The 141,673-nt window shown below is 48.6% G+C and overlaps 3 protein-coding genes and 2 long non-coding RNA genes across 9 annotated transcripts; 3 read left to right on the top strand and 2 right to left on the bottom strand.

The window, feature by feature from the left end:
* Positions 1-12,413: 12,413 nt before the first annotated feature.
* Positions 12,414-34,625, top strand: LOC105277955. The gene is made up of 3 exons (XR_893701.3): positions 12,414-13,224; positions 26,012-26,251; positions 28,013-34,625. It is a non-coding gene; the product is annotated as an uncharacterized LOC105277955 (long non-coding RNA).
* Positions 34,626-45,796: 11,171 nt separating this feature from the next.
* LOC105277954 (ankyrin repeat and SAM domain-containing protein 1A) lies at positions 45,797-92,440 on the bottom strand. 3 transcript variants are annotated; one of them, XM_011336710.3, is made up of 18 exons: positions 92,337-92,440; positions 84,627-84,707; positions 84,362-84,518; positions 83,978-84,123; positions 83,681-83,803; positions 80,640-80,866; positions 79,876-80,092; positions 77,780-77,995; positions 77,124-77,400; positions 76,333-77,013; positions 72,976-73,150; positions 58,014-58,340; positions 57,505-57,632; positions 57,042-57,419; positions 54,863-55,180; positions 54,344-54,502; positions 54,129-54,266; positions 45,797-53,987 (listed from the first exon to the last, which is right to left on the bottom strand). In XM_011336710.3, exons 1-18 carry the CDS (start codon positions 92,438-92,440, stop codon positions 53,391-53,393), a joined length of 4,449 nt encoding a protein of 1,482 aa, XP_011335012.1. In that variant the 3' UTR covers positions 45,797-53,390. The 3 variants fall into 3 exon arrangements, with proteins under 3 accessions (XP_011335012.1, XP_011335014.1, XP_011335013.1); XM_011336712.3 differs by lacking the exon at positions 58,014-58,340; XM_011336711.3 differs by lacking the exon at positions 77,780-77,995 and having other exon boundaries at positions 53,391-53,987.
* Positions 92,441-92,469: 29 nt separating this feature from the next.
* Positions 92,470-97,970, top strand: LOC105277953 (transmembrane 7 superfamily member 3). Of its 2 annotated transcripts, XM_011336707.3 has the most exons (8): positions 92,472-92,918; positions 93,833-94,177; positions 94,627-94,895; positions 95,209-95,377; positions 95,718-95,885; positions 95,996-96,145; positions 97,235-97,498; positions 97,581-97,970. In XM_011336707.3, exons 1-8 carry the CDS (start codon positions 92,828-92,830, stop codon positions 97,775-97,777), a joined length of 1,653 nt encoding a protein of 550 aa, XP_011335009.2. In that variant the 5' UTR covers positions 92,472-92,827; the 3' UTR covers positions 97,778-97,970. The 2 variants fall into 2 exon arrangements, with proteins under 2 accessions (XP_026828880.1, XP_011335009.2); XM_026973079.1 differs by having other exon boundaries at positions 92,470-92,918; positions 97,235-97,718.
* Positions 97,971-98,286: 316 nt separating this feature from the next.
* On the bottom strand, positions 98,287-131,308 carry LOC105277965 (paired box protein Pax-6). Of its 2 annotated transcripts, none has more exons than XM_026973086.1 (10): positions 130,520-131,308; positions 124,898-125,228; positions 117,875-118,127; positions 117,106-117,286; positions 113,701-113,977; positions 111,888-112,052; positions 111,414-111,484; positions 106,664-106,890; positions 106,039-106,301; positions 98,287-103,443 (listed from the first exon to the last, which is right to left on the bottom strand). In XM_026973086.1, exons 2-10 carry the CDS (start codon positions 124,908-124,910, stop codon positions 103,355-103,357), a joined length of 1,539 nt encoding a protein of 512 aa, XP_026828887.1. In that variant the 5' UTR covers positions 124,911-125,228; positions 130,520-131,308; the 3' UTR covers positions 98,287-103,354. The 2 variants fall into 2 exon arrangements, with proteins under 2 accessions (XP_026828887.1, XP_011335025.1); XM_011336723.3 differs by having other exon boundaries at positions 111,402-111,484; positions 130,520-131,306.
* A 526-nt stretch (positions 131,309-131,834) lies between these two features.
* On the top strand, positions 131,835-140,825 carry LOC105277966. The gene is made up of 2 exons (XR_893702.3): positions 131,835-131,984; positions 136,529-140,825. It is a non-coding gene; the product is annotated as an uncharacterized LOC105277966 (long non-coding RNA).
* The last annotated feature ends 848 nt before the right edge of the window (positions 140,826-141,673 follow it).

Genomic DNA, 141,673 nt, shown 5'->3' with positions numbered 1-141,673 from the left:
AAACTATGCGACCCGGTGTCGACGACGTTAAGCGCCTTAGATAGCTGCTGCGCCAGCCATTTTCCCCGGCATAATCCGGTAATTTGAAAATCTCGGACGGAATGTAACACCTCGTAGCACCCACCGCCGTCTTGGATGTACGTAAGATCCCGGTTTCGCCAGCCCCTGTTGCGTCACCACCTCCAACCCCATCTCCATCTTCTCCTCCTCCACCCCGTAACCGGGTCGGATCCAATGCGCGCCTCAGCCGCAACCCTGGCAGCGAAGCAAAGCCCCGGTGGCTCTCCGGCGAGAGTATCTCTGGGATAGAGGGGGTGCATCGCGCGTCAAGGACTGCATCCTGATTAGGGTGGTAGGGGGGAAAGGGGTTGTCTGAGTAGTCTCATTGGTATGCAAGATTCACCGGTCCTCTCTCACCCCCGCGATCCACACTCGGTACCATCTTTATACAAATATGCCGCGTTACGTACGACTGAACGTGGCAGCGGATTCGTAAATCGACATTCTTGATGCTGCGCTTTCTTCGTTAAGCATTTAGTATCACTCTCCACGATCTTTGAGTTACCATCTTCTCCGCGTACGTTACGCGAACTCTAGGAGCTAAAGAGCACGTACGTGAGGTGGAAGGAAACAGATAATGGATGGATAAGGAAAAAAGAACTGAATACTGTGAATTAAACATCTATTATGTTTAATTAATTAATTAATAGCTCTCAGGAAAATGTGATTGTTACAATATTTTATGTCCTATAATACCTGGGAGCATTAATGTCAGCTCTTTTCGTCAGCTCCTGCTGTACGATCAGAAAGGCAAGCTTTAATTGCAGCAACCAGCTGCAGGGAATTCAGGGTAACATGGGGTAGATATTCTCAAACGGTAACGCAGTGTTTGAGCGATGGTTAGTCGTCGAGCGCTGGTACAAACGTCCACCGTACTCATCGTATCTCATGACTATCCTTCGTACCCATTGAGTTTAAGGGGATGCTGATGTGACTACCGACTTCATCGCGAAATGTCGTGGTCAACATTACCGGCAACATTAATATATTATTGATATATTAGCGACGTTAGACAAACGCGATAAATTATAAAAACTCTGTGCGTGTATCTAAATCACAACAAAATTACCTTTTTAAAAAAAGGTACAAAAAAGCGCCAAGTATACGCGAACGAAAAAAAATTCTACAAAATTACTGATATCAATAAATTGCGCCAACTATGAAAATGAGTATTTATGCAAATCAGAAAATCTATTACTTCATTATTATTTCTATACTACATACAGACATGCATATATACATATGTACATGATATCGACTACAAATGCGGAAGAATTATTGCAATACAAATAAGTATTTCTGCAAAATGCTTGGCGCTCCTCGGAAAAAGAAAAAATTTCTAGAGACTAGAACTTTTTCATTTCTGAGTTTACGGTATTTTCAATAGCAGAGAACTCTAGGCAATATAAAAAATAATGATATCACCAACTCAGAACTCGTCTGAGAAAACAAAAATTTTAAACTCGAGAACTTTTTCATTTCTGAATTTACGGTATTGTCAATAGCAGAGAACTCTAGGCAATATGCCAATTAATAATATTATCATGCCAGAACTGCTCGGAAAAAAAAACATTTTCAACGGCTAGAACTTTTTCATTTGTGTATTTAAAGGATTTTCAATGGTCGAGAACTCTAGGCAATATGCCAATTAATAATATTATCATGCCAGAACAGCTCGGAAAAAGAAAACATTTTCAATGGCTAGAACTTTTTCATTAATGGGTCTGAAGGATTTTCAATAGTCGAGAACTCTAGGCAATATGCCAATTAACAATATAAACAGCTCAGAACTGCTTGGAAAAAGAAAAAAGTTCTAAGGGCTAGAACTTTTTCATTTCTGAGTTTACGGTATTTTCAATAGCAGAGAACTCCAGGCAATATAAAAAATAATGATATCATCAACTCAGAACTCCTCGGAAAAAGAAAAAATTTCTAGTGGTGGAACTTTTTCATTTCTGAGTTTACGGTATTTCCAATAGCAGAGAACTCTAGGCAATATGCCAATTAACAATATAAACAGCTCAGAACTGCTCGGAAAAAGAAAAACTTTCTAAGGGCTAGAACTTTTTCATTTCTGAATTTACGGTATTTTCAATAGCAGAGAACTCTAGGCAATATAAAAAATAATGATATCAACAACTCAGGACTTCTCGGAAAAGAAAAATTTCTAACGGATAGGAACTTTTTCATTTCGGAGTTTACGGTATTTTCAATAGCAGAGAATTCTAGGCAATATGCCAATTAACAATATAAACAGCTCACAATGAGATGTTATTTGAGAACTGTTTTTTTCTTGTGATATAAATGAGAGTACTAGGCTGCATTTAAATATAAATTTCAATTCTGAAAAAAATTTATAATTTTACGCAGCTGATAAAATGATTAGTATGGATAAAAAGCAATGGTAAAGCAGACGACTCTGGATTCCTCTCATAGTATATCGCCTGTGATCAACAGTGAATCAGAAGCTTTTCATTTTATGCAGCATGATTTTATTAGTAAGATGAAAAGAGCGTTTCCGATGAAAACTCATGATTTCTCGAAATTCCTTAATAAATTTTATAAAATGCACGACAGTATTGATCATCGGTGTCATCGCATCAATCATAAGTAAACTAAATATTACTGACCGTCAGTAAATTAATGAAATTAATCATTTTTAATCAAATACTTTCTTTCTCTCTACCTAGTTTTAAACAATAAATAATATCTTTTAAAATGTAAAATGATTTATAATATATGGTATGATAATACGTAAATGGCATTATGATATACATTGATAAGTGGTAAAAGAAGATACATAAAAATGTAACACTTTATATATTTATATATTTATGCATTAATATAATATCAAATGAATAACTTATTTATTGATTAAATATTTAAGAAGTTACAAGAAATCTTTTTCGTGTAGATCAATAAAACACCATCTACTTTTTCGTAATACCGAGAGATGTCGATATTGTACACGCTCCGTCCACATAAATCCGTATATCGTTCGATTTTACATATTTAAACAAAAGGAAAATTTTGCATTGTATGTACTATCAAAATCAATTGTTTAATTATGAGTGCAGATACGATTATCGATTTCGTAATTATAGTATTGCTGTTTTTGTAATAACGTCTATCAATACATATATACTTTACTTAACAAATTACATTTCAACATTCATTTTAACATACGTTTAAAATACGTTTTAACATTTATAGTGCTTTGCAGTTGCAAGAGATTTTAATCGAATACCCTATAAAATCCGCATTGCGCGGAAATATTATTCATTTTTACCATCACTATTCATCAGGTTATTTTCAAAACATGTTTCTGTTACTAAACGCATCTCCATTACTTTAACGGATATCTTGATCAAATACAAGTTCTTTAGCATGCAATCTGCACTTCCCCAAAACATCATTTCACATTAATGCCGAATTAGTCCAGCAAGGATGTTAGCTTTAGTGGGTGCAGGGTGGCGGAGCGGTAACGCGGGCGAGATATGGGTTCGGTCGGAACGGGGAAGGGAAGAGCGATGCAATTAGGAGAGAACATAAATCCCACAGTTTAGCACACTTCCTCGCCGTGCCAGCAGATCGCAGAATACAAATCAATCAGCATAACGGTCGACCGCGCATTTAATTTCCATTCGGCTTCTGATCGAAGTGGTGTTCGCCGATTCTGCAGCCGCTGTGTGTCGGTCGCTTCACCACACGTTGTTCCGTTTGTGTGACGGTAGGGAGATCACCCTGTAGGACACACACGATATCTCGATCCCGCATACGCCGTGTTCGTCACTCGTCCTATTGTGGAATCTCTCGAAGCGGGTCAAACGCGCGAACGGACGACGGGGCGCAAAAAGGATTTTGCGCGTTCCCGTAACGAGCTCGACGGTGGTGGCGCGATTCCGATACGCACGCGATGCGTGGTAATTCGGGTTTGCACGAGCGGCCGGTTTTTACGTGATTTCCCTTTAATATGACACACGAAACACTGAAAGATATATTTGCTCCTAAAGATATCCCAGATTAGCACAGCGAAATAGACACTTTTTGTTTGAGCTTTAATTTGAGCGTGGAAGTAATGTAAAAGTCTAATGTAAAAGTTTTATCTCCGTGCAACTATGTAGTAATATTAATAGAATATTTTATCGATAAATATTCTACGTTTCTTACACCTTTATTTCTCCTTTGCTAACGTGTTTGCTAATGGTTCCAATTTCTCTCTCTCTCTCTCTCTCTCTCTCTCTCTCTCTCTCTCTCTCTCTCTCTCTCGCGAGCACAAACTATAATATTGATGTTCTCCAACGAATCAGAAATGGCCAATATGTCGACGGCACTTTCGCCTCCACCTAAATGCGGATACAAATATCGTAGGATTCCCGATCCCCGCACTGCTCGCCCCGAGATTTTGCCCCTCTGAAACTACCACCGCGTCACGAGCCACCGTCCGGGCTTACCTAACTTAGTCGTCGGCGGTGGCGCGGGTCGCCGTCATTGCCAACCAAGTTTATGGCCCAGACCGACGCCCATAAACTGTACAAATGGTAAATCTACCGTAAGATCATCCCAGCCGAAAATGATGTATCGTAGGTTCCGCGGGACGTACACCCCGAGAGCCGACCGGCGCGCCGGAGGTCCTGCTTGACCTCCCTCCCTTAAAGAGCACATATGTGTGGACGTGTATGCGTGAACACGCGAGAGGAATTGTCGGTGTAATGGAGAACGGTGCGCGAACGGCACAGGACACGCCAGTCCGCAGCTCTTGGAGACGCGTTATTCTCTTCATCGACGTCAGCTCTCGAATGCCAACGGAACATCCAGTGAGTGCCTCAGCTGGCAATCGTGCCACTGTCAGGCACGAGGGTCAATGACAGTTCACGACGAACATTTAGGAGACAATCTGTGGATCTGACACCTCGTGCGCTTGTCACTCTGGGGATCATTCGCGGACTGGAATGCGATTTGAATTCGGTGCTGAGAGCAACCTATTGACTATGATAGTGGTCGCATTGTTGAGGACATATTTTTTCCAATTTTTAAAAACTGGCACATACGTTTCGTATTCTCCGCGGTTGTATTTTTTCAGCGATTTCAACATCGATTAATCGCGTGCTGTCCTCGAGCTCCATCTGTACACGTTACTCTTTAAGACGTGTAACAGCCTTCCGGACCGATTCCTTTCAAATCACGCTACTATCGAAACTCGATTGAGTCCTCGCCGTAGGATATCCGTCGATTTTGCGGCCCGGTACGCCGCGGGACGTGAGCGCGGAATGGATGTGCATCGGGAATTGCTCGCGGCAATCCGTCTCTCCCGAGACTTTGGGCATGGAAGTGTCACGGACGACAATGCCTCTGTGCAACATACGGAAGGCTGTACGGAACACGGAGCACCACCAGGAGATTCTGTCTCTCGGAATCGCCTGGACGCGCCGGTACAAACCGCCGGCTTTTTAGGTGATACCATGAAATCCGTTGGAAAACGCAGCTGACTTTCGCGTAATTCTGAATTTATTTTTAATCAACTTGAGCTAATAAATTCCCTCACATTTCTCGAATTCGCGATTGACATCTGATATCGCACGCGTACTCAAGTTATAAATATCGCGATGTCGATGCGACGTTCCAGGCAAGATTGATACTTTAACGTTTTTTTTGCTTTCTTTCCCTTTTGGTCTAAAAATTTATTATCTCGATTTAGATGCTCGTCGCGAGCGAGTGAGATTGACGAATCAAGCGAATCAAGCGAGCTCAGTGTGATGCAATGCTTTAAATAAAGACGGTGCACGCGTGCCGCTTTTTTCCAAGCGCTAACGCGTGCTTCCGGTCGCGATAACCGGCACCCATTCACAACTATTAGTGGCGGTTAACGGTGATTATGACGCCTCACGTTGAAATACACCGTTAATAATAGCGCCGGCAATTTTAAATGTGCCTCCGCGCGCGCGGTGCAAAATACCATCGATGCCAACGACGATAATAAAAGACGTGCCGCGCGCTGATAATATTGATCCACCTACTTACTATTTACGTGCCGGTAACACAAAGGTGTCTCTCTCGATTGTTACAGAATGAACCGTACCCTTCTTACCTCACCGTCGGATTTAACTTCCCGATGCCTCCACACCTGTGTACTTACCTGCTTACCCCGAGCAAGATGAGATGAACTGTACGTAATGGGACAACCCTTACTAAATCCGCCATTGTAAGAAATCGCTCGGAGTTAATAATAGCATTCGGCTTTTGCTTTTGTGGTCTGGTTTCTTGGGGCCCATATATTGCAGCGCGCGTGAGATCGGCTAAGGGTTCGGCTGAGCGGTGCCCTTTCGTGTTTGTAACGCGGGATACCTCTCTTCCGCTTATATTATATCTATAATATACCTTCTTGATAAAAAACATGCAGAACGGTAAACGCATGCTTTCAACGGACCCGCAGTATCGGTACAGTGTTTCTTCCTCTCTTTCTCTCTTGCTCACGCTCACGATTCAAAATTCAGTCACAAATGCAAGTCACGCTTCCCCCGTTCGCTTGTCCTCGCAGTTAGCACTTCCAGGTGTAATTACGTGCCAATTAATGCGCCACACGACAACTCCGTAACGAACGCCTTTAATTCTTGGAGTTACCGTGAAGCTCTTTCTCTCTCTCTCTCTCTCTCTCTCTCTCTCTCTCTCTCTCTCTCTCTCTCTCTCTCCCTCACACTTTCCCTCTGGTCTATTACTCATCGAGATCAACTTTTACATATTATCGCAAGCCCTGTCACCTGCGGCAACCCCCTTGCGTTGACGCAAGGGCGGAAAAAGCCGAGGTGCATCGGCATAAAACAGAAGTAAAGACACGCGAGCGCGGCGAGAGCGGCAACATCTGGTGCGGTCTCTCTCGCTTTAGAGCCATCCCTCTCCGATCGTCCAGTCTCTCTCTCTCTCTCTTTTTCTCGTTCTCCCCCGTTATCACCCCGTTATCCCGTTCTCTTTTTGTCGCTCGGCTCTCCTCGTCTCTGTCGTCACTCCCGTTCAGGCCGCTGCCGTTGTCCCGACGTTACTTCCGTGACGATGAGCTTCAATACGCGCCGATAGTCGCGGCGGGAAACCAACGAGCCTACCCAAAGTCGTCCATGGTTTCCACGCATCCAACCCAACCCAAGCCCGGCCTAGCTCAACCTGGGACGAGGCGTACACGTACACGTAGGTATCATCGTACGTGCACACGTATATATGCACACATATACACACAGGCACACAGGCGCCTCACACACGTGGTGAACGCACACTCCCGCGCGCTCGCGCGTACCCATCCGCTCCTCGCTCCTCCCTGAAATAATAATAGAAGAATGAAAATGAAAGAAAAGGAAAAAGTAATAATCTCGGGGAGATCTTTTAAAATCCATCGAAGCAGACGAAGCCGCCGGATTGTGTTGTGTGTCAGGAGGGGGTGGAGAGGAGAAGGCGGTGGCGGCGGAGGCTTCTCTCTTTCTCCGGCTTCCATCATCTTCCAACAGCACTTCACCCCGGCCTCCTCCCGTTACCCCGAGGTCTTCTCTCGTCGCAGTATTTCTTGTCTTACTTTTCCTCGTAGACCGAACTTTTCTCCCTCCTTCCGCCCACCCCTTGCCCGTCCATACGCGCCTCTGCGAGAAGAATCCAGCGACGACGAAGTATATCGTCGTCACATGAACGTAGGTACGATGCAACACGTCGAGGAATCGTGTACATGCGCTGTATGTTTTTCCCGCGGTATACATGTACGGTGGCTGGCATTTGTCTCTATCCCGGTGGATCCTCCGTCTGCCGATTCGCGATCCGATCTCCCTCGGTCAGCCAGTTTATATAGGGCACCGTTGCGCGACGAATAAATTCCAACGCGCGCCCTGATAAATTCCCGACGCTGTTTCTCTGCCATCGCGCACACTCTTGTCACCGTATTTTTATAAAGCGACGCACGAGGGACGGAAATTTACATGGGATTTTTTACTTCGAACGCAGTTATGTGTAACGGCCAAATGTCTAAGCGGGTAATGGTCAGTTGGGATCAAAGATCTTACATCTTTCATACAATCCACGTAAGCTGAACTTCACCAGTGTTGCAAGTTCAGCTCGTTGCAAATTCAGTGACAGCCTGCGGCCTAATTCGAGAGAGCGGAGTTCATCTCCAATACATCTCCGAGCCTCTGAATCCGAGGGAGAGCGGCAGGGAGAGATCGGTGAAACTCGAAGTCGCGAGAGGGCTACGCATTTGACGCATTAACACAGTGGAAACGGCTGGTAAGAGAGGTAGGAGGACGGGGCGAAGAGAGGGCGAAAGGGAGCTCGATGTTCGACGGGAAACGCGGATGGCGGGCGGGAGGTTGGAGGCGGTTGACGGGGATCAGAGCGAGAGGAAGACATGGGGTTGGCGGGAATTGGAAGAGCAGAGAGCGAGAAAGCCTGCAGAGAGAGACAGAGAGAGACAACGAGCAAGAGAGATAGACTTATACTGAGAGGGAGCGAGAACGCGAGACTGGGTTTCGTTTCGGGGTGAGCCGTGGAAAGGGGGCGGGCGGGGGGATGAGAGGAGGCACGGGATTTCACGGGAGGCTGATCACGAATGGACGCGTCTCCCGCAGCTCTGCCGCTGACAGCCAGGAATTGGAATTGCATCGGCGTCGCTCGATAGCCAGCCATCCCGCCAGTCAGGCAGCAAGGCAGCCAAACGGCCTAACAGGCAGAGAGAGAAAGAGAGAGAGAGAGTGAGAGTGAGAGATGGGAAACCCGGCCGTCCACGAACCCGCTACTGTGCCCGTGTCTGCCTACATACCGACCGAATCCACTGACCGACGTCGCGTTTCCTCGCGCACAATCCTCCCGATCCCTTCCGATAGATCCTCTTCGCGCGCGAGACAGAGAGAGCGAGAGAGAGGTCCGGAGATCCGCGCGAGACGGACGGATGGACCAGGTGCCGATATCTCGTCCCTGCGGATCTCGCAGCTACATGGATACATACGAGTTTACGGCTAACGCGTATGTATTCGGGGACGTGAAGGGTGGCGCGAGATTGGAAGATCCGGTCGCGGATAGGTATTACAGCGAGAAAGATCCTCGTAGACTTTACCAAGCAAGAAGATGAAGATCGATTCTATTTCTTGTATCTTCTTCATCCTCGGGAAAAATCGCGTATGAATTGTTAAGGATTACTTCTGCATTTGTGTTTAGGATCTCGTCGTCGCCATTTACTCGGGATTACGCTGCACGCGATTGTATAGTTGAGATGAATTCTGCATACGGGTCTCTTCACATTGCCGTCGCGTGTTCTGTACACCGCGGGATAAGGCAATTCTCCGTTTGCTCTCTGTTTCCTGCAAACTCGTTATTTGGGTTATCGAGTGTTCGTAGCGTGCGTGTGCGCGCCGTCGGATGATACGTAGACGCGTTACGAGCACGTATAACCCGGATTGATGTCGGTCCATGGCAGCTCCGCGAAATACCGGATACCCGGCCCGCTCGCCAGTATTGTCGGACCTGTGTTTTCGAGGGGATTGAATTTTTTTGATTTAGGGAGCATGTAGAGACGCCTATACCTCGTTCCCCACCCGCGTTTCTATCAATCGCTATTCCACGCGCGGACTCGAATTTAACGCTGTAAAACAGACGTTATCCCGCGATTACGAGCGCGCGTACACAGAAGAAGCTGAAAAGATTTGCGGAGGCGCAAAGTTAGCCAGCGGTCAGTTTCGTCGCTGACAAACTCGATTTGGAGTAATCGAGAGCAGTATAATTGCAAGTTAAAGAAATAACACAAGAAACCAACACGCGTTCCGTCGCGTTCTTTTCACAGGACATCGGGTTTTGTTAAAGCACGTAACGACCACGGAGAGGTGATCTCCTTAGATCCCGTAGAATATAACGAGAATATAACGTCTTTAGATGCGTATAGATAATCGCTAGGAACGGGGCTGTGGCCATTTCCGGCGCGGTCGGCGCGAGCGTTACGAAACATCGAATCCGAGGATGGTTGTAACGCGGTAACGACCGTGAGGCCATAACCATTGTCGGAGGACGAGAAAGAGACCCTGGGGAGCGCGGGTGCGTGCGTGCCATCATCGTTCCTCGCCCTAACAAGGCCCCCCGTTGCGTGCAGAAGCGGCCACGCATCAGCCACGCCAAACTAAAAACCCCCTTTCGCCTCGCTTCACGACCACCCTCGGTTACGCCAACCCCTTGACCGGTCCACCCCTTGGCGTCTCGTATCGATGGTCCTAGAAAACGGTCTCACCTCAATGCTAATAACGTGCTGATAGCACGAGCAACACGCGGCCGCTCCCACAGGATCGAGGCGGGCCCCCGCTTCTCCCTTTTCTTCATCACGTCATCGCGATCCCACATTCCCGCCCGCGTGTTCATTGCACCCCTTCGGTCACCCCTTTGCATAACACTTTTCCTCCTCCCCTATAGTATATGACTTATGTCCACGGACGACGTCGTTCCGCGACATAATCGCGTCGTGCCGAACTTCTCGCGTTCATCCCCCTCTCGTCGCGTAAATGATCGTCGACGAGCCGCGACGACCTACGGCGATTGTTGGCCGCGAGGGGTGGGGTTTCCTGACGAGGGGGACCACTTAATTTTCATGGGTTCGGGACGCGGAAGCCAGCCCTTGCCATGAACGTCGCTTCGACTGGAAGGATGTTGATCGTCGCAAAATAATAAAGTCTTATAATGATGTTCTTTCGAACGAGTGACATCGGGCCAACTGCGAGCATCCTCAAGGATGACCAGTTACCGAGGAGATCGGTAATTACGTGCTTGAAGATAGACCATTTTCTGGAAGTGTATGATGTATCCAACGTCAATTATTTCGTAATACTCTTTGCTTTGATTGTGGATAGTTTTGATGAGCAGCGAGAAATATAAGCGACGTTTGCGGTTTTCGCGGCCGTAGAAATGGCGCGTAACCGTCGCCATTTTCAGACTTTCCGTGTTCGCAGCTTCCGAAGGGAAGCGTCGATCTTCAACGGCTCACGTACCTACATATCTCACACACATGCGCACGGTTAAATAGACGAGCGCGGCGAGAAGAGAGAGAGAGAGAAGGAGCGGCAGAGAAATAAAGATGGGTACCAGAACATGCCGAAGGGCGGAGATTAAGGGTCGCCGAGGAGATGAGTTTGTTAAAAAGGCAGAAGCGGGCCAGCGGCACGCATCAGGGACATCAAAGCGACAAGACGAAATGAAATCCAACCGTCGCCACCCCGCAACGGAGAATCTTCTCTCCTCGTGTCCTCGTTCCTGTTCCTTTATTCGCTCCCCCTTTTCCTCAGAGTCTTCGTCCCGCGCGGCGCGGTCGCCTGCTTTTTTTATCCCTTTACCCTTGGTTCCTTCTTCTGGCGTGTCTCTCTCTTTTTCTTTTCCTCTCTCTCTCTGCCTCTTTCTTTCTCTCCGTTCGCGTACCGTGTCGAGGTACTTCATATCCGTTCTGACTCTCTAACGCGGTGCGAGCTCGCAAAGGAGGCGGAGAAAGCAAAGGCAAGACCGGCGGTAGCGCAGGGGGAAGGAAAAAGGGGTTGAAACCCTTTAAGGGAAGAGAGGAGGACGATAAGCGCCGAGCGTCATCCCTCTCGCAATTTCAGCGCCGCCGTCTCCAAGGCTCTCATATCTTTTTGCGATGGCATGTAGAGCAGAGTAATTAATTGCATGTTCATGCCTCGGACCGTCGTGAAGCGCCGCGAATCCTCCTTGATTATGATGTCGACAAACAGCAGGACGCGAACTGAGGTGCGGGACGTTTCGAGGAAGATTTCTTAAACATTGCGATCCAATTTCTTTTATTCCCGTACACACTTGTTTCGCCGCGACGCCATCGTTGATAGTACTGAAGCACCGTCTCGAAAACGCGCCGTTGAACAATCGCATCGATATCGCTTTTATATCTAGTTTGAAACGCCGGTCCTCTGGCCGCGAACTTTCGAAAACGGCAGTCGCGCGGAAACCTCGCGCAACCCGTTACGAATCCATTCCGTGGCGCAATATTCCCTTCAAAGCCTCGATTTATCGGGTAATTCGATTATCCTGAAAAAAAATTCTCACGGAGATTCGCCAAGTTCTGTCGTCGTTGTCGTCATTGTCGTCGCGTGCGCTAATAAAAGTCGGCAGTTACTTCGTGGGGGATAAAACTGAAAAACTCGCCGCTCGATTCAAATTTCCTGCACGGGAACACGATCGGATCATAAATATGTATCTCCTGCCGTATTCGCTAAATTCATGGAAATTCTTTAATTGAGTTATTTTGGTTTTCTGCGAGACGGGGTGCGACGCCGTCGGAGGGAGAAGAGCAGCCAGCGAGTAGTCCGTAGTGAGAAAAGCCCTGTGGGAAGCACGCAGCTTCAAAATCTTCTTAGACGGTAGCAACTTTGAATTGACGCAGTACTAAGATAGCATTATTTAACGACGCGCGACGTCTATTTTACGGCGTATATGGCAATGATAGATATCTCGGTTTATTAGTAATTGTACGGTCTTATTCGTGAGTTGTATAATCTTTAAATCTTTCTCTTTCGTTCTCGCAATTGAATAGATAGAAACTAAGCACGACAATAACAATCTAATGAATGTAAACTAATGAAAGTAATTAATAAAAAGAATGAACATAATAATCGCGAAATCTTCTGTTATGTAAGAATCTTGTAGATGCTATTTTACATGACCTTTTATTTACTGTAGACTATAACCGTTCGCAAGTCACTTCGGAATTTATTTTTATCGTGATATTATCTGCTTCGATGGCGCGCTTTTAACTTCTTGGAGGAAGAGAGACACGCGACGATAGATATCGTAAGCCGATATCCCAGCAGTGAGTTCGCTGATGGTGTTCCGCGAGTACTCGTGACATTTTAATATTTCCAGTATGAAAGGGATTATCACGCGTAAGAAGTAACGATGTAAACGCGCGGAAGGGCGAGTTTACATCGTTTAACGACTAGGTGACGAGGAAGCGGAGAAAGTAACAAGAGAGAGAAAGAGGGAAGCCCATGTGAAAGAGCAAGCAAGTCCGGGCTGCACCGAGTTTGTCTAATGACTTGTTGCCAACGAAGCTGCCGTAACGAGGTCATCGATAAGTGGCAGCGGGTGTCGTATCCCTGCGTGAGCTAGCCGTTTCGAAGGGATGGTCGAGATTACTTACAGCACGGCGGCAGCAAGGTAGATATATAGGGTCGCTCGGGTTACGTGCCGGCGCTCTTTTGTCCCTGCTATTGCCTAGATCGCTCGTCGTCCAAAGGCCAGCACTAATAATATCGATACCGGCAACATTTTCCAAGTGTATCCATGTTGTATCCGTACGTCTGAAATGATGCAGAAAAATGCAGAGCAACAACAATTTCTATTTTGTTACGGTTTGCTTCTGCAATCTTCCGCTGTTGTTTCCATCTGCATTTTTATAGTTTACGTGTTAGGTGTTTCTCTTTGGTATTTTATTGCATTTTTCTCGGCGTTTTTATGGACGCAGCGGGGCGCGGCTAATGCGTTGCCAATTGTGAGCTCGTCGCATTAATGTTAGGTAACTTACGCAAAATGCCGCGTGCTTGTAACACCCGTACATGGCATGGTGTAGGTCGAGCAGCACCGAGGGGAAAAGCCCCCTGATGAATTGTCCGCACGTGTCTACCCGCGTACCGCCGCCTAATTACATGCTGATCATAGTGACTACCTATACCGTCCCCTGAAATGTGAAATTGCCTATTGTCCACGGTTTCGCGGTCAAAACGACCAGCGGCCCACAACCAGGCCTCTAACTGCTGATACGTTTCCAAATGGCATTATTCGTACCCCCACAATATCGACTCGAAGAGAAAAAGAAAGAGCTTCTATCCACATCTCGAATATCATTGCAAGTTCCTTGTCAAGTGACGAAAAAGTGAAACAATACTTTCTCTAAAAATCGCCCATTTGATATTAAACATTCATTTTGAAGATAAATGAACTACGTCGCTGATGTAATTTATATCGTCGGGTCAGTAAATAAAATGACTATTTAAATAATGAAATTCTTTATTCGGGGATTTGTTGTTTTGTTATTTTACATTGATTCTCTTCCTTCGATTGTAACAATGCGCGCAGTAATGGAACAATCTACACCGTCATTTCCGTGGATCTTTCTTTCTTTCTCGCTGGGATCGCTTGAGAAATGGCCGGAATTTCGTAAAGACGATCGGTTCGACCGTTCGACATTTATTTTTATCTCGCCCTTAAAATTGTCCATCGTGGCGTGAGTCGTGGATTGATGTGTTTGCTGGAGTCGCTGATAGATGGAGGCGCCCGTGTTGTCGGCGCCCTTTCTACCCCCTTAACATAGACAAATGCTTCCTACCCACCCTAACAAATATCTCCTAGATTTATTATGCGAAACCACCCCGGCCTCTCGCCACGCGACGACTACGTTCCTGAAAGTTTCGAGGGCAAAAAATTGGCGTTCTTTTATGCGCACTCGTGCGTGAGAGTGGCAGACACGCCGCGAGAAAGGCGGCCCGTGATCTATTTTTTTTCTCAAATTCACGGACGAATCTCATAATGAATTTCGCTCAGGAATCGCGTGATCTTTTTATCACTTCGCGCAATTTGTATTCGTTATTCGGGATAAATTGTCAGGTGCTTTTTTTTCAAAATTGATCGCATCAGCGCAACATTGCGGCTCTTTTTCTCGCCTCGGTCAAAAATATGGATAAAAAAAGGAAACTGCCTGAGGTACAAAAAAAAAGGAAAAGCGCGTATAAATCAGCCGTCAGTCGGTGTGGTCCGAGGGTTCATTATCATTACTCGCGGTGTGACGCGACGCGATAAAATGGTACCGCGAGGGATGACGTTGCTGCCACCACCCCCGCAAATTATAGTGGATATAAAAGCGCCGCGAAATGATGCTACTGAACGAACGAACGAACGAACAGACGGACGGACAGACGGGCATAGGTGCAAACGTACATACGTGCATCGGGTGAACAAAACGCGTCAGCCGATCTCGTCGCATATTTGTGGCTCCGCTATCCGGTCGTAAATAAAGTCCCGGTAAAAACAAAAACACAACGAAATAACGAACAAATGTACCCATCACTTCTGGTACATAAACCCGTATAGCCTGGTGTATGCTCACCCCGGGGTGCGACGCCGGCGGTGGCCGCGCGCGAAACCACGAGAGCACCCATCGGGAGAAAATGAAAGAGAGAGAAGAGATAAATTCGCGAATAGAGCACGTGATACTCGTTGGAGATGAACGGTCGATCGGGTATCGCGCTACAATTCGATATGGTTCCTTTATTACCGCGCCGTTAGCGAGACATCTCAATCGCGAGAGACAGCCCAAACGTCGAGCGCGCCTTTCCCAGTCGTGCTGCATCAGGTTTTAATATTTTGTATTAGGATTTTCTAAACTATATTTTATTTTATACAGCATAAGATAGCTCTGTGACAATCATAAAACGTTAATTTCGAAAATGCCAACTTGCAATCTTCTGCAGTGCTTAGTGCCAGACAAGTGTCGATAGTTGAATCCTCTTACGGCACGATGAGTGCCATAATCAGATTCCGCAGAATAGTACGGGGATAAATCCGCCGCTGCATTTCTCCATTGCACTTCCATTACCCATTGCTACTTTAGCATCCGCCATAAATGTGTGCGCTTCCCCCGTTTCGCGCGACCTGCATTAGACTCCACATCGTTCGATCTTGTTTGACGTAGTACGGATATACACGAAAAATCCTGAAAAATTACATATAAATATGATAGTAAAAAAAATAACATATTACTGTGTATGAATACTCTTCTGCACATTATAAAGCAGACACAAAAATCACGAGAAGAAAATACAAGGCTGTGAGCCGGTCAATCGCTACCGTGACTTAATAAAATAATAATCCGCAGTCTCGTCAAGTTGCTTCCTGATGCACTCCTCCTCTAACCGTCTAAAAGAGGAAGCCAAGTACGCTGTTCCATCAGCCGGAATTCCATCGGACGATCCGTGCGCGCAGCGCGGGGACACTCGCGTCGTCGTCGTCGGCCAATAAAACGAGATTCCCGCGGATCGGCGCAGGAAAAGATAAATTGCGGTATTCTTGGATGGTACGGACGCAATATCGGTGTATATTTACGAGCCGTGGGTGCCGGCAGCGGGTCGCGGCGGAGCAGAAAGCGACGCGGGGGTTGAGAAAGGCGGCGGCAACGGCGGCAGTGGGGTTCGGGGTGGCGGTGGTCGGACGGGCGCTTCTTGCGAGACGGAGGCCCCCGGGCCGTGCCGCTCAAAAAACATTCAAATTAATTCCACCCGGCTTGCTCCAACGATGGCGGCCAATGTTGTGCAACATAAGACGAGACCCCGCCGGTCCCGTCCGTGCGCGCGGGTGGTAGAAACCCCTCATGTATGCGGACGTGCGCGGGCGAGCGAGCGAGCGAGCGCGTGCCCGTGTGCGCCTGCACACGCGTGATCCCCCGCACGTCTACGACGTGCACGTTTAATACATATGTACATACGTACATCGATGTACCTGTCGTGTCGGTGTACATATCCGCGGCGTACATATGCCGAAGACCAGCCCCCTGACCCCTTTCGCCATCGTATATCGGTGCTCCCTTTTCTCTCGCTGCTCGCTTCCTCTTTTCCTTTCCTTTTTTTTCTCTCCCCTCGTCTTCTTCTTTTTCCTCTCCGCCCCGTCGCCGCGTGCGCGACCATCCACCTATCCTCCCGGTCTCTCCTACACGACGGGAAGACTCGGGACCGTGTTGGTAACAACGTTCCCGGGAAGAAGCCTCGACGAGAGAGGAGAATTTTCTCGAGCTGTCTTCCTCCCCGTTCGTCTCGCTCGCTCGCTCGCTCGCGCGCGTCGAATTCCGCCGTTCTACTTTGCATGTCTTTGCAGGGAAAAAGGACTCGGCCGGGGTGAGCTTTCTTGCAGGATACAGAGGGACGACCGGCGGGACGACTGAGGACGGAAAGGGGAACGCGCAGGAAAAGGAGGGACAGAAACGGAGAGCAAAAGAGAGAGATGAAGAGAAATGATAATCCATTCGGCGGTCATAACGCGGAGCCCGGCACCGTAAAGCTCACCAGACAAGAAATACGGCCAACCAACCGACCTCTCTCCCTCCGTTTTCCTCCCTTTCTCTCCGTCTCTTTCCGTGGTCCGCCCTCCGTCCCTCGTTTCCTCCTCGCTCCTTTACCCCGCGGTGAACTTACCCCCCTCCGGTTATATGCAAACCGCCATCGTTCCCTCCGGGCCAGTCATAAACTTACTGAATTATATTATGCGGACCCGCTGCCCCTCTGTCCACCCCGTCTTTCTTCTCCTCTTTGTTCCCGCGATGCTCTTCACTCGTCCGTCTTTTTTCCATCCCTTCTTTTTTCCTTCTTATAAATCGCGCAGCAAGTCGCAACAAGGCGAACAGCGTCCTTTAGAAACCGATGGAATGCTAATAGGACGAACGGCTTCGCCGTGAATACCATTCATTCATTGTCTCAGAGCACCGGTGTACGTGGAAAAATTGAAACGGCCCACGCTCTGCGAGCGCGAAATAAAATTACGGCTTCTTAATAAGCGACGGCGCACCGGGAACGTTCAATCAAACTCGCACTCGTGTTCCGCTTTGCATTCCGGAATTATTCTGAATTTCTTACGACAAAATACCCAATTAGCTCCGCTGGTTTCTGCGGAGTACTTCAATTTTAATCGCGCGACGAGATATCGCATGCATCGCATGCATCGACGCCGCGAACGCAAGATCCGGAGGTGGTGATTTATGAATTCGCCGGACATTCTTGCCTCGTTTAGCCCCGATTTTCCGCGCGAGTTAATCCGCACCGGGTTGCAAGTCGGCGTCGCGCGTGACGACATCGATCCGGTTCACTCTCGATGTCGTCACCGGCGATGGACGAGGAACAGAGCGGCGACAAGTCGAGTCATTACTGAATGCAAATCGTAGCGTGGCGCGATCGATGAGTTTGCACGGTGTCCCACGAGCGTACGAGCGAGCGAGCAAGCGGCGTGCGTAACGCCGTTTAACCGTTTAGGGGTTCGTGGCGCTCGAACGGGGTGAGAATCGGCCGCCACCCGGCTCGACACGCGCCTCGTTGCCCGTCCTGTCGATCAGGCTCTTTTTTTCCTCCTCGTCGCATTTTAATAACCACGCCACGTAACTACTCTCCCTTCACGTGGGCGTCGGGGCGCGCGCGCTCGTTCTCTCTTATCAGCGTTTATAATATCCAGAAGAAATAATACACGGGGGAGGGAGAGAATAAGTTCGCAGTAACTTTGTAGCGACTCGGCCGAGCTTAATGTCCCATTAAATCCACCAGCGGGGGACGTCTTTGATAGAATCTATTAAAAGACACCGGTTGAAGGATCGTTCGATTTCCTTCGGCCAGACTTAAACTCGAGAACAGTGAATTGCACCGCAAATATCTCTCACGCTTTTAATCCTCAGCTAACGAAATCGAGCTCTTTAGCGGAACGATGATTGCGGACCGGCATAATCCGATGTGAAAACAATGAATTTCTGCTTACAACGTTACATGTCGCACATGATATTTTTATCACGACGGGAGGGTGCAAGCGATACCAGACGTTAAATCCTACGAAAAGAGACACACGCGACTATCGTCTAAGCGCACTCATCGTCGCCCCAAAGTTATCTCCATCATGAGCGACATGACATAAAAGAATCTCAGCGGATTGAGTCGTCATCGGCGCCGTCATCAGTCTCGGGACAGAGTGTATCAAATCGCGCATTATAATTGGAACGCTGGCGTGCGGCACGTGCCAGGGCAACGAGCCCGCGCGATCGCACAGTAAGACCTGCTCGTATATTACTCCTACGGAATCATAACTCCCGGTATATCGAATCGAATTACACGGCGATCATTGGACCAGGCTGGTCCGAGCGAGTGGACCGCGCGCGATCAGCCTGGTCGGGCAAGGGTGGACCGTCTTCGCACGCGCGCGTCCACGCGCGAGTGCACGCGCGTGCAGGATCGAAGGATAATGCGTTTTCGCGCCGTTTCGACCGATCGCTCCTCGACACTGTGCGTGTGCACGCGTGTGCGTTCCCGCGCGCACGCATCAACGCGGGTTCTTTTTACGCGATCGCCCTTCTGCAGCACGGCACGAGCGGTCACGTGCCTCCAGCAACCACCCCCGCCCATGCCGATTCACCCCTGTCACCAAGCCGCCCACTTTAGAACCCCCTGAGAGAGTAAGAGAGCGAACCCTGGCCCGACCTACCCTCGTAACCTCCGCGACCAGCTTTCTCGCCCGCTTTCATCTCCTTTTTGCGTTTCCCCGTCCCCCCTCGCCGATGCAGCTCGTTTCGTCCATCCGCCGCTTTAATAAAAACCTACTTACTTTCTCGACGCCGCGAATTAGGACGCCGACGTCTCCCGCGACGCGTGTCGCTTTTGCCGGCGTGAAATTACCTCTGGAGAACACCGCGCGATCTGCCAACGATCCTCTCGAGATGTGTAATGTGTTGAATTTTTCGCGATGCGTCATGTCAAAATCTGGTCTCTCTTTCTTCCGACACGTAACGAATGATCGACACGAGAAACTCGCGTGGCAAAGATCAACATTGGTCCACGGATAGTTTGTTTTCGCGCTCGCCCAGCGAGAGATGTATTCTTCCGAAAGATATCTTTCTGATCGCATCTCGTCGCTTACAGTCCCGTCGTCGTTTACACAACGAGCCAGCGAACGAACGAACGAACGAATGGAGACGACAATGCGAAAAATGCACACAGCGGCGCAGCCGGACGCGTCGACCAGTCACCGTTGAACTTTAATATTACAAAAAGCTGTAATCCGGCGAGCGAGCTACCTGGAGCGTTAACCTGGGGCGCCCAATTTATAAAAATAACGATGAAATTACTGTTGCGTGAAGTGTACCGTCATACAGAATACGCCGATGCACCGGCGCTGCATCGCGCGAAAGGATGACGGTTATTCGGAGTGGCGCGCGCGACGGGGTTTGGCCGGTCGGCCGGTGACGCGCGAGGATGAGAGAGAGAGAAGAAGAGAGAACTACGGGGTTGGAGCAGCGTTGCGCAAGGGGCGCCCGTGACGTGCGTTTTGTCCGTCATCGGCTACCGGACCATCGGCGCGTCAATGTTTTAGCCCGCTCGCGCTCGCGTTTCACGTTCGAAAAAATATGCGCACTGGCACGTGTGCTAATCGGTGGTAATAACGAAATCTCGGATCCCCCGATTAATTAAAACGGACGCGCGATGCCGCTCGAGAAAACGAGCCCTTCAACTCCTTCCGGACGTGTGTACGTGCCGATAGCGCGTATCCTGTCGCATCGTATGGTATGGTATCGTATCGTATTGCATCGTCCACCGCTGCACCCCGTTAGGACGATCCTCCCGATCATCCCTCTTTCCCCTCAGTCTCACTCTCCCGGACGCGCGCTCTCTCGGAATAAATAATACCCGCGAAAATATTCGTCGGAGATGAAATTAATTCTTCCTCTTTTTTTCCCCCGTACGCGGTTTCGTTTCGAGAGTGATGCAATTTGCGTTATTGCAAATACTACATAATGGCATTGGCGGCCCTGCGAGAAATCCCAATTTGATTACGAAACATCGGGACCACCGCGGGAAGCATCCGCGTACCCAGCTGGCGCGATGTTTCCGCCAGGTTTCGGCAAGCTTTTAGCAAACTGGCTGTGCAGCTAACTTTGCAGATAAACCGGGTAGATAAGCGACAGAAGTATGATCTTCCAGTAGCGATCTGGCATCTGTTCGCACCCGATTGAGCTCATTACGCATCGTCAACCATCGTCAGATCGCCGATGGTTTACGAAATGAAGCGGATTTGATACAATGGTACCGGCGCCGCTTCTCGTTGGCGTTTCACGAGCATCAGAATAGAAACGTGAAGAATGATAGCATAGCGATGATTGCTGGGGAACGTTTGCCTGGACGTCCAAGGCGGGCGAGCACGTGGCTCGGCCGTCGCAGTTATTAGATCACGATGAATCACAGAAGCAGGCGATTCCTCCCGCGCGATCATCGTCCGCGAAAAGACGGAAGGGTCGGCCCGACAACCACTCGACTTTTGCACCGTCCTCTCCCCCTCGCCCACCATCGCCACCACACCACCCTCACTGCGGCCTCCTCCCTTACCTCCGCAATCCTCATCGAGCCGATGCTAACAATGTTTGCAGATATATTGCGTCTCACGCATCACTTGCTCCGCAAATTGTTTTATAAACAGATTATAGCGACAGCCGGGTCGCTACCGCCGTAACGCCGGTAATATACCCCGAGACCACCCTCCGCGATCCTCCCTCGTCCGCCACCCCCACACACATACACACGCATACGCGGGAACCATTTCGTTCTCGAGGACGGCAGAGTGGCAGGATCATCGGTGAGAAATATCGCGAGTAAAAAAAGAGAGAAGTATCTGCGTCATCTTAAGTGTCGAAGAGACCGATTGTGTGTGTAGTTCAAAAGATGCAAAATTTCATGTCGCTTTCGCGTTTATGTGCGAGATACATGCTTATACTTATGTATAAAAATTAAGTGGATTATACAAAAGCGTTAAGGTTACGGATTGTAAGGTTTATCGTAACGAAACGAAACGTTTTGAATAATATTTCTCGATAATGTGAACATTCACGAACATCATCGGGATAAATACTCTTTGCACGTGATTCAGAGCTGCGAACGCGACTATAAATATATCGGTGATAATAATACAATTTACGTTAAAACGAATTTAAATTGGATTAATACGTATTGTAACTTGCTCGACGCGGGTTACATCGCGTAGTTCAGCGTACACGAGGCGGAACCTCTAATACGGAGTATCGGATATCGATAACGCGATACCAGCTTCGCGAAAACAAGCGCAACATACAACGTGCAAAAGTTTCCATCCACTCTACACGATGTATACCAATGCGCGTGGTGGTTGCATCGTCCTCGTTGATAAATTCCTTTGAAACGACACGAAATACCATGGGGGAACAGAAGTTAATTTATTTTATTCTAAAAATTTTATATAAAGGGTGAAAGCATCGCACCGAGTGTTGCAATCAAAATAACTGAAATATAATAACATTGAGAGCACAAACTCGGATATCTCTCTCTCTCTTTCTATATTCAGAAATTATATTTTTTACTGTAATCCTTTAATATAACTTTAGTTTCTTGTAAAATTAATTTACAAACGAACTAACGGACCACCCTGAGCTTCGAGTTTAAACTCAATCATTTTATAAAACGACGCTCAAACGAATGAAAAATCGTATGAAGAATACGATATAAAGAGAAGATACCTTTTACGCGATTACAAGGGATAAGAATCGCATAAATGTTCTCCGGCTGGGACGATCGCTGCTACTTAGGTGGCAGTGAATGCGCGCCGAATTCCTACATCCGGGAATGGGAAAAATCTGGCGGAATCGGTGAACGCGGCTCATTGGCTTGGTAATAGCGGTTACCCGTGCCACGGAGAGCGGAACGCGCTCCTTATTGCGGTGAACCTGAGGCTTAATGGCCTGTGACCCGGCCACGCCGCCGCGGCGTTGCCTCGATGCACAGGGTGGTCGCCGGCGGAGAGATAGAGAGGGTGGAGAACGCACCGAGAGAACTTAGTTATTCCTGGGAAGCCGGAAGAGCTAACGTCTCCGGCACCGCGAACGCGCCTGCCGGGCGTCTCCGGTCGCGTGGCTTTATGATCCCGCGTAGCCACCCCTGACGATCGAAATGGCTGCAGTCCATCCCTCCCGCCCCTGCATCCGTTTGATGACTCCTTTGGCAAGACCCTCTCGAAATATTGCGACGTGAGTTTCGCGTATTGATGGCAGTGTGTGCGGAATTGTTTATCTGGATATTGAAGAAAGTACAATCTATGCATACGATGCTATGAACAAATGTATTATTTTTGTATGTCGTTAAACAACATTTGTCTTTATGTACCAAATTAGAAAAACTTCATATAGTCTTGTACGTGGACGCGGTTTGGAATATTGTTATAAAAGTCATGAAGTTGCAAATGTTAACAAATTAGATCATAAGATCTTTCTTTCCGTATCGACATTTCTTGAAGCGACCAATATTTGTGGCACATTAGCCAGATTTTCCTGCACATCTTCCCTTTCTTACCGTTTCCCTGCTGGAGGCAAAATTATCCCTTCGAGCCGATCATTAAAGCGACCACAAAAAAGAGGGGCGAGAGAGGGGGGGAGGAGTACCCACTAGCGCGATCCATGAGATGCACCTCGCACGATTACCTACCCAATCTCGAATATAATTTTCTTGTTAGCTATAAAATCCAATCAACGTCGACGTTGCCTAGCCGCGCGTCGAGTTAGCCGACCCTTCGTCGATTTTCTTCTCTCTCGGGATGCTGCGCGCGAAACAGGCGCAACGAGGACGACGAGAAAATGTAGGAAAACGCGAGTAGAGGAGGAGAGATAGAGAGATTGTGCGAAGGGGACGCGATACAGAAGAACGAGGTCTACCTACGAGGGAAGGCAGAAGGTCGACGTGGTAGCAAGGGAGGAATCAAGTTAACCGGGTCTACCGCTCTTTCTCACTTATTTCGCGGGCCGCGCATAATGCGATTCCCGCGGTCGTCTCTGATGTTGTGCCATGGCTGCGGCCAACCAACCCCTCGGCTCCGGTGGAGGCAAGACCGCCATGAACTGGCCCTGCCCTTTGTTTCCCGCGGTCCTTCCAATTATATCCAAATAAAAGAGCGCACGGAGCAAACCGACCCTCCTTCTCCCATTCGCCATCGTTCCTGTTTCTTCTACCTTTTCCTCGTCGTGGCCTTCCTCAAGCCCCCTTCTTCTTCGTCGTCAAGAGCTTCACGGTACGCTTCACGAGCGGGAAATCTCATAGGCGAAATCTGATGAGATAGCGTGGAGGATACAAGTTGCAGGGATAGAAGTTAAGGAGGGACCATTCACAATGTCGGTAGATCGTCACAAATAATTTTGTGATGAGATAACACAGAACACATTGGTATCAAGTCCACGGTGCAAGGAAGAAAAGGGCAGTAAAATTGCTCAAGTGAGATTACATAATGAGCAGATACAAAAGGCAGGTTATTTATTATATATCTTCAAGTTCCTTGTCCCTCGTAAAGAAACAGAAATACGCAACTAAAATACGATTGTCTGAAAATAATGAGACCAACGTGCAATCAGTTCAAACCTACGAACGGAGATGTGTTTCAACGTTGCGTTGCTCGCTGACAACGCGTGCAGCTGGACCGAAAAATAAGGATGTTGCAGGAAGATCGCCGGCGGATTCAAATTCGCGGCATACGAATTACGACGCGCGATGAGTCCGGAATTAAAACGTTGAGCGGCCGCTAAGCGCTGCCGAGCCGACTAACGAACGGCGGGACAAATAAAGCGCTCGTTCTTTCAGACCGAATTCACGTCGGCGAAAAATAACTAGCCAGCCTCCCCTTTATGCGCCGAAGACGAACGACAATTGCTGTCACGGTTACTTTACCCCTCTCCGCGCCCTTCCTTCGGGATTATTATATTCTTCTCGTCCACGTTGATACGTTCCAACGTATCGGCCTACCGCGGAAGGGAATAATGGGCGCATCCTGCTGTAGGACGTTGAATGGAAGAAGAGGAGGACCGGCGTACCTTACGCCAGGATCCCCGCCCCCTCTTCTGCGCGCCTCGCTGGCTACAGACCACGGACTTGAATCAATTAAAGTTTAATCCGGAACCGAGATCGCGGGGAGGCGCGCGCCCCCTTGGTTCATGTCCTATCCTTCTTTTCCGTTCCCTATTTCTTCGTTTTTTTCTTTCTTCTCATCGTCGACGTTGCTCGTGTAATGCCGGTACTACAATTGCTCTCGCGCGTTTTACATCCCATTCGTATGAAATAGGATGTAAAATCTTGCCGAAAAGCGGCAAGATGATATCGGCGAACGTCGTTTCGTCATCGTCAAATTTAATGTTTGAATATCGGGAGCATGGTGCATTTTTTCCGGAAATTCGTAAATCAATTTTCTGCCAGCAGTACCATAGAGAATACCGAAGTTTTCGAGAAGTATTTAAGGGATGCGCGTAAAGTGATAGGAACTAATGAGAGACGTGTAAGAGAACGAAGACATAGAAAAACATCAAAGAGATACCGGGCAGGGGCACGCGGGGGGTGTCTTCTATGTGACACAGGGGGGGTCCACACACGGGGGGCTCCCAAACTGTATCGCTTACGCGAAGAGCTCCCCTCACAATGGGGATTCGCAACGAGCGGAAAGAGTAGTTATCCGTAATATGGGGTGACGCGTGCTGATGAGTCGAGCCGGAAGTTTCGATCGTGCCGTCGAGAATCTCCCCCGATCGTCACCGCTCCCTCATCGGCGCTCGACTGTCCGGCCGCGCGGTGCACCCTCCGTTTAATTATATCGGGCCCGGAATATTGCACGTCGTAAATTTATAATTAAAACACACCGGAAGAGAGATTGAAAACACGGAGCATAAACTTTACGAAAAGCGCTCTTTCGCGGCTGTTTTTCGTTATTGTAAAACGCACGTTTCTCGTGTCGTCCGTGAACATTTGTCCCTGGCTTCCTGCTCGCACGGCGCGGAACAATGGAGCTTGCTCGCGAGGAGGATGCACCACGCTCGGCCCGTTTGCCCGCAAATGCACCGAGTACCGCCGCTGACCCGTGCGACAATTCTTCATTTTTCCCGTTTCCCGGGACAAAAGCGCGCTAAATCTTATTGTTCCCACGTCGTTAATTAAGGTTGAAGAATTAGCTGGCGATTGTTCCTCGCGGGACCGTCGGATCCGCCGGGGAGGGGATAATAAATAAGGCTTTCCGGAGAGAATTCTCGCGACGTTCTCGACCGCTGCCCGTGCTCGACCGCGTTCCATAAATTAATAAGATAAGAATTGCATGAAGGAACTCGAGTATTGCGCATCTTTTTCAAAATATCTAATGAATATTTTTTGTTTCTCTTACACAGGACTTAATCCAATGCCGACGTTGGTGATAGCAGTCAGAAGGCAACTGACAGAAGGAGATGATCTAAATGAAAAGAAAGGAGAACAGGAGCAGAGATGGCAATCAACATAGAAAGAGATAAAAGTACAGGAAAGATTTCAATAAATTTCAGAAAAGCGACAAGAAAAGTCATGCTGAAAAGATACTGACATTCCATCACAAAAATAGGGATAAAAAATAGGCAGAGTCTATTTAAAAAAAGGTTGGTGTAAGGCCTTCTACAAGCAAACATTAAAAAACTGAAAATGGAAAAAAATCGAGAATAATGGGAGCATTTTAAACGTAGAACCATTATTGCAGTTTCACGGCTAGCGCCGATAATTGCATTTCTGCGGAATGTTATTCTACTCGTGTGCGTTACAGCACAATTCTGACCAATCAGTCATTCGAGAGGGATTGACGCGAAAAAATATTAATGGAGAACGTTTTGTTTTTTTAAATACCCGCGGGCCACGCGCGATGTGAATTAATAAATTATGTGCAAACCCCCGATACACCGGCCACTTTTTCCGTCGCATTTCGTTTCAATCTCCATATTCAGATAAATATTTTCGCCTAATTGTGAGTTAATAAGCCGTAAAGCATGGAAAAATTAATAATTTTCGTATAAATGGAACGTAACGATATCGTCCGCTAAACCGCATTGTGTGTTGCATAGGGGGGAAAAAAATCGCCAAATGACCGGGGGTACGCGAGCGAGTTGCGTAATGGCCGGATTGTAATGCGCGCAAATCGGGGGGAGGGATCGCTGGTCACGATAAAACAATTCTACAGAATGCTCTTTGGATTAAAATGCGTGCACAAAATGAGGAGCGTAAATTGTCGTATGAATCGTGGGCGTATTATCGGATGCGGCGCTCGTGAAAGTAATATTCGCATTTGAAACGCGAGGAATCGGAACGCCGTGCAGCGTAAAGAGAGCGCATTTCGCGTACTCGTTACACGGGCCGGGCATGAATGCGAAATTCTCCGGTTACGCGTATGGTAATCGAGAACGTTCGCGGAATAATTCCCTTCTCCGGCTACGGCGTCGATCCTTGCCGCCGTACGCCAACGTATCCGCCGCGCGGATGAAAAAGTCGATCTGCATACTCCGCACCGTCTGTCGGAAGGAAATCGCTCTGACGGTCGTCGATCGAGCATGACGAAGCGCTTGTGCGATTTCCTGGCTCGGCGAAAAATCGTTATCCGGCCGGCCTTCGGTGCCCCGGCTTATAATCGCGGCGGCCAAAGCAACCGTGAAACATACGTGATGTTTCTCTCTTTCTCTCTCTCTCTCTCTCTCTCTCTCTCTCTCTCTCATCTCCCTCAGTCCGCATGTATCGCAAACGATACTCACATTTTTAATCTCTTCTTCTTTTTCTTTTCTTTTTTTTTCTTTTAACGTAACATCTGTGATGTGACTGTATCGGGATTTTACGCTTTGCGTCGTCGAACAGTCATCCGCCGGTGCTCCGTTGTTTGACGAGTCGCGAATAGCGCAAGGCTCGTGCGTTTATTTCGAACGGCGCCTTTCTCGCGTCGTTGCATCGTATCGCGAAACGTGAGAATGCCCGAGTTTCCGAAAACGAAGTATCTTAGTTTCCGAGGCACGCGCGTTTCCGACAACCAGGAGTTTACCCAAGTCCCGGGCTCTCGGCTGTCAGCACGCGCTGATTCGCGAAATCAACGAGCGGGCGCGACTCCACGTGCCTCGCCCAAAAACTTCGTGCGAAGTGTTCGGATGTACCTCCCCTCGATCGTCTCCCCGTGCTGTCGTATCGGCCGTTTATCAAATAGCTGCAGTTAATCCGGTTACGGGCGGTCGCGTGAGGCGACGGAAGACGACGGCCGGGGATCGCAGGGGGGAAAACGGGGTGCTCCGCGGGCAGATAGGGAACGGGGGCTCGCTGATTGCAGCGAGTAATGACGGGGGTCGAGGGGTGTGCAGTAGCCTGGAAGTAAGTAAAAATTTTAAATTTAGTTACAGCTCGCGTGTGTCCCCGATTTGGCATCGCCTGCTTGTTCGTTTTCGATGGTTTGCGAATGCCGCGAATTGATGGCAGGATGAATCAGCGACTCCATGGCAATCGTGGTAACTGCAGGGTGAGACGGGACAAATACCGGACAGAATACCGTAGAAATGTATTTCGAAGATAAAATACTCTGAAAAATATATTCGAAGTAAAAAACTGTAGAATATTCCATTTCTCTTTTTATTTCTCTCTGCTGTTGAAGGTGTACTTTATCAAGTGCAGATATGTTTGGCAGACTTGATTTTTTAAATTTTATTCAGGATGTTAGGGATACAAAACTTATATTTTGCATTACAAATATCCGTTCGGTTTGACGTACTGCTCGATATTGTGGGGTGGCTCACGAGGCGGTAGGCTGATCCTATAAGTGTTGTTCGCGTTCATCGGGAAACGACGGCGGCGCTGGCATTTCAGGAGGGTGGTTGCGAGCTTTAATAAGGGCTGCCGAATTTCACACTGACTTGGCGGAGCCGGGCCGGAGGGGTAGGTTTTTCGCGGCGGCGAAGCCACCCCTGAGGAGCGATCCGCCGATGGACCGAGGGGTGAGTCGGTGTGCGGTGGGCCGGCAGGAAGGGAAAAAGATTCGGAGGGATGGCGAAATGGAAGGGAGGCGTGCGGCTGATCGGCTCGAATAAAGTTTGGGTCGCGCGCGCTCGCCCGCTCGCGCGCACGCACACGTTCGCGCGTATACGACGGCGGCGAGCTAAGCGATCGACAGCCGGATTATTGGAGTATTAGAACTTGTCTCATAACTCACGGACCTAATGGCCTCCGACCCGGCGATTCGGGCGCTGCGCTGCGTATTGCCTTTGACGCGACGGAGGATATATGTCGGCCCGCCGCTCTGCACTTTGTCCGCCGCGAACGCGCTCCTATTTTTGCGCCTCGCTGTTTTTTGGCCGTCCGAGAATAAACGATCGCGCCAGACTTTTGGCTCTCCTTTTGGCTGACGGTATATGTTTTCCAAGCTTCTCTTCATTTTTCTTTGTAGGAAAGTCGAAATTATATCTGAAATTGACAACGTCAAATCGAAGATTGTCGAATGATTTATGGAGAATGGGATACTCGCATATCAAACGGCTCCGTTGTCAGGAATAAGCTCGCGTCAAGAATTGAAAAACGAGGGAAAAACTCGCGCAAAAATCAGGGACTCGCGAACCGAGATTCGTCTCGCAAGAGAGACGTGGCTCCGGTCAGGAAAGCGAACAGCTGCGGCCGAGCGAGCGAGCGAGCACGCCGGCTCGCGTCCGGGAGAGCGCGTCAGGCGGTGCTCGCAACAGGATTGTTTTAATGCCATTTAAACTAATCGAATTAGAGAACGAACCGATGTGACGATACGGTACGATAAAAAAAGGGGGATGATGCCGCGCGGCAGGGAGGACACGGGGGCGGCACGCGGGGAGAATGGCAGTGACTCGGTTACGGGATGGCGAGGGGGTATGTGCGGGGTGGAGGGGAACGGATGGGCACGCAAAAGGGGCGCGTGGATGTGCAACAACAACCACCCTCCTCTCTCCTTCCCGCCCCCCGGCCCTCCTGCAAACTCCGCAGCTGCCAGGCGCAGCGCCCACTCGACCGGAAGTAACGCGACTACTGCCTACAACACGTCTCCGTCTCGCTCTCCCGCTGTCTATCTCGCTGCTGCCACCCTCCTTCGCTCGCCCATGCACTCTCGCTGTTTCTCGCAGTCGCCGCTCTCTCCCTCGTGCTCATCATCACCCGCCGCCGACTCGCGCACCCCTCCACCACTGTCATTTACATGCGTACACACTCGGGGGTTGCCGCGCGTCTCCCTTTCTTCCACCTCGTCTCTCTTTCGCTCTCTTGCACTCTTTCTCGCTCGGTCTCCGTCTGTCGTCGCGGCTGACTCCGCGCGCGCGGGAACACGAGCGGAGCGCGTTTCGCAGCAGCGAGTGCGGAAGCGATGCGCTCCGCGGCTCTCTTCCGCGTTGTGGAGACCACCCCGGAGAAACGCGACCTCGCGACGCCCGACGTCAACGCCGGCCACGGTGTCCTGACACACGCCATTCGGAGGGATGCGAGCTACACACTAGAATTTTTTTAGCGCGACCGGACATGAACTCTGATAATTTTATATTTCTGTAAAATCGATCTCCTTAGTCCAATCAGAGGTCCATTTTGTCAAACCCTCGAGATTGAAACGAGGAGTGTTTTTGCACGCGATCGTTGCATCCGGTGAATGAATGCGTGATTCGACACGCGCGTAAACGCAATATTTTAGAAGACTCATCGTCCGCACGTCGCTTCCTGCAGCGAACGAAACGCACTCGCATCGAATCGGATTTCTTCTGGATCGACAACCTCGCACGTGCTTATCGAATGCGCGTCGCCTACAAAGACAACACGGACGTGCAATAGTCATAAATCGCGCATTACCATATCTTACACATGCGAATAAATAAATAATTAGTCCCATAGATGCGCGAAAGAAATACAAGAATGATTGTTTAAACGTGTTGCTAAATGTTCTGCAGATTGAAGGGGCAGTTTTCTCCTTTCGCTTGGATATGATTAATTTATTACGTTATTACGGCGAATTTACGAATAAAATCGTGCACCATTGTGCATCGTAATGAAGAGAAATAATGACGTATTTTCCGCTATGAGAAAATCGATTGTTAATGCTCAATACGCCAATAAAAGGTGTCAAAACAGTGCGACCTGCCGCGCTGCAATGAGTGCCGCAATGTAATACCTGCACTTAAACGACAAATTAAACTGCGCCGAGACACCCCAGCGTATATCGGGTATGTGTAGTATGCCTGTTGCCTATTACAGGTCTCCCCTTTGTCCTCCCTCTTTACCTGTTCTCCACGTCAGTAAATTACGCACACCCTCTTCTCTCATTAATGCACTCAAAAGGCACTCCCATGCCACGTACTCGTCCGTTTGAAAGCACGATTATTTGATGATGTTGTAACGAACGTAAATAAAACGTATGGTTATGAAATGCCTCGTCGTGATGTTACGTGATGATTAGCAAGATAGTGTCGCGCACAAAACGCAGCCATCAGAATTGCGGTAATAAAGTTGCAATTCATTACCGTGATTATTTAGCCGCAATATAAAAGCAGTAAACATGCGTAAAATTACGAATGCATCAAAGAATAAGCAAATTGTAAACGAGTTGCGCGTTCTTCCTGCATCTTTTCCTTTTCTCTAAAAATCCGTGCGACATGCTCATCGTTAGATCGAGAAACGAAGATCTAGCAGCTCCTCAAGCGAAGCGATTTCCCAATTAAAAATCCTGCCGATTAGCGGTCCTCGTTGCGGACTACGCGTGCAATCTCGACATCCAGGACTCGCGCGACGCTGATCTCGCGAACGAGAAATGTGCCGCGCGGCAGGAAACGCCGAGCGCGGGAGCGTAAAAATCGCGGGCACGTCGCGTCGCACGCGCGCCGCGTGCACCCCCACGCGCATGGGATCTCGCGCCGATCCAACCCTCCACGAAGAGCATCCTGCGAGAGCGACCGGTAGCAACCCTCCTGTCGACGTCGCTCCGCCCCCTGCCACCACTCTCGCTGCACCCGGATAGTCGCTCGACGCGCATAGTCGCCTATGGGGTTGCAGCGCTCTCACTGATGCAACGCCATCGGGATCCGTTGGCATCCCTTTTCACTCCGTGCAACCCTTCAACGAGATGCGCTCGACCGTCCGTCCGTCCGTCCGTCCGTCCGTCCGTCTGTCTGTCTGTCCATCTATCCGTCCATCCGTCCTGCATCCCTCTCAACGATCCACATTCCGCGCCATCCATCTCATCCGCCGCGGCAGCTGTTGCGGACTCGTCGTCTCGAAATCGACGATACTAACTTTTTGCGAATGCTTCTCTTCTCACCCTCTCGCTTTTTGTTTCTCTCTCTCTTTTCTCTCTCATCACTCCTCGTGAAACTTTTAACTCCCATTTGTAACTTCCATTTTCCCGGCACCGCGATGCTGCTCCTTTGTTTACCAGGTCGCGTAACACGACAAGGCGCCGTTTAGATTTTTATAATACGCAGATACGAGTGGATGAAGAGACACATCGAGCCTCTCTCTTTCATCACCCATCTTGTTCGTCTGGTCTGGTCTGACCTGACGCGCTTACCGTGATTAAAAGTTGCTCTCTATGTCGCATTTAATCGACAGCAGGCTGTTGCGTAAGATGTATAAGAAGCATTAAAAGTCATATTGTAAACAGTAACAATCATCGTAGCGCTATATTGTCATACTTGCACGATGAATGCGTAGACTTTTGTAGATCAGCTTTCAGCTGCTTCCAGGCTTATTCTTCTTTTCGCTAAATATTCTCATAGTTATACGAGACGTTATTTTTCTTCGTTCATTATTAAAAGAAGAAATAAGGGATGGAAAAGCAGAAACAGTTAATAAAACGACGTTAAATTAAATGACATGAAACGTTTTTATTAATCTGTACGTTATCGGATTTTACACAATCTCGTTAATAAGTATAATTTCTCGCGATATTCGTTTTCTGTTTTCCGATATGCGATTTCCCCGCTTTCACATCCTACATTGTTCATCTAATACATTAGCGAATTCTCGACGCATCTCCATGAGTCGGCTCTTCCGTCTGATGCTAATTCGGTCGAGGTATTAATTTGCATATTGCTGAGGTATGTTTTTGAGCTTTAGATTTTCACGTTTCTATATATCCATGGTACATCGGTAGTATATTGATAAGAAATTATCCTCAAGATTATATAAAGATCACTTTAAATCATCATAACATAAATCCTATATAATACAATAGTTTAATCGCGCGATTTACATTTAATAAATAGTTACACTCTTCTTATGCATTAAAATGGACTACGTGAACATATATATAGATAAACGCAACTCTCACGCCTGCGAGTATCACAACGCCGACTAATCAAATCACCAGGATAACTATGGGCAGACTGTAGTCCTTTCTCGCGGATCTTCTTGGCGGAGAAGTACAAACGATATCTAAATGCTCTTCTTTCGCTCTTTTCTGTTTCCTGCTTTCATTATGATTCACGATGAAGAAGACATCGACTTTAAACCTTGAACGAACAGGCAGCCTTCAGACCCTGCCGCCACGAATCTCCTTTCATTAGTTGGAGTGGGAGACCATCCAGCCAGCTAGCCAGTCAGTCAGTCAAACCAACCAACCAACCAACCAGCCAGCCAACCTACCTATCTGCCAACTAACCATACATCCAACCACCACAACGACCTACCCAGCACCACCACTACCGCCATCACCGCCACCACTACTAGCATCATCGCGAATGAGCCGATGAAACCTCCTCCGTGATCCGCTCTCGTTCGCGGTGGCGGCCGTCTCCTGATCTCGCGTGCGGTTGACTCGTTTTCAATGAATACAATGCCGCGGCAGATCATATCGGATATGAAAACGGGAAATCAACGAGTGCTTCAGCCAGGGATGGCTGAAGCTGAACTCGCTCGACGCCGCGCTCGAACCGAGTCGGGATTCCCGCCGGGTCTCGCTTTGTCGAATTAACCGGGAATGATGGTCCGAAAGGTGAGGCGAGGGAGAAGGTATGAAGTATCGATATCGCGCTCAAGCATCAGGGGACTCGCCGGAGATCACGATAATACGACGTGGTACAATGGAACGCGGCTTGCTCGCTCGCTCGATGCACGCATGGCTCTTTGTGTCGCGATCTTTTGTGTCCGCAGATCTCGAAGGTTTTGCATCGGAAGCAAATATATTTGCGCGCCGACGCGGGACCAATCTCGTTGACATCAGCTTATTGACATTAGCTTCGACTTTCCGGTTCAAGTAGTTCTTCTACTTCCGGCTCGAATTCTCGAGAAAGCTAGTGCATCGATTATTAACCATTTACTTAGATTACGCTTCGTACCCCCGGGGGGCTCGCGTTGAGCCCACTTCGTTTGGGCGAACCACTCTCCGTTGTTTCCAAAGCACGAGCAAACTATGCGCTTTATCCCCTAAGCAACTACCAGTGCTTTTAACCCACTTACAGCCCCAATGCGCCATAGATAGATATATTCACGGCCAAAGTCCGTCGAGTCGATTAATCCGAGTCCCGATGGCGGCTCGTCGACTGTTATATTCAGTCACGATCGGAAGATTATGCGAACGCGCGAGTCAGTGCACGCCTTTCCGCGTACGCAAAGTAATTTACTCGCACGAACGAGTGTGCAAAAGATGTATGCATGTTAATAAAAAAATTCTATTAACCGGAGGTGTATCGGATACCGGAGTCCTTCGCGTCATTTCACCACGCATCTTCGTACGTAATATGCACGCCATATAGGTATATAGATACGGAGAGCTATAAGAGGAGCGTATTCTCGTAATACGGCGTCGAGAGCAAAGGATGATAACCTTCTGCATCAGGCTTCCTGATATATTTTTTTTCTTTTACTGCAAGCGGCTAATTATATTGATATCGAGGTGTACCGACATGGTGATCAAATAACTTTTATTCTCGATCGAAGTTGAATCCAAATATTTTCTAGATTTATCCAATGCGATGTAAAAATGTGATAAACAGAGGCCACTTTTACATTTCACGTTTCTCGCATACTTTTGATGGACGAAGAGAATTTACGTCACGAGACAATTAAAATAATACGAGCTAGAGCAAGAAAAACTTGTCACAAACGTCATACACAAAGTGGTACTTTTCGTGATAATTCGCGAGCGCGAAGAGCAGCATCGTTCCCAGCTTGAAAACGAGTTGAAGACGCAGCGGGAAAAGGCGTCGTGGCAAGATTGCAATTAACTTAATTAACTTTCCGCGTTTTTCGATGACGTGCGTCGCACGATGACGGTGCGCGCAATATGCGCGCTGGAGTGTCCAGGATTCGCTGGATTCGCGGAGGACCCTCGATCCTTCGGCTGCTCGTATGTAGGCACGAGCGCGAGCGGAAGCGCGGAAAGAAGGCAAAGACTTCTTCTATTACCGCTCCTCCACGTTGTCGCTGCCGCTGCCAACGTTGCTGATGCTGCCGCCGGTATAGGTCGGCTCTTCAGCTCTCAGCCCGGTGAGAGGGTGGATCTCTCTCCCAGTCGGTCGGTGCACAAAGCTTATTATGCCGACGCTTGGCCCTCCTCGTCCAAGGAGCGTCGGGTAGCGTGCTCGCTCTGCCGTGGCATGAGTTAAGTCGATGGCACTCGACGAGCATCCTTCCTGTCTACATCCCGGAATCGGCGGGAATACGCTCTTACCCTCTCCTTGTCCCTCTCGCGCGCGCGTCTCCACTTCCTGGTCTCTCCTCTCCTCTCCCCCTCATGTCTCCCAGATTATCATGTCGAGATTTCGCGAGATTAGTGTGAGTACGTACGTAAAGGTGAATCGAAGGCGTGCAGTCACCGATACAATCTTCGTGTCTCTAAGTCGCGTACCGTGAAGATTCGGACTCGATGGGATCGCGGGAACACGCACGAGAGAACATTCGATGTCGATGCGGTACCGCGGAGCACCGCGGCCCGACTGATCGCCGTCTACCTCGAAAAGCCTTATATAGCCTTCCCCGAATTTTGTGGTCCACTTAACTAGAAAACCTGGTGCTTATCCGACTCCGGAGCCGCTGCAAAATTACACGCTTCGGCTTATCAAGCCGTGAAACCGGTATTAAGCGTCAGACGAACGAACGCGCGGGAGCCGCTGCACGCGCGCGAGTCGAACCTGCCTTCGCCTGCCTTCGCCAAAGAGCGGACCCAGAATGCACCAGTAAGCTCGTTTCCTGGGGGTCCCTGTGTGCGACTGTGTACCGGCGTTTCGTCCACCTGACCGATCACCCCGACGTTACACCCCGATCAGAATGTACGGAACGACTTGCGGCCGCCGTAGGGAACCGGCGTTCGATTTTACCAACAACCTTCTGGCACTGCGTCGCGCTCTCGCGATTGTTAAGTATATCTGTTAAAGTAAGCGAGAAGCATGTATCGAGCGGACAAATACTTTACGGAACACTCGTAAAAAAGTTTAAGCTTACGGGAGTTCAACTGGTGGGAACAACGTCATGAACATTGTCGCTCGTTGGAGTTTTACAACGCGGCCACGCATAAGTATTCTCTAGTGCATTTATTATCATTAGGGAGACATCGATTCGCGCGCAAGAGAAGAACGGAATGCAACAACGGTGCCGGGAATTAAATATCGATGCTTTAAGCTCGTCTAGTGAGACCGTTGCGTTGCGACGAGACGCAACAATGTAACAAATCGCGTAGCTCTGTTGATAGCAGTCCCGCTTAATCAATCGCGCGATAATACGATATAAAATGACGCCGGTGGATTGGACAATTCTATTAATTATTTAACCCGTATTTCATCAGTCTCTCTCTATCTGCCTCCTTCCCTCTCTCTCGAGTACTCGACGCCCGAGTGCTCTCGAATCAGCTGCTTTATATGTCATATTGTAAAACGCCGTTAAATTGCGCGGCGTAATTGTACTCGGTAGATTAAATTGAACATTCCTCATTGATTCTAGACGAAATTGATATCAAAATCCCATTAGGAATACGCGAGTAATTATGTCGTTATTCTCTGCAATTCTGTTTACTATCCCCGATCGCTCTTTCCACCAATCGTCATTGGATTCGGTGTGATCGTGACTTTGCTATCGCCGATAATCACATCGGGATGCTGAGTCGCTTCGAGCGATACGCGATTTGTCCCTATTTATCAAAATTGATGAATCAAGCATCGTGACGTAAAGTGCCAACCAATTAAAGTAATAATTAATGTAAAATACGAGTCTTTCGAGGAACAACAGATACGCAAGTATCTGTATTTTTCATGTTTTGCGGAAACGGGAGTTATACGCGAGCGAGAAAATCTACGAACTCTTCTACAGCGTTACTTCTAGAAAATTCTACCCGAGTGCAGACCCTCCACATGATTTCGAGTTATGAAAAAATTGTTATCCATGAAAACTGGCGCGCGCGCGCGTGCGCGCACAGCTAGATATTTTCTCCATCTCGTTTTTTCTCGCTGGGTGTTCTTTTAATAATATAACAGCGTGGTTACGGGCGTTGCTTTATTCCACATCGAGACAACAAAGGCGGCAACTTTGCAGCTTCGAGACAAAAGAGCAGCGGGAAACGGAAAAGAAAATGAGCGAGAAACGGAGAATGACGCCGAGGGAAGGAGGATGGTGATGGCAATAAGGCGGATGAGAAACCTGGATACAGAAACAGATGCTTGCATTTCTGTTGCCTGGCTTCACCCCCTTCAAGCCAACCCCATGCAATGACGAACTGCGCAGAAACGAAGCTCTCTTCCCCTCTTCGTAAAAAAGTTTTTTTTTCTCTAATCTTTAACAGTTAGCGAATGAAGTTCACGTCAAAATGCGAGTGGAGAGAACTCTCGAGGAGGGTTGATTTTAATAACGGAGTTCCTCAAAAAATGGTTACTACAGTTGCATAGGTGCTGTAAAATTGCCTCTCCGAGAAAGAAATTTTTGTAGGTGGACAACCGAGCGAACGTTTATTATACCACAAATTGTCCCGTGCACACAAAAAGTTTACATTTGCGATTCCTTTTTGAAACAACGTGTGCGACAGAGAAATGTGCGGAGTGTGAGTGCGGCCCGCCGCAAAATATCCGATGAGAAATTAATGATATTTCTACGTTGTGAAAGCTTTCAGCGATAGCGATAATGACATAATTTCGCTGTCGGCGTGACGTCGCGCTTCTTCCGCTCTTTTTGTCCGTCGTATTGTTCCGTGCCCGGCCTGCGAAATGACACACGATATTCACGCATGCGTCAAAAATGGGTAGCAGGGAGATATGCAGGAACGGTGTAACCAGGAAACGCGTGCGAAATGACGGCTGCGGATTTTCACAGAAGCAATTTGACGCCTAAGGAGAAATCCATGCCTTCGTTTCGCCGGAGAACTCCCATAACGCTCTTAAGCGCAGCTTAACATCGAATGCCTTCGAAATATCGCATCCTGGCTTTATTTATTACGCTAATCTCGAAATTATCTCGACCGAAATACGCTCTTCTATCATTTCTTCACTCAAATCGATACGAAAACGAAATGGTGGAAAGGTGCTATAAAATTAATAGATGACAAGCCATGTTGGGCTGTCATAACTATGTTTAGTTTGATTTATCTGCATCTAAACGCGACCCGAATTACTTAGTTAATGACCTAATACTTTCGCTTTGAGATATTCATTTATAATAAAAATATTTTACGCGTTTCTCAGAGGACCGATTCGGGGCACGATCCTGATAATCCCCTTTTCTGGCGAAACGAATGCGTCTCTCGGTTGATCGGCGTCCATCCAACGGATGAAGCACCGACGTGAGAATCGACTGTACGCCCATGACGGCATCGATTTCAACTCCGGCGAACAATGCACGCCGGCTACGAGTGCCCAGAAACGAGAAAAGCCCCCTCGCCCTCTCTCTCTCTCTCTCTCTCTTTCTCTCGCCGCCGTCCGAAACTTCGTTCCACCCCCGTCCACCCCTGGTCGCCGTCGTCGTTTTCCCTCCGTGCATCCTACGGCGGTTGTGCGCGACGTCGAGTAAGTCAAGCGTTCCGCACACAATGGAAGCGGCTTAAACGGCAGTAATTATATTTGCGGGTGAGTGTCGGCTGGATAGCGTGGCTGCGAGTCGACAATGAAAAGACGGCCGGGAGAAAACGTCGACAATGTCGTTCGCGTGTTCGTCGAACGATGCACGTGCTACGGAAATGATTGCGCGAAAAAAGATTGGCTGTACGTTTCCGATCGACGCGATCTCGATCTTAATGAGCACACGGACAATCTCTCGAAGAAAAATGTAGTTTTGTCATATTGTTGCGATCTAGAATGGATATCGCGCGCGCTAACAGTCCAACAACGCGAACATTGGCGGAGCGAGCGAGTGCAGGGTGGCGCACCCCCGCCTCGTTATTAATGGCAATACAAATCTCGAGAGTCATCGAGCGCTCTTCAATCTGAATGCCTTCTGCTCGTGACGTCACGCGGAACCACGCGATTACAGCTTCGTTCGTGGACGCCTCTTCTCTCTCTTTTACTCTCCCCATTCTCTTCGATCTCTCTCGCGTGTCACGAGAATCGTCAAGCGTTTTCCCCGCTCGCACTCTTTCTCTCTCTCGTTGCCCCCTCGAACACGGTGGAGTTTGTGTTTTTATTCCCGGTGAATGACTCAATCGGTTCGACTTTGAGACCGCGCAGCATAAGTGCCCGCGGAGGCGCGCGTGCCCCCAATGGGAGCGCACTCGAGAGAGAGTGCGCGTATCACCGGGGACCAACGCACTCACTTCGGCCTGGTCTCGTCGTCGTCGGCGCGAGTCTGATACGAAAGAATCGGGCGGACGCGAGGGAGACGGGGCACCATCAATTAACTTCCCTGATCACATCGTGCCCACATGTGGCGTGGCACTCTTCAAGTCCGCGTCGCGTGCGGATGCCCGTGGCACGCTGTTAAATTATTTAATTGCACCACGCGTTACGGCGCCGGCAATGGCTTTCGCGCTTTCTTTGTGCCGCGAGATTGCCGTCTGCCAATCTATGGCTTGGCAATCGAGATGAATTATTAATAAGAGTGAGCGGTATGACGATCGACCCGACACGATTTCTTGCTACACGCCGCGCGCGTAAACGGGCATGATAACAGAGAGCTGAATAATCTCGTGGAAAGCTATTTCCTAAAAATTCCTATTTTAGTCGGGCAACCCCCCCGGGGCCGTTCTCCCCATTCGAGGCCTTGTGACAATATTTACGTAGGATGCAACTGTTCTGTCGTCGGCTCTATTAAATCCCGCATTCGATTTTCAAAAACTGCCCTTTTTTACGCGGTTCCCGGAGTAAATAATTTCGGCAGCGTCGCGCAGTCACGGTACTGGCGGTTTAAGAGCCATTACATCGCGAATACGATCCAGAATCACTTTGAAACTGCACTATTTGTTCACGAGTACTGAAAAAGTTTTACGCAAGCATACATGTTGGAAAGATAGCTTTAAAAATCTCATAACACGTAAGAGAAATGTGTATCCGAGAGAATGGCATAGCGTTAATTAAAATGTCGTTCCATTAGAATCATATTTCTAATTATACTATTAAAGTCAACGTTATCGTCAAGCGTAAGTGCATAAACGCGAACAGTCTTCGTCAATCGGTGAGGCGCGCCGCTCGGTACACCAGAAGCGACGTCGCGAGAGGATGCAAGCGGCGAGGATGCAAGGCCTTTAGTGGCCGAGAACATCGGCCCTCTCTATTATCGTGAATCGAATGATAATGAGATTGTTTGACGGCGTCGGCCAGCCTTCTCTCTCGTCGGTCACTGCCGGAGGCTACTATTCTCGAACTACTCGGCGCGCATAGTATACGTACCTACCTACAACCGCGTATGCTCCTCTCTCTCCTATCTCTTCCTCTCCTTCTCGCTTGCTCTTTACGTGCACCTATACGAGCACACGCACGGACGCACACCCGAAACCGCACTATCCATGGACTATAATGCGAGCCAGCGGTGCATCGGGCGTCAGTAACGAGATGCAGCAAGTGCGGGCGAAGGTGGTCCATCCTGTGGCGCACGCTTCAAAGAGAGAGAGAGAGAGAGAGAGAGATGAAACAGAGAGAATGGATGAAAGTGAAACAAAACGTGGCGGAGGAAGAGAGGCAAATCCGAGAGAGAATGGAGAAAGCGAGTGTGAGAGCTGCGTGAGAGGAAATTGGGAGAATTGCATGGAAGAATGGATGCGAAGAGAGTAAAAGGACAAGATCGAAGATCGGGAGAACGAGGAAAGAGAGAAGCGAAGAGAGAGAGAGAGAGAGAGAGAGAGAGACGAGAGGGACAGCACAGGTTGGCTGGTTGAAGCTCGGGCAACTACCCTCTTCCCCGAGGGCACGGAACCGGGGGTGAGGTCGAGGGCTGAGGGCACTGATATCCGCCCAAATGACTGCCACGTAATCACCGGCTAATTATCCGATAGATACCCGGGAGCTTCCTCGCCATATCTGTCTCTCTCTTCTCTCTCTCTTCTCTCTGTGCCAGTCTCTTCGTCTATGCTTGGTATCCGTCACAGCGAAACAGCGGTGAATTGCCAAAGGGAGGACGAAACGAGGAGGAGTACTGCCAATATGGCGTATGCAGGCGGCACGAAGGGAGAGAGATAGAGAGAGAGAAAGCAGTTTCTGTATTAACTCTAATGGCGAGTATCAATACTGGCAACGATGATCTGTGACTGCTTTAGCGTATTATTTCGATTTGTGCAATTAAAATTACATTCTGCCGGGAAGAATTTATTATTTTCTCGTCACGTGTTTCTATTTATGGGAAATGTATCGGGAATGAGAGTTAATTGGTAGAATTTTCAGAAATTAATCTCAACGACACGGCGGCCAATAATTACATTTGTAAAGCATTATTAGGACGTTTGCAATCGGTTTTCACATCGTTGAATAACCGGCTGTCTCTATATTGCTTCATTAATGGAAACAAGGTCAGTTACTCTCCGGGGATCTCTATGACGTGCATCGGGTAGCTAATATGCACAAACTAAATAGCAGCGATGCTAAATCCACTACTGAGCGTTATACATATCGCGTCGTTCACGTCAAACATCGGCGTTTCAATTAAATCGCTCAGGTAATATACAATTCCGCATAATTGAACTGTATTGAACTGTTTCGCTAGTTCGTTCCGGCCGAAGTCTTTTGTGGACGTTGATCCACAATCTTTCACAAATATTTCCAAGACGCACACTTTTCTCTGGCGACAGAGAGATTCTGCTTACTCGCAATTCTAAGCAAATTGCAGCAGACGAGAGAAGCGTTTGACGTCAGCGACGCGTTATCCGGAGGCAGCCGCCGCGCCCGAGAAACGATTCGAGTGTTCGCAGTATAATTCCATTTTAGTAATGAAATATCGACGCTAAGAATCCAGCTACTTTCCGCCATGAAATCCAATTACTTTTCCAGGGGCGCGCGCCTCGCCCATCGTCCAGGTCGCGGGTCGCCGTTATCCCGGAAGATTTACTTTCATCGTGGGCACCGGCGTGGAAGACAGACCGACCTCGCGATCGACCTCGCCCGGAGTTCACCGATTTTGTCGCTCGCAGCTTCGACTTTCGTATTCTCTCCTCCACCTCGCACTCGGATAATTAGTTAACGGTATGTAACGTACGCGTAGCGTATCGGGGGTGTGCCTGGCGTGATTGCGTGCCCCGTTGCGTGGCCCGCGCATCTCTCAGATAACATCTAGATCTCGCTCGTTCTAAGCCTGACTGACGTTTCTGTACAGGCGCGTCCCCCGTGCAGGGTGTCCTGCTCGAAAACTTTTCCTGATCCAGACGGATGTTCTCTCGTTGAGCACCCTACCCGGCGCGTTTCGACGATCTCGGGTACGAGACGTCAGCGGTTCCCCCGGCTGCCCTTCTTAACGCGTGTGTCGTGCACGACGGAAAACACAATTCAGCCACGTTTCTCGGCCACGTGGCTGCGTGACACAATGCCGATTCATCGTGGCGGCACGTAACAAATCCGGCCATGCACCGTTTGTCTCGCAGTTTGTACAAACGTTCGTCACGCTCGAGCTCGGGGGGCGATACGCGTCGTCGCCGCTTAAAGGAGCAGTTAAGAAGCTGCTGGGATTCATAATTGGGTTCCTCTTCGTTGTTGTGATGTAATGGTCTCTTAATCGCCGGACGACAACTTGCGTGCGATTGAACTTGCCAAAATTATTTATTTTTAAAGATTTCGGAAAATTGGAAATTGAATACACGACTAGATAGAGTTAAAGACAGAAACATGGATATGGTCCTACGTAAATATTGTCACAGAGATCGAGCATCGCCTCCGGAAATTTGCTGTTGGAACCGGAATCTTTGTGAATCAATTTTCGACAAGCTTTTCGACGTTGCAACGTCTATTATTCTTACAGACTTCCGTTTTGGAGGAAGGATCTTTGAACGCACCTGCTCTCTATGCGACTGTGACGAAACCACGTTCATCTAGTAAGCAAAATGTTACCGCTTTCGTTATCAATTACATTAAAAAGACAGATAACACGCTCGATCGTCTCCACGAATCCACGAACGAACCAAGTCGAGCTGGTTAATCTGGATGCTCGCTAGCAATCACGCCACACTTAATTTTCGGCAGTCACGATCCGGAGACGGTCCGCTCCGGCTTATCCGCGTATATCAACGTGCGCGTTTTTTCGTCGCTTATCGATGAGCCGAGCCGCTCGCCGGATGAAATAAACGGCGAAGAAGGAAGCGAGAGGCCGGACGGTCCGATAGGAGAAATACGGTCGCTCGTTCGAGTGAAGTATTTCAATGAATATGAAAGTGACGGCCGCGTAATCCGGGGCAAATTTATCTGACCTCCTGGACGCGTTCCCCATCGCGTCGACCTGGGTCCATCGTGGAGTGGCAGAGGGTGAGCAGGGGGAGGCGACAGAGGGGCCCGAGCCCCTCTCGCAGCAGATAACGTATCGCGGCTCGCGCCATCGTCGAGGACCCCATTCGTTTTATCTGCCGCCAGCGCGTAAGGATTGACGTATAACTCATGCCCGATGACCTCTTTACGCTCCATCGGGGCGAGCGGGACGGGCGGCAGGTCCGTGTTAATTAATTTGCACGAACCGCGCTCCCGTCTCGTCAGTCTCTCCGTGATTACTCTCCGTTCCGCTTTCCGTCTTTCGGCCGGGAGGGCGACTGACTCTCGGGGCGGCGAGTCGTGCAACGCGCCCCGTATAAGCACCGACATTTTTCTGCGTTAATCAACCGAACGACTTCCGAACTTTATCGCACGAGAAGGATAAATGCATTGATATTAATATCGCTGTGCTTGTTATTAATGATCTGCTTTCCTCTAGTGTGAGATTTATGAGCAAGTCGATGGAAGTGTTTTGGTGTTCCAGTGAATAAATACATATAGTTTTCTCAAGATGAGAGAAGATATAATGTATTATACCAATCGTTATTAGGATAATTTACATCGATATAATAATGTCGTATAAGAATTTTCGAAGGCAGAGAGACCGATAAAAATATCGCATCAATTAACAAAAATTTCCAATTGACAGTGGCAGTACGGTCGAGGATGTCCGCATGTTCATCTGTCCGTGTGGTCGAGACGGCGGGATGATCGATGGCGAAACGAGCCGATGACGTTTTCTCTAGTAAATTGGATTGCTCTCGGAAAGCGGGAGCGGCAGGGACACGGGGTAAAAGGGAGAGAAGAGGAGAAAGACACGATTTGTCGAGAGAATAGGCCTGTCGACGGGACTGAGGACGGGACTCATCACCGAAATCGGCAGTTTGCTCTTGCTAGGCACGTCGCCGCGGATACAGGATTTTCGGGATTCTCTCGACCGCCCCGCGAGCGTTTCGACGCCGTCGTCGCCCACGCTTCTTGCCTCCACGCACCTGCGTGTACATATAACAACGTCACGCACACCCCGCGGCTTCGTTTATTTCTTTTGTTCCGCCCCGTAACCAGGGGTGCTCGCCCCGCGCTTGGGCGAGGCAGCGGTAGTGGTTCCGACAGCCACGGGGAGACGTGTCAGATCACGGCGATAAGCGGGACCGAAAGTCAAGGATGCGGAACGCACAGCGTGATAACCGCCAGTCTCGTTACTGAGACGATTTGTCAAACCGAAATCCCGCGAATCGTATCTCCACGCGCTCGTATTTCGGTCATGCGGACTTCTCCATCCCGCGAAAATGACGTGAAAATATTTTCTCTCTCTGGCGGAAGAGAGAATACTTTGAGGATGGTCTGAAGATTCTTCCGGAAGTGATATACCTCTCTCGTTTCTGCGACTCTGTATTGCACGCGACTTGTATTCAAGTCGCGTGTCTTGTTCCTCTCGTTGCCACGTCGCCATTATGCTATACTCCACTCTGACTCCACTCAGTAAGGTTTCACCGAGACGTTTTCCAAAGCGTCGCGCTCAGCCGCTCGTCGATGCAATTGTCGTAGTCCAGCGAGTCCGGAAAATCCCGGGGAGAGTCGGTTGTTTTTGCTCCGCGAAATCACCGTAATTGCATTCGCCACCGCGAAAGTTCCGCGCGCGGTCTCAGGTGTCAAGACTCCGCCGCGCTGGCTAACTTTCTGAAGACGTTAGCCGGCGTTGCCGATTGATTCCCGGCACTTCGTCGACAAATTTTAACGACGAAACTTTCGTCGGGCTTCCCATTATTTTGCTGCGTTTCTCCGGTACGATTTTAGGTTTGTTTGGGGAGATAATAGGCAAGCCTGCTACTGCTGCTTCCGCCGCCGCCACGGCGAAGCAGGCCCGCATCGTATAACAATTTACTGGCTAATCGAAAAACTTTGTTAAGACTGAAACTTGGTTAATTAGCATCTTTACCGAACTGCTGCCTGCTTACCTTGCGGACCCGCTCCGTTGGCCGGAACAGGCAGGAAGAAATTATACAAAGTACAAGCTGCATTATCGATTCGCCGACTAACAATGCCAATTTCGCTCGAAGAAAAGTTAGGGTCGCCCGTTGCGCGACTATGCATATTCTCCGAAGAATAAACGTCCTACGTTCGTTAACGAGAATCGCAAATGAATTTCCGCGAGACAGGACGGAATCGATTTAACGAGATACACGTACACAGCGACACGCGTCGTTCAAATTAATTGAACGCACGCAAGAGCTGCGGATAGATTTTGTCCTGAAAAATACGCTCGATTTATACAAAATAAGTGAAAAGGATCAAGGAAGGAAAAAGTTGCATCTAGGCTAGAATAAATTCACATAGAGTCCCGCAAAGTATCTGTTTTATTTCTTTCAAGGCGTTATAGTTATCCAGGGAATAATCTCTCTTTTCTCTCGTATGTATATATATATATATATATATATATATATATATATCATTCTATAATAAACACATGAACAATAATAAATATAATAATGTATACAAGAACGTAGGAAGTTTGCGTCTAATCAGGCTGCTCGGTATAAAATAGCACATTTCTTATATGGCATCCTCTTTTTCTTTCTCTTAGCAACAACTCTCTCTCTCCCTCTCTCTCTCTCTCTCTCTCTCTCTCTCTCTCTCTCTTCGTACGGATTTGTTCCTTTTGATTTCTAAAGATACCAATCGTCTGCATATCTTTTTCTCTCTCTCTCTCTCTTTTTCATTCTCACTCTCTTACTCTCTCACTCTCACTCTCTCTCTCTTTCTCTATATATTTGAGTACGTACTTACACTCAACCGCACAAATCCTATGTTCCACGATTTCTCGTCGCCGACTCGCCGGACTTCTCTCGAGTGCGCGCGAGAGATCGTAAAGCGTACATAAATATTCATAGCGCGCGAAGTTTTCCCGACGAATATTCTATTCACCCTCTGTCCAAGCCCTCACTCCCTCCAGTAGTGTCTGATGGTCTCGACACCTCGTCGGGTCGAGAAGAAGGACCGACGTCGTCGACGTCGCGAATCGCAACGATCCTACGATACTAAAGAGCGAGTACACTCTCCTCCTTTATTGTTCCATCCCTGCGAATTTTCGTAGTACAACGCGACAACCAAGCCACTGTCCCTTGCCACATTGAACTGCAAATAATATCTCGAGATCCAGTCATCGTGAGCGCCTTTTGACATCTACCATGAGGTAAGAGAGAAGGTAGGAGCAGTTTTCTCGATTATCTAGAAAATCAGTCTTTTTCGTGAAACAATTGTCTCGAACTTCCACCTACGTCTCGGTAATACAGATGCAAGTATAATTCTTGTACTGAAAAATGGAGTATTCTCGTAAAATGGAAATCACATTTTGATATCTCACGAAAGCTCTTATTTTATTTTATTATTTCACGCTTCTGCCTTCCCTCCACCAATTGCTGCGGAGCCACGATTGTTCCTCGCGGCGTAAAGTAACAGGAGAATTTCATCCCGTCGCGGGACGTTTTAAAGGCGAGAGAGATCCATCGCAACGCTACACGCCAAGAATCGACAGCGATGAGTGGCAACATAAGCGCAATTACGCCGGGCCGCTCGTCAGCGATTGCAATTTATCGCAAGCTCACGCTCGCGTTATTGCCGAAATCCCCGATCCGCGAACGACAATTGCACCGATTGCGTTGATCGCAGATGCTGCCGTGTGCTGTTGCGTGAAAACAACAAACGGATGACTCGCGGAAAACTTGCCGCTTCGTTCAGCGGCGCGCAGCGTGACGAGAGCGCGCAATGTAGGAAGATGATTTTTCGCGCGACACTCTAACTAATACAGATACATCCGGTATATCCGCGAATATAGCTATCGACTATATCTTCTATCAGCTCTTCCGCGACAAGCATTACAGTTCTATTGGTGCGGTTCGACGAACACTTCGTATACATCTTGATAGATTGTGTTCTACCACGTGGATCGTTCCCATGAACTTATTCGATGATCGCCACGATCGAGCCAGCTGAGATTTTCAGCTTCTCCGTCGCTCCCCGATGTCGGTCTGGAGAGAAAGGGAAATCGCTCGTGAATCTCAGTTAACTCGAGCTGATGTTTATGGGAATCGCACCGTGTGTGTGAGAGAAATAGAAAGCAGAGTTGTATCCAGTCTCCTCTTTTTTTTTCATTCTCTTTCTCTCGAAATATCCCATCCGCGCAACATTCGACCCAAAAAGCAGCATGAGCATTCAATGCCTAGATTCGCGCACGCTTGCTCTTCCGTTCCAGCGATCGTGGCATTTCGCGCCGTTCGTGACTTTCGACAGATCGCTTCTAGTTCGCTTATTTTACACGTTTACCATCCGCCTCCGCCCTCGCTATGTACACTTCTACACGCGTGAAGACGCATCTTCCGCACTTTTGTTCCAAGCGTGGCCCAATTATATTCCGTTCGCTTTCCCGTGCCGACGCGTTAACGTAATCCCGAACGCGTTTCGAGGACACGAGCCGCCGCAGGACGCCTGGCTTCCCTAACGAGAGAGACTTTAATCATAGAGCAGAAATTTACAGAGTACAGCGCTTAGCACTAATGGAGAAAACGGGACGCTAATGAAACTTGCAACGTGTACGAGGTGCGTGTGCAACGCGCTACGAGTGAGATTACAGATAGGTAGAGCACACGTTCATGTCTAACACGCAAACGACAGCCACGCAAGCCTTCGTAGATACCAATTTGAAAGCGCAGCACGATCACGTTACGGCTGAGCGTAAATCGTCGTCGCGAGAACGGATCGCCGAGAAGCTCGACGATCATATGCCGGTGAAATGGAAATCGTTTATTGTTTCGGCAGTGAAGATGATTCAAACTTGGCACCGGTCGGCCAGCATCGTTGCAAGAACGCATCCTTTTTCCCGAACTTCATAACGATGTAGTCCGGGACGCCGTTTATCTACGTATGAATAATCACGATCCGAGAATTGGAATCGATCGGAGAAAACAGCTGCGAGATACATACCTAACCAGCTAACGAACAGTGTAACACGTTACATTAATGGAAATACCAATACGAATCGCGAGAGCGCTAAGATCCTCCGAGTCATCGCTCGTACGCACGTTTTTCGTGGAGGATCGATATATTGCTGGGATCGAGTGCGGCGAAACGAAGCCGATGGAACGCGTCTCTCTTTCTCTCTCACCCCCTCTTTCCCCGTTAACAACGTCATTCCAGCCGGATCGAATCGAAATTTCAGCTCCGGCCGAAATCGGCGCCGGTTATTTCGATGGCCGATCCAGCGAATTCGCGGAGCGCGTGAACTCGGCTACATACGCGCTCGCAATTACCTATGCTAGTTAGTAATTAACGACGCACCCTGCTCTCTCCTACCGCCCGCGATAACGCGCCGTCGACCGCGCGGAATCGAATCGCGGCCGCCAGTTACACGTTACACAGGTTACACGGTGGAGAACACCGGCCCGAGCAAAGTTAACGTTCGCTCGAACATGAAAAGTTTTATTTGTCACGAAGGGGTAGGAGGAGGAGAAAAAGGGATGAATGCCCGCGCTCTTTTCGCCGAGCTGCATCTTGCGTGTATTAATTCTACACGTTCCATCCCGTCGCTTCGCCGACTCTCTCTCCCTTTCTCTCTCTCTCTTTCTCTCTCTTCGCTGATGCAGGTACGGCGGTTAATACCGGGGAACATGATTTTTCGGAATTAATAACTTTCCCGGGGACTAGATCGACTCGACTGGAGTTTTGTATATTAAAAAGCACGGAAGTTCCCCCGTGCGCCGAAATATTAACTCCCGGCTTTAATATCCCTGCTTACGCGGAGAATCAGGAACAGTCGCATTTCGCGCGTAACGATCCGCGAAATGCACCCAACTACGGCCTTAAAAGCGTATTCGAGTTCGCGCTCGCGGCCGGAACGAAGGTAATATCGACAAGTGTACACAGATTCTATCCCGTTTCTGTTACTTTTTCTCCCTTTCTCTTTTCGCTGGTCGCCGCACAAAGGGTCGTGGGGACGCCACTACCGGAATCAGTTTACAGCGATTCGCATTTATGCATAGAATTAAACCGCTATTGTCGGTACGGTATCATATAATCTGCGCGTTCCTAAAGAACGCTCGGCCTTATTGCGCATAAAAATAACAATGTTGCAACGAAAAAAGAAATCATTATGCTTTATTGTCAGCGTTCGGTGAGTAGTAACAACGACAAGGACAGTACGCAGAGATAATAAATCCAGAAATTACGACATGATGCAATTTTCGAGCGTCGCTCTATCCGCGACGCGCATTTATTTACACCTAAACCTCTATTCGAGGGAATATAAATACATTTCAGCGAATTGCGCTGTTGCAGGACCTTTGTCGAGTTAAACCGACGACGTGTCGGAGCGCATTTGCTATGCAAATTTGATTGGCGGAAAGCAAACGAAACTCTCACGTTTATAGGATCGACGTGCGCGCGATAAATGCATTCGATTATGTAATTACACACGACACCACGTCCATGCAAAATTACCGAGCGTGAGTCTTGAAAAATGGCGCTATTAATAATAATAATCATCGCAGTGTCGATTATGTTATAAGTATGTGCAACGAAACTTCGCTTCTACGTGCAGCGTAAGTCGTAAGATGTTTATCTATGAATCATGTGTATCTCGATGGATGATTGTTTTATAAATATGCGCTATGACAATCATCAGATGTACAGATCACAATGACGAAAAAATCACCCGCATTCTCTTTGGTATTAATGGAAGAAACTGATTCACGATGGCCCGTGTAATTTCTCTCTCTCTCTGCATGCAAATATGTATGTATGTGTGTATGTATATATATACATGTATTCTAAAAATTGTATATAATATCGACAGCACAAATCTCTTACATCGCTATCAGTACCAACGGGCACAAGATTAAACTCCACGTCTACGTGCGCGAAAGGGCGCAGTGACGTAAGCACCGGCCCTAGTATCTCAGAAATCCGAGCAAAATGCTTGTTCTCTTACTTGGTCCGAAGATCAATCGTTTTTGTGCGATTTGCGTTTGACGAATCTCAGAAGACCCATCGCGAAAGCGATCGAGATCGATCTTCGCGTTTTAATGAGCCCGCCTTTCGCGTAGATTACTTTAATAATTACACGATCGAAAGAAAGCACAAGACGAGGGGGTAAATCGCCGTCCGAAAATTGTTTGTACATTAGTTTCGTAATGCCCAGATATCAGATGATAATTTTCACCCCAATAAATGCCGTTTACTCCTATTAACATCCCGATGCCGAGCGTTAATGTATCGCGGAGTTTATCCTTCGGATCGATTATCGAAAACGCGCGTTTGCTGGCGTATTAAATATTACATCAAGAGGAAAAGAAACGAAAAGACGGGAAAGGGTGAATATTGTTGCTGTTATTGTTCTCTTGTTCTTGCAAGGTATTTTCCCGAGAGACAAACAGCGTGATCACATCGAAGCACGATGTGCTCGCGCGCTGGCACTGGTTCGCATCTTCATCACGTGGATTCACGAGCGAATCGATCGAGATTGTCCCACTTTTGTCAGGAAGAGAGATTAATTCGCGCGTTTGTCGATGGCGAGGCTTTTCTATGCGCAATCATCAGCGGTGTGTTCGCCTGACACTTTATCGCTTCCTTACACGGTATATCGTTAAATGGTACCAGTCGATACATCCATAGAGCATGCTCCCTACCGACGACACTACTGACTAAAACATTAGCTGCTACATTGAATACATCGAAATGCGGTGAAATAGTTATGTCCCGCGAAGAGAAGAGGAAACTGCCGCCGTCGGTGTGTGCGGCATGTCGATGTCTCTAGACACCTTTATAATCGTTACTTGTATAATGAGCTACGTTGTAAACATGATTAATACAAAGTATGTGCATATAGCTACCGAGGTGATGATGGTGTATCGTTTTGGCAGTTCGTCGTTTTTCCCTCTTCGCCATGCGATCTCCAGATCGCTCTTACGAGCTTCGTCCTCTCGGTCATATCTCTCTCTCTTTCTGTCTTTTCGCATAACATTCTCGTGTGCACGAGCGCGTGCACGTGTGCGTGTCTAGTTGCATCTCTACTGTATCTTCTTTGGTCTGGACGAGAGAAACGTGTGCGCGCGCGAAGAGGGCACGTCTAATTGTATAAGTGTCTACATAAAGTTTCGTTTTGCTGTAGTTTCGTTTCGTTAAAGTCTTAGCATTATTCCTTTCGTTTCTTGTCGTCGATTGTACGAGATAGACAGATACAGATGCATTGTTAACACCACCGGGCAGCATCGCAAGAATGTCCACCCAGATTCTTAGGCCCGCATGTCGTAAAAACGAACAACGTTATCCGCGTTACGCAATAATTGCCGATGTAACGCTCAAACTTGCGCAAAATGACAGCCTTGGTTAACTAGAATCTCGATGATTTTCTGAGTGTTTGTATTCATCCTAGATTGTATCGCGATTCTCTATTCTTCTTATATCATATTTCTAATTGTATAGATGGAGAAGATAAAATTAGTTAACCACATTTTCCGTCCACTATCGGTAACGCTCTGAGAGAATCGTTCACGATTCTCTCGTTCTTCCTTGTACGACACTCTCAACGAACGACATCCGAGTATCAAATAGAGTTCGATATTTCGTTTGCAAAGTTCCCTGCGTCCGCGAGGTTCTCGCCGGGTAATTATTAAAATCCCTCACTTTCCAAACTACTTTGCCTACGTTATACATTACACTAAAAAAATGCGAAATACATATAAAACGAGATAAAGACCCTCAGTCTTGCAGAGTGGAGAACGTCGAGGAAAACGATGACGATTCGAGATCGGAACTTGGGATCGGGACGGGGGTAGTAAGAAATCACGGCGAGAGAGCACGGGGGTAGGAAATGCAGAACGGATTCGTTGGTCGCTGTTAACGTTCGCGAGGGATCGTTATATTGAGCATCCGTGCGCTCATTTGCGCGTCGCACCTGTCCCGTGGTCCTCCTGGACACGAATGTGCGTTTCGTACCGCGAACAAAACGTCGCTGAGACAAACGAAAACGATCGACTCGTCGTCGTCGTCGTTGTCGAAAAATCAAAGATCGGACACAAGCCTGTCCGCGACGGATTAAAGCTGCACACTGAGAACTGCACGTCCAACGTTAAATTACAACGATTTCGCGTCTCGTTAGATAATGCTTTGCGACGAACGCGTTACCGCTAATGACGTAATAATACTGCTTACTTTAACGACGCGTCGTAAGGAGGAAAGACTTGATGATGCACTTTGCATCGTTTTACGATCGGCTAATTAGCCTCGATAAAACATCTTGGCCGATGTGGACATCTCGCGCGGTTCAAGATCACAGTGTCACCGTTGTAGAATCAGTCGAATGACAATCCGAAGGACTCGGCAAGGAACGATGGTGCTACTTACCTTCGTCATCCCCCGAGATCATACGTGTCATACGTTAAATCCCACGAGAGCTGAACGTCTCTCGCCTTCCGGCGATAAATGTACGCGCGCGTCACCGTAAATACATCACCGGAAAAGTGACCAAATCCAAAGCTGGATGAAAAAGAGATAAAAGAGATGTTCGTTCCTTCTTACGCGCCAAGGAACCGTATTACTCGCTCTAATTGTATAATCCTGATTAATACCATTAATCGATGTAATATCATTCGCATCTCCGCGATCGGTATTAATTTTAGAGTCACGAAAATTCTACGTTACGTGCGTAAGATAGCTTGCTTGCTTGCTTTACGAGAGTAACAACGAAATATCGCCGTATCCCAACGTTCATCGAATCATTTCATTAAATAATCCCTCCTAAAATTGAAGGATCGAGAAATCGTCGGTGACGATCGCGATTCCGCGTTCGCAATCCTACGGATGGAAACACCGGGAATGAAAGATCCTCGACACTTCGTTGCTTCCGTCAGATTAGAAATTACACGATTTCCACTCACGGAATAGCTTACAGCTCCTCGGATAGCGCGATCGGCGCCCTGGAGCCGGGCTTCATGTCCTTCATGTTCCCGATATCGATGTCGTCGACCGGCGCCGGTGGCAGCTTCAATTGATTACCGTTTACCTTGATGTCGTTGACGGAATGAGAGCGACCGTGGGTGACCAGGAGCTTAGCGGTCTGATTAGTGGTGCTGTTCGAGTTCGAGCTGGTGATCGAGTTCGTGCTCGGGCTTGTGGCGGAATTCGTGCTGGGATTGCAGTTCGTCGCGGTGCCGGAACTGCTCGAGTTCGAGTTACTGTCCTGTGGATTCGGATTAACTTGCGCATGGGGACTCTGATTGGGTATGGACCTCGATCGCGATTTCATCTTGGAATTCGACGTGGAATTGAGGGCGGGCTCGTGATCCACGCCGGGATCGGGCGCGGAATCGGGCGACACTGACATTTTCGCGGGCGCCGTCGACTTGGACGTCCCGGCGAGCGTTGTTAGCTGGTTGGCCGACTGGGAACGGATCGCGTGGCCACCGAGCTTGTCCCTCAATGCCATCTGATAAGCCACCTCGAAAGCCTGGCCCAGAGTTAAGATCACCTCGGTCGCTTGATCCTGCAAACGAAACGGCGAGGCTTCGTACCGCTTGGCGAGAAATCAAACCGTGAAGAGTACACGTTACGCGGTTGGAGGTGTGGTAGGATACGATAACTTGAGTGATTTTCTCGTTGTTGACTCTGTAAAATGCATATTTACCATCGTCGGCACGCAGAACACGTGACAGAAATGCGTGCGACTGGCGTGATCCTTTGTGATGTACGCGAAATGAGTAAGATCGTCGGCATCCTGACAGGCGCAGTGGATGTTGCGGATCTCGTGTTCGCAAATCGGTTCCTATCGTATCAAGTATAATTATGAAAATAGGAAAACAGGCACAGATTTTTCTACGTTTTTGCGGAAAAGAACCTTACGTTGGTCAACGTGTTGAGAAAACGAACGCCACGGTAAGAGATCGCCAGCGTAATGTCAGGGGTGATTCTGGGCTCTCGAAAGGTCTTCTTCAGCTTCTGTATCGACTTTTTCGTCGACTCAGTGCCGCGTAATTCCTTGACGACGGTGGAGCCCAGGTACTACATTATTTAAAAACAGAAAGAGCTTATGTTTTCTAAGAACCAGCAAGAGAGACGAGGTTTTCGAGCATTACAAGCTACCGAACAGGCACAAAGATTTCCACAATAATTATGACAAAAGACTTTTCACTTAAATAATATATTGGGTTGACTGGAAAGTGCGCGCGAATTTTTTAGCAAAAAAACGCATAATTGTATTAATTTTTATAAAATCCATACGGACTTTCTGGTCAACCCAATATTTTCACAGTTGCACGAATAGCATGATAGAAAAATTAATTATCGCTACAACTCGCGTTATATATTCGTGAAAGATAAAGAGTGCGTTGTGCGAGCAGTAAAGAAACACGAAACACTTACGTTGGCGACGTACGTGACGCAGCCTGTGACTAAAGTCTTCGGCTGGTGCCTCCACTGCGTCTTGAGGCTGGAGGGCACGCCGAAGAACAGCTCGGACGGTGCCCTGATCTCGAGCTGTTCCGGTGCCGAGATCGCCCCATTATGCGAACTGGGTCGCTGGGGTGGCTGGGGCGCCGGTCTGTTTTTGCGGTGCCTCAATGTGCCCGTGGTCGTTGAATTCGTTCCGGTTATTGACGTGCCCCCGCCTCCGTTACTGTCCACCGTCGCTTCCGGCAATTTCTCCCGTATCTCCTCCTTCAGCTGCTGTATGTTCGTCTTCTGCGGAAATGACGGCGCGAACAGATTTCAGAAAGTTGTCTCCCTTTTCCCTGCCAGCAAGTAGCGAACTCGACAAGGAACGAACGCGCGATCCTCCGCTTCTCTGTAGAGGCGGCTTATCCGCTTCTCAAGCGCGATCAGATGATCGTGCAGTAACGATGAGAGTAACGAGAGATTTTCTACCGTGTTCGTTTTTTTAAGTGCAGATGCGTCATGGTTGAAACACTTTTTTTATTATATGAATTTACTTTCTACTCTCGTACAATTATCGTAAAAAACTGTATAGCAAAGCACAGTTGTTTTTGCACTATCTTTCTCTCTCTCTCTCTCTCTCTCTCTCTCTCTCTCTCTCTCTCTCTCTTCCCTCTCTCTTATAGATAAATTCGAATTTCCATGCAATTCCGAATAGAGAGGCTGCCATGCTGCCCCGAGGTTGCAATTTCTCTGGCAGATATTTTTTTATAGCTTTAGCGTGACAAGAATCTGTCAGGCCAACCGGCTTTAACGAAACGCCGGGATATATGTGTGATGTAAAAAAAAAATATTGCACTATCCGAACTTTTATACGGCATATTACCAAGTCGAATTCGTCCAGGGTTTACTTTGTGCGACATGCAATTACCCTCGTAAACGTATTGCGTTGTAAACCGCATACGTCCACGCTACACCAAAAAGAAACCTTTTACCGGCTACGCCCGAAACACCGCATCATGTTGCGTCGATAGTCACGATATTTCAGGTATTGCAAACAAATTGGTTTCGTGCCGGGCGGGCGCGACACTCGAATTCGGATTACAGCTCGAACAGTTCGCTCCATCTGGCTTCTGCATATGATTCCGTATCGGGCATCGCGACAAATTGCAGAAGACTCGGACGAAAGGGAGAAGCGAAATAAAAGTGCGGGAGTGAGAGAGAGAGAGAGAGAGAGAGACGGATCACACGTAGAATTCGAACGCTGGCGAGCGCGTGGACTATGACGAAAATCCGCGAGCGTCACCAGAGTGAGAGCGCCGGGAATCAAACGCCTCGTCGGGTCCGATATCTGCGAAAAATCAAGGGGCAGCCAAGGGAGAGACGGCCGAGCGAGTAGAAGGACCAATTTGTCGAGATTATCGGGAGCGCGAGGATGAGACGCGGAACCGAATGAATCCGGTCGCCGGAGACATTTACGGGATTTAATGAGCTAATTAAGAGGACACGAGCGGAGAGACGCGGGCGAGCGAGTGAGATGTACTTGTCGACGCCTGACACGGTGAAGGCATCCGAACAAAAAGCATCGAGAGGCGCTCGAACGATCATCGTCGGGAGGAAGAGGGAGAGAGAGAGTTAGGGAACACGTACGCGCGTGCATCACAATGCCGAGCCTCCAATTAGCCACGATATTTAGATTATGATGCGATCGGGCGAAACGCGTCGGGGGCGATCGAGCTTGCCACATCACCGCCCGCCCTCGATTGCTGGTACCCTCACCGTGCCGGCGAAGTGTGCGCTCTTGTCAGACATCCCCCGTTGAACGCATTATCCACGTTCATCGTATCCTTCCCTTCATTCGCGATTCGCGACGTGAATCTCGAGCTACACGATTATTTGTCACGGCTAAAGAATTTATTCTGTTCGCTGCACGCATATGTTCCATTCGGTATTCCTGACGCTTTTTGAATCGATCAAGCGTTCAAGTTTCTTGTAAATATTTAATTTCTTTGGATCTTTATAAGTATTACACAACGTAAGTGATTGACGTATAAAATCTCTATAAAAATTATGGAAATTTTGAGGCTCCTTTACAAAGCAACAAATTAGTCTTATATCGAGATATTCCCTGAAAACAGATAAATTTTACCAGGTTATACCAATCACTTACCAGTGTGTTAAGATCCTTGTTCAAGTCCTCCAGGTTCGGTCCCGTGCCGTTTCGTGCTTGCGCTCTTGCGTTATTCGGCCCGCTCACGGACGCGAGGATGCGCTTGCGATGCGCCGGCTTCTGGATCTCCAGGACCGCCGCTAGCTCGACCTCCCAGACCCGCCTGACCCGATCCATGTCGGTGTACAGATGCTTCCTGAACGTCTCCGCGTAATTTTCCAGGTGAATGCTCTTCAGCCACTCCTCCACCGATTGGCCGTGACCGCCGCGTTTCTCCACTCGTTTGTTTAACAATCCGACCGCGTCCACGATCACCGTCCGCTCCTGGTCGCTGTTGATCCCCATGTCGCACAGATCTGCCTCGTCCAGCACGCCGTTCTGCAACCGTGCGATCAAACGATTCTCCACGTGTCGCTCTGGCTGCGATTGCAATCGCAGCTGCGTGAAACGCATGCCTACTCACTATGAATTCGAGATCGTCGAAGCCATAGTTGATAAAGAGCGACTCGTAATCCACCAGTCCCAGGCTGGACAGCCACTGACCCACGGATGTGGAAACGATGGGGCTGCTGCTAGTGTCGGAACTTAAACCTGAGATATGGGAAATGGAAGGAACATTCGTGTCGTTCTTTCATCTATTTGTGAGAACTGTCGGATGAGTCAGAAAGCCGTGGCGCAGTACCTCAATGGATGGCATTATGTAATAAAGTGCTATCAAACGACATCAACATCGAAACAAATCATTTTAAATCTAATGAATCGATTATCTCTTCTAATAAAAATTGCCACGTCTTTTCGATTCACTCGTCAGAATTAAAGCGAAACGAATATTCATGAAGGCACAATGGAAAAGATGCAGCAGTTCAACCTGCCGCGATTCCCACGATCCGCGAGCGTCGTACGATCGTTACGCGGACCGATCCGATCGGCCGTCGCGCAAACGGAAGTAGGAAACACCGGCGATGAGATTACCTAGCCTCGTTTGGAATTCTTTCTCGAGCTCGCTGACGAACACCGACTCACGCACGAGGCCGGTTCCGAACGATGCCATGATCTCCGAGATCTTCGCCCATTCCTCCTGCTCGTCGAAGGGGCTCATTATGCTGAGGGACTTCTCGTCCCGGTCGCGATCCCGCTCGCCGGACAGCCGAAATGCCACCTCGCTGTCCTCGAGACGATCGCCACTTCCGCCGCCGCCGCCGCCGTCGGTTCCCATTCCGCATGCGGTCGGACCGTAGACGTTCCGCAAGCGGCGCAAAGTACGCGGCCGTTCAGCCGTGACGGAGCCCTTCAACAGACCTATCGACACGCCGACGAATTACTATCTCGCTCGAACGACCCTCCTGCCCTGATCATCGCTCGTTCACACTCGTGCAGGTTCATACAGTGCTCTCAAATCATTCGCTTTTGTCGCGCTTTTGTTTGGTACGATGTAAGATCTCGATTGAACAAAAGAATAATCTGGAGATTGCACACTTTTCATAATTCTAGCAATTTTCATAATAAATAAGATATTTATTCTATTGCTCGCTTATCTTCGTGCGGTGAGAGAGGAATGGTCTTATTTACGAGAAAATACATTATTGAAGTATCTTAAAGCATGTAGGGGTACTACGAGAGGCTCTCTAAATTGTATGAAAGCGGGAACTATTTATTACCACCAGGGCTACGAAAATCTTGAATCGAGTTGGCATACTTAAAAGTTCGCTCCGACTGTGGCCGCCTCTATTCACACCGCGATTTCGACAAGCTTCCAAGTGCAGACGTGTCAACTACTACTATCCCCTACCGGAGTCCTCATAATGCATATGCACCGCAAAACCAGCGGATTTAGATACGTTGAATATTCATTGCAGATTCGTCATTGCCTCGGTGGGAATAAACTTGCGGTGAGTGATCGGCAGTCTTGTCGTGATACCACGAGTCTTAAACAATTACGTGTCGCCGTTCTCCAACGACTAACTTGTAATTTTGGACTCGTGATTCAGCGATAATGAATTATGTACAAATAATTATGTAACGAAAAAAATTGATAAATGAAACGACATCAGTAGTGATGTCGAAAAGACTACTTTAATCATTAAAAACAAGAGAAAGTGGTCATTGAGCTTTGCACTCACTCAGATACAATCCCCGGTAAACTCGCGCTGGAGAGGATCTTTTGAATCGCGCGGAGGAGAAAAATTTGCATCCTTGCGGGGAAGGAAGGGCATACCACACTTTTTCATCGCGCAGTGAAAGGGTATTCAGCGTACGCGATCTCCCGGTGGTTCTCCTCGTAATTTCCCCTCGAGCACTCAGACATCGCCGCATTCCTTCGCGTCACGCAGGTGCGAGTAATCTCCCAATTTGCCCCGTTTCTCGTTCGTTTTCTACGGTCCTTCGTTCATTTATCACGGCCCGGCGCCCTTCGCGTAAAAGAGATGCTTGTTACAGGCTCGCATCGCGACCCCTTTCAAGAAGACGATCTGTTGTCGGTGACAATCGGCATTGCTCTCCTCGCTGGGATACGATATAGGGACTCTTCTGCCATACGAAATCCATAAATGAGGATTCACAGTGGACGATGGTGGAGGGAAGAAAGAGGACCAATTTAAACGACCGTCGTGGATGCTCTTTCAAAGACGCCGTCCTCCGAGAACGCGCCACTGAATGCGCGCGACATGTACGCAAACAGGCTCGTAGGCGCACGACCATAATGAAAAGCTTATAAAAATATTAAATGGAAGCGCGGAGAGAAGGCGAGGAGAGAGAGAGAGAGAGAGAGAGAAAGAGTTATGTGCGCGCACGTTACGGAAGGCAAACGTACGTAATTTTAATTAAAGCTCCATCGCGGAGGGCGTCGTCTGCTTCACCGTCACCGTCGTCGTCGCCATCGCTCTCTCCAACCCGCCACGTTATATTATGTAGGTAGTTATTCAAGTCATATACACAAATTGCTATATAAATTGCCGGCTTTCCCGTTCTCCGCGCTCCTACGTTGCTTGCCACGTTGCATCGCGTCTCTTTTAACCATCATGTTTGATTTATCCACTTTCACCGCAAGTGTGACGATCGGATAGCCCCAAGATGGTCTCTGAGATCTCGACAGGTATTTTTTTATTTTTATGTCGCGTAAAAATGTATGTAAAAACATGGGAATTATTGCTAGTTAATTAGCTATTGCTGGATAATTATATCTTATATCTCGCAACATTTTAATGCACGTACGACTCTTCTGCCTTAATCACGATCATTAATCTCGTCCCTTTCTAATAGAGAAGCGCGTAACTTCCGCTCGCCTTAATTCTCTTTTTCACCGGCGGGATTTTCGCGTGGTCCATTAAAGCGAGAGGAAAAGCTGCGGGCGATTCTCGTGGGCCATAAACATTAAAGTAATCCTTGCGTAAATAAGTGCGTGCGCCGCGCGAAGTTCCGGGACTTGAACGCAGAAACAAGGAAAGAGAGAGGCCGGATTTCAGTGGATATTAAAAATGTATAACCGTTAAGCGGCTCGTAAACGATTCCGCCGTAACATTTTTCAAATCTGTGCTCCATAGCCGCGCATTACTAGATCGGCCGGCAGAGTTATTAAAATCCGCAATAAACTCGTTCGGTCTTACGTCGCAAATCACCGGATGCGGGATTGTAAAAGCCGAAGTTCCGCGCAAATCGCGAAACACTAATCCCTCGATTTTACGATCCCGCGATTTACCGAGGATTGCGAGATCTCGACGCCTTCCGCTGACAGCGTTCGCTTTTTGTTTATTATATTGTTACCCCCACGGCGTATTTCCTCATCTAATATTTTTTACGTAACATTTCGCGTGCTGCACAAAGCGGAAACTAGTTTTACGTCGTCGGTGTAATCTCGAGATCTGGAGATTTCTCGAGATCGCTCGATCGCGCGAACGAGAGCCCTGCGGATCGTAGACGCCGTGCGATCGTCCATAAATTACTTCGGCCCTCATCTAACTCTCGGCAGCATTATCTGCCAGCAGCCCATTTGTCTTATTAAGTAACAAAGACTCCCTAATATTACCATTATCCTCCCGACCGCAGAATTGGTTACAAAGATGCCGAGGAGCGATTAATGCCTCGACACGCATCGTTGCTTTACGCTGCGCGGACTCCCAGAATTAAATGCACGTACGATCAATTAAACTCAATTGGCCGTAGGTGCGATGAAATTCTTGGATGAATTATAGCTGCCGTGTAATCGTTACTCGCGATAGAACCGGCGATTCATGCAGCGATGCGAGCGGCTGCGGTAGATAATTACTGACCTTGCATACGACTTGTCGGAGTGCAATATAAGAGAGAGAATGAGTGTGTTCCGGCTATGAAATTGCAATAAAGGATATTATTTTGTAATCCTGTGTATTTTCATGTGCGATTTTCCTCGTACTTTGATTTAAAAAATAGAAAAGTCCTGCATCAAGCGACGTCTTTTAGAAGGAAATATCGGATCATCAATGTTTGTCGTTGCGCGTATCATGTATTTGTTGGGTATCGGAAACTATCGTTGATTTTACTGAAATATTGAAAACTGGAAAATTCTTTCGATGCATGTCACGTCTCGTCACTATTATTATTGTTAAGTAAACATCCGCATCGGTGTATTCGGAGATTCTTTGTTGGCGTGCTGCACGGATTATCTTTGAGAGATAATCGTTATCTACATCAAACAAGAGGCGTGCTGCATCGTGTGCTATTGCCGTATCGGTTTTCTGCGTGCTCTCAACCGCCGATTACACACAGTAATCCCTAATTAACTGTTCGTAATTTTGAATCATCGTGCCGTTACTTTTGCCATTCGCTCGCATCGACATTGAGACAGGCGCAATGCGCAAAATCACTTCGTGGAAGGCCTTCGTATATAGGAAGTGCTAATCCCAAAGCGCACGAGGGCCGAATGGGAATGACGACGATTGATGTGGGCACGACTGAAAACCTTCGGTGGTTTCCGTCCTCATATCGCGTTGCTCAATTATTCATGATGTCAGTCTCGCGAGAATGGGCGTATCGAACGAATTATCGTTTAATTCGTTTACATGCGAGACGAGCTGTTCTTGCATCGAAATGTTGCGTTGAAAATTAAAAGAGAGCCGGATCACGGCGTATTTTTTTGTCACCTGCGTGTCTCGTACTGGTTGAAATATTTAAGTCATTATCATGGACTTCTCGATCGAACATTAGTTGGTTTCATTGTGCTGCGGTTTTGGGCGGATGATGGAAACGAGAGAGGCTCATTTTATTCACGCCGACGTGCATGCAACTTTGTTTTTGTGTGTGAAATACACGGCAGCATTATTTTACGTAGCATTCATTAAGCAATGAAAGCAGAATTTTGAGACAATAACTCTTGTCTCACGCGCACACACGCGCGATTTTACGATTGCAAAATATTTTTGTCCGACAATGTGAAAACACGTAAAATTACATTGTTGGAAATATCATGCACGTGGAATTTTTGCTGGCGATTGTATAATGGTTTGGTTAATCAATGAAAAATAGAACAGAGCTCGTATCTCTCCGCTGTGACATAATGGGCTCGCTCTTGATCTCACGTGTATCCAATACTCGTAAGTTGGGTTTATAACGTAACACTTGCGGCAAGACGTGTGCCGCGACTAAAGATAGAGTGCCACCTAAGAATAACAGAATCGCGAGTCTTAAAATAAACGGGGCGAATAACACTCGGCGCAAATCCCTCGCTATATAACGCTGACTGTTGGAGCAATTAATTAAATACCGCCTAGGATTTCTTTTTCCAGTCTATTATTTTATGTAGTAAATATAGATTACATGCCAGTCATCGCAATGCTTGGCTTGCAGACAAATAAGCATATTTTATCTCACCAATGAAGTTTAAATAAGCTGATGCACGTTTCTACTAGGTTCTTTTCCAGATTAATAAGCTAAATAAGCATAATTTATGTGAAACTCGTTTGACTGCGTAAGGAGTTCTTTGTCCGCCTTTCTCTTTTTTTTTATCTACATATGCGTTTTCTATATAAGGAACGGAGATGAGCGCGCGCGGATTTCTAGATAGGATTGGAACAATTTATCCGAGTGAAATCAAGTGAAATTGGATCACACTTGTTGCGCTTACGTGTCATCCGAGAGATTGTTATATTAAGATTCGTGCGAAGATATGCGATAAGATAATACGGCTGTGCGAATACGAAACGTCATTTGTGCAGCCGTATACAGTTTAATGACAAAAGCATTATGCAATATCGGCGAATTAAAGTTTTTTAAGCGAATGTACATGTTCGTATTTTCAATTCACTCGGTACGTGTGTTTCGCGTTCACACACAAAAGCCCGACATCTTGGACAGGTGGAAGGCTAAAAAAAAACTTCGTTGCCCCCATAATCCCTCTTCTTCCTTTCCCCTCTCCTGCCTTGCCTTCCGTGACGCAATTTTGCCGAGGACAAACTATTATAACATCGAGCAAACGCAACGAGCAACAAGTATCGCACTTTTTGCGAGACACGCCAGGAACTTTGGACACGCAAGATTTCCGCGCGCGGAGTGCACGTGGCATGACAGCAGGCACACGTATACACACACAGGCACACACGCATACACGCTCGCACATGTGTACACAGTTCGGACACACAGACGGGACACATACCCACGAATGCAGAAGTCCACTGTCCCCTTATTGCAAATGTTCGATGTCCCTTCCTTGTCCCCCGTTCTCCAGCACCTTGTTCTCTCTCTGTCTCTCCTTAGCCAAGGCAAGCAGACCTCGATGCGTGTCCTCTTCTCGCTCCTCGGGGCACGTACGCCCCTCGGAACCCTCTCGCTTCCACAAAGAACGAACGGCCGTCCGGCAACAACCGATAGTTCCCTGACCGACAACGACACGCCCCGCACAATCCACCTCGATCCACCTGCCCGATCGATCGGCACGACACTGAAGAGACGACGACGGAACAGTCGTCTTGACTTGATCGCTCGCGATCACTCTCCCACCGCCTCGTGCGAGCACGTGAGCACCGTGCCGCCTCTGAATTCCAGGCGCGCTTCCAGCGGGATTCCAGCCGGAACTCCGTCGAACTCGCGGCGGCGGCGATATATCGCTCGTGTCCTCAGAACGCGCGGACTCTGTTCCGGTTCACTGTCCTCTTTAAACTCGGTAATTTGGTGAACGCATCGACGAACGCGAGAGTGCTCGGACTGCGAGTGCTCGGACCGAGGCCAAGTATGCTGCCTCGAAAGTCAGGAATGTCGTCAGCAGGTATACGGCTTAATTCACCGGATCGGCCGAGCGCGGTCAGCTCGGCCGACCTACTCAAGGTCGCCTCATGGTCTCACGGTCATCTACCGACCTGTCGGAGCGCGACGATGCATTGCTGCATGCACGACGTTAAGGAGAACGAAGCTTCTACTGGACCAATCGATACCTTATCGCAAGACCGAAAATTCCTTCGATCCTTCGTTTCCGCGGCTTTTCTACACTGCGACAAAGACGCTGAACCGTTTGGCACCGCCGACTTCTCGCACTCGCACGCTCGCCGCACAGTAAATCGGTCAAGCGATGTGTACGCGCCGGACTCCTCGGTACGCGCCACGGATCTGGTTAACGAGACGACTAATTCGAACGTGTTAGGTCCACGAAGAGGAGGAGGAGGAGGAGGTGGCGGCCGTGCTGGCGGTGGTGGTGGCGGTGTAAAAGACGGTGGGGAAGGAGGCGAGAACGGACCTCTCGGTCCTCGCCACCACCCGCACTCTCGTCCGACAATAATACGCCTGACGGAGATGGCAGCAGCAGGAAACTCAACGACGATGAGAAAGAGAGAGAGAAAGGAGGAGAGCGAAACTGAGAGAGTGTGTCGGTGCAGCTTGGTGCGTTAGTAGCCGTGGAAAGATGACCTCAGAGATGGGACTATCGCTCGCTGGGACCCCGGCCCGAAATGCGTTTCGTTGCACTCTCTTGGCGGTGGGGCAGTGGACCCCTTCGACCTCGGCCCCCCTACCCGTTCGGTCGTACCACCACTCGGTCACATCCACCTTTTGCCTTTATTACCGATGCCAACACGCAACGTGAAATTGCATGGGTTATTTATTCTCGTGCGGTTAACAACGAACGAGAGAGCGCAGAATTATGCGAGAGACCTTCCTTCGATGTTGTCCACTAACAACGTTGTCTTTAGAAGAAACTGTTTTTCACAGTGTTGTATTAGAAATAGTTGCAAGACTCACGATTCTTGATACTAATATCGTAATCATTTTTTTCGATCAATTTTATCGCAGTACATTTGAGAGGAGAGAGGGAGGAGACGATGGACAATCCTGCTACAAGTTTGCGGATAGAAATAGACTTTTCCGGGCAGCCTACGTGAAACTGATTGTCGCGCTTTGAAACTCCGGAGAATCCTCTCTTTCTGTCACTGAAACTTCTGTCGACATTCGACGGACATGACCTGCCTCCCTGAAGTACATCCACGATGCGGACGTGACGTGTCGAAACAAAGTACCCCTGATTGTACTGGATTCAATTAATCGTGCCTGTACCTTTCTCGAATTTCCGGAAAAATCGCCGATCGCCTAAGCGATCGAGTTCCTACCGAGAGAAAGAGCCGGGAAACTCACGTAGCTAGTATTATAAAGTATCTTTGTTTACGCGCATAATTGGCACGTCGATGACAGTAATCGTGATTTCACATTCCTCCGCGCTTTCACGAACGAACGAGCCGTCTGTCGACTCTAAGTATCTCAGGCGGAAACCAGCGGAAGTTTCGCGGATGCTCGGTTCGCATTCCGTCCAAGTTTCCGTTTGCCAACCGCGACGTTTCAGCGAGCGCGGAAATATCGTGCGCGCTGCCGCGAGTTTCGGGGAGCCCGAGGCCCGTGACACGAACCTGACAACTAGAAGAATCAAGATGAGACAGAGACAGAGACAAAGACAGAGAGAGAGAGAAAAAGAGAGTGCGATGAATGCCGGCGCGTAACGTTCACGGATGCTCGTCGGGTCCCTTGACCGGGCCCCGATGATTGTCATGCTAATGAACGGAAAGTAGACCGGGCTTGAGCGAAATGACACCGCACACGCGTAACGACGCGTGTTCACGCACGTCTAATCACTTTGTATGCGCCGTCACACGTTGGTGTGCGGTTCCACGTGGTTCTCCACGCATTATTCAGTATCGCATTGTATTATAATACGCGATCGATGCGGCTCGTTCATCTTTTGTTCGCTTGGTGTTTGCGCCATATCGGTTTTCGGGAGCGCAATGGCAAAGGTGTATCAATTCCATTGTGAAGAGGGTCTCTCGAATTGCGCGAAATGTGTCACACAATGCGCACGTTATCTCTCGCGCGACAAGCTGGTGCCGAGCAGTCGACAAGTTTATTAGTCCACTTTTCTAGGAGGCTTCTTGGAGGTCATGACTAACGCGGTCTGAAGTGTGACGGAATGGTATAATACGCGTCAAAATGCCTCGTGTACCGCGCGAAACCCGCTGTGCTTTCCCACCGCAATTAAGTCTCAGACGACGAGTGCTCGTCTCCTCGACAACGCCAGTCGCATGCATTAATCGGGAAAGGACTTACAGGCGTGATAAACACCGGACTCCCAATTTCGCTGTAATCAGACGCACGCACTGCACACACGCACGAGCACGGCAATCACTAGAAAATCACCGTACAACGGGAAATTTCACGGGAAACTAATCACCGATTGGGCAATCGTCGATTAAGGCCACTCGCAAGCGGACTCGCGCGCTCGTTGATGACCGCGACGCGCATCAACGCACTCGCCAAGCAGGCGACGGGATTAATCGCGAGTTCTTTTTAACGCGACCGAAGACATCGCTGTGGCACCGCCGAAAGGAGCGAAACGATGCGGTATCGCATGAGTCACGTCCCACGGTCCACACATTCCTGCGTGATGTCATAACGCATACACGTCGCAGTGGTCAAGCGGCCGGTCTGCCGGGAAATAAAGCGAGCGAGGTCCCTCTTCCTCTCCGCCTGCCTCTTTTTTCTTTCTTCTTTCGCGAGTCACCATCGCTGTTAAACGCGCGATGCGGTGGACGCGCCAACGACAGTGCGTCTCGTCGGCGAAGCCTTCCCGAGCGGATTTTATCCGCTGCAGGCGGCGGACGACGTGTTCCCGCGCGAACGAACGGCTGGCCGCCTGCTTTCTTTCGAGCACGGATTTGCATAGTCTTTAATTAAGCTTCCCATTACGATGTTCGGGAACTTGAATTAGATCTCCCTTAGGGACCCTTCGCACGGACGCACAAAGAAAAAACATGAGACGCGTTGATTACGCAAATCCGGCAGATTCTTCTCGTTCAACCGTTCTGATTGTTTTCCAACGATCTGAATCTCATACGATCTTCTTTTTGCGGATTACGCTCATCTGCATATCTCGTAGTTCCCGTTTTCGGAAAGTGGAAGATTTCGAGTTTGAGTACCCTTAATGTAATATATTCGTGCGTCCTTTCCCAGAGGCAACCGCTCGATCGCGCTCTTCGTTGCACGGCCACGCAGGAGTAATTGAAATTAGTTGTCAAGTAATACCAGACGGGAAACTTCGCGCATGATTAATCAATCGTGCGCGACGATCGAGCGGAATCCCATCGGCAAATGGAAAGCGTCGCTAATGGCAAAACGCGTAGCATCCGTGATTTATGGTACCGTCGATGACGAGTGAACGTAACTAATGAAGGATGGCCTTTCGTAACGTCCGGTGGAACGCAGTTTGTTGCATACGCGTGTCTCATTATGCCGATACGATTTTTCAGCGCCGGCAAAAACTTTGACCCTAATAGCCGCTCCCCGACGTTCCCCGCGCCGCGAGGGCGCGGGGAAGCGGGACGGACATTAGACGTTATCAAAATGCATCGTGTTATCGTACCAGGCGGCGAACAGGGTCGCGAATGTCGCTTATCCCAGAACAATAGCGGCTTACTTTTGCAGCACTAAATCCATAATCACGAAGGGTGAACAGGGGAGGAGGAAAGGGTCATACGGTACAGCACGTGCGGCTTACTGTTCCTCTACCGTTCCTCCTCGCGATGACAAAGGCGGCCACATACTTTCCGTTACGGTCATAAACGGGGCACAATGAGGGAACTTAACTAGCTGCCGGAAAGTGCATTCCGGTCCCGTACGTCCTTTCCAACGAGACGCGGTTGAAGCCAAAGATTCGGCTCTTGCTTTCTTTCACCGCAAGACACGGAGCAAATGCGGTAACCGTGTATCAATATTCACTTCCACGAAACCGCCAGACTAGAAGCTTTGCTCTCCGATAAGTTTGGAGTAGCATGGGTTTGTTGTTCGACTACCGCGGTTCGGTCTGCTAACAAAGGGCACACATAGGATGTGTTTCCGTAGCGAGAGATTGCGGTGGAATTGAACGTGGAACCTTATTGATCGCAAGAGGAGCTTAAAAAGCAATTTATCTTTTTTAATAAAATATCCGGACGACATGCATCTTTAATGAACGCGATGGATCTCGAATAGATTCTAAGAAGTTGGTACTAAATAATTGAAATCGTTCAATTATTGAATAATTGATCATGCGTCTGATAAACGCTTGGTGCGACCACCATGACGATGAGAAACGACCGCATGTCCACGTATGTCCACGCAATTGCCGTATCTTATTACGAGCTGACGTAGCTGGGAACGCATGGTCAGCTTGTATTCGCTTGTAACGCGTACCCCTACCGGATGTCATAATATTATTCGTCTTACTGCAACCAACTTGATTAACCGTTCGTCTCTCAGCCGCCAAGTGCAACACGATTTGCATCCAGACATGTTATAATTAAAGTACAATTTTTCTAAAGTTTGATATATAATCGATAATCGTGATAAATTCTTTCAAGGTGCATAAATTTTTATAGTAAACTTATAGATAGTGAAAAATGAAAGAAGAATATAAACCTAGTTATAATCTTGCCGTGTAGTCCGGAGCAACCCAGGGCAACTGATTCACCGACTGATAACAGAAGAGAGTACACCGCTTCTACGAGGAAAGGTGGATAACTTATGATATTGATAAGAAGCGCATTTGATAGGCTGCTGTGACAGGCCCTTATCGGTAAGCAGTGCACTCAAGTGCCCCAGGTTTCTGCGGACTCATAGGAAATGTGAGAGAAATGTGTGCGGCATGATGTCATCGTTGCTTGTGTAAACTTTGAAAGACGCACGCTGCAGCGCGCATTTTACAATAACAGATGAAATTAATTGCAAGACGTAGAGTCAACATATGATCTCCCGAAATCGCGTGCAATTCATTGATATCCAGATCGCGAGAATACAAATCAGTACAGTAATTTGAATAAAACCATATCCATGGAGACTCACCTTGCTCCCGAATTTCGGTCTACGTTTCGCACACACGACACACGCTATAATATCCTCTTTCGCGTGCGAGTCTTAATCATCACACGCTTCGCACAGCCACACACGTTGGATACGAAATATACACAGCACGAGGCCACCACGCAGACGATCGCCAAAATTCACATACAATATTCGGAGTATACAGCCACGTATTACACAACGAAATCACCAAAAAAAAAAGAAGAAAGAAAGAGCATGCATATACATAAAGTATAACATAAACGCAGCGCGATCCCCTGTGCAGCATCGCAGTAATGTCCCGTTTGTAAAACGCCTCCAGTTAACTCCAGTTAAGTTGTTACTCCCTGATCCCGTATGTACATACTTCATCCGAAAGCACCGCTGCATTTTGGGTCAATTTAGGAGGAAGACGATCTAAACACCATGGATTGTGCCGGAACTTACCATCAATAATAGTGTGTTTTTGTACAATTGTAATTTCTTGGGAAGTATATATAGTATATAAGATGATGATAATGGAGGGACGAATGTGCTACTGCGCGGATAAAATGTCGAAATAATTTTCAATAATTATTCACAAATTATCGGAAACTATGAATAATTGTCTGAAATAATTTCTAAACTTGACTTTATGAGAAGAATTAGAATGATTTCGTCTCGTTTGGAGATCAGAGATGCTTATCTTGGGACGGGATCGTTGAAAAAGAAAAAAATTAATACTATAAAGTATCGTCATAATTGTTCTATTATTACAGTATAATAATAAAAGTTGATAAACCAAGAACAACGAATCTGCAAACTACTACTGACATTATGAAGGACCAAGAAATTTGCGAAAGCTCAGAGGAGAAACAGAAGCGACAAAATGACTCAAGACATCGCATACAATAGCAGCATAATGTTTATTAGCACATCAAAGATGTTATAATGCACTATAATTGCTTAAATTTAAAATAGTAAATGTTTCGCGCATATTTATATAATTTTTATATACGTACGCATACACAGAGATAGACTGAAGAGACTGAACTATTATATAAATATTTGGAAGAAGCACTTGACGCAAAATAAAAATGTCAAAACAATTGCAACGTAAAGCGTAACGTATTATTTAGGCTAAATCGAATGCGTCAAATGGGACCTCCTGTCATTTTATTCTCTCGTAATTATTCCGAATGTATTCAGAAAATCGCAAAATTAATCACAACTTAAGTTTAATAACTTGTAACTGATTCGCAATTAATTGTTACGTTCAAAGTGGACAATTACAGGATTATACCATGTGTGTGTGTGTGTATGCTGCAATCAAATAATCTGCATATAATAAAGAAGTTTTGTGGTGCAACTAATATTTATATTATCTGTAAGGTGTGACACATCTAGAGTGGAAAAAGATATTATATATTAAAAGATATATGAGACATACATGTTCAGTTCTAGCAATGCTACATACGGAGTAATATATTTTAGATATATATATATATATATATATATATATATTTGGAAGTATCGTATATATATACTTAATATGTAGATATGTATAATAAAAAGGAAGGGAATATATATATATCAAAATCGGAAAATCGGATTGGACTTAAAGTACATGGTAATTCAAGACATACCCATTTTGTTGTAACAATAACTCATTATATAAATATAGAATATCTCTCTATTTATAAAAAATATATTCGCTTATAAATTCAATATAACATAACAACTCTCTTCTCCCGCAATATACCTGCCAGTCTTTTAGATTCTTTTCTTCTTTTCGAATCTGTCCAAGCGTTTATAGAGCTTTTCCTTGCGGTTACTCTGCTGCATTAGAATGCACACATTCGACATGCAAACGTTGCATTTTTCACACCATACAATGTGAATTATCGACTGCCAACGCATTATATATAAAGTAAAATTTCACAAAATAATTTTCGGTTTATTATTAACTCCTGATGAGAAAAATGCGAAATAAATAGGCACGAGAGCACATATGGTATACATATTAACCATAAGTTTGTGCCTGTAATCACTGGAGGATCGCGAAACATTTCTTTTCAATTCGCTGCGATTTTATCAGCGACGATTCAAGCTAGGCTAACTACAACATTTACCACTTGACTTTTGCAACAAGTAACACGTGAATCGCAAACTTGAAGTCTAATATTTTCTTGCGTACAACACTTTTGACGCGAAGACAAGGAAGGACGTAACATACACAACAGTCTATCGATATGTACATCACAATGATATATCGTATAACCAGATTATATTCTGACGATCTAAGGAACCATTTACTGTCTAATCGTAACATGCGCAGAAGGATCCCTAATATCTACAACACACCCACGCACGCATGACGAACGCGAAGTTAATACACCGTTTTCGGGAACTCCCACGAATTATCGTTCGCCACGGGGGAGCAGCAGCCCGCCTAACCCATTAGATTAGCGAGGAATAACCACCGATAACCGGTAGCACCGAGTCGACCCGAATAACGAACGCGGATCGTTAACTTTTTGCGCGCGGCGATTGTGCTTGCACGGCACGTCGCGGTTTCGCTCCGCGCCGGTGAAGATTGAAATCCGGACTCGCGAACACGGATTTTATTATCATAGAGAAACGTCGGGAATGTCCCCCCCTGTATATATGTATATCAAGGAAGAACCGCGAATTTCGATCAAGCGGAGCCACTTCCGGGACTACTGTCAGAGCGCGACCGTTTCCGACTGGTTCGCTCTTCTTCTCGATGTTCCTCACGCTAAAGAGTACGTCCGGCTCGATCAAGCTGAGAACGAGCAGAACGTTCTCCATTTCACGAGAAGAAAACTGCTCCGTGTGATTTATCGGTTCCCTCAGCGGCGAGACCCAGAAGGTTCATTTTGGTATTGCAACGCGCGAGTGTGCATCGATAGACTTACATACAACTTAGGTAGTTAGCTATAAAATATAATGCAATATGCTAAACTGCTATTAAAATAAATTTCAAGATCAAATCTGTTCGTAGACACTATATTAGGCAGGCCAGCTGCTCCATTATCGAATACTTTATTGAGTATTAGACTAATGATATCGATAAGAGTAAGATTCACGTTCAATACTTTAGCGCCTGTGATGTCATTATCGAACAATAAGTAAACACAAAGAAACGGAAATAGCAATAAAAATAATACTAATTGACTTCTGCTTCTCAATATTAGAACAGATATCAGCTAAACCTTCCAGGTCATCACAACAACGAATACCGTGCTCTTATCGTAAACGAACATGAATACATGTCAACGATCGCTAACAAGGAATCAGTGGAAAAGCAACTTAACGCATACGCAAAATCAACGCCGCGAGTTCCCTCGGATGCCACTTTTGTACATATGTACAAACTCACCACGCACTTTTTCGCTGCTTTTCGCCGCAGCGACGCGAAGGGATAGAACGCGATGCATCGCGCGCTCAAAGAGAAAACCGCTCCAGGAGCGCGCGCGCGAAAAATCGTTCTGATCATCGCGTCAGCGGTGTTTCGTCAGGCATACGGTAAAAAGACAGAAACGTAACACAACGGTTATGCATGTACACGTGGGCAGAAAGAAGCGTCATGCGGTGCAGCCAAGCGTGCGTTGCTGTTTACCTGCGAACGGCACGTCGCCAAAGTACTCCTCGACATTGTCCGTGGACATGCTCTTGTCAGATAGAGACACGCTCGATAGCGAGCCGCTGGATGCATCGAGTGATCCACCGGTGGGAAACTGCAGCAGATCCTCGTCCGTTTCCGTCTCCATGTCGCGGGACCTCCGCTTGTACACCTGTCGACAAATCAACACCACTTTGAGGAGGAAGTAGCGAGGGATTTCTCGACTGTACGGTATCGTGCGAGTACACCAAGCACACGAGAGCGGGGTATCCGGACGTCAGATACCGCTATGATACCGCTATGGTATCCCGGTACTTTCGATATCCGCGTTGAAAATCGCGCTGATCACGTTGTCGGATTTATGACAGTCGCGTTTTCGCAATTTGCCCCGCGAACCACTATTACTCGTCGCGCATCGCGCGTTATCGTCGAGATTGTCAACACTCGTGTTTTACACACGGGATATTTGCAGTCGATATAAAAACTCCCCCCGTGAACCCCCTTCCGCGTGCCATCCTGCTCCCTTGTGTCGTGCATCGCGTCGCGGTATAGCAGATCGCACGATGGAAAAATGAAGCCAATCCTATCGCGATGAAAATTTATTGAAACGAAACGTTTGCGCGCAGGCACGCGAGAAATATACCATGTAAATCGGAGGGAAAATAAATACGCGTGGCCGACCTAAAGCATATTTATTTATTCGAATAAAAATCTATACCTTTTGACATTAATTCTTTCGATTCCGCTGACGGCGAGTCATAAATGACAAATATAATACGATTTTTCCAGCACTCGCGAATTTTATGATCCGCAGAGAATCGTTGTCGCGGACAGTGGCGTCGCAGTTACATCGAAATTATTTTACGCGTCAAAAATAATTTTTGTTTGAAAAAAAAAGAGAAAAGCGAAAAAGACGGATAGCTTCGATGGCGGGACAATTTACAACTGGACACAGTTTCGACGCATCTACGTTCGGCATTTTAATTTAAATTCCGCGACGTGTTAATAACACACGCTACAATCAGCGATCGACGTAACGTCATTTACGTTTGAGCGGCACCCGGTAAACCACTAAGGGTTGCATTACGTCATGCTCAAACGTTACGTCGCGTTTTGATTTACTAAGTGCAAACTGCGAGAGGCACGGCAGCTCGTCGCTGTCTCATCGCGCGTTCCAGAAAGGCTCTAATGCAATTAAAATTCGACGTCGGAGGCCCGAGACAGACGCTCGCGGTATCGCCGGTAAAACGCCGAGAGCATCTCGGGAAGACAGCCGGAAACCGTCGCTACAAATTCGCGAATCTCTCTCTCTCTCTCTCTCCCTCCCTTTCTCCTTTCCTTCCTTACGCAGCAACGGAGAACGAGCATTCGCGAGGCGAAGTCAGACAGGCATAGAAGCCGAGGGCTTCATTATTCAAAGGGTGTCGGCATCTTGCATTCTACCGCTCTACTGGATTCGCGGAAGTTGACGGGTGAGAAGCAACCATCCGTAGACGGTTCTCCCATCTCCGCGTCCTTCTCCTCCGACAGGTTCACGGAGACAGTCTGCCTCCGCTGTGCGGGCACGCTGTCTTCGTAATAGTGTTCGATCCCTCTCCTCCCCCTTCCGTCATCGAATCATATCAGCAACCCGGCGAATCGCGAATTGCGCCATTCGATGCAACTCGTGACTCGATCGACATCGCAATATTAACCGTGCAAGTCAGGCGTTCCAGTTAATCCTCGGTTTTGCCGAGATATCCTCCCGACTTAAAATTTTTCAATGCTACCATGAAATTCTGAGACCGACTAGTGTCTTCGGAATCCTTTAGACTTGAGGCGAATCTTGCGGGATTATCCTAGATCTGGATCTAGAAATCGACAGTATCACTTCTCAGCATTCGGGAATGAGAGATTCACGAATCATCGAGTGCTAAACAAGACGCACGAAACATAGTGCACGGATATGCGCGCATTTGCCAGACATTAGACGGGCTGCGTTAGATGCGACGAAGACATCGATCATCCCTCGAGCAAGCGATGCTACGCGATATCACCGGTTGCACACACGAGCTAAGCGTCTTCGCGTCTTCGCCGATTCCTTTCCAGATATATTCACTGTGTGATATTTCGCCAAGCGTGTACAGCCGACTGAAAGACACGGATTGCGAACGCATATAGGGAGCGGCGGAGTGAAGCCAGGTCGGATGGCAGAGAGACACCGCAGAAAGATCAGAGAGAGAGAGAGAGAGAAGGAGACAGGAATGTGCTGGAAACTGTGTGGTGTGCTATGGATATCCATTCGCGGTGGATGAGAACTGAACGTAGTCGGTCTCACAGCAGAACGATCATAGGGCGACGCGCAAACGGCAGCAAACGAGCGAGGCAAGCAGGGACAGGCAGGGGTTGGCGGGGGGTGACCGGGAGCGAGGCGGAGGCAGCTCGACTCCTTGTAAATCGCATCACAGATCAAACACAGCTTGTATATTAAACGTAACCTGGTAAGACGTCACGTTGACTGCGCTTATGCACTGTCCAAGGCACCGGGTCAAGTGAGAGCGTAAATGGCAGCTCTTAGCGGGCGAACGAGCACTCCCGAGCACTCGCTCGCTCCGAGTTCCCGCGTCACAGCTCGGAAAAACCCGGTCTCGACGAATTATTTTTCAAGATATCTACGCGGTTTCGTGCGACTTTCGACGTGTCAATGATCACGCTCTGCCGGAGTATTTAGACTCCAGCATGTACGAGATACGCGAGATACGTGCGTGTAAAGCGTCTCCGCCGATTGCTGTACTTCCAGCCAAGCAGCCAAGCAACCGAGGATGCAAAATTGAACGCCGTAGCACGCTTCGCCGAGTGCCGTGCGACGAGAGAGAGAGAGAGAGAGAGAGAGAAAGTCGCTTCTGCGACTCCCATTTGCCCGTCGTTTGAGATGAACCTCGTGGAATTCTCGCGGGAAATCGAGAATCCCGCGTGCACGCTCGCCCGAGTTAATATCGGGGATCGAGAACGACGTTAGTTGCCTAAGAACCGTTCGTAACTTGCGATTTCCTAAGGCAATCCTGCCGCGTGGAAAACACGTTTCTCTCCTTTTCCCGTAAAAGTCCCGTAGAGAAAAATTCGTGAAGAGACATCATGAAAACGGGAAAAAAAAGAAATCACCGTGTGTTTCTCCCGATAATGCGATAACCGCGCAACCTGAAAGTTGCGTCACTTCGGAAGCTCGTAATGAAACGTTATCACGCGCGGCGGCTGTTGATGACCCGTCATTAGCTCTACCCTCGCTGCCTTTTTCTACGCTCGTACATTAACGTGTTAATTTCGCGGGATAGTAATTGTATAATACGAATACGGAGAAGCAAAACTAGCATTTACCTGGCTGAGCGGACGAATACGCTCGTGGATAGACTTTTCCGCTTGCATGGCGGATGGTGGCGGGTGATCAGGAGTGGGTGGCTGAACGTAATGCGTAGGGCTGGTCGGCAGCATCATCTGCACGCGCTTGAGACGCTTGTCGGTGGCCTCACGAGTCTCCAGCATGGTGTGGCCGTCCATTTCGCGCTTCTCATCGAGGAGGCTCTCCTGGGAAGACCTTAGGGTGAGAAATGCGCTCGACACGAACGTCTGCTCCTGCATCACCGCGTCGCCGTCACTGCATGGCGACTTGTCCGCGCACGAGCTGTTCTCCGCGGTCTCGTAGGTCTCGTAGGCGTGTCTACGCAACTTCCTACGCGGATTTAGCATCTTGATCGGCCGGTTCTCGTAGATGGACGTTATCGCCACCGGTTCGACGTTGGACTCGCGTTTCTCTTCTGGTCCGAGTCGCGACTTCATCTCCACGTACTGGTCCACGCTTCGGGTGACGTGTCGCAGCTGATCACGCCGCTTCTGTAGCTGCTCAAGATCGATGTGGCTCCGTGCGCCGCTGCGCGCCAAGAACAAGTACTCGTAATTGCTGGGACCCACTGAGCTATCAGCCGACAAGGACATCTGCGTCTGCAGATGCGTCGGGGACACCGAGAGGTTTCGTCTGGGTGGTTTCTTGGGTGGCGTTGGCTGTAGGGGGAAGAACGTTCCTGTACTCAGTCGCGAACTCGTCTTCCATATGTTCCCGAAAAATCGAAGAAAAACACAAAAGACTTTAGGTATAACCGAGACTCTCTTACCGAAACTTTGCTGTTGGAAGCGGGACTGTGTAGCGAGCTGGACAGGGGTGCCATCGGCAAGTAAATACCAGCAGCACTGGAATCGTTGAGCAAACAACGACGGTCCCGCGGGCTCGGTCCTCCGACGCTCGAGGACGACGACACGCTCAATTGGTCGGACTCTCGGCCGCCCCCGTATCCCGTGGGCAATGTCAAGGACAGGTCCTCTGACACGAAGCTACCCTCCATTGTGCCGCGTGGCACGGGCGGAGTTTGGTACAGTCCGCTGTCGGAGCCCCTGTGCAACCAAAACTCGGCGTCTCAATGGGACCGATCGGCGATTATCCATTATTGCTCGACGATTAATCGGCTCGACTCGAAACGTCGGAAGCGTGCGTTTCCACTCGATTAATCAGCGAGAATCGGAAAGCTGTTTTGTTCCATGTTCACAGCGGATCGCGGAAACTGTATTTGTCTAAGATGCACGAGTAGTTGCAAGATTCTTCGCCAATGTGTCAAGTAGATACTTTGTAGTGGATGTTTTGTATTCTACGACTGCATGCACAAAAGCTACTACTGTTCTAACCCCAACTACTATCGAAACATTGATTCGGCATTAAGAATTATGTTGTCTGTTACGCAACTATGCGATAGAGAATGTCTGCGTGTCACATTACCGTGTGGTGTCGAGTGGTAGTGGTGTTCTTTTGGTAGTGTTTTGTGGTATATCTTCAGGAGTTTGGTCGGAACTTTCGAGAGTATTTATCGAGTTGAGAGTGTCGGATAGGGACATAAAGACGCTGTCGAAGACGGAACTGGGGTCGGAGTCCTCTGTCTGCTGGAGGGCCCTCCGTACTCCGTTCACCGGTTCTACTCCGTTCTGCCCGTCTTCGCTGAAACGCGCACATCCCGCTACGTCAACTGAACATCGTCGATTACCAAACACAGTCAACCGCACACCCAAAGCCAAGCAACATAATCTCGTATACCACCGTAAACCGGGATAGTTGCTATTCCTAGTCGACATGCCATTACCTGAGATCTAACTAACGTTCATGGAAACGAACGTATCTTAACACGCTAATGGTGTAATATAAATATGAAAAATCATGTATGATTTGTGAATAAGACGACATTAATGCTCGCATTAAAATACGAGAAAAATACGCGAGAGCGAACGACGAAAAGGTCCGTACGTGTGCATGTAAATGTAAATCGTATAGAAAAGACAGCTGCTTCCATTGATAAAGTACGGCTCAGTTGAGGACATTCAGAGCTCATTGCCGACTTTTTTAATGAGGCCACGAGTCGGACGGTGCGCGGAGAAAGAGGAGTGAAAAAGGAGCTGGCGGAGCCTCCCGGCGGAGGTTGCGGAGGTCGCGCGTCCGTAGTGGTAACGCGAGGGTAGGAGTGCGCGTTGGTTATTAGTTTTATGCTGAGACGGGCTAACATTTACATTGTTTAACGTGATGGATTCATTTCGAGGCGGCCAAGCCGGGGCTACCGACGTCAAACATTGATGGTAGAAGCGTGGAACATCAACGGCGGCTCTCCCCAATGTGCTCCCTCTCTCTTTCTCTCTCGCTCGCTCTCCCTTTGCCCTCGCGTACATATCGCATATCACTTTCCTCTCTTTCTCCTTCGTTCACTCCCTTACTCTCTCCTTTCCCTCATCGCCTCTCTATCGCCCTACGTTGTTCTCTTTCCCACTTCCGCCGTGCCGAGCCAACCAGTCGGGCTTAGCAGTCGGAACGGTAGCACTGGCACACGAAGTACCAATGGGGTGATGCAGCGGGGGTGACCCAGGGGCGAACTAGGCGGTCGGACCCACCATCTCGCCTGCCTACATCAGGAAAATTAAACCAAGCCAAGCGGTGCTTAACGCGCTGGGGCTACACGCGGGCCGCGCCACCTCCTCCAACCTCTTCCTCCACCTTCGCGTTTCAATCCCCGTACCTCACATCGCCACCCCGTACCCCGCACTATCCGGGTTCCCTTTTCGGTTCGAGAACCTCCACCTCCTACGAGGTAACGGTGGCAGCGGTAGCGCCAGCACCAGCCGTCATCGTCGACCGGTGCTTGGCCGGTACTCGCTCATTCAGTTCGCGCTCCGTTCGCGTTCCTACGCTTTTGTTTGTCCAACATCTCCTATATTAAAGCACAGCCGTAGCCGAGTTGTGCTATACGCGCACCCACGCTGATATTATACGGAGTCTTTTTGCAAGATATATCTCGAACCCTCGCGCGCAACCGATGCAATACCGTCGGGGTTTTTTATTATCCCAGAGAGGCTTTTTCTCGTGAAGATGACTTGAATGGTAGAGAGAAAGAGAGGAAGAGAGCTTCTTGCTTTTATTCCACTCGCGAAGTCACAATGCGCTCGAGTGATAATGCACGAAAATCTGTGAATGTACATTTCGATTCTTGATACATTTGGGTTCTTGTAACGTTTTATGTTATTTTATGTCGTTTTATGTTATTTTGTGTAACGTGATTTTTGTTGTTGTTATTGTTCCATGTTTTATTATACATTGCTCGTCGTTATTAACTAATTCTCCAAGTTTTCTCTGCAATATCTCTATAATATCTCTACAATAATATTAAGGCAATTTGTATCAACACTCTTGCCAGCATTTACACATACTACACATGCTTTGTTATCCATCGGGTGTTGTTACGTTACAAGGGGAAAAGTAACGTTTGACGCGTGTACGTTGCAAAAAATATTGCACTGCACAGCATGCAATGAGTCAAAGTGGGCCGAAATACTCACAGGGACATGACGGAAGTGCCGGAAACGCGACGATCGTCGTCCCGAGGCTTATGATAAAACTGCCATTGAGTGGGCGACGTCCCCTCCGCGGGGGAGAGATCATCCCCCGGACGAACATTTTCGTAGGGGCTGCCAAGTGAGTCGCCACCCTGCACCGGAATCGGAGGCAAGTTCTCGCTGTCGGCGTCGCTCTCCACACCGGAGGAAGATCGATGCCCTGTTGACAAAGTTCGGCAACGCGACTGTTTAATCGTAGCATAAAAATAATTGCAGAAATAATTTGCAAAAATCAATAATAGAACTGATAAAATTGCGGCGCGTTTCGATCCAGCAGAAATTATAGAAATTAAATTTTCCTTTTTTAAAAAAATATATTCGTTATTCGTAAAAATAAGAGCAACAAGAGTCAACGCAATCGTCGTCGTTACTCCACGCTGCAAGCTGTAATGACAAAGATTGCAGACGCTTGGTCGTTCTGTGTGATTCGCGCGTGTGCAACCTATGCAGCAGCAGTAGCAGCGGAGTTCAGGATTAATCGCATCTTCAGCTGTGCATAATACGCAAGGCTGTGCGAGTGCACACACGCGCGGATCTTTATGCGCGACTAAGAGCGATTTAATTAAACGCCGCGGTAAACCAAAAACGTACGTTTCCCTCGACGGAAATCCCACTAATTACGTAATCCCCTGCCCCTCCTTACGTATACATATGTATGTCGACCACGGCGCCACGAGAATAAATTGCATGCAAACACGCGGCCGTACTTTTTATCACCGCCGTGATATCTTGAGTGACGTTCGTCGGAAACTGTCCCAGAAGATCAAGCACCGTGTTCTGCCGGGAATCCCTAATGCCCAAGTCCACTCCGCGATCTAAAAGCGCCCGTACCACTTCCATCTTGCCGCAAAGCGCGGCCTCGTGCATCGCGGTGCCCGCTGACGTTCTCGTATTGACGTCAACCCCGGCGGCGAGGAGGACCTCCACGACCGCTCTGCAACAAAATTGTCGAAACATCTCATTTCGCATATCATTTTAGCAGCGTGTTAGATAACAAATGTAACACAATTCCTAAAATTCGGTTATTTAAAATGATTATAAACTAGAATTACAGTAATTATATTTCATGATTACAATCATCAACTGTATAGAGTCCGACTCATATATAAACTATAAATTTAAAATAATCACAAACTGTGTTCTCGTAAAATGAGATCAGATTATTTGTGTGCCAGCACGAGTAACTTTGCGCTTTGACAGTGTCATATAGTAATTCGAGGTAAAAGCAATCCTGAAAATCGAGAAATAGTAATAAGATAAAAAATACTATAAAAATAGCTACAACAATTTAAACGTTCGCACTTTACGATACACCTCGCATGAGAGTGGAATCAATTGTCTGGTTTGGCTCAAGCGATTGGTGATCAAAATTGTTCCGATCCTTCAACTTCGTGCGCCCTGCGGGACCACCATAAGATACTATACTTCTCCAGCTCCATGCTCTTGCCATCGGTAACCTTAATCGAAAACTCGAAACGCAGATCTCTCGTCCACCTTCTGCCGACTGCGGCAAAACCGCAGCCGTCCGTCGCATATAGGATTGGCGGCTGAAGATCGGATTCGCGTGCACCTATGTTGTTATTACCGTAGCATAGGGGTATTTGTATACTGGCTTACCGAGAGCACCGATATTGAATCCGATAATAGACATTACTCCGCGTCCGCCCCCGCCAACTGATCCCGCTGGCAACCCCCGTTTGCCTCTTACCCTCCACTCCCCCTAGTCACCCTATCTGTTCTAGCCCCATACAGAGCCGCGTCGGTGAATCCACTAAATATCGTGGTGCGCGCGTGAAACGCGTGCGTGAGCCCGACCATCGCAATGCACGCAGCCACCCACCCCCCGGCTATGTACCCGCGTGCGCGCATACGCCAACGTCAGAGATTCTCAAAATTCGGGATGATATCGAGATTCCCTGGAACGTTCGATAAGTATTAAAGTCAGAAAAAATGGAAATGGAACATGCAGGCTGAGAAACGCGAGGAGGGATTTTACGACTTAGATACGCGAGAGGGAGAACTTTTATCGGAGATGACGTACGGAGGTACAGGATGCGAGACACGCAACAGACACGTAAAAGCAGAATTTTACGATTATCAGCAATTCCCTGATGATGTCGGTGTAAATCTACGCGACTCATCGTTCACCGGCGAGCACAAAGGGCGCGCGCAGCCCCGCATCGAGATTCTCGTCACCCTCCGATAAGCTTTCCTACTGCCGCGGTTTGAGAAACGCTGATCCAGCCCGAACGCTCAAACAGCTCGTGCGTACGCGTTCGCACTCGTATAGGCGCAAACGTCTCGCGCGCCGTTATTTAACCAAAATTCGAGCGATAAAACGTCACGTTCCGTGCACGCTCACCCTCTCACGCGCCCGTCCCACATCACCGCCACCGCCGTTTTCCCCTCGCCCTTCACCGCCCATCCGCTTCCCCTGCCCCGTCAATTCCGCTGCACCCTCGCGCGCCGGCATCGACGGAAAATGCAGCCACCGGACTGTATATCGCGATACGATCGCATTATAAGCGGCAAGCGCCGGTTAAAGCGATTACCGGCTGCGAGGTTGCATAGAAAAACCGGCGTTATACCCGATTACAATGTGACTGCCGTTTCGCGGCGATTCACGATTCGATTCGACCGCCAACCGGTCCATCGTCCTCTTGTCCCCCTCGCGCCGTCGCTCGCGTCTCCGTGGTGTCGAGTATACGCGAAAAGCTCAACGGGATTACCAACTGGCATCGCCCCGTTAAATGAGAACGCCGCATCGCGACCGGCACGGAAACGCCGGACGTCGAATTCCGGATAACGGAGATGCGGAGACACCAAGATGAGATTTGTCTGAGATCGCGATCTCTGAGGAGCTGAGAATCTGGACGATCGTCGGGAGTGAAGTGCAAAGTCGTGACGCGCTACGCGCGTTCAATTGGCCGAACGCATTATAATATCACACGCTTACGATTACGATATTATTCAGTCCGCGTACGTAATAGGATCTCCCACGTCAGTTGCATGGTTGGCGATTTTTGTACTCGCCGATCCGAATAATACGTCGGGCAATACGTCTCGATATTGCGCGCGAGCAACGTGATACCCAGAAACCGAGGACTTTTCCGACGCGGTATCGGCGATGATATCACGCTGTACGCGCGGCATGGAATCGCGACCGTTCGCCGTCGCGATCGCGATTAATATAGGTCGATACGTTTCGGCGGCAGTGATTAATACGATTCTCGTAATCGGGAGGCGGTCAGCAATCCGCACGGATGGACAGAGCGGCTGCGATGCGGCGTGATGCGATCGGATGCATTCGCGTGGCTCGAGGAGGGACGAGAGGGCAATCGACGGGACGGTAATATGGAACGTGTAACCAGTAGAGGGTTGGATCGGATCATGCCAGCCGGAGGACGCATATATCGCATTCGATGGGATTACGCAACGCGGTGCTCTCTGATTGGCTCTAATGGCCGGCGCTGCAAATGGCTCGACATCGTTATGGTCAGCTCGAACGAGTCCATTGTTGTATACTCGGACACAATACACGTCGCGCATTATCCAGTAATTAGCGTGACCATTTCGCGGGAAGATGCGATACGCGCGTCCTTAGATAAACATAAAAGAGCGCCCGAAAACGATAACCCACCTCACCGTTGTTGGTAGCGGTCGAAACTGAACCGTCGAAAGTAAGAGATCAATTTCGATGGAACTTCTCAGGTTGCTTGCTGCTGCAAGCCGGTAGGTGAACGCTTACCTGTGACCATTGCGCGAAGCTAAATGCAAAGGAGTGTGCGGGAAGATCAGAGACGAGGAAGAATTACGAAGCGATTCGATTAGCTCGGGATGCGTCCGCACGAGCAGCTCCACGGTTTCCAATCTGTAAGAAATAATGTCACGATTATGTCAGATCAGATCGGATATCTAGCGAGGAAAAGAAAGAACATCCGGTTCAACGAAGTATCATCCATCGCGCGAGATTGAACGTTCGCGTGTACGCGAGTAACGCGTTTCCAACATCGGTCGAGAGAGAGACACATGTGTGCAGTTTTACCTGCCATATTGCGCGGCGAGGTCGAGCGCGGATTCTCCGCGGCTGTTGCGGATACTAGGGTCGCATCCATACTGCAGCAGCTGTGCCACCACTTCCGTGTAACCATACTGCGCCGCATGATGCAACGCCGTTTCGTTATCCTTTGTCTGTAACCAAAATCGATATTTAGAGTTTTTTTCGGATAACGTACGAGCCGAGCCGCGACGTCACCGAAGCTGAAATGATGAACTCTAGCAAATCTCGGAGCGTACAATGCAGCTTCCGCCGCAATGTTCGGCGATACGTGCTGCGGGTATCGGGATACCCGTGCAACACGAGTGCCGAAGCGAGCGATTCGTTTACGCTGTTGCGAAACTTTTGCGGGGTCGATACTGGGTTACTCACCACAAGATTCACTTTCGGCACCGACGGACCTTGACTGAGAATTAATCGTACGATATCCCCGTGCCCCGCCCAAGCTGCCAAATGAAGCGGCGAGGAGCCTTTCCCGTCGACGACGTTGGTGGAAGCCTCATATTGGAGCAGCAATCTGACCACGTCTCTGCAAACGAGTGTGTCGGGAAATGTTATAAATGAACGATAAAACTGCCGGGAGAACAATTTCCGGAAGACATTGCAATATTGAACAAGTGCTCAAGAAACACAATACCTGTGTCCGTTCACAGCTGCATGATGGAGGGCCGAGTACCCACTGGTATCCTGCACGTTAGCTCCTGGTCCCCGACGTAAACTGTAAATGGAAATATCACTGAATCGTACGACAATAAATTGATCAACTAATTTGTTCAGTTGGCATTAAAACTTGATAGAGATTAAAAATGCAATCGCATTTTTTCTCGGTCGGCTCCAATTGCCAAGTCACGACGAATAATTTGATGAAATCGTCAAAATATTGAAATCGCACAACTCGCGTAACAATTCCGACAAGTTTCAAGACGCGATATTTCGGTAGTAAATTAATTAAATTAATAGTAAATTAATTTATTTGAATTCTCGATGATTGCAAATGGAAAAAGGTGCGCGACTTCTGGCACTTCCGGCACAGGCCTTGTGCGGCCGAAAAATCCGCGTATCGGCGCGTTACAGCCGGTTAGGTGGCACAATGGGCTCCGTGGAACAGGAACAGGCCCGCTAATGAAGCTTCCTGCATCCAGCACATGTTCTCATTACGCGCCTTTGTTGCGCTCGCGCGGAGATAAATGTCGCGCCCCCGCAAACACCGTGTAAACGCCGGCTCCCCCGGGAAAAGCAGCGCAACCCGTCGAGCTATACATATAACGCCTCTCCAGCGACTTATGACTCCCGCTCTCGCGCCACCTTTCCGTTCCTTTTATTGAATCGGATATCCAGATATTCCGTGCAATGCTTTGCCCATAGAGGAATTTCTCGTTATCCCGTCTCTCTCCAAGTGGATTTGATTGGAGGAACGAAGGGAGGGCCGCCGGCTATTCAGCCGCCCTCGAAGCGTCGAGTATCCCACGTTCAAAGGCACTCGAATTGACTGGATTTCGAGAATATTCAGAAAAAGGCCCGAATAAAGTTTGTATAAAAGTCAGTCCTTTTTGTTTTATCCTTTTTCCTTTTTCTATTTCGCGGAGCGCACGGATAGGAGATACGAGAATTAGCCGCCGTCCGAGAAAGATTAATTGCACTCCCGGAAATGGAATCTTTTCCTTTTAATGAATTTATAACGTCGATCGCAGGAATCGCGAAATTATTTACATACGCGGTAATAACGCTCGATTGGCGCGCGGCGCCGCGATTAATATTCTCATTTCCCAGTCGCGTAAAGTTCGCGGACGGCCGTATGCGTTCCGTAAGTGCGCTATTGCCTAACCGACATAGTCATCCAACGTAGCGTTGCTGCAATGCTGAACACGTAATGGTAAGTTTATTGCCGGCACCTAATTAACACGCTAAATCCGCCGCTCATTGTTTTCTCGCTCTACCAGTGTACGTAACGGATGAAACACGACACGATGAGTGTTAGAAAGCGCCGATTTAAGAACTGATGAGAGAAGCATATTACTGTGATGAATGAGATTTGCGGGTCTGATAATGTCGTGTGAAAATGGAAGAATTAATAAAATATTATACACGGTCTGTTATTTTATTAGTACATGATACATTAAGTAGTGCATGTATTACATGTTACAATATGTTGCGTGTCGTGCATGTAGGCGTTTATGTGTTGTACACTATATATTTTGATCTTCGTTGAAGTACCGTCTTAATGAGAAACGTTATTAAGCCGCATAATATTGACGTTAGGTGACTAATAAATGCCATAACTCGAGCATATGGGAGCGCGATATTTGCACGGCTCTTATATAACTTCGATATATGAGGAGTGAAGTGCAAAAAATATATCTGTACACATACGTTCAACCCTCGATCTATCATCCACAAAGCAAACCTGAGAATACCGGGATCTATGAATGGTTGGGTTCTCTTTATCGAAATATCCCGATAATATATAATACATTATAATAATATAAGATACATACTGTAATTATCGCACAAATGTGCTGTGACATGATTTATTCAAACAATCCACAGTGCTTTGATATTCAAAATACATTGAGGCGATACGGCGTCACGCGCGATGCCGGTCGATCGATCAAACATCCGAGAGCGATCGATTCTATTGATAATTAAATCCGAAAGGCGGCTTATAATTAAATCACTGATTACTATCGCCATCCGTATTAGTTCCAAGCGATCTAAATCGCTCGTGGAATCCATTATCGACCGCAAACTCGCGCGCGCACGGCCGCACGAGGGAACGCACGGACTTTTCCCTCGTTAAGCTTCGTACACACATTTCAATCCCACGCCCACACGTGACGTCGTCGTCAAAGCATCGCGCCTGGTTTACAAAACAATTACGTAAGCGGGAGACTTTTTTTTCACCACCGTACGAGCGGCACATCAAAGCGTGCCGTCATTAACCGGCGTCGTCATTAAACCCCTCGAATACCAGCGCTCTAAATCTGTGACTCTCCGTTTGGCGGCACGCGACGATCGACCACGAACTCGAGCTCTCCCCTTCAGCTCCTCGAGGAACTCTTGTGCCATTGTAACGGAGATCAAAAAGGAAATTGTGTATCGAACGTAGGAGCGACGCAGTCACGGCGGAACTCGCCCTCTCGAACACGAGAAACGATCGCGAGTGCTCGCTATGAGGAGGAGACGTAACGAGCGTCGTCTCGCAAAATGCATCCCTAACGATCGGTTTCGGCCGACTACTGTCAACTTTCTCGGCGCTTAATCTTTCCTGCCCTTTTCTTCCTCTTCCTTTTCCTGGCGCTTGCGATGCAATTTGCGATCTTTAGGCCTCCCATGCTCCGCGCGGCTCTCTTTCTCCCCAGTCTCTCTCTCTCTCTCTCTCTCTCTCTCTCTCTCTCTCTCTCTCTTTCTGTCTCGGTCGTCGAGCCGAGACGGGTGTTTGTTTTCCGCGCCCCAACAACAACGAGGGTGGTGTGCAATTCTTAAAGCCGTGTACACAAACGCGCTGCGCTGTCATGCGTGCACGTTTCCACGCACACGTGCGCGCAAACTGCACGTACACGGACTACGCGTCGGAATGACCAAGGAGCGTGCACTCGCGTGCTCTCCTCCAACCCTGGTTAGTGGAGAACATTTGACTCTCTTTTTCTGTCCCCTCCATGTTCCTCGACCCTGTGTCGTCCTTTCGCTTTTCGTCCGCCCCATTCATCGAGTTCATCCGCTCTCCCAAGTTCCTTAATTAAACCCTGAAGATTGTCTGCAAAAAGGACATCGCTCGGTGCCTCCGTCCCTCGCCTCTGAACATTACGGATGAGACGAAGGGACAGGAGAAATACAGACAGGGGGAGGACGAGCGTCGGTGGAAAGACCGTCTGTCGGACATCGTATAATGGTAATTTCTTGTTGGTTTTAATCAAGAAGTTGCGCGCGATCGAAATAGGCATCGTGGGTTAACTTCTAGTACCGTTAATAATCGTGGCCATTGTTCTTGTCCGACTCGAAAAAAAGTACAGGTGGGACGCTTGCCTGGACAGACTAATTGCAATATCGATGAGCAGCAGTCTCTAACACGTTAATAATATACGCCAGGAAAATGTAATGGGAAACGTCGCAAATTGCTAAATAATCATGAGCGTATTTGATTAAGATATATAAAATAAATTTATATCCTCGAGACAGAAAACAGCAAAATAACTTTATGAATCTCTTCAAGTTTTAATTATAAGACCGCGCATTGTCTCAGGGGCGATCGGAAACCGTATTTGCGCGTTATAACGAATGACGCGGCGTGATGACGAGCGTATTTGCACGCAACCATAATATTAATGGAGCTTTCGTAAACACCTTAAGGGTGGAGGGATTACAAATATAAAACGCGAATGGATAAACGGAGTCCTATAGAGCCCTTTTCGACCCCGTGAACGTGAGTGTTTAGCACGAACGCACCCTTCTGCCGGAGGCTAAGCGTGGAGGAAAACTAGGCTGAGAGAGAGAAGGGGCGAAAGAGAAAGCGAAGGAGAGCAAAGAGAAAGAGAAAGAGAGGGGGAGAGAGAGAGAGAAGCCGGGGCGGCGGCGAACTGCGGAGGAAGAGGGTGCGAGGGAGAAACTGAAAGCTGTGAGGGTGTATACATGTGAGAGGTGCTAGGGCCACCAATCGATAGTTTCCTCCGGCAAAGAAGAGAGATACGGTACGTGCTGACGTAGCCGAATGTCCTTCTTCGGAAATACTTGACGACAGGTGCGACGAAAAAAAAGAGATACTCTAAAAGGTACTTGCGCCCCCCGATGCAGTTATAAAGGGTGCTCTAAAAGTAGTAACGGTGGACTTGCATCTTGAAGAAATGCAGACTTGACCATCCCCTCAGCGATGAAGAGATATAATTAATCGGATATTTTTACACGTATCCAGATTAAAAAATATCCCAATTATCCTAAAGATCCCGAGTCTTGACGAGCCGGAGGAATTAATAAACTATCGATTTTCTTGCGTCGCACCTTGGGAAGGGTTGCGCGTTGCTCTATTTGCGCGAGGCAACGTGATTAAAATGATGATCACGCCGATACAAAATCGATTTGTGGCGATTTGCGACGAACAACGGGGTAAACATACTCGCGGGTGCTCGTACACGAAAAGTGGCGCGTCCACTTTGTGATTAGCATCGCAAAATATTCTCGGCGCTCCCTCTCTCTGACGACGAGGGGCCTCGGGGACGATCTCTCAGGGCGGTCGCGTTTTATATTGCTTTTCTGTGATCTCGACGAGGAGGGCAAAAAGGCAAGCGGACGCGCGCGCACACGCCGAGTGGTGAAGAGGTCGCGCAGCAACGAGCAGAAGAGAGATCGCGCGGGAGAACCAGCCGCAGGCTGGCTTTGTAGTTATGGACAAGTTGTGTGGCGCCCCGACAGACACGAAAGACAATTCGTTACCGAGAAACGTTCGTCGTGATACATTTAGGAAGCACCGGCTCGCCGCTCTTCTCCAGCCTTGAGAGAAGACGATGAGGGAAAAATCTCTCCTGCCCTCTTGAATTCCCTTATATTTCTACACGTATCTCAATTATGTGCACGAGCATCTTTTTAATCATCTTTTTAGTGATGACACCTCCGACATCTATTATGGTCCAAAAACGATGTAATCAAGGATAGTGTGTATATTTATCATTATCGTTATCTGCACTTATCCCGGTTAAATTTACTTTCGAAATAATAAACAAATTTCTCTCTCCCTTTTCTATATCGCTCTCATCGCCTCTCTTAGCTCTGTACCAGTCGCGCGGTGCAATCGCTCTTAAAATGCGTGAATACGCTCGCAGCACGTGCTCACGCACGCACGCACGAGTCCCTCGAAAAACAAACCGTGAGCTTCTTGTGCCGCCGTCGTAGCATGACTTAATTAATGGGAGGGCGAGGAACGTCGACAAAGTCCGTCTTTGTCGAGGAGTTCGCGGCACTGGGTCAATAAAGAGCACCGCCGAGTCGTCGACGGTGTTTCACTAATTACGCGAGCGTCGCTCGCATCTGAACGACGCGATCGCCGATCGCGGTGTAATTGAACGAGGCGAGGATGAGGCGCGATAATAAATTCACTCGGACCCGCGTCTCCGAGTTCGATCGACTCATTCCACGCGGACTAATCGTTCATTTAAATGGCATCAAGATCTCTTTACGCTACATGAGTTCTAGACTAGACGCGGCGAGCATACAGGAAATGTGAGCAAGCTTCATAATAATTTTATCTAATTCTATTCAAACAAGTTAAGAAAAGTGAAATCTCAACACAGATGTATTGCAGAGTTGATTAAAAAATTTATAGCTTTACTAAAGGCTCATCAAAAGTATGCCTGGTAAGGCACGCAGCGGTACTCAAGTATCGATTGGCGAGAAAGTACATTTGTACAAATATTTTTAATTTAATCATTAGAGTAATGAGAGAAAGCTAAATGCCATTCTACGTAATTCCAAAGTAATTAGTTAATAACCTGCCGAACAAGGTATAGATAGGCTTTTAGTGTCGTTCCGTTCCGTTATAGGCGTACGACAGCGCGTGATGGATGAATGAACGATTGTTTAGTTTGATTCCGACGATATATATATATATATATATATATATATATATGTACATATCATAACGATATCCCGTGTACCCATCGTTAATTTATTTCCGCGCGAAACTTTTTCGCCGTGCTCGCTCGCGCCTGTCCGATTATTCGTCGGCGCGTTCTCGCGAATAAACGCGAAATTGCGGAACATTTCCCACGGTAATACGCGCGCTTGCGATATACCGACGTGCAATCAGCGTTAATTCATTCGCGAAGGATTTCATAGCGTCTCGGTCCCGTGCGGTAAGGTAAAACGGGTTCGATCACACGAGTCTTCGTTGCGTCGCGGGCCCCATCGCGCCGCGCACGTTATCGATGACCCTTGGAAAAAATAGCTCTTCATCAAACAGATCGGTCTATCTACTCCACTCGCCGCAAATAGAAAATAGAGCGAGTGATAAGCAGATTTCAGGCGTTACGCTTTTAGAGATACCGGCGAGAGCGTTTTCGTGTCTCGACGAGACCTGGAATTTTTCACGCACACTTTTGTATTTTATCTATTCGTTGCTGGCATAATTATTTGATATCACGTGTACACATACGCTATGCGTGCGTACAAGCGCGACGTTTTTATTTTTTATGTTATCAAGGAGGATGAGCGAACGTTACACGCGACTTCAGATAATTGACAGCGGAGTCCTTGCTCCCTATCAACGTATCTGCATGCAACGTCACTGAGTATTCTAGCTCGGTATGATTCATGGTCACGGTGAAATCACGAATGTCTGGTGAACAGGACTGTCAAATGGAACACTGTTGCCTGCTGCAACACGATAAGCGTAATTATCGAACGTTGTTTCCAGCTACCGCAATTTTTTGATACCGTAACTTTTGCTGAAAAAAATAGGTCTGTGTACTTGCAGTAAGGCCGTAAAATATTTGTCAAGTTGTAACATTTTTTCGAAAATAGTCCTTTGTTTTCGATTCAATATATTCAGTACAGCAAAATATTTCCAGACGTCAAATGGTGCTTGATATTTTTAGCTACCGATTGAAAAGTAGGGCACAAAGTCTGCGCATCTTTATCTTATCCCCTTTACTGTATCGTAAGGGAACGTGTGTTAAAGCAACACTTTTTTGTACAACAGTCTTCCCGGGAGCTGCTACATACGCAAGATTATTCAATCGATGCACAAACTCGCAGCAGGAATCTTGATAACGCGGACGTGCTCGCGAGCGAGATTAAAGGTGGAAACGCGGGCAGTGATTCGTGTAATTAACGGTAGAACTAACGGCAGAAATCCTGGCGAGCGGTCAATCGCGACAACCGCGGATTAATCGAACGGCGACATGGATCGTTTAATCGAGCGTGAGAGAATTATCGTAAGAAGCATTGTCGTGAGAGAAGGAAAAAAACGGGAAAAAAGGAAGAGAAAAACGGTGTCCATTCATCAATGGGAGTCCGCTTAATCTCGATTGCGTGAGTTTCTTCGTCCGTCCGTTTCGCGGAGAGGATTGCGAAACGGACAACGTGCAAAGCGCACGTAGGCCGAGGAATCCTGCAACAAGAGGAGCTAGCTCATCGGCGTGACGCGAATCGGAGCACGATGTGCGCTGGCGATGTGGTTCGATAATGGAATGCGCGAGACGGACGTCGTGTCCACGTCGACGATTCCGGAGGACACGCCACCGGCTAGAGGATCGTGCTGGGGCCGGGATCGACGAGGAACCGGGATCGACGAGGTGACCCGGATGTCGAGGAAAGGCGGTGGCGAGGAAAAGTGTCAAGTCCCCTACTAGGTGACACCCACCTTGCCAATGGACCACTCCTCTTAGCTCGCTGGCCGAGGATCTTCTCGACCACGGTGACGTTGCCGCTCCTCGCTGCCTCGAGCAGCTCCTGGTCCTTGCCCATGGTCCATTTACGCCGCGATCGAGCCGCGATCGTCGTTCGCACACTTGTCAATTTGTGTTTTCACTACGATTACTCGCGTTTCATTGATCCAACGTGGCCATCTTGGGCGGACTGACGCGCCGCCACGCGGCCGCCTCACGAGGCTTCCACAGCCTAGCCGAGTTCGCGATGCGCGCGAGTGAGACGGACATGCGGAAACGCCGGGTGCTGAATGAACAGAGCGAGCGAGACGGCGCGAGTACTGTCGCATTTGCGTCCGCGATCGTACGCGAGCGCCGTACAGCCGGGCTTCAAATAACAGCTGTTGCTCCGTACTGATCCATTGCCGGCTGAAGTCGAAGCGACAATCTGAGCGAGCAAATCAGGTTTGACGCGGTGAACGTCATCATGAAGCTGACTACCATAACGTTTCTATTGGGCTTACCGTTGCTTTTCGCTAACGTGACGACTTTAGAAAGCGCAACTACCAAAGTATCTGGTAAGCGTACATAACCTCAACGTACATGGCCGCGATCAGTAAGCACAGCGGTTAATCGACGATTTCTGGAAGAGAGATTTCTATCTTCTGGAATTTGTGTATTCGTCACACTGCATAATGGCTACGAAATGTATTAGGATTCATGATTTATAGCTTCACTAATGAGCTACCCGGAATTCACTCGAATACATGGGCGATTGTATGTAGCGTTCATGTCCGGGTACCAGAACTGTATTACCGGGTATTGATACTGTATAGTTGAAGCAGCTTAAAGATGGACTTAGTTCTTCTGTAAAATCAGCTTTTCGGTTATACCATCAGTAATGGATTAAGTAATCAAGTGTACCAGACTTGTACTTGTAAATGCTATGTGTATACTTGACCAATTGTATCTACTTGATCAGTTGAATTTGATCCGTTGTACTTGATCAGTTGCACTGGATTACTTGACTTATACTTAACCACCTGTACTTGACTTGTACTTGATTACACTTCACTTGTTCTCGACTTTCAGAACAAGATAGAGGAGAGAAATAAAATTACAAAGGAGATATGACTAATTGAAGTGTACTATTTAGTGTGCTAAATTACTTAGTTATACTTGAGGTGATACGAATACTCAAGTAGCTAGGATACATTTCGTGCAGTGTGGATGTCTGGATACTCAAGTGTTGATGTAAACAATATCCAAATACTTGCGAATAGTCATTTCACTTGAGCTCTCTTGAGTCATCTACTCGTTTTCTTGCATAGCATTGCAACAAATTAGATAATCGATTGACTCTATACGTACCTTTCCTTTGAAAAGATGTGAAAACACCATTGCAGAAATATTTAATTTGACATATTAATGAAGTATTTATAACGTAATTAAACCTTTATTGGTATAGGACACTCGACATATTGTATTACAGATAGCAGTATAAGCGGAATAACAGTTTCTTTACTGAATCATGAGAATGACGCGTTGACAAATCGAATAACATTAGCGGCAACCAATCATTTTACAATTACCGTGACGGATGTTCCACAGGATATTTGGTTTATTGTGCTACAAATTCATACATTTCAATACAATGTCACGTTGGCTTACGACAAAAGAGCACTCAATAAAGAGTCAGACAGAAGTTTGTTCGGCTCAAACATCGGTTTGTATCTAAAAACGCATAATGTAACAGATCCAATACAGGTATTCTTGATGCACGATAACACGCACGACATCGAGGGGTTGCTCGTGATTGTCCCATACAGTAGAAATGGTAAGAACAAATAATATTAATTAATAATATGTATATACGTATCTCTTTGTCGCACTTGCCTTTTCGAGCGGCATTTAATCGAATTAAATCCGACGCCGGTACACAACGCGCTGCCAATTAAAATAATATAAAATTAATGGCTACACGTATTATAAAGACAATCGCGCGCAGGCATTATTCGCGCGATAAACACCGAAAAATTATATGTTATATTAAATTAAATAGCCGTGTTATCCGCTGATCACGATAGCACGAATAAATCGCGAATCGTACCAAGATGCGCGTTTGATTAATTTTGCGGCGCATCTCTATTAATCCGTCGCGCATAAATGCGTCGCGCATCGTCGACCGTTTTCGACGTGAAACAGGAAAATTTGCTCGAGAAAGAGAGAGAGAGAAAGAAAACAATTTGCTAGCATCATCCATTGGCCGATTGTGTGTTTGCATAGCGCCTATACCAGGTGGATGTAATATGGAGTTCGACATTGAGATAGCACCGTATCAAAAGTTACACGCAGGAAACGAAATAATAACGGTCGACACGCAGCCGGGCTCGGTGCTCGCTGCTAATGGGTCGCTGTTATCCTGCGAGAAACAATTGGTGCAGCACAGGATGTACCGTCTCTACCTAACTAGACAGGACTTTACTCCAGACACGTATTTCGAGGCGATCGCGAGCATGGTGACCCCGCAAGACATCGTGCGGAACGGCGACAAGGTACCTCGCGTGACTTGACGTTAACTCAAAGGCATGAAATTTTGATTCCGACAGTTTGGCGCGACGTAACCGTGGAATCGATAGCATCGATCACCGCTTATTTTCGCTAATTCGGTTACTCCGATGTGCACATCATGCACATCTGGGCCAGCAGTCTGCAACGAGGACTCGCTGAGGCGAGTCGGCGTTATCGATACTCGGTTACTGTCGATAGAATGCGTCGATTTAATAATAATTAACGAATCGTTATTATTAATCATGAAGATTAGATAACAAATAGCCGTGTAATTAGATACGAGATATTTCTCGATAGATACCATCCTCCGCGTATGGAACGTCCATGAGACACTTCTACAGTGCATACACTGGTGTTGGGTCCGTTTATGCTGCAGTCGCCACTTACGGGAACTATTCCTCTGCTTATGTTCCAACCTTTACGTACGCTTGCAGTCCCCTTAGTTCGAAGAGTTGTCAGGTTCTGAGTACGTTTCGTATTTTGTGCTTTTTTTTCAAGCACAGATTTAGTTAACTTATGTTAGCAGCGATGTATAGCGAACAGCGAGTCGCTCTTGAAAAGCTATGCATCACAAAGTTACGCGCTCCTGCGCGAAATGTACGTACTTCACGATGGAATTACGCTGTTTGCTTTCGTAACGCTTCGACATTGCATTGTTCCAGCATGCGAGTATTATTTTGGGGAACAGTAATTTCTCTCCGGTTTTTCAAAGTTGTGCTTTGGGAAATCGGAAAGCGTCGAGGAATTACTGTTGCGTCTCGCGAAATAGTTAGAAAATTATTCATCATTTTGTGGTTCTCTTTCAGATGACACATTTCCGAAGGTGATTTGCTGGCTGGCTCTAATCATAGGTTTTGTCTTAGTTTTTGGAGGACATAATTGCGTTCCTATAGATCGCTGGTTACCGATTCTTATAATTAGCAGTTTCTTCTGGTACACTTTCGCGGTGGTTATCAGCAACCTAAGCATTACAAGTAATAATGCGTCTATTTTTATGGCAAATCTCGAGAAAACGGTGTATATTAGATATATTTATTTCTTGAGAGGATGCACGTGGATTTCATGATTGTTATTTCTCTTCCAGTAAATCTTCTGATCGCTTTGATAATGGTAAGTTGTACTATTGTTTTATCGATGATTCTGGGATACTTCAAGAAATTTCCGGTAATATCATTCACGTACAACTTACCAATGGGGCTCTTGTGTGCGTGCGTCACATACCTCTACGCTCCAGGTACGTGTTACATCTCAAACATCTGGAACCGCGTTTCACGGAACTATCCGGCGTGTAAAACTACTCGACAGTGTCGAGCATATTTCAGCCGCCAGTTCATTCTCTGAGAGATGGCTTACACGCTTGCTTTTTATTTATACATTTTTTGGGGGCAAATGAGATAGTTAATCCACCCTTCCCAGTCATCGTCCGGTACCGCAAGTCCCGTAGCTTCGCGAAACGTTCGGTCCCGGATGCTACGGAAGGGTAGGAGGGCGGCGAAGGCGGGAACCCCGTAGGTAGTAGCCTCTCCACGCCGCGGTGTTCGCGAAGGGCTGTTGCGAATTATAGGAAAATAATGAAAGCCAGGCTTAAAAGCGGAGGGATAGAGCAGTGCGGCCGTGGGTGGGTACGCCGCCTCCGCCACCGCCGCGCTACCCCGAAGTTAGTTCGAGTTTGGCGAAGGGATGAGAGTGGCGCACAGTCAGTTTCTCCCCGTAGCTTCTATCAATGCTAGCCGCTCATGTGGAAACCTCGCCCGCCGAATCCCCCATGCAGAAGCGGTACGGCGCATTCACGTTGCCTCCCACCTTTCTCACCATAACACCGCCAACTACCCTTCGCCACCCTCGCCCGCACACGAACGCGAAAAATGCGCCCGCCACTGCCGCGCGCGGGATATGTACACGCAAACACGTACACGCGCGCGTTAACGTATCGTGTCTCCCCCTTCCCCCTCTCGCGCGAACTCCCACGGCAGGGTATAACCGGCTTGGAAGATTCGCATTTACCTAATTGTGTCCCCATATTTATTCTGCGCCAGGACCTATTTAGATTACGCGATGCGTGCACGCGCAACTGCACGAAGCAGTGGCGAGTCGGCTACGATTTACTATCCCCTCGACAGATGATCGCGATCGTTGTTTACCCTGGAGCCACTGCTCCTCGCGCTCCGCTCACTCCATGTAATATCATGACGATCACGATGTAACGGAAATCGCCCAAGCGTCTGCTATTCTAATTAGGTCGCCGAAATTTTCGCGCGCGCGCGCTGATGACGCAGTGAAGACGAGTGCACCTCCCCTTTATAATCAATCTTTTTTTTCGTAGCGGAATGGTTTTACATCATGGAGAACGATGAGTTGTTCTGGCTCCTGTTCGTGAGCATAATGTTAACGGTGTCTGTGCTCCTGTCGATAAACCGCAGCGTCGCGAACGTGATCAAGTATACCGTCTACGAGTCGCTTTTCGTAATTCTCGCAATCGACTATTTTGCCGAAAGCAGTTTGAAATATATTTTCATTACCACGATGAGGAGAATCCTTGTATCCGGATTCCGCTCTGCGTTCGTATATCCGCCATATCAGGGTGCAGGTACGTTCATGCTCCTCATAAGAGTTGGCTCATAAGAGTGATCCTCAACTGCAATTATTCTATTGACTAACTCTATTTTTAGAAAAAGCTTTGGTAATCTTTTGGTTTTTGCTAATGATAATACGATTTATTACAAAATTCTGCCACGGAGGAGATGAGGCTAATCCAGAACGAGCACCTTTGTTGCCTTTTACTTTGCGTAAAATGCCTACTCAACCTTCCATAATCGTAGTTAAACGTCTGAATGTTTTTACTAAACTTAGATATAATAGATCTTGAGAATAATCAGTCAATTTGCGGTGATACTGATCGTCTTCGAAAATTTCAGCTTCTTAAAAATATTTTTAAATTTGTTTTCCAACCGCATATCTCAGTCAATGACATTTCTTATGTAAGCATAATATGTATAAGCATAAATAGATATAAGTATACAAACCTGTGCATCAAATATATAACTGTATCGTATACCAAATATTTGTGATGCTTTTATTAAATGAGAAATAAGATTATATGCACGACAATAATGCACAACGTTTATATTGTATTCCTTATTTTAAAATACTTGAAAAGAGTAATATTCAAGACGTTTTTCTTTTTCAATTTATATTATTTTATATAATTAAGTATAGTTAACAATTGTTGACAAAGTTTGTGCATTATTGTTGTAACATAATGACAACTAAATTTATATGTTTTTGAAATGTTTTCTACTTAAAAACTTGTTTAATATTTCTGTAAAGACAAAAAATGTTATTAAATGTTAACGCGAATAAAGAATAATGATTTGGCATTAAAATGAAATAACATTTATTGAATCGAGACAGTGACACCTAACAATGGTTCTCTATTTCCTACTACTTACAATCTTAAAGTTAATCACAGCAACAATATTATCTCATTATTCACAACACTTACATAGATTACTGTCGCAATAATATATTATTCTCATTAATAAATTTGTTAATACTCATACACTGTGTAGTTGTTATTAGTAGTATCGTTACAGATAATAAGAAGGTAGAGCGTAACCACTTCCGCGTCATGTTGGTTGCATAACGATTAAAGCATAATTTCGCTGGAAACGTATTTTACATGCATAAAATTGCGGTAACGTTCGGTTCGCAAAAGTTCTACGCAAACGCAGACTCACAAAGGTAGTAACATAATAAATGAGAATTACTTTAATCTACTCCCTCGCGAAATGCACAGCCTGTTGCGAGAGTGCAGCGCCTGGTTTGTCGAGAATCCTTCGTGCAGTCCTACACGATGCACGGACCATCCCGCGGATGCGTGAATGCGAAATTCATCTCGGAGTAATGCGAGTAGTGCTCCGCGGTAGTGGTGATAGACATCGATGAACATCATGGAGATATTCTTGTCGTTTATTTTTTAGATTTAATAATTTCATCTCGTTTTTAAATCCTGAGAAAGAGCGTATCTCACACATACGCGGCCAAAATTTCGATAGATTACTTTCTTTCCTGGTAAAAAGAGGACGATTACGATTATAGCCTAAACGGATAAATATGTACATGTAATTAAAAAAGAAAAATTAATTGATTAACAAGAACATCGAAATTTGTAGAGAGAAGGTACGAACGGTCGAGTCACTCGCTGATGATGAATTTTACAGATTCTAGGCGCTTCGTGTCATCTTCGTTTGATCATTTGTTCTTTTCTAATTTATTGACTTCAAATTACATAATGTGCGGTAATGTATATTTACACAAACAACAGAGTTATAAAACACTTTGCAAGTCTAACAAAAAGAGATTTTTCGTACAGATAAAGGAATCGTAGCTCAAGTTGAACGTTGAAGAATCTTTCTTCAAGAATTTCTCCCTTCAATTACGTGATAGTTTTCTGTAACAAGGAAGTGGCAACTGGCAGATTCAAATGAGGATCGTTTCGAACTGAGGTTCAACATCGCGCGATCAATTTTACAGCGGCGTCGTCGTCGGGATGCGTCCAAGATTCCCTCGGCGCGTTTACACTCACACGCTGCACCATTTCCGTTTTCTTCCAAAAATATATATAAATTTACTAATGTACAGTACATCTCTCTTTCTTTCCCCCGCAGTTCACCGCTCTGTTCGCATTCAAGCGTTCAACGAGCTTACACGAGTCAGCGTGAACCGTGTAAACGCCGACGAGAAATGAGCGACGCCGCTTCCCATAACTTTACAACACTTCACACGTTACTGCTTAACACAATGTATATCATCCATGGTTATCTATTGGTTGGAGGATTAATCGGAGTAGAGTTCGTCACCTACATTTATCACACGGCGTGCGTGTTCGCATTGTTGAGACCGAACGATCGTTATGCGTTGCCGAGGAAAAAAGAAAAGGAAAATGCCCGCGAATGTTCACGTGTATCGCAACAGAGATATCGGGATATCGCCGCGTCCCCCGCTCGCCCCACGGGAAAAAAAGCCCCGTCGGGTTCTGCAACGATGAAATTCGAAAATATCGTTGCCGCTGGTTTTCACGCCGTTTTTTTCCACGCTGCGCGAATCGGTGACTAATTATTCGACGCGATCGTGCGGCGCGACTCAATTACGAAAAAAACGTGCTACAACGTGCAGCGGCAGGTGATCGAAATGCGTCGATTAAATCGATCACGCGTACGCACGCTCGTGAAAATGCCAATAAGGCCGCACAGGTGGTTGGTGCCCCGCCTTGCGGTTTAAAAGTCACTCTGTTTACCGTGAATAATCAGGTCGTCGAATTCAGTTTTACGATCAACGTGATTGTTGCAAACATTTTATCTAATTACGAGAATAAAAAAAAGAGATATCGTATCCTGACAACCGATGTAATCGCGTTATTACCACTTTTTTTTAGGAAGGAATAATACCCTTTTAAATAATATGCATGAAATATCACGTAGAATTCCCGTGTGTCTTTTTTCGTCTCGTGGTTGGCTGATTTGCATCTTTATGGGGAAAATTCGAAAACTCGCGTCTTTGTGCGAAAAGCGTTCGTACACTCGTGTGTGTCTCGCGAAATAGTAGGTGAATAAATGTAGGCTCGGATCGTTCGATTTTCTTGTGATTCAGCTGCTGCTGCTGTTGCTGCTGCTGCTGCTTCTTGCTGCTGCCCAGTTTAAGTAACGGAGTTACTTCGGTGAGGGAAAACACTGAATACACGGATAAAGACGTTGCGTAATCTATAAAGGTGTGGGATACGTTCGAACGTAAGTGGAGAATCCGTCTGGCTCGCTTACACGTGTGCAATATGTTGTATATACAGCGATAATTATCTCTAATTTACAAGTACCGGGAATCTAAGGAGAGTAACAAACGCTATCTTACAGTGATCTTTATACAGCGTGAAATTGAAAGTGATGTGCTCCGATTCGTGTGTGCGCGGCGACGATTAACGGATTTCGATGCCGATAATTCCTCGTTACTGCAAGCACCAATATTCGCGATCCGCTCGGCGAGACGAGAAAATCCGTCCCCCATTTCGGTACGGTTTTTCACTCAGCGATGCGTTTATACATTAATAGCAATAAATACCGACGCGAGCGTCCGATGCTACTTGCCTCCTCTGGGCGACACTTACGAAACGCGTTATCTCTCTCTACGAGTTTTACGTCGGTGTACTGTTCATGTGTCACTGTGTACTGTCATTACGGTAATAACGGTGTTATAAGCTATGCACGGATTGGATTGTCTTAATCTAGAATCGTGTATCTTGGACCGGGTGTCTCGGTGAACATCGCGTACGAAGAGACGTGTATCGTGAACGAGAGGAGTTTTCATTATCACGAACGTTTCGACCTGCTGTTCTTGCTCGCGAATCTCGTCGAGTGATGATTCACCTGGGCGAGATTCATGGAAAAATACTGTTCGTGATAATGCACATCGGGGAAGGGGATTGTAGTATTGCTATTCTCTTGATAAACTCTGCACTGATCTCGACGAGGTTTATTAAGTTACAGTATAGTTCGAAACGTCCAGTTGCATCTACAGAAACGCGACGAATCTCCGCGCGAAGAACCACACGCCGCGTTAAAGAAGATCGAAAAAAAGCGATGTTGTAATTTCACATAGAATAGAAACAATAGGAAATCCAGGATATAATTTTCGCTTTTAATTCGGATTAACATGAAATTGCAGATAAATCTGGATATGCGAGGGCAACTTTCTCCTGGATATTTTCCGCGAACGGGTCGCCGATCGATATTCAACCGTTCGCAAACGGACGTAGACGGGGGCCGCAGCATCCTCTCGAGAGCGATGTCTTCCGACGCCATATCTGCCGGCAGACACGATGGCCGACCCTGCCGAAAAAAACCACCCTCCAGGCAGCTATCATCCCCCCGCGAACGTTTCCCTCCCGCAACGAAATCAGCCTCATCGGCGGGAGGCAGCCTGCCGCCCTAAACTCTCGCGAGAATATATTTCGGTGGGAGCCGCCTACGTGTCTGCGGCTCCCTTTCAATTTCCACGCGGTTCGCGGCCGCCCTTACACGAAGGAAAATATTTGCCGGAAACCGATACAGCGTGCGGCAAACAATATGCGCCCGGCGGTATCCAATAAATCCGGTAATAAAGCTCCCCGATACCGAAAAACGGGAACCGCTGTAAATTTAATGAATGCTCTTGACATCGATCGACCTTCGGGGAACTAAAGGGGCCAAATTTGCGCGCGTCGAGCCAAGTGAAAAACGGCTTTGCCCTGGCGCTGTGACACACGTTAAAGGGATTCTCCCAGGGCGAAAAATTCGACGGCAATGTGAGTGCACGGCTACTTCTCGACATAGCCCGATAGTTGCAGCAAGAGGACTGTATTTCTGAAACCGAATGGTTGAACGACGGTGGTTCTTCGTACAGATCATCGACATGATAACGACGTTGGCGTGTGCAAATAATTTACGCACATCATGAATTGGTGTAGGTACCCTGCGTGACCCGGGTCATGCGTATACGTCTATGAAATCTAGATCAGACGCAAAGTGGAGGATGAGTAACGTCGATCGGTTCTGCATTCCGTTTTGCGTGTGCATCGTCGGTAAAAAAACGGAAAGAGGAATTTTTCGCCTTTTTGATCTTTCGAGGAGGAATTCGAGCACGACAAACTGCCGCTTCCATCGTGCAAAAATTTCACGACGGTACGTCCCATTACGATCGTCAATGCGGGCGTTGGCAAACTTACAAATTGCTCGTGAGGGGCTGAGGAGTGGGACGAGGGACCTATCCTATCTCTTATCCTAGTCGAATAGCTTCGTAGATAGGTATTGCCTTTTTCAGAAGAAATTGACGGTCGTAAGTATTCGAGGTTCTTAATCCGGCATGCGAGGATCGCGCGATCGGTGGTACCGGTACCGGATGTTCCCGATTAGGAAGGAACGTTGGCTTCGCGCCAGCCCTCGGAAATCCTCGAAGAGTTCACCACGACTAGGTGGACGAACCTGAGGACTTTGCGACTCACAAGATACAACGGTGGGCGATTCTTCGCGTGGTCATATGGGATTGAGCTCGTTTTTATGCACCGATACTAAACGCGCGTCCCTGAAGCGTCGCGCTGTCGTGTGAATTGTCGAGCAAGCCTCCTAGTGTCTCTATGTCTCTTCGCGCGTCTTCCGTTTCCGGCGTCGCGACGACGGACGACGCGACAATCGCAGCGCGCGATCACCGAAGAGCGTTCGCTTCACTCACTGGTATCAGAGTTGTGCACGGGAGTGGTCGCCGGTGTGCTGGGTGCCGGATGCTGCGTCGACTGCTGCGTCGGTATCCCGAGGGAAGCGAGGAGCGGTCGAGGCATCGCACCCGGGGTGGCGCTCGGCGGCGGCGGGCTCTCCTGGCCTACGAGCAAGCTCGCGGGCGGGAACCCGAAGAGCTGGGATCACTGGAGCCTCGGCCAATAGTTGCCGGTCAAGTCCGGAGTCTGCGACGGGATCTGCACGGGCACCGAGACGCCTGCCGATATCACACCTGGAACAGTTCGAGATATGGATTGAGAGCAGGACTGTCGGGGCTCTTACAGACGAATCAGCGCGATCAATTGGAACACAGTTGGGGCACAGCAGCATGTATCGTTTAGCGAACATGTATCTCGATAAATAAGGAAACCGCGAAAACGACAGGTCGTTAATCGCGCGAAACGCAACGGAGTAACTCGCTAAAAACGAATGAGCATATTTATGGGGGGGGGGGGGGCGACGCGAGGCGACGCAACCCCCGCAGTGACGGTCGCGTAAATAGGATTCGGCTATGATAGCGCGCGCGGCGGCTCTGCGCACACTTGTGCAATTTCAGTTAAACACCTTAACGAGCTGCGTCTAATCCGATATAAACTTCCGCGAATATATTTACGTTCTATGCAGCCCGGCGTCGTAACTTCGTTCTTCGCGTGGGCTATAATTACGGCGTAAATGCAAGACGGGCAATTTGAGCGTTACAACGGAGAAGCGTGTCACAATCGCGTAACCCTTTCCCGGCGAAAGATCGATATATCGGAATATCGATGCAGTAGGGTGTGACAAATGTAACAGTATTTATCAGTTTATACATACTTTCCCCCCGAAAAAGAAAACAAAAGAGAGCAAGATCTATCGCTTGCGGTCATTACATCATCACTTTGAAACGATTCCACATGTAACATGAAACACTCCGACAATCGGCAGCTGCAGTGTCATATTGCCAATATTTGATTCATAAGGAAGATCTATCGACGAGTGTCGTGAATGTCGATTCCACGTTCGCAGCTCGCGCGGTCTACGTTTCTGCAGTCGAAGCCCGCTAACTTCGGGGGGATGGTTACTTAGCTGTGAAAACGGGGAGACAGGCGGCGCGGCCGCTAACGAGCGCGGGCGAAAGTCCTTACGGCGCTCGTGCACGTAAAGCGATTATGATGGATAACCCGCGGCTCGTTCCGCACGTAAGGAACGGGCACGCGCGAGAGTGAGACGCGAGAGGGACAGAGCGAAAAAGCGGAAAGGAAGAAAGACGGTCTGGTACGGGAAGAGTCGCACGGAGGGACGTACGGATGGACGGATGGACGAACGGACGGACGGACGGATGGATGACGAGAGGGACAGCGGGGTGGGACATACTGCGCGCGTGTTCCGTAGTATTCCACCATTCCGGCTTGCGCTCCGCTTCGTTCCTGTAGGTACCGCCGCGCACCCCCGTATTTCCTCCCCTTTGGGTTCGCACGTTATTGAGCGCTCGCCCAGCCGAGGCGAGACCCAACCCATCCACATCCTCTGTTCACCCCTGTATATCCTCAGGAGGGAGAGAAAGCGAGAGAGGAAGAGAGAGAGAAAGAGAGAAAGGAAGAGAGAGATGAAGGCACGAAGAAAGAGGCAACGAGAGGGACGGATAGATGGGCAGACGCGAAGGAGCGAGCGCACCCTCAAGGGTGGAAGGGCGTTAGAGGCGAACGGGATGAGAGAAAGGGAGAGAACGAGGCGGCGCGGACTGCGAGAGGAGGCGCGACCCTCCGTGGCTTTCGCTAAACGGACGGCAAGGGGGTGAGATGTGAAGATAGACGGAGAAAAGGGATAATGGGGTAAGTGAGGAAGAGAGTCGAGAGAGAAAAGAAGGAGCCTCACGGAGGAGTCAAGCGACACGTAAAGCGGAAGAGAGAAGAAGAAAGAGATAGAGAGAGAGAGCGGAATCGAGAAAATGGAAAATTCACCAGCTACATCGGTGGGGTTGGAAAACCGCCGAACATCCCATTCTTCGATTCAACCCAGCGGCGCCATGCGAGATTTGTTTTAAAATCCTTTTACAATTCCGTGGGCGAGCGTGGAGCCGTGGTCGCGTTGGTCGCTCACTCTTTACATCCCTCTTCCCTCTCTTTCTCTCTCTCTTTCTCTCTCGCTCTGTTAGCGGGACTATGTAGATTGTGTGTGAAGAGGCTCCCAGGTAATTCTCAACGCTTTATTTCGCGCTTTGAGCCGGCTAGAACACGGGGAAGAAACGACGGCCACACCGGGCGAAAATTGGAAACGAAAATCTCCGCTGGTTTTTGGCGTGGATTCGCTTGCCGTCGTGTGCATGGTACTCGAGTGCTTCGCGCGAGATACCTTCGAAATTTAATCTGAATAATTGGAAAAAGAATCGTCGAATTGTTTGAACACACGTATAAGGTTCTGATATCCGCAACCAAAAATTAACAAATTAACAAGGAATTTCAAAATTCGATCAAAAATATCATTTTGTGATCAATATGTTCCAAGATTGTCCGTACTTCCTTCAACGGCATTGTGAGAATGTTGCTCTCGGTATAAAGCATATTCATAAGTCACTGGATTAAAGCGACGCTAATGAAAAAGGCGGAAGTGAGAGTAGGATTAAAATAAAGGACAAAAATCGCGATGATTAATCGTAAGATGAGGCAAGTCAATCGTTGAATAGTTTCAAATGTAAGTTTGTGGTCGGAATAAACTGGTAGGTTCTATTCAAGGAAACAATTGTATTAATTAGTCTTCTAAGAAATGCCCCCTAGAATCCCCTTTTTTCGTGTGATCCAAATTACTCTCGTAGAGAACACGCAACAAATTACTCGTGACGAGAACTTACCGGTCGCGGTCGAGGTCGTCGGCTGGTAGGGTGCTCCACCTGGTCCGGCGGGTTGTCCGCCCGGCGTCGCGGGGGTGCCGCCGTGAGACGTCGGAATGCCGCGATGCGGTTGCGAGTGCGCGGCCGCGGCCGCGCTGTGCGCGTGCGAGTAGGACTGCGTAAGCGAGTGGAGCGGTTCATGGAACACGTACGCCGGGTAGCCCTCAGCGCGTTGCTGAAGACAGCTTCCACCCATCGACCCGCCCAGGCTGCTTGACATTGAGCTGCGAGCAAGAAAAGGCATCTACGTTGCAAGAAACAATGCGTCTTCTATTGATCACGTGCGTAGTAAATGAAGAATTCTGCTTTTACGTAAACGCATAATTAGATTTAACCAATGATTTAATGAATCTCTTGAAGTCTCCAAGAGGTAGCTCAAGTCATCAAGATGCTTATAGATCTTTGAAATTCATAGAAGAAATACAATCGAATACGATCTTTATGCTATTATAATTATAATTATTATGCTAGTTTTTGCAACCAGGAACACACCAAACTATCGAACATCTATAATTCATTTTCGCGTAAAATTCTGCACACTTGAGAAGCAACATTATTGCTCTTTGTCACAGCGAGATCCACCTACCTGTACGTGTCGGGCATGGTGGCGATTGGCTGCGGTATCGACGAGTACATGGCGTTGAATCCGGCGTTTAAGGGCAACCGTGGCGTAGCCGGGGTTGCCGCGGGGGGCGCGACGCCGCTGCTACCCCCGCTGCTGCCGCCGGCGACCACCTGATCAACGGCCGCCCTCCTCTGGTTCCGTAATTTCTCCTCTCGACGCCACTTCGCCCTGCGATTACTGAACCACACCTGCAACCGACACAATGACGCCGCCTTTGTCACGATAAGTGTGCAGCCGCTGTGCACACTTGGCCGCCGCGCGCGACACGGTATTTCGCATCATCCGCACTCGTCCGCATTCGCACTCGTTCGCGCTCCTCCGCTTCCTCTCCGGAGAAAGATCCGCCCTCTCCCGCGTTACCCATACACCCACATCCGTTGAACCACCCTCTATCGTCTCTCGCTCTCTCTTTCTCTCTCTCTCTTTACTCCTCTCTTTTCTCTTTCCTCTTTCTTTTTTTGTTTTCCTCTCTCCTCTATTCTTTTTTTTGTTTTTCGGTCTCTATCCGACCGGGCGCTCTCACGTGCACTCCCGAGATAGCGCGAAATCTAGCGCCCAGAGACACTCTTTCCCGCGAATAAGCGGCGCGCGAGTTTGCACGAGACGCTCCTCCAATTTGTTAATTGCGATTGAGCAGTTGTCAAACAGGAAATTGAGTTACTCTTGCTCGCTTGGTCCCTTCCCTCGACGCGGCGCCCTTCACTCCGCTCTCTCTTTCTCTCTCTCGCCCTCTCCGCGTCCTTTACCTGTCGGCCCTTTTCACAGTTGCGCATTTCCACACGCGTTTCTTCTCGAGCGCCATAAACCGAATTAAACGTGGCGACTCACGGTTACATCCGCATTATCGATATGCAAGGCTCTCGATGCATTATTTCTATCTCCAATGCCAGCAGGTCCTTAAAACGCTCCGATTAACTTTGACCTTTATCCGATCGATTCTCATGTCTCTTCGCGGAACTATAATTAGAAAGAGATGGGGCATCAGGATTATAAAAAAAAACACTACCGATAAAATAAGGAAACTGGCGCAGGATTAATGGCGCCTTCAATGATCTCGTCGCTGTTCGTTATGTCGATGTAATGTCCCGAATAACATGGCGCAAGCTCGTACAATAAATCGTGGCTCAAGTTCCTTGCCGCGCTTGCACGGATTTCCTGATTTTTCTGATTCCTCTCAACGATAAGAGGATTCGTCCCCTTCGATATATCGGTTTTCCCTCGCCGGCACTTAGAGCAATCCACGAGCCGTGCATTTGGCTTTCTCGTAAAATCCTTTCTCTACGTGTACGCTGCAATTTCTCCGCGTCGGTTTTGCCGGCGCGCGATTATCTAAATTCGCTCCGCTCTTCGATATTGTAGTGAAACATTTCAGTATTATTTTATATGCCTGTATTTTTCCGATTTTATAATTTCGCGATTTAAAATGTCTCATTTAATTTTCGAATATCGGACGAATTTTATTCATATAGTCAAATGACCATCTCGCACGGGAGAGAGATCCGATTCCAATAAATTAATACAGCCGATGCGTTTACGCGGCAAGTTTTCGAAAAGGGGGATCCGTGCGCGTACGCACGCTAGTGCACGGATGAAAATAGAGAACAAGGCAATAACGGCAATTTCCATCTCTGCCGATTTCGGTGTAACGAATTACCGTGTGCGCGATGCGAGAGAGAAAAAAAAGAGGGAGGATATTTTCCGCAGCGAAAAGAAATGCCATCAGCGATAGAAATACAAGCCTTCCGCAATCTCACGTATAACGCCGCCGCGCGCTACGCGAGCACGAGGCGAGAGGGTCCTCGATTGAATCAAAAAATAAATTCCATCCTCCTGTCCTCCCATTGGCGCAGCAAATCGTGTTCGACCACCCCACCGTCAAATATCTGCCATTCGCCCGCAGCGCGGGCTCCTTCCGCCCAATACCATCGTCCCTCGTAAACTCATCCTCCCTCGAGTCCCGAAAACTCGTCCGAATCGATCCACGCGAGAGTCCACGATCTCATTCGGCCCTTCGAGCATTACTCAAGAAACGCGTTCTCCTTCGGACCTCTTTAATGGCCGAAACCGGAAACCGGTTCTCTTGCCTTACGACCTTGAAAGATTCCAATCTTCGATGTATTTGCGACGTGTCGACTGCGAGCGTGAGAGAGTGGTTCCATCGAGACAAACGTGGACAAGAAATTAATATCTCTCTTCCAAAAAGTTCTCTGGCAAAAATGTGACACCGACAATGCGATACATCTCCTACACGCCTACACTTTAGACTTCATATTTTGCTCCCCTTTTACTTGACGTCTCCGGGAACAACCAGGAGTTCCCGTTTCAACCCTTACGCGTGGCGTACATCGGCCATCACGCTTGTAGCATTCAGCCGACTTTGGGGAACGCCGCAGATGATAATCGTGGCGGCCGTGGCGAATCTCGACGTGGCCGTGGCCGAGCGAGGGTGCACAGAGGGAAAAGCGAGGGATGGGCCAATCGGAGGGCGACCTCCCTGGGGACGCGACGTTGCCATGGTTGCGTCCGAGAACCCTCTTAGGCCTTCCGCGCGCGCGGCATCATCCCTCGCGGCGTACGGGCGGGCCGCGCGTTTTACACGCGGCGCGCGCCATGCCGCGATGTCGAGTCGCGGCCCGTGATGCCGCGCGTGATGTCCACGTCTCATCCCGGAGTGCCGGCACTTTGCTCCTCGTCTTCCGTATCCGCCACCTCGTCTCCTCGCTCATTCAACGATCGTCCGACCCGGCGATCGGTGTGACTCGGCGATCTCCGTAATTCCCTCTTTCACCCTCGCTCCGCCGCGAGTTCGGGCTATCTTTTTCCCTCTACCCTCTTTCGGTTCCGCTCGGCCTCACCCACGGTCTTCCTTCTCCCTCGTTCTCGCATTCGTTCTGTTTCTCCCTCTTCCCCTTTCTCTTTCTCTCCCTCTTCCTCGCCGAACTTCTCCTTTTCCCTCTCGCGCCGGAACTCCCGGTTTCCTGCACTTAGCAAGATCAATACCAGCCAACGAGGCTTGAAAACATGCGTCAACATGGTCTTGCACTGTTTGTACGTCCACATAACGCTCAGCGCGCCCGGTTACCTACCACCACACCGAACCCCGCCGGCCACTTCGCCGACCCTCCCTCGCCCCTTCGTGTCGCGATGGTGCAGGTGAGAGACGACCAGCGGCCGAACAATGTTCGATAAGGGTACGCACGTATTAGCGGCTGGACGTTGATATTAATTATAATTATGCAACACGGCATTTTGCACCCCCGCTGCGTGATTAAAAGCTAAAGGATATAATCGAGAAACGCCGGATTTGCCGAATAGCACGAAGCGTCAAGTATCGCGGGAATGTTTGCAGACGTAACAAGAGCTTAATGGCATCGAAAATAACATTTCCGCGTTTCTAGTAACTATCTGGAATAGATTACTGTGACAGCTAGACGGAAATGTAATTCCGGCCGGCGGGATTGCGATGCGTCCGATTTTGTTGGTAACAAAACACGGCGAACGATGTAACGAATTCGAATGCAATTCATTATGTAATCCATCGGTTCTAGATCAAATTCGGACGATACGGATCTGGAAAATGACAAAAAATATTCTAAAAATGACACATAGACGTGGCTAGCATTTCGGGGATATTCATTGGCAGCCTTTTTTATATCTTTGAATTTCGTGATTCTTCAGCCACGTTGCATTCAGATTCATGTACCGTTCATCTTGATCACCGTATCGATTTTCTTGCGTGCCGGTCACAACCATCGCCATCAAGAATGTGAACTCGCTCGACGATCAACGAAGAACGCGCGGCGGAACTTGAAAAGGAACGCGAGAATTCGCGTCGCGGTGGTATTAACCGCTTTCAGTATGAACCAAAGTTCCACGAGTTTTCCTGATCCAGTAATTTAAATGAACGCTATCCTGGTTTGCCGCGGTTCAGTCTCTTGTCCTCCGTAATTCCGGGCTTCCACGCAATCAAACGTTCCTCAGATTCGTCCAACTTTCCAACTTCTTCAGGGAGGGCCGGGTCGATATTCAACTATCGTTTTACCAGATGTTTGGCTCGATAGAATTTGATATCTCCATACAGCTTGGCAAAATGCGATTCATCGAAAAGCGCGTAAATTGCGCCCTTGCGACCTGATTGCGGCGAGAGCGTGACGTAACGCATATAATTTCCCTCGTTACAATCAGCGTGTCATCGGAGGCGCATACGTGTTCCGGCGCGTGTTCCCGGAATAAATTCTAATAAATGAATAAATCTCGTGCGGAATAAATATCCGGCCGTGCGCAGATCGCAAATCGACGAGAATGGGTCCCGCGCGTAGGAGAACGTAAATGGCGGCGAAGCAGCGGCCGGGAGAGGTGACAAAATCCCATTGGGAGCTTCGTGGCCGGCTCGCCGTCGGAGGTGTTTAATGTTCCCCACGTACGACCACGTGGTCGCACGTTAAAAGCGCTTAATGAAAGGGCGTCGTCGCACTTTACGCCTCTCTCGGTCGACCCTCCCGAGAGGAACGGATGGAATAAGAAGAGAGAAAGACGCGCCCCGGGGAAAACGAGGGATGAGATGAAGGATAGAGAAGCGACGTGGAGGGTTATACCGAGGGTTGGCGAGAGAGGAGGGAGGGACACAGGTGGGTGGAGCGAAACGTCGGTGGAGAGGAAGCGTCACACACGCCACACACTCGCATATTCTCACACTCACCTGGATACGTGCCTCAGGTAATCCGATCTTATCAGCGAGACGCTCCCGTGCAAACACGTCCGGGTAATGTGTCCGCTCGAATTCTGAAACGAAACCAGTTTGCAACAAGTGCTCGTTATTTAGCCGCGTCGTCGGCATTAATTATCGCGACGCGCGCGCAGGATGACTCGCCGGCCATCGCACGTTTCCTCTCTCTCTCTCTCTCTCTGTCTGTCTGTCTTGCTCCCGAGAGCGACGCAGAAATACCGTAAAGAATAGCACGTCGAGACGTCGACGATCTGCTGTATATCGCGAGAAAATGTGTGACAAAGTTTTCATTCAAGGCTCCGCTCCAAGATACTTGTTATCAAAAATGAAGTCGTAAAGGAATTGCGTTCGATTAAAATTTCGAGGAATGACGGTCGAGAGAAAGCGCAAGATTTCCGCATGGAAAGACCAGAACAAATTGTCAAGATTGATGATTTTCTGACTGGATTTTATACTGACCTTTCTCGAGGTTGTCTATCTGTTCGTTAGAGAAAGAAGTTCGGTTGCGTTGCAGCTTCCTCTTCAGCCTCAGTCGCACCTGCGAGTCCTCATCGCCGGAGGAATTATGCTCCGAGTTACCATCCGAAGTCGTCTCTTGCTGATGCGATAATAGAGAACCGGTATCTGGAACAAGAATCAATTGCCTTTCTCAATCTATCGCGCAGCAAATAGATAATCAATGAAATTCGGGCTGTCTCGTGACTAAACAACGAATTTTTCTACCGATTTTCCCCAGTAAAGAGCATCATGATCCAATTAAGAGACCTCATTGTTTCGACCGATACGCCGATTCCGTAACACGATCCGCCGAGTTTCGTAAAGATTCCTAGACATCGGTCGCGCGTCCAGGCGTACGCAACCGGGTCTCCTCGGGGGTAGCATCCCGTGTTGATACGACGATTCGTACGCGCGCCGGAGAGAGTAGCCCCTCGTCAACCTCCCCCCCCTGCCCCGGGTAGGGCGCGATTACTTTCCGCCTCCGCGCACCGCACCCTCGGTCTCTTTCCCCATTCCTCCTGGTACCTTCCCGGCATCCCTCCGTACCTCCGCCCTCGCCCGTGTCCGTCTCTCCGCGCGGCGAGATGGAGAGATGTACATATATATACGTACGCCCTTACGCTCACGTACATATGTATTTTATATATATATATATATATAAGTATACATGCACACGTATATATATGTATACATATATCTATATACTGTTCGTCAGCTGCTCGCTTTCTCGTTCGCTCATCTCAACCCCCGCGCCTCGACCCTCAATTGGACTCGACCCTCGACTAGAAATACCGGCACCCCAAACACGCCTCTCTCTCTCTCTTTTTCTCTCTCGCCCACCTTCCCTCTTCCTCCCGCTTGCCTCATCGTCCTAACTGTCGTTCCCCCCTTTCCCCTGGTCCTCCGGTTCTCCTTCTTCCCGTTAAGCTCACCCTCGAAACCTCCTCGCGAGCACCCCTGGCGCGTAACGACCAGACCGGGGACGATCCTCGGCGATCCGCTGCAGACGGATCGTTGGCTTTAATTTTCTAGGTGACGACGCACGCCCGACGAAGAAAGAGAGGAGATTAACCGACGCTCTCTCTACGATCCGGCCGCTTAATGCACCCGCCTCGGTCCAAAGTGGCCGCGATCGACCGTTCGATGCGTTCCTGTGCATCCGAGTGTGCACTTGGACGGCGTTTCGTTTCGTTAACCAGCCGAGTGTAATATAAACCGCCACAATGCGTTCACGGAGTGCCCACGTTGCAATACGGATTTTCAAATTACTTAATCGCATTTGTCTTCGTACATTAGCGTGCGGTATTACTACTGACACACCAATCGAGTCGCGTCGTCTTTCCATTTCCAATTAAAAAAACTCTGATCGTCTTTAGCGATCAAGTTGTCACAATTAAAACGCGAGAGGAGTAAAAGAGAAAGACAGACTGCGGGAAAGTCGGCGACACTTCGGAGGCCATGGAGAATATCATGGAAACACTCTCTTACCTGTCACTCCGTCGCGGTTCACGTAATCTGTCTATTGAGACCGACCACATCTGGATTCGTCATTCGCGGACTGATTTTAGCCAAGGGACGAGAGAGCCGCACAGATTCCCGTAATCCTATTAGACCTATGGCGCAACACGATCCTTTTTTCTCGCTCGAGCGCGCGTGTGCGCGCGAGTGCATTATATGGGGTGTCAAGGATGCGGATCACGCGAAGCGACAATCCTGGCTGATCGAGCCAGGCGACGCGCGTGAAAAAGAACTGATTCGTGAATCAGAGACATACCGCTTCGCTTTAGCAGAGAATCGTCGCGGCTGTGAAGCTGACTTCCGGGTAGCAAGGTTTGGCCGGATCCGGGAGTCGCCGCGGTCGGAATTCCCGTGGCCAGGGGATGATGAGACGGTGTCGCCGAGTACCATGCCGGTGGCCACCCTGCCGCCTGTCCGTTGAACATCCTCAGCTTGTCGTAAACGCTCTCGGCGCCCTGATGCGCCTGCACCGCGGCCGCCTGTTGCTCCTTCTGCGAGGCCAGGTTCCTGAGTACCCTGTTAATTGACGACACCTGCGAACAGTAGAAATTCCCGTTGAGAATCGATCGCTCGAGTCGCTCATTAACTAGTAACTCCTGGTCCGGAGGCAAGAACGAGTTGGAGAATGCCTTTGCAAAGTCATCTCTCGTTATGGTGCGGTTAATTATGTAGATATCAAAAGTTTAATTACGTACGTATCTAAATCTTTAACTCCTGTTCGTTTGTGACTGGAAAACTGTTGAGACAATATCTCCATTCTTTCCAGTTTCGCTTCTAATAATGAGTGTCCCGCGTTCACAGGGAAACGGACAGGTCAGAGAGAACGCTGCGCCGCTTTCCAGCACTAATGACTCGCATCGCAGTGTGTCCCTATGCGCGAAATACCTCCGTCATCCATTTGCGACGGAGCAAGGGAAACGGGGGATGCGGAAGAGAGGCGAGGGGCGACCTGTCGGGGGGCGCGGCTCTTTGTAAAATCTCGCGACCGCAGCCACTCGTCGTCGCACGAGAATCATTTCCGTCGTCGGAGCCGCGTACCGATTGTCCGCCCCTCGCCGCCACCAACCCCTGGCGGAGCCTTCTTCCTCCTTTTTCGTCCTTCCGCGACCGAGGGTTGCGAAGTGGAGCCGGGACTCAGATGAAAGGGACACGCCGTCCAATTATTATTACATAAAACGGTCTCCACCGCCTCGTCCCCTTCGTTCTAATCCGAGGCACGGTCGTCGTCGTCGTCGTCGTCGACATCGTCTTCACCTTGCGTCCGCGACCGATCCACCGGCTAACTCTAAAGTTATAACGAGCCGGCATAAATATACGTATAATAGAAGAAGTGCTGAAGGGATCCAAGCGTCGCGCCCTCCACTCGCACATAATGGTCCTCGGCGTGCTCCATACGCGCGCCAAACCCCGTTCTCCGTTCGCGCCCTTCTGCTGCAATCGGCGCCAGGCTTGGTGCATCAGTGCAGCCATCAGTCTGTGTACGTGTATATCAATACACATTTACACACGTATACGTGGTCGTTAATGCCGCGAACGTCGAATATCGAGCTTCTTAATTACGAGGTCGACCGAGATCTTTGGTCGACGAGACCGAAGTGCGGCGCAATCCCCGTCGCAAAGCCGATCCTTCTCTCGCAGTTTCGTTGAAAATCGGACGGAATAATGGCTGGGTCGACGCCGAGGAAATGTCATCGTTTAATAACGCGCGGCGCCGTCCATTAGAGCCGTATTAAAGAGACGAGAAACCACAGTCATCGGGTTAAACAGTTCGATTACAACAGTTCGAGTACATTATAATCGCGTCCACTACCGTGATGACGAGTCGAGTAAACGCGCTTGTTGTCTCCAACGTAACGATGTCGTCACATCGACGAGGACAGGAAAAGTTCACGAAGAGCAAGTAGGATCTCTTATGTTATTTGAATTGAATTTCTCATATCGAGTATCAACCCCATCGATCGCACGCATCGCGTCCAGAGTTCATCGAGCGTACGTAATTCCCGCCGTCTCCGGCTCGTCCCGACGCCACGAGATAATAACAGGCGGATGGCGGAAGCGACGTTTCGAGGCGAGTTAGCCCCGGATAACCTGGACCCAGGCGCTCTCCGTCATCGGACCGTCTATCCAGCCTGGATGCCGGGAAAGAGAGAAAGGGCGAGAGAGAAGGAAAGAGAGACGGATCCCGGCTGTACGGTCCGCGCCGCTCCACTCTCGCCGCACAACAGCCGCAGCGTCGATGCAGGCCATTACACGCGCGACCGGACACGAATAATTGTGCAACACGCTTAACTGATCCCATTCACCCTGATTCTACCCGCTCCCGTCCGCTCTCGCCGCCGACTAGCCCGCACCGCACCAACCCCCGGCACCAACCCCCAGCACACGATGTGTACCAGCCGCAACAGCCAACGCCACTGCCAACGCCACCAGCGATCTACCAGTAGTCGAGAGAGGATCGCTACGCTCAAAAGAAGGATCCGACGATCAAACAACGTCTCTTCCGTTTCCGCTGCATGTGGATCATCTCCCAAACTTTGTATGTTGATTTCGGAACAGATTTCACAATGAGAAACTTGTAAATCACAATTCAGTGTTACCGCGAGTAGAGCGACGCTTATGTCGCGCTCATCAGAAAACAGTTATAAATGTGCTGAAATAAAATGAATAAAATGATAAATTTTAAACCAGTGAAACGGCAGCAGCGTGTCTCTTCTTCTTAAACGTAGCTATTGGCTGACGCCAACGACAGGAGCGCGTGCAGGATACCCTGATTGATCATCCTCGAAGCCCCAACAACATCCCCCATCAACCTCCTCGATTCGGCGGTTTCTAGGAACGTATCGGCAAAGAGAGAGAGAAAGCTTGCTCGTGCTCTACGAGCCGATGGATAACGACTTGTACGCGTGCCATCCCCCTCGGTATTCTGACGGACAGCCGATCTGAAGGGAGTGCGCCGAGGGAGAGCGTTCTCGGAGGAGCCGGACGATCGACCTTGGAGGATATTTCGCGCGTTCGATCGGGAAAGGGAACGTACCAGAGAGGGAGGGGGTCGAACGGGCAGGATGTTTGGTAGACAGGCGGACGTACGATCGGAGAGGATTCTTCGGATTCGGAGAAGGGCGATCAGCGGCCGTCAGGAGGGTGGACAATGCCGAGGTCCGCGTAATGGACCGATTACCCCACCCAGCCGATCGCATTGACGAGACTTTGATTAGGGTCGAGTGGCCGGATCCGACGGGTAAGTACAGCGTCGGACCGGCTGCGCACGCCACGATAAGTCGACGGCGGATTACGCGTAAACTTATACCGTGTCCAATCAATGGCCCGGCGTGGCGCCGACGCAGCGGGAAATTTATTCTCCGCGTCGCGATAAGTGCGATTAATCTGGGCGAGCGGGAGAGAAAGAGAGAGACGATAGCTCTCTCTCTTGTGCCTCGGAATTCGAACAAATCGGAATTCGCACATGGCTTGTGCGCTCCAAGATGCGACTCGCTCTAATCCAGGTTTAGTCAAGCTATCTGATTAATTAATCTGATTCCTTGCAAGGTGCTCTATGTACTTCGATTCGACATTTTGTTCTAGCCCGAGTTCAATAATGTGCTGTATTCATCGTAAAGGTACAAAAAAATATTCTAAGTATTGCAGCAACGTTTCTACTTACGCTGGGTATATTGTCGTTGTTGCAAACGCCTTCCTGCAAAAGCCGGTCGCGAATCTCCCAGGCGAAGATCGACGGGCACTCTCGTTTGTAGTCGGCGATTTTGTTGACCACAGGCGTCGTCGCCACCCGTGGCTTGCTGCCACCAATCGCTCGCGGCTTGATCGAGCCGGTCTCGTAATACCTGCAAGAGGAAACAGAACGAGGAGATCGTTATTTATTGGCTTGACGCGTCGTAACGTGGCGGGCCTTTCAAACCTGACACGGTTATTGAAAAATATGTGAAAAACTTGATAAAGCGGATATCATTGGACGCGGGAGCTTTATTAATATCCCGCAATTGGTGGGAGCCATCGCGTTTTACGATATGCGTGACGACGTAAAAATAAAAACCTGAAATGCGGCGTGACGTTCTCACTCGTTATCACTCGTGTCCAATTTTCAAGCCAATTTTATATCAAAGCCCACGCGCGCGAATATCGGAAATAAGATCATTAAAAAAATCGGAAAATTTTGTCCAACAGCTTCTCTGCTAATTGCATCGAGGAGATACAACGGCGCACGATATCTCGCGATCATTGAGTTTGATTGATTCAATCCACCGAGCACACGCTGATAGCGATCGGTACTGATAGCACCGGCGTTCCCGCAGCGCTCGTGCCCTCGGTTGCGACTCGCGCGCGCAACGCCGTTTAATTTCCTGCACAGGCTTATCCATGATCTCGAGGGGGTGGAAAGCCGATCGAGCATGCGGCGTGTGGTTTGCACTTACCTGCCGAGGATCTTGGAGACGCAGCCATTGCTGACCTGCAGAATGCGCGATATGTCGCAAGGTCTGGCACCGCTGTGGGCCAGCTCGACGATCTTTTGCCTCGTGGAGTCTGGCAACGGCCGGCCATTGACGTAAACGCCGCCGAGCTGGTTAACCCCGCTGTGTCCTGCAGCCGAGCACCCAAATATTGAGTTCTGTCCGACCATAGAACCCCCGCCAATACCCACGCCACCCCCGTGCATCAAGTCCTCCTCTGTGAATCAGAATCGCGCGCGACGTGTACGTCACTTCGCTAGAACATCTGATTGGTAAACAGCGGGGTGAGTCGATACCGCCACCGCTGCCGTGCCGAATGCGTTCTTATTAGTCTAATTAGCGCGCTCGCGCCCGTCGCCCGCTCGTTTCCGAAGCGTCAGATTGAACGCCGAGAGGGAGATGTTTGCGTCGCGATCACACGCTCCGTCGCGCTGCGCCGGATGTCACGTAACGAAGATCAGTTTGACCCCTTGACGCGCGCGCGCCGATTAAATCCACCGGCGCGTATCTCTGCCTTATTACCGAGCGTTACATCCGCATGCGTGCGTACGTGCGTGCGTGCGTACGCGCGCGGAGAAAATGGAAATCCGTATTGTGTATCCGTGTCCGATATCGACGACGACGGTAATTGCGACGCGAGCGGACAATAGCAGGTGCAACGAACAGCGTATTACCGGTACGTAACGTGTAATTCGGTACTTTGTTGTGGGAGGCCTCAGAAATTGCAACAATTGTACATAAAGCTTTCAATGTAGACGCGTACGAGCACATTCGGCTCACTCGGACGTTACGAACGCCGATGCGAGACGATACGGAATACGTATTATGTTTCATGGGGGCCCTTTTGCTTTTGACGCACGTGTCGCAATGCGAAAGATGCCAGACTGTCCAGCTTCTCTCGCCGCTCTGCTAAATTTCCGCCGTGGTGCAACGTCGGCGTGCATGAGAAAAGAGATGAAGGCGCAACGAGAGGGATGTCGCGGCGGCCGCGCGGACGAAGAGCGCCCAGCGAGGAAAGTCCGCGTTGCTAAATGCATCTTGCAATTAACGAAATTAATTAATTCCCGCTCCTGCGCCACGCAAAGCGGCAAGAAATAGTTGGAATGTAATCTTGAATGTGGCCCGCGCCACCGCCATCATCGTCACCGCCGTCGCTGTGCGAAACCACTTTGTATAACGACACGTTTTCTCGCTTGCGCTACCCCTCCGGCCTGTCTCCTCCTTCTGCTCTGCGCTTCTGCTTCCGTCGTACCTCGTTTTCGAGGGAAGACCAGAGATCCCGCGCTCGTATCGCGATTATTCAACCGAAGGGGTGTCGAGAGAAGCAGATGACGAATTTCTCTAAATCAAGAATTTTTCTCCAAGTATAAAACTGTTGAATCAAATTGACATAAACCGTCAAACAATTGTGAGATTTCTATGTTGATAATGACGTTCAGATTATCCATCGGCAATAGTACGACTATCTGTCCATGATTCTACGTTCATCGCGAAAGGCGATATCGCTTGATTTTTCAGCTTCAATCCTTGCGTTATAATCAAAGCATTTTTTAAGCGAATTCCGGGCGCGAAATAACACGAAAGAAATAGCGGAGGGGAGGAGGTGCGGAGCAGAGACGATGAGAACGAGGAAAGAGAAATTGGAGGGAGTCGAGAGTCTTGTTACAAATAATCTCGAGTACGAGGCGTCGTGCGGAAACGCTTCTCGAGGAGATGCTTCTCTGCGTTTTATCGCGGCAATTCCGCAATTCCGGATCCCGCAACTCGCGAATGCAAGAGGGAGAAAGAGGAGGCATGGTGTGATCTTGTTCGAACGCAATTTTGTAGTCGCATTTAATTTCGTGTCTCGCGGCGAAAAAGAAAAAATGACGAAAGCTGCGAGTACGTCGCGCGAAAGTTTTTCAAAAAGCATGGAAAATCTCTCTCGCGAACGGATCGGATCGATTCACGGTGACTGAATCGCGAGTGTCGCGAGTATTCAATGTCGGCGACGGTTTTTCAGGGTGGAGGAATTGATCTCCGTTATCGAGTTGCCGCGATCGCGCACTCGTCATCGCTTTCCGCAAACTTCGCGACCCAAAGGCCCCGCGACGAACAGCAGACGATAACGATAAGGACGCGAGACGTTTCTCGGGCCGAACTAATTAAAGCAACACTTTCTGTAATTTCTTTCGCGGTGCGGACTGATGAATATTCATCCCTCGCTCGAATTACTACGTGCGCGCAGATCCGCGGATAAGATCGCGGAAATCTATAGCAGCACGTACGAGCCAGTAAGGTGTTACGACTCTGACATGTTGATAAATATGTATCGCATTAAAACCGGCTATATGTAATGGATTATAAGTGTTCACGCATGCGTAATTAATTATCCACATTACAAATACTTATCCGACGTAGCGGAGATAAAACGTCTCGCAATAATCTTTTGATTTATTATCCGGCACTATTTTCGGTTCTCACATTTTAATCGAGAGCTATCTGAAATTCCCAATGATCCCTCGCAGCACTCCTTCGAATTTCGCTCCGCCCTTCCGACCGAACGGCTCATGTGAAAAACAGACGGTGGTCAAAGCGGGGAGGACGCGTCGCGACGGCTGCGTCCTTTGAAGGGCTACACAGCGCTCATGAGTCCATGCTGTTTTTCACAAGTTTAATTCGTTACAAAGGGGACAAGCGCGCGACTTAGCTGCTGCACACGTACGCGCGCGGGATTCACCCTTCCGCTCGCCGTCTTTCGCCTCACGCTGTCCTTCCCCCGAGGGAGAGGGCGATGCCGACGACCACCCCCGACAACGCCGGGAGGGATGATGTCGGCGAGAGGGCTCGAATATCGCCGAGCCGGTGCACACACCCGCCGGCCGCGCACATTCTTTATATATAATTTCGCGTTAATCTACGCGGCGGTGCGGCGCAAAAGCGAGTCGCGCCGCAAAGTGAGGCAAAAAGGTTCCACTTGGCTGAGCGTGAAACGGGACACAGATTAAATCCCATCCTGTGCAACCCCGGCGCACGACGTCGCGGCACCCTCGTCCCTCTCTGCTCGCCCTGGACCCGACGTACCCCCGCGTCACGGCTCGTCCGGTCCGCTCGGTCGAGTATCGCCCTCCGCCACCCTCGCTGAAGTTCTCCTACCCGAATCCCCGCGCAGATACAAGGAAGAACGCGCGGCGCTCCAGCGGGAAGGATCGTCGAGTATTTAAGACGCGTTGAACAGTCGCAATGTCATGATTTGCACCATTTCGCGCGAGCCTCAATCTTCCATCGAGCCCTTAATGAGATTCTTGCGAAGCCTATTCTTGATGTTAATTGGAGGATTAATTGAATTCGCTGAACTTTCCAAGTGCGATGAAAATTGCTGCGACTTTGAGACGTTTCTCTCATCCTATCTTTTGCTCCGACGTGAGTTCGCACCCTTGGGGTGAGTTCTTGATATCGCCGACATGTTGCGTTAACTTTTGTTACTTGTGCAAGAATATATTGGCCTGACTATTAAGTCTAAATCTATTTTTTTAAATTGATTTTGTTGATAACAAGTAATTCATGTGAAACTCGGGCAGCATAAAACGTATTCATTTTTGGAGCTTGCGCGCGAATCTATCGAAAAGCGATAAAAAGCTCGAATTGCGAAGAAAGTAAGGATTGCAGGACATTTCAAAGTTCTCGAAACACTTGATCAATTTCGTGAGTCGTCTGTGTATGTGTGTGCGCGTGTGTGTGTATACCTAGATGAACAAACGTTTAAATCCGCTGGAAAGGAACGATTGATCGTTACCCGATAATAGAAACAAAACAGCTCGGCGAAGCGGCTAATGCGCCACTCCAATTTCCAACGATGACGGAAAGTTTGCAGCGGAATAGTTGTTTAATGGGATGTAATAATAGTTTGCGGGTAATTAGTCCCGCGCGCTGCGACTCGAAACCGGCCGAACGTAATCAGTAACCGAGTGTGCGCTGGTCCGCCGAATTCATTTAACGAACTGCTGTTCATCCGTCGGCATCCATAAAAAATATCGCTTTCGCGTTCGCTAAATTGCTTTCGCTCGTCGCGGCGTCTCGCGGCGCGTCGCGTTAAATAATGTAATTACGCGCGGCGTGTTTAGCCTCGGCGATACGATTGATGAAACACCAACTTGTCGTCTGCAACTCTCGCGATTGACGTAACAAATGCGATTTGCAAAAAGGTAGAGACATCGCGATTACAAGACTATTGAGTGGCGTTCAATTAAATTCAAATTGAGAAAAGTGCTCATAATCATTCACGATTCGGCATTGCATGCACGCAACGATCATGGGATAATGCACATCCAATGAATGTGAACGCGAACGCGTCATCTACGTTGAAAATCGAGACGAACGGTGGCACAAACGCGACTAATAAGAATTTATTAAATTCGCAGCGAGATTATCGTCGCGTTAACGCTCGCGGGATCGGGACCCGCTTATTTCCGGCGACAGCTCGAGTCTGTTAGCCCCCGTAACGGGTGGTCGGGCGCTTCTGGAGTCGACGCGTTTGTCGAGTGTCACCGGTTAAACGTTATTATCACGTCGCTGGAGATTTCGAAGGATGAGTAAACCGGTGTGTGCGCGAGTGAACGAGCGAGCGAACTCGCGCGCGGCACAGCCTCCGAGCGTTTCGTGATAAACTCCGGGGTGAAAGAGGGATGAGGGAGAGAAGCTTCATCTCGCGCGCCCTTCAGCGACATCAAAGATGGCGTGCCAGGCATACGCTCTCTAATGAGTTGAATCGCGGTAAGAGCGAGATGACGACGACGACGACGACGAATTCATTACGGACGGTGTTAAGAGGCGGGCGACGCGCGGTATTAGCAGCCGCCATCTCCGACGGTGCGTACTCATTACCGCACCCGTTATTATTGACACCGTGTATAAGGTAGTCGGTCGTGTATCATCCCCCGGAGCTTTTCGCGGGTAAATACCGAACTCGCAGGTCTGTACTATGGAGAACCAGCGCGTTTGCCGTAATCGTATGCCGCAGCTGATAACGAGATGCTTCACGTAGGAGTTTTATACGGCGGGTAACGCGATAATCCCGGCGCCGCCGAGAACGTAGAGCGACGTGATGATTAAGTAAATTTTGCGTCACTGAGCGAGACGACGAACCGCGAAATCGTGCTTTTATAGAGACTCGTTGCATGAAACGAGTGGTTACCGCGGCAAACAAGAGGAAAGAAGGGAACGACAGTGATCTCTGATATCGGAAATAATCGCGTGATAAATTATTGGATATGATTGGATTAACGCTTATTCGTCGCGAGTAACTCCGCCCAATGCTCGTCCGTTTGATAGTCGTGAGACGAGATATGTCGCGCGAGGGGATTAATTAACGGCTGCTCGCACGCGCAAAGCGGACCGACGAACTCCGGGCGAACTCGCGCGCAAGCTGGACCAGCTTTCAATCTGGAAACATTGATGGAACAACCCGCGTGGCGTATCCTTCCAGTGAGCGTTGCGGCCACACGGATCGAAAGACCAGAAACTGTTCAAGTTCGCCACGCATCTCTCGCACGCCCTTCCACGTCATGCACGACTATGGGCTAAAAGTTATCGGCAAGACTCGCAGACTTATTGCGGAGCCGTAGCCTATCGATTGGTCGCGGGGATAATCCTGCACCGCCCGACATTTATTACCTCTTCCTCCTGCCTCCCCGGAGCGTAACGGAGGCAGGTAATCCCCGCGGCCTCCGGAGTCCTGGCACGCGCGCGGGATCCGACGATTCGAGGAGCGTAACCAACGCGGTGCGGGGCCCGACGCCCATAACCATTAACAAATCTCGCCCGTAGCGACGAGGAACGGGATAGAGCGTTCTCCGTGAATCGGGCGTTTGATTCGAATAGCTACCCCGCCGGCGTAGTTAGAGAAGGGGGTCGGTGTTGAGGTTTTATGGAGGACCGGAATAAGAGGGAGTTTATTCTCTCTCTCACTCTCTCTGTCTCTCTGTGATGTATATGCCTCCGTGGCGCACACACACCGAGAGAAGATGGAGAGAAAGAGAAATAGCTAGCGAGAGAACAGAAGAGGGGGCCAGACTGGTGGTTGGACGGATGAAAGAGGGGCGCGCGCTCGTGCCACGCGAGCATTGTCCGCCACCGAGCTGCACACATCGAAATGCCTCGAGGAGGGTACCAACGGGAAGAAGAACAAGAAGAGAAGAGAACAGGGGCCGGGGGTATTAAAGGGGGGAAGCACTTACCCTCCTACAAGTCCCATTATGATCTCGCGTGGGCCATAGCTCGCGTAACGCGATCCCGCGTCTCCACTCTCGAGTGTGGGTAGCTCCAAATGACGGAGGGAGAGGGTGGCAGATTACGTTGCATCGGGACAAATTGGCGGTGTAAGCGGCCCCCGCCTATTGCCGTCAGGGGGTACGATGGAAGAAGCACAAGGATAGGGAGAAAGATTCGAGCCTAACCGATTGTTGCCACCGGGTGTGGCGACGCGATGGGGGTCGAAACGCGTGCGCGGGCGGATCTTTCAAGGTGCAAGAGGAGCACCATCCCTCGTCGCGTCGGAGTCGCCGGCGAAGGGGCCGCGTTGGCCCGACAGAAGCCGGGCAAAGGCGCGTCGAGTTACCGTCGACTAACCCCCGGGGGTAACCGCGAGCCTGCCTAAGCCCGCAAGCGTACGCGTATTTACTCGCCCCCGCTCGCGTATAACTCATCGCGAAGGTTGCGACTCCACACCGGAAGAGCTGTGCGAGCAATTCGACATCGGTTCGACGATGCGCTCGCTTGAGGAAGCTTTGAACCGTTGATAATATCGTAAAACGAAACCCCGTAAGAAACGTAAGAGAATTTGCGCTACAATTAAATGTGACGCTACAGCATTTCTGATATCTGCAAAGTTGCCAAGTCAAAAATCAATGCAAATCCATGAATGCGCTGCGCGTCAGGAGCGCGCCGGCCCGATCAATCGCCAAGTACGCTGCTCGCGCACACGAGATTAAGTAAATTGACTCGACCGACCTTTATGCGGCATCTTCCAGAAGGGCGGCTCGGGGGTAGGCGAGCAAGGGTTAGCCACCCCCGCGCCCAACAGGGTTCTTGCCGCGTGCAGCGCCGCCGCCGCCGCCTCCCTGCTCCGCACTGCCGCAGCGCTCGGCGGATAATCCGGAGCGCTGTCACTTTCGGCGATTCCGCCGCCACCTCCACCACCGCAAGGACGAAGGTGCAGGCTCAGCCGACCGCCGACGATCGTGCCACTTCCGCCACCACCGCCGCCTCCGTCTCCGCCGCCGCTGCCGCCTCCGCCGCCGCCGTCTCCACCGCCGCCACCTCCGGCCACGCTAACACAGTGCTGAAATCATCCAGAATTGTCTTGGTCAGCTGTTGCCGTACGTTTTTGCACCGTTGCTGCAATGTTGTAACGCTGTACCTGAACGCTCGCGAAGGGAGGAACACTCCCCAATGAAATATGAAGAGAATGTTGGGACTAACATAATTCAAGTAACACGTGTTACTTAAGTTAGAAAATAAAAATGGAATAATTGCTGATGTATTCTTGTAAATAATTCCATCCAGCGGATATGTTCCTAAGGAACCTTCACCGGTGATTTTACTACGCTTTTGTCTTCTTGAAGCACGAGTGAAGATATTTTCATCTCACTGTTATTGAGGTAATATCTTCACGAATAATAGAACTGGTCGGTATAGAATTTTATGAAACAGCTCTCCAGCGAAAAACAGAACGTAATAATCATACTTTATTTAGGACAAAAAATGCGAAAGATGAAAATTCACAACCGCGTTTCCATGTTCCTCCTCTTTCCCAAAAAGAGAAGAAAAACAAAAAAGAGAGAAGAACGCACGTTGATCGTAAACATGTTAAAATTCGTGTAACGTGGTATGACGTGGATACCGTATTATCGGAGCTGGATAATATCGTCGATAATGCCCGTAACTCTCGCGGGGAATATATCATGGCGCGACGGTTATTTAGCGCGGAACGCGATCAAAAACCAATTTCGGTCCGTAACGATGTAACGTATCGGGAGCTTGGATTATTAATAGACGCGGGACGCGCGTTTCGATTTACAATTTCGCGTCGTTCTTAATCGTATTGTGAGGTTTTTACTTGGCCGTGCGCCCGTGAAAAAAGAGCCCGTCGGATGCGGCGAAACGCGCGGCCGACGGCGAGCGCCGACGTTAACCATCGACAAGAACTGTCGGGCTGCGCGCAGCGGTCGTGATAATTTCGCGTGCGTCCGCAATGATTTTATAAATTCACGGCAATTTACGGAAACTCGATTGATCCCCGGTACCTTGTCGCGGCGCGACGCGATGCATCGCGCGCGTAAATAACGCGGCTTCAAAGAACATAATTCGGGGGATTATCGCCCGCCGGAGCGCGGTAAATATTGGCGCCGTCGAAACTGGTTCGCCAAAAGCAAATTTCAAAGTGCACCGGAAAATAAATAGTACCCAGGCAAATAATAAACACTGCCGTGTCGCCGGTAAATTTCCGAATTTTTCCAAGGCTGATTACGTGCCCCGCATAAATTTGCTTGCGTTACTTCGCGCGCGCAGGCAAACTCGCTGGAAATCGCGTGTAAGGGCAACCGCGGGGACGGCGTATATCGCAAAACGGACGAATTTTGAGATCGATAACCAGGAAATCTCCAGCTGAAAAGTGCAAGAGTGACTTGATCAACGCGACGTAATCGCGAATATTTACACGTCGCGCAATATTTCATATTGCTCGACGATCAATCACTGCGAGAAATAAATGTACGGTATTATTGCCACCTGAGAGACAGGCTCACGCATACTTGGACTTGTAGATAACGCGCACTTATCAGCGACAATTCCTATTTTTACAATCAAACCCGGAAGATTGTGTTACACGTATGTACGCAAGAAACGAGCACCAGTCGTAACGATGCGTGTGCAATTTTCACGCACACCTTCGTCCACCATCAATCAAAGTTTTCTACGCGTGAACACGAATCGAACGCGAGCGTACAAGTAAAAATAATTAGCGTAAGATTATCCAGCGGCGACGCTATTTTCCAAGAGAGAGAGAGAGAGAGAGAGATCGTTAAAATCGACTTGCACTTTCAAGAAATCACTTGATCATCAGCATCGACTACCGAAGCCAGTTTCTACTGCGCGAGGCGATGCTGATGATCGAGAAAACCGCCGAGCGTGGTGGCCGAGCGAGCATCTATGCGCATTCCGGCGTGCCCCTCGTCTCATCACGGTTAATCATCGCACGCCGGTGTGAGCCTGGGACGAGCGTTAATTGTCATTCGGCGCGGCTCGTAGATCATTAGCTCCTTTCAAGCCCGGTCGCGGTAACGTCACGACGGCCGACGGCAAAGCGAGGAGACATCAATACCCGCGCGCCGGATCGAAAAGTGCAAGCTGTAAAGCGGCGAGCGGCCAAGAGGATCGTTAAACGTGCCCGACCGCGAGATCATTCCGCGTCTGGTCCACGACTCTTCTCGGGACAAGAAGAGAGAGAGAGAGAGAGGTTGAGAAGGAGAGTCGTCGCTACGGGATCACGATTGGATCTCTCGTAGATCGGATCTACGCTGTCAAAACGCGATTCCGCGCGCGCGACCGGCAGGAGGATAAATAATTTAATCGTTTGCGCATCGTACATGCCTCACGTTTCAGGAATGTTTCCTCGCGGTGGCAGCCTACGCTGCCTGCTTGCGGAGAATAAAATTGGCTAGCATAAGTAGATTACTGGAAGTAACGAGAGCATATTGCGAATGAAACGCGCTTGTTCCATATTCTGCACACCGTTTAAATAATCCCGTCATTTCCGACAAACAAACTTCGACGATGTTTTCCGGACACAAGCGTCGTTCTGATATGCAAAGTAGCAACCGATAAGCGCGTGGTTCTCCATCGTTTTCGATAATTGATAAAAGAATTGCGGCCAGCGCGAAAACAACAGAAACTACTTTTTACGCGGAGAAGATTTCACGCGCGAGAATTTTCAGCTAGCTAGGCGGAATGAAATGCCAACGAACTTACTGCCTCGAAACTATCCGGATGGCCGGGACGCGGACGCGTGGAAAACGGCGACGGAGATCTGAGGAACGAGCTGCGTTTAGTCTCGTTGAAACGACACGACTCCGCGCACTCTACCATCTCGGCAGACAAAAGCGGAATATCTCGCAGGCGACCTGCATCTCGTCGAGCGCGAAAGGCGGAAGTTTAAGCACGATGCATTAATTTGCGCCAATTAGAACGCCGCCGGTAAACTGCGAGCGTGTGCCCGCCCTTTCGCGAAATGTTAATGCGGATATTAATCGTTTTTAATTCGCGCACACCTTGTACACGCCTGCGAACGCAGCATCTATTAATTTTCTCGTATCCATGAAATAATATCCATAAATAATATCATTTTCTACTGAGAATTATGTTAAGCGATGTCTGATTATTTTGTAACTTAGATTAATAGATTAAGTTTTTGTCAAAGTTAATAAAATGATCGACTAATAATTTTTAGTAGTATTTATAAGTAATATTTTATAAGATATATAGATTTTTTAAGTTCTTTAAGATAAAATGGAGATTTATAATTGTGCGTTAAAATTTGAGATAATTAATTGCGCAAAGTTCTGTGTGAAACTCAAAGCGTAGACATGAATCAATTTAACGGACGACCGCATTGGAAGGAACACAGAATTAGTAAATAATTGGTACTAAGATTTTTCTCCAGCCTGTCCTTTTTCCCTTCACCTCAAGCGCTTCTGGCACGACAAAGGGCTTTTCACGAAATCTCCGAGGTACGCGGGCGCTTTCTTTGTCAAGCACTTGAAGAGACATCTGTTATTTTCCGAGATTGTATCACTTTCAATGAGCGAAACGCGTATTCGCTTCCTCCCTTCGTTTAAAAATAATGGCGACGATCTCGAATAAACATGCAAGCTTAAACGTGGCCTAAGAGAATTCAAACATTGCAGAACATGGATTTCAACAATTATGTAGAACACTTTTCATGAAGAATCATTTGGCAATGCTTTGATAATTCTCTACAAACATTACAAGCGTATTTACGTACAAGAAAAAAACTTACATTACAAAGTGCAACGACGCGAAATGCAGGATTTATTAAAACTGCAATATCAAGATTCGTTTAAAACGAGAATACAAAACTTTTATTTCGTTAAAAATATTGTATCATTTTAATAGTAGAATAAATATCACACGCAAAAAAAACGTAATTATAGTAGCGAGGGAACGACGAATAAGACTTCCTTTGTCTCGCGTGAAACGGAATCGTCGCGCGATCATTCCGTCATCGAGTTACGTAATCCGGGATCTAAATCGATTCCGAAACGAGATCCGGCACGCGAATAAGGCGGAAATAATCTGCCGCGCGTTGGAAAATCGAAACCGCCATAAAAGCCACCACGATATTGCCTCGCACACTTTTCGTTAAACAAGCTCGATGTATTCCGCTCGCAATCGACAGCTTTTTTCGCGTTCATAATGAGGTACTCGGGCGTTAACAACGCCATTGTGCCACGCGCAATTTGTAGCTAACCGTCGCGCCGCCGCGCGCGTTCAAGTTATTACGTCTATTCCGGTTTATTACAGTTTTCTATAGATAGTAAGAGACGCCTCTGTGCAGGGAAAATTCGCTCTTTTGCCACCGCGTTCTCGAGACGAGCAAGGAGAGACACTTCCGCTCTTGTTATATAAACGAGATGAAAATCTTAATCCCGCAAATTAGGGAATAAACGCCCGCGAGTTGAACCAACAATATATTCGCGTAAAAATGAATCATTTTGAATTATCGAAATAGCCTACCTTCAAACAAATTCGTCAATTAAAATTGACTCTGCGTACATAATTGTTGTCATGTATTACTCAGTTTTTTCAAAACTTTTTTGCGCGTTGATACACATATACGACATGCAGGTGAAATGTTAGTAAAAACCAATGTTTTACAGTAATGAGAGGGAAAATAAGATTTTCAATTTTTTACTTCTATTTTCTATAAAGATAAAATTTTTTCCAATTATAATATGGATAATTGCAATGCAAGAGATCCGATGGTTGTTTTGCAGTGCACGGTCGGAACCTAGGTCGGAACGCTTCAAAAGTAAAACGAGATACAAGTCGTTTGTTACATAAGAAAATAATATGATTCCAACATGAAACATAGAGAAAATCAATCTTTATCGTTTCATGTATATAATGAACATTAAACCAAACAAACTTTACAATCGGCAACGATGTAAGACCACTAAGAACCTCAATCACAGATGATTGCGTTAATTATACTGAATTGCAATTATCGGACAAAATTTCTAAACTGTGTCAAACGCGTTTAACATTTTACACATCGATGCTAGTTGGCCCAGGCTAATTCTCAGAGTCAAGTGTGAGCGCGCGGACTAGTTTCATTGGCTAACGTAAACTTAAGCTACAAAGAACTCAGATCCTAAGCTTTTTACTCGCAACTGTCGCAGATTTAAATTCCGTTTGTATTAGCCGTAGATTTGGAGCGGCGGCTTACATCTCTGCGAGCAAGAATCTCCGAGATTCGTTGCCGACACAGTGTCGAGACGTCCCGTCGCGTCCGACCGTCTTTTCCGTCGCAGATTGAAACGTGCGAAAACGTACCGTGTCGAGAATGGCCGTGGTCAGGCCGGATCCAGTCACCAGCTGAAAGCACAATCCGCGACGACGTTTCTCCGCTCACGGCACTTTCCCGGCGCGGACTCTCGTGGACCGGAGCACTCGCGCTCCTCAGTTCGCTACTCCGACCTGGAGGAACCTGGGGGAATCAGCGGCTGAGAACGACGACGTCTCGAGACTGAAGCATGAACCTCACTGACACACAATACAATTGCACAGTTTAACGAGAGTACATCGAGCCGCTTGGCTACGTCGGGGAATCCACACTGTCGGCCAGCTTCCTTGAACGCGCGTTTCAACCCCGCTATCAATCCTCGAACGGTGAACGAAACTGCGTCCTCGAGGTAAACCGGCAAGATCGCGTCCCCCAAGTTACTCGCGAGATTACTCGTCGTGCGACCAAGTGTTACGCGTTATCGACGCCGTGCACCGCGTTTCAACGAGAAGGGCGAGAGAACATCCGGGGGTTGTCCGCGTTGCTGGATCGCGCGGCTTCTTCTTGCGCGTTTGTCGCGCCTGGCTGGCCGCGGGCTGGCGAGAGCGAGCTGCTGCTACGAAGCCGGCCGCGGATTGCAATCGTACGCGGCGGCGTACGTCGGTGGTGAGAGAGGTGAGAGAGAAGCACGTGCCCGACTCCCGAAACAGGGGTGCAGTGACGCGTCGCTGCGGCTGCGGTGCGCGGCGCCCGATTGACCACCAGAGTCTGCCTTCCCGCATGCGGCGATCCCTGCCGCACGATTTCGGCGCCCCCACCCCTAAGAGCGCGTTTCCTCGTACGCACCGTCTCCCTTCGGGTTGTCCGTCCTGCCGCCACCGTTGCTGCTGTTGCCTGTCTCTGCTCTTTCTCCCTTTCTCTTTCTCTGTCGCTCTCTCCCGCCACGTCAGTACAACTATCTCTGTCCCCCTCGTTCTTTTACCTACCCCGCGTTCTCGCTCTCCCTTTCGCTCTTTCTCGACCAGGCCAGTTGCCTTGCCTCCGGGCGACGTCGCCCCTGACGAGGCACCTCGAGCGAGACCAGCGCGGCGTAGCGTGTATCTGGGTGGAGCCACGCCATGGCGGTGGCGTGGCCGTTTCTTGCTCGCCGACTATCGACTCGGTGGGGATAAACCGCAATATCGTGCCGTGCCGAGAACGGCACGGCATCGCCACGGCTGATCGTGAGGCCGTTGAAACTGTCGGGAACACGGGGGCGGCGCCTGCCGAGGGCGGTACTTTGGTTCTACCGGTTGGATCGGGGTGCACCCCGGCGACGCCATTGTTTTCGATGCGCGTGGAGTACGGCGCGTGGCCGGGATCCACGCCGACGCCCGGCGTCGCGACGCCACTCTCGCACGCAACGCCGTCGCCGGCCGTCGTCGTGGTCGTCTACCTCCGTCGTTTTTCCTGTCCGCCGCCGTCGCCGCCATCCGGGCTGTCCGCCGCGCGGATTTTTCGCACGCCAACTATGGGGTAAGTCCAGTCTGCTGCTGTGTGCACGCGCGAGTGTGTGAGAAAGACGGAGAAAAAAAGAAAGAATAAGAGAAACACGCGATCTCGCGACATCGCTGGAGTCCCGCGTGAGTTCCTTTATCTTTCCGCGCGTGCGACCCGCTCACCTTTGTCCCTTCCTTGACCGCCACCCTTCCGTCAACGGGGTGACAAGCTGTAATGCGGGGGTGGCGTAGCTGAGAAACGCCTGTTCAAGATTTTCCAACTTGTCGTAATCACTATTGTCATATTCACTTTCAATGCTATACATATTAGTCAGCACAGGATTATTGATTATTGATTTATTTTTATTGTATGTCATGCAAATGTTTATAAAAAAATAGCTAATAGGAGAAATAAAAATTTCTTACTCTTCTGCTTCTGAACATCTGTACACTCAGCTACATGTTGTAAATGTAAAATGGAACACAGAACGTTTAACGTGGGTGGACATCGAGATTAGCACCCCGACACGTCGCTTTCACGATATCCGTCATTCTACCATGATTATTATAATAACAAGCATCGTCTTCCCTTAAAAAATGCATTTCTTTTCGATTTATCTGTCTTCTGCAGTCCGTTCCAGGTTTGCTTTATTTCCGCGCCGAGTTCTCATCTGCATGCACAATCGCATACATGTGCGCGAGTGTCGCGTCTCTTCAACCCTCTTCTCGCTTCTCTTTTCTCGTGAATCCACCGTCTTTATTTTATCTTCCACATTACCTCCCTTTACCTCCACTCTTCGTCTACACACGTAAACGTGGGTTGACATAAGAGGAACGTGGCGGGATTCCGCTGAGAGAGACCTCTCTAATGAGAGATAATGGCGGCCGCGAGGAAAAACCGGCGTTTGCTCTTTCTTTGAGAATTAGCGAACGCTTTAAAGCGATTACTTTGCATACAAAGCAAGTCGCGCGAGCGCGTATTACGCGAAATTAGAACGAATGCATATCTGGCGGATGGAGTTTCGTGGGTGCGTACTGATGCTTGAATGAAAAGATGGTGCTTATTTGTCCAACGCACCGTGTTCTAATCATTGCAATTTAATTTCTTAAAGTCTCATATGTACCTACAACTTTCCGAAATTGTACAACAAAAGTTACAAGAAGTTATAAACACGTGCACTGCAAAAATATTGAGTAGAGAAGGATGCCTCATCATGAGCCACTATCTTTATCATTTTCCAAGCTGCAACATTTCAAGGCCTGATTCCACCAACATCGTTTAATTTTAACCGTAGTTTAATTTAACTCTTTGTCTCTTTCTAAGGCGGGCAATTAGAAAGAGATGAAAAGTGAGTTAAACTACGGTTAAAGTTAAGCGACGTTGGCGGAACCGGGCATAAGATAAACACGTGACTCTTTCATCCGACCTAATTTCGATTGGCAATTTTCTAAATTTGACAAACTCGGTACACTTTTCGACTGAATTTCCGCATAATTTCCACTGGAGAATTAAAAGATTTCTTCATGGAGCCCGTAATTCGTCGTTCACAAGAGGGTTAACGCGACGCGTTACGCTAAATAACCCGGAGAAAGGAGGCGAGAGAAAGAGAGAATGAGAGCGAAAAAGGGAGAGACCAACCCCTTCGCTTAAAATAAATACTGTAAGAGAGTGGAGATTTCTTTGCCCGGCCGGATGGAACAGGTGGGTCCAATTAGGCGCCAATTACCTGCGTATCTAGTTCCTCCTCGCTGGCGCGCGGCAATCGGCGCGATTAACGGCGCGCTCGGAGGAAATAACGCGGCAAAAAAAGAGGGACAGAGAGTGAGAGAGAGAGAGAGAGAGAGAAGGAAGAAAAAATGCAACGCGGATACAACGTGTCGAGCCGAGAAAGTTGCGCGGATTGTGCATCCAACCGACCGCAAATTATTTCGATCATCTGTCGCGGCTTACAAAGCACGTCGCCCGCGAAAAACTCGTCGACTATCAATTATTTTTATATTCAGAAAACGCGCAGATACACGCGGGGTCCCCCTCCCCTGCGCTGCAATTGTTCATACCAATCATAACTTCATGTTGGCGCGGCATTATACGACGGGAAATTGATTCTACAATGCGATTTATTCCATATTGTTCCCGCGTTATTAGCGATGTGCGGCTGGAAATAAAAATCTGTATCGGCCTGATGCAACCATCGTTAACTGAGTTAGGGGCCGCGAATGAGATTAGCCCGCGCGCGTAATGGCGAAACGTAAAAGAGTATTGCGATCCGTCTGAAGCTGGCGATTTTATAATTTTGAAGTCCACCTCGAACGGATGTATAATTCACGATGGCTCCTCAGACGAGATTTCACTTGATATTATACAAGATACTGCATTGATTGTAACTTGATAACGTACCAAGAAACATTGGAAGATTCGAAACGTGGGTAGAACTTATTGGATGATTTATATGCATGTAAACGCACCCCCTGTTACACGAAAGGTGAGATTACAAGTAGAATTTTGCCCGAAATTCCGATGAATTTTCGATCGCTTCGAGTGGACTTTGAAAAGGCGAGAGGAGAGAAATTACCCCCCTCCCCATGCTACCCTTAACCTTGTCAACCAGTAGAATTCCACGATTAAAAGCGTGCGTCGCGTGACTTGGCGTACGCGAAAGGAGTACTCGTGATCGAAGAGCACCTACGTACCAGTCAAGGACAGGTGATCTCGCTACCGACACTAAATACGTGTGTCCAACCGAGTATGCAATTAATCGACCAGGCGTGGCTAATCGGTGCCGGGGCACGAGAACCGATGAACGCGCTCCGAGTGTCGACGCGCGCGGATCGTTCGACGAAGTTCCGGCTGACCTCCGAAGTATCCGGCGCAGGAAGAAACCGTAAAACTCGCAAGAGAACCGTAAAACTACATAGATCCAGAGAAAAACTGCGAAACGAGAATAGAGGAATGAGATAATCAAAGAATTGACGGTCCGTTGGCTCAACGCGGAAGAGAAGCGACACTTCGACTCGTTCAACAAATTTCCTTCAAACATGACGCGTCTCTCTTCGAGCCGATTCTTACGGCAGAGTTTCAGGGGGCTATATCAATCGCGATGAATGCGAAGAGTAGGCGAAAGCCGTCAGGATAATGACGTCTTTATGCGCCAGGCAGAGTCACATTGATACTGCCAGTAGCTAGCACGAGCAGCGTTCGGTTGATAGCCGTGAAACGCACGCTGGCAAATCGCTGTTGGACTTTGGTAGTCTTTCGACACGGCCCTCGTGTACCTTTCGGCTTTAATCGCCGCGTACAATTGGATTTATCAAGTCGAAATGCGACGAATCCGTATGTTCGTGCTCTGTTCGTTCGTTCGTGACGAGCTACGTTGACGTTCCGGATAATCGCCGGTGCGGAAGTAAATTAATCAATATCCGCTGGTCATACAAAGGTCTGGACGCATACGCGTATTATATTAATAGATTGAAAGAATAAGATGCATTTCACGACAATGTCGGATAAATCTCGACTCTCGATCGTGTCGCTAATCCGAGCTCTTTTTTGCGACGATATTTCGCAATTACGGTTCGCGAAGCTCGCACGCGAACTTCGCATCTTTCCGCCTATTATTGTATCGAATACTGCAACAAAACGACTAGCGCTTACCGGTATTTTTAATCGAACCGATTTCATGCGCGACGGTGTTATTCGAACGTTTAACACGAACAGAATACTATCGCGGCGGCATTGTTGGCAGCATTTTCATCCGAAGCATTTACAATTCCTCTTTATTGCCTTTCGGCTTATCCGGATTGCGCCTCGCGCATTTACGAGTTGTATTTCATCCTGATAATCGCCATTAAGTTAACGAACTGCAATACGGACATTTGAACGCGCGGTACACGCGGATTAACGTGCATTAATAAAATTATCCGTGTGAACAATGGATTATGCGCTCGCGGACTTTAAATGTCTCGTTCCGCGACACAAAAAGGGACTGGCGCAACGCGATTATCGGAACGAGAGAAAAAAATCAGGGGAAAAAAATAAATAACGCGCGGGACAAAGATACGCCGCGGAGAATAATGATTATAATTTGCGAGTAATTGATTTAGCCGTATAATAACAACAGCGGTAACAATCGAGCGATTTTCCGTCAACGCGATATCGGCTTCCGTTGTACACATCGTTCCAAAAAAATACAATGCGTGCATACGTGTACCGCGAATGTTTAAATTATGATACGCAAATTATATGTGCCAGTATATATTTTGTTTGAAACAGCGACGGCAGTGGCAGCGGCAGCGAGTACGCAAAATATTTGCGTACCCGGTAATTACTGTCGACGCGTGCATGCTAACGTTAACGTGAAGCGTAAAGAATGCGTCTCGAGATCAGCCCTCGCCTCTCGCTCTTTAAAGGGAGCCAGCTCTGCCAAAACGCGGTTGCCCCGCGAAACTTTCTCCATCAAATCGTATCGGATTTCATTATCGCCCTCCATGGGCGGGTCGCGGCCGCTACGCGGAAGTCTAGGGGCCCACCCCGGTATCCTCTCATAGGAACGACGTTAGGTGAATTTTATTATTCTCTGATTTCAGGCTTCGGCGCCCGGCAAATGAAGGACGCGGGCCCGCGGCAAGTGCATCCTCTCTTTGCGGCAAACGGGGCGCCCGACATCGCGGTGTAATCAGACACCGGCGCACTGGGTGGATTGGCCCCGAAGGGGGCGGCAGGGACGGGAGGGACGGCCAGAGACGTAAACGTAATTGGAAACATCCGAGAGGAAGATCCGCTTCTGATCCGCGCCGCGATCTTCTCCGCTCTCCCCTCGGTGCTTCTTCGTGCGCGGTGCAATACAGACGCCCGTGCTTCTCCGCTTTTTCTCGCGCGCGGCTATCCGGCTATCCCGCGTCGCGACGGCGACGCGAAAACTCGCGGAAGATCCTCGCGAGGTCACCGAGGCTTGAGGGGTGATTGGTTATTACAAACGCCGTCAAAGATCGCGCGCGACTGTACCATTGCTGCTTTTCCGTCGACGAATATCGCATTCGCACAGTTTTCCGGATAACTATTAACGATATTTGCTTTCTTTTCCCGTGCAACCGTAAAAGTATTATATTCGCGCGCGAGTAGTGAGACGCAGCCCGGGGGTGAAAGAGAGACGCTTTCTTTGTGCGGCGACGTTTTCCATTACGTACGCGCGCCGCTTTGTAAAATAGCGGGGCGCGCGCACCACGCATGATTAGGCAGAGCTACCCCGACGGTTAATGCGCTGCGTGCGGCTCTCTACGGTGTAAAGAAGGTGTAAATACCTCCCGATGATTCCTCGTAGGATCGAGGTGGTTCGCGCAAAGGGAAGCCGACACGGAGGCGGCTCCTTTCTCGTCGATAGTTTCAATGGAGAGAGTTTTTCTCATAGTGCACCCTCTTGTCCTCCTGTCCCTCTCTCCCTTCCTTTCTCCCTCTTTCTCTTTTCCCCCGTACATGTCGATGCACGCGTGTACACGAGGAACGGTGGAGAAAGAAAAAAAAAGCGGCGAGAGATCTCAAAAGGTACGCGGAGCACCGCCTCTGATGAATGCCGCAACCAGTTGGCCACCATGTTTTCCCTCCGCCGATGCGTGTACGCCCTACTCTGCGAAACATGCTCCCCCCGCGCGGCCCGACCCGTCCCTCGCCGTGCGTGCCGACTTTCCAACCCCTCGCAAAACCGCGATTGAACCCCTTGTACATCCAGCGCGTATACTGCACGCCTGCGGTAGGGAGGTGATTTTACGTGCGCTTTGTGCGAGCGGCGGAATGTGTAACTTCTCTTGCACAGTTGTCGCGGGCGCAACGCGTTGCGGAAAATGTACACTGATAAATTGGATCGCCGCCAACGATCTCCGAGCGAGAACGATTATATACATCAGCCATGCGTTTCGCAATATGATGCATAAACTCACTGACGAGATCTGAAGTGCTCGCCAGTTAAAATGGAAGATAAACAGAGGGCAGGAAGGGAGAAAAGGGAAAACGATGAAGCCGCAATTGAATGCTTGAAATAATGCTCTGAACAACAAATGTTAATATTCCTCACTTTCCTTGTAATGCGACGCCGCGGGAGCCGGAGCGGAGAAGTAGAGCAAAGATGAGAGCGGTAAAAGAAGCAAAAGGAGACGGACGAAAGGACAGAAAAAAGGGAGAAAAAAAGACGATGGCCAGGGCGAGGAGGATAAAGCCGGCCGATAAACAAACTGCTGAGAATCGCGGCACTTTAATCTTCCTTCGGAGGCATCGGCCGCTCTTTTGCGGCGTTGAATGTAAAAGGGCGCAGGGGGCCCGATCCCTCTCGTCTCCTTCGCCCCCCTCGTATCCCTCCTGGATGCACTCGACCCCGCGACTCATTATGGCAACATGCGGTAAGTACGCTCGCATTTTAAGCCCCACCGTGCCCCTCGACCGACGGACACGACCGACAAACGGCGTCTGGGTATTGGTTACACGTGTACGTGTGCGCGGGGTACATTGGGGTGGTAAAAAGAGGCTGGTTCGAGGGCCCGCGAGGTCGGCATCGCCGCCACGGCGCTTTCGGAACTGGCGGGGCCGGCGATACAGGGTGGAGGAGCGGCGCATCCCTTATTCCGCGGCGGCTCGTTGCACGGCTCGGCGCATCCGAATGGTCTCATTCCCTTGATCCGGCGGTTCCAGGTGGTTCCCCCGCCTCTCCGGGTGTACTCACGAAAATTAGGCATCCCAGATACCGAGCCGATGGTCCGCGCTTACAGCTGCGGCACGCTGAAAGCGGAATCCGCGCGTGTCTTCTTCACCTTTGTCCTGCTCGTCCTCGCCTCGGTCGTCCTGGCATTTTCTCGACAGTGCATCTCCATGGATTAGCCGTAAAAAGCGTGGAAATGTATTACCGCTGTTAATCTGGCTTAATGTCCATCTAAACTAAATTATTTTTTTTATGAAGCGTAAACTGAGGTGGATTTACAAAAACAAAACGTGAGGCTGAGAATCTCATACATCGGCAAACTCCTTCGACCGCTTTTGCAGTTGGCACATATTAACGCAATCCGCCGAGTTTTCGCGAGAACTTCCATTCGAACCTCCGTAACTCGAAATAAGCCGTCTTTGCAAATCTACCGAGCGTCTGCCGAGGGATAATCGAATAAGTTTTAGATTCCTAGCTCGCAACAGATATAAGGATGCTTCTGCCGTGTCTGAACGGAATTCTAAATCAGACGTGATTTCTCGATTGTGGTATCCGTCGTTACTTTCGGGTGACAATCTACGAGCGCGAGTAGAGCGAATAGTCCTCGCAAGGAGCGAGCGATCAGGTAAGAGAAGAAGAGCATTACATCGTGTGGTACCTGGCGGGACCCAGGAGATAATCCGGGCGGTGCGATGGCGACCGGTGCTGACGTGTGGAGGGACTTACCCCCACCTCATTTACCCCCCGACGGTACAGAGTGCCAACCCCCGAAGTAAGAGGCAACGATACCGCCGAGAGGTATCTGAAAGGCCGCTGCGAATAACGCGCTTACGCGCGATCATCCGACCGCGATCCTCGATGCCTGTGACAGATCGTGCCGTCGCGGCATCCTTCTGAATATCGCGGGGGCTTTAGCCCCCCGCGCTAAAGAGCGAAAAGGCCTGAGGGGTGACGGAAGGACGCTAAGTCTTTCGTGGATGGCCGGGCGCGCGCTCCGGCCCGGCGACAATACGGTGTAGATTACTTTTCAGGATGGGCGGCGTGACGTAAACGCGCTCCGGCGGTTTTTCTTTGCGAACAATGCCCGTGTTTGCCGACACAATTTGCCTCGGATTTAGCCGCGCTGCATAAAATGCCGAGTGATGCGATCGAGCTCCCTGTAAGGCCTGCACTCATGCGAGTGCCCGCGCTTATCGTTACTCACGTTGGCAAACATTGAGCTCTTTTGTAAAGTATCGTTGATGGGAAGAACAAAGAGAGGAGATTGTGGTCGGCTTGATTATTAAAAACATTATATTTTTTAAGGTTTTGTTTTGAAAATCACACGGGCTCAATTTTAAATTGTAGTATACGTAATCCAATGATGCACATGATGTAGACTTCATAATCTCGTTGTTTCTTTAGGTATCCCAGATATTATTCCTCCAGTTTAGGCCTTCTAGGAATGCACGTGGCCGAGCCGGTTTTGGTAGTTGAAGAAACTCGTCATACTGCACGTAATATTACCTCACGCGCGCGGCATGATATTAACGGGGACGTCTCTCAAGAACTTGGAAAAGGGTCGAGCAGTGGGCCGCGATCGAGATTGATTTGATCTACCGCCGACAGGGTGGCAGGCGAAACGACATGCCCTGGATATTGGGGGCCTGATGAAGGCTTCTCGGATGTCATGCCGGTTAGAGAGCGAGAGAAGGCAAGAGAGACAGAGAACGAAGAGCAGAAGAGGAAGAGGACAGGGAGATGGAGAGACAGAGGCTGATTGAAATAGAATGGGAAACTGAGCGAGAGGGACGCATTCCTAGACGGCTTATAGCTATCGCATGGACCATCGCACGGTTTCTCACATTTCCAGAGGTAGCGGATTTGTTTCTTCGTTCTTATATGGCCTTATGGAGTAGCTTCTTACTCGCAGGTCGCAGCTCGTATAAAAGGCACCCCGCGGACGCAACAGCGGTGTCATCTTCGAGGAATTTAGAACTATCGGGTCTCCTTTATTGGAGATTATGTGATACTGTCATGATACTATTGCTGGCAGGTATCCTTTATCTCCAATGAAATTATTTGTTGTCTCTGAAATTATACTATTAATTACTCTTAATATCATCAGCATTTATGAATATGTTTAGCATAATATGCGATGTATGTATCAGTTTTGTAAGTTTCTGACGGTGACAATAAAATTCCCATTACCTTTGAGACAACGACGTCTTTTTACGATTCACTCACAAAGAACGATGATCACGAGCAAATAGCTATTACTGTCCCGACTCGCTTTTGAAACCATCAGCGTAACGCGCCTGTAAAACACGACACTTACCCGAATCCTTAGCGATAGATGAGCGAAAAAGCAGTGGATATTTATGGAGTACTGATTACATCGTATAATAGCAAGTCGAATCGCCGGGCGCTCCCCCAATGCATAGATCCCTCCTCCGTTACGGGGAGCCAGCCGAGTGTGAAGTATTATCATACAGATATAATCCACCCTCTCTCTCTCTCTCTTATTCTTCTCCCGACTCCCCGCTCATGGAAAATAATATTTGTCCCGATCGTACGCGACCAATTATCTCAACTTGTGCGATATGTCAACGCGCATAAATGCATACGCTCCTCCGTATTCTTTCTCTTTCTCGCCGCGATCGTCGATATGCACGGCCGAATAAACGCATTCCGCTTCTTTCATACGTTTAGTTCCCGATGCTTAGTCCCGGTACGCGAGGTTCGTTCGAGATCCAAATCTCCTCGCAGCGATCACGATCTTTTATTACAACGAATGCCTCACAAAAAATGTCGATGGTATTCTCTTTCGCGTACGAGTAGTTTTGGAGCAGATGATTGAAAGATTATATTTTCAACCATTGACATATTGTTTTATTGATACTCTGGAGAATATTCTTGGCACATGCAGCCGTTTCTTGTTTCGACTTCTTCATTAACGCGAGAAAAAGGAGGAGTGCCCGTCTGACTCGCGGAGAAAGAAACGCCTCGCGATCGTCTCGATCTCCGACCAAGAAAGTGACGTTCTGTTGGCTCCACTTATTTCCGA

This window comes from Ooceraea biroi, chromosome 1, assembly GCF_003672135.1.
Source record: "Ooceraea biroi isolate clonal line C1 chromosome 1, Obir_v5.4, whole genome shotgun sequence".
In the NCBI taxonomy this organism is placed as follows: Eukaryota; Metazoa; Arthropoda; class Insecta; order Hymenoptera; family Formicidae; genus Ooceraea; species Ooceraea biroi.
This window is presented reverse-complemented; position numbering and strand designations above follow the sequence as displayed.

What these genes read in the sequence shown, in the direction of transcription:
- LOC105277965 (XM_011336723.3), bottom strand. An exon ending in TTCTCTGCTAAAGCGAAGCG is followed by an intron (nt 112,053 to 113,700) that starts GTATGTCTCTGA and finishes TTCTTGTTCCAG; the next exon opens with ATACCGGTTCTCTATTATCG. An exon ending in TACCTGAGGCACGTATCCAG is followed by an intron (nt 106,891 to 111,401) that starts GTGAGTGTGAGA and finishes TGTCGGTTGCAG; the next exon opens with GTGTGGTTCAGTAATCGCAG.
- LOC105277953 (XM_011336707.3), top strand. Translation starts at nt 92,828, where the DNA reads ATGAAGCTGACTACCATAACGTTTCTATTGGGCTTACCGTTGCTTTTC. An exon ending in CAGCAACCTAAGCATTACAA is followed by an intron (nt 95,886 to 95,995) that starts GTAATAATGCGT and finishes TTTCTCTTCCAG; the next exon opens with TAAATCTTCTGATCGCTTTG. An exon ending in TCCGCCATATCAGGGTGCAG is followed by an intron (nt 97,499 to 97,580) that starts GTACGTTCATGC and finishes CTCTATTTTTAG; the next exon opens with AAAAAGCTTTGGTAATCTTT.
- LOC105277954 (XM_011336710.3), bottom strand. Translation starts at nt 92,440, where the DNA reads ATGGGCAAGGACCAGGAGCTGCTCGAGGCAGCGAGGAGCGGCAACGTC. An exon ending in CTTCCAACAGCAAAGTTTCG is followed by an intron (nt 77,014 to 77,123) that starts GTAAGAGAGTCT and finishes TTCCCCCTACAG; the next exon opens with CCAACGCCACCCAAGAAACC. An exon ending in TCGACGATCTCGAATTCATA is followed by an intron (nt 57,420 to 57,504) that starts GTGAGTAGGCAT and finishes GCACGGTTGCAG; the next exon opens with AACGGCGTGCTGGACGAGGC.